The 138,414-nt window shown below is 36.5% G+C and overlaps 35 protein-coding genes across 35 annotated transcripts; 16 read left to right on the forward strand and 19 right to left on the reverse strand.

The window, feature by feature from the left end:
* Positions 1-1,168: 1,168 nt before the first annotated feature.
* PHYBLDRAFT_154576 (hypothetical protein) lies at positions 1,169-4,647 on the reverse strand (the record flags this gene model as incomplete). Its single annotated transcript, XM_018433339.1, has 4 exons — positions 1,169-2,120; positions 3,802-4,186; positions 4,325-4,481; positions 4,546-4,647. The coding sequence occupies 4 exons, from the start codon at positions 4,645-4,647 to the stop codon at positions 1,169-1,171; spliced, it is 1,596 nt and encodes a 531-aa protein (XP_018295631.1).
* A 75-nt stretch (positions 4,648-4,722) lies between these two features.
* PHYBLDRAFT_179918 (hypothetical protein) lies at positions 4,723-6,917 on the reverse strand. The gene is made up of 3 exons (XM_018438232.1): positions 6,579-6,917; positions 6,191-6,435; positions 4,723-6,095 (listed from the first exon to the last, which is right to left on the reverse strand). Exons 1-3 carry the CDS (start codon positions 6,840-6,842, stop codon positions 4,958-4,960), a joined length of 1,647 nt encoding a protein of 548 aa, XP_018295632.1. The 5' UTR covers positions 6,843-6,917; the 3' UTR covers positions 4,723-4,957.
* Positions 6,918-8,283: 1,366 nt separating this feature from the next.
* On the forward strand, positions 8,284-8,904 carry PHYBLDRAFT_179919 (hypothetical protein). Its single transcript, XM_018438233.1, has 2 exons — positions 8,284-8,407; positions 8,469-8,904. The coding sequence occupies exons 1-2, from the start codon at positions 8,306-8,308 to the stop codon at positions 8,730-8,732; spliced, it is 366 nt and encodes a 121-aa protein (XP_018295633.1). The 5' UTR covers positions 8,284-8,305; the 3' UTR covers positions 8,733-8,904.
* A 3,204-nt stretch (positions 8,905-12,108) lies between these two features.
* On the forward strand, positions 12,109-13,395 carry PHYBLDRAFT_141471 (hypothetical protein; the record flags this gene model as incomplete). Its single annotated transcript, XM_018430598.1, has 1 exon — positions 12,109-13,395. The coding sequence occupies one exon, from the start codon at positions 12,109-12,111 to the stop codon at positions 13,393-13,395; it is 1,287 nt and encodes a 428-aa protein (XP_018295634.1).
* Positions 13,396-17,041: 3,646 nt separating this feature from the next.
* PHYBLDRAFT_164499 (hypothetical protein) lies at positions 17,042-18,765 on the reverse strand (the record flags this gene model as incomplete). The annotated part of the gene is made up of 5 exons (XM_018435018.1): positions 17,042-17,241; positions 17,362-17,410; positions 17,569-17,666; positions 17,875-18,028; positions 18,235-18,765. The coding sequence occupies 5 exons, from the start codon at positions 18,763-18,765 to the stop codon at positions 17,042-17,044; spliced, it is 1,032 nt and encodes a 343-aa protein (XP_018295635.1).
* Positions 18,766-19,372: 607 nt separating this feature from the next.
* Positions 19,373-20,590, reverse strand: PHYBLDRAFT_60726 (hypothetical protein; the record flags this gene model as incomplete). The annotated part of the gene is made up of 6 exons (XM_018440686.1): positions 19,373-19,500; positions 19,631-19,642; positions 19,777-19,842; positions 20,038-20,193; positions 20,394-20,485; positions 20,553-20,590. 6 exons carry the CDS (start codon positions 20,588-20,590, stop codon positions 19,373-19,375), a joined length of 492 nt encoding a protein of 163 aa, XP_018295636.1.
* A 3,195-nt stretch (positions 20,591-23,785) lies between these two features.
* PHYBLDRAFT_76440 (hypothetical protein) lies at positions 23,786-25,982 on the forward strand. Its single transcript, XM_018443152.1, has 2 exons — positions 23,786-24,020; positions 24,093-25,982. The coding sequence occupies exons 1-2, from the start codon at positions 23,828-23,830 to the stop codon at positions 25,724-25,726; spliced, it is 1,827 nt and encodes a 608-aa protein (XP_018295637.1). The 5' UTR covers positions 23,786-23,827; the 3' UTR covers positions 25,727-25,982.
* Positions 25,983-26,588: 606 nt separating this feature from the next.
* PHYBLDRAFT_157803 (hypothetical protein) lies at positions 26,589-27,406 on the reverse strand. Its single transcript, XM_018433684.1, has 2 exons — positions 27,007-27,406; positions 26,589-26,940 (listed from the first exon to the last, which is right to left on the reverse strand). Exon 1 carries the CDS (start codon positions 27,297-27,299, stop codon positions 27,093-27,095), a length of 207 nt encoding a protein of 68 aa, XP_018295638.1. The 5' UTR covers positions 27,300-27,406; the 3' UTR covers positions 26,589-26,940; positions 27,007-27,092.
* Positions 27,407-27,634: 228 nt separating this feature from the next.
* On the forward strand, positions 27,635-29,504 carry PHYBLDRAFT_76441 (hypothetical protein; the record flags this gene model as incomplete). Its single annotated transcript, XM_018443153.1, has 9 exons — positions 27,635-27,643; positions 27,731-27,762; positions 27,849-28,008; positions 28,117-28,184; positions 28,280-28,367; positions 28,476-28,963; positions 29,066-29,140; positions 29,228-29,238; positions 29,318-29,504. The coding sequence occupies 9 exons, from the start codon at positions 27,635-27,637 to the stop codon at positions 29,371-29,373; spliced, it is 987 nt and encodes a 328-aa protein (XP_018295639.1). The 3' UTR covers positions 29,374-29,504.
* A 4,395-nt stretch (positions 29,505-33,899) lies between these two features.
* PHYBLDRAFT_185561 (hypothetical protein) lies at positions 33,900-36,871 on the forward strand (the record flags this gene model as incomplete). The annotated part of the gene is made up of 6 exons (XM_018439092.1): positions 33,900-33,912; positions 34,098-34,126; positions 34,509-34,940; positions 35,021-35,038; positions 35,113-36,127; positions 36,237-36,871. 6 exons carry the CDS (start codon positions 33,900-33,902, stop codon positions 36,533-36,535), a joined length of 1,806 nt encoding a protein of 601 aa, XP_018295640.1. The 3' UTR covers positions 36,536-36,871.
* A 4,852-nt stretch (positions 36,872-41,723) lies between these two features.
* PHYBLDRAFT_9616 (MADS-box transcription factor) lies at positions 41,724-41,998 on the reverse strand (the record flags this gene model as incomplete). The annotated part of the gene is made up of 2 exons (XM_018443957.1): positions 41,724-41,870; positions 41,945-41,998. Coding segments are annotated over 2 exons (201 nt in total), but the record flags the coding sequence as incomplete, so codon positions are not given.
* A 2,769-nt stretch (positions 41,999-44,767) lies between these two features.
* Positions 44,768-46,189, reverse strand: PHYBLDRAFT_185563 (helix-loop-helix DNA-binding domain-containing transcription factor; the record flags this gene model as incomplete). Its single annotated transcript, XM_018439093.1, has 4 exons — positions 45,935-46,189; positions 45,179-45,817; positions 44,949-45,039; positions 44,768-44,828 (listed from the first exon to the last, which is right to left on the reverse strand). The coding sequence occupies exons 1-4, from the start codon at positions 46,035-46,037 to the stop codon at positions 44,768-44,770; spliced, it is 894 nt and encodes a 297-aa protein (XP_018295642.1). The 5' UTR covers positions 46,038-46,189.
* A 1,838-nt stretch (positions 46,190-48,027) lies between these two features.
* PHYBLDRAFT_60732 (hypothetical protein) lies at positions 48,028-48,506 on the reverse strand (the record flags this gene model as incomplete). The annotated part of the gene is made up of 2 exons (XM_018440687.1): positions 48,028-48,311; positions 48,407-48,506. The coding sequence occupies 2 exons, from the start codon at positions 48,504-48,506 to the stop codon at positions 48,028-48,030; spliced, it is 384 nt and encodes a 127-aa protein (XP_018295643.1).
* A 2,663-nt stretch (positions 48,507-51,169) lies between these two features.
* On the reverse strand, positions 51,170-52,921 carry PHYBLDRAFT_154579 (hypothetical protein; the record flags this gene model as incomplete). The annotated part of the gene is made up of 6 exons (XM_018433340.1): positions 51,170-51,245; positions 51,417-51,677; positions 51,784-51,943; positions 52,034-52,197; positions 52,377-52,630; positions 52,823-52,921. 6 exons carry the CDS (start codon positions 52,919-52,921, stop codon positions 51,170-51,172), a joined length of 1,014 nt encoding a protein of 337 aa, XP_018295644.1.
* Positions 52,922-53,733: 812 nt separating this feature from the next.
* On the forward strand, positions 53,734-55,154 carry PHYBLDRAFT_108846 (hypothetical protein; the record flags this gene model as incomplete). Its single annotated transcript, XM_018428072.1, has 5 exons — positions 53,734-54,030; positions 54,196-54,515; positions 54,582-54,691; positions 54,755-54,861; positions 54,987-55,154. Coding segments are annotated over 5 exons (1,002 nt in total), but the record flags the coding sequence as incomplete, so codon positions are not given.
* A 7,740-nt stretch (positions 55,155-62,894) lies between these two features.
* PHYBLDRAFT_108316 (hypothetical protein) lies at positions 62,895-66,042 on the forward strand (the record flags this gene model as incomplete). Its single annotated transcript, XM_018428041.1, has 3 exons — positions 62,895-63,108; positions 63,220-65,854; positions 65,940-66,042. Coding segments are annotated over 3 exons (2,952 nt in total), but the record flags the coding sequence as incomplete, so codon positions are not given.
* Positions 66,043-66,371: 329 nt separating this feature from the next.
* PHYBLDRAFT_108062 (hypothetical protein) lies at positions 66,372-67,032 on the reverse strand (the record flags this gene model as incomplete). The annotated part of the gene is made up of 3 exons (XM_018428027.1): positions 66,372-66,482; positions 66,538-66,572; positions 66,654-67,032. The coding sequence occupies 3 exons, from the start codon at positions 67,030-67,032 to the stop codon at positions 66,372-66,374; spliced, it is 525 nt and encodes a 174-aa protein (XP_018295647.1).
* A 4,047-nt stretch (positions 67,033-71,079) lies between these two features.
* Positions 71,080-73,978, reverse strand: PHYBLDRAFT_179927 (hypothetical protein). The gene is made up of 12 exons (XM_018438234.1): positions 73,847-73,978; positions 73,692-73,783; positions 73,528-73,602; positions 73,334-73,478; positions 73,174-73,236; positions 72,951-73,047; positions 72,799-72,878; positions 72,639-72,749; positions 72,471-72,534; positions 71,624-72,415; positions 71,223-71,529; positions 71,080-71,123 (listed from the first exon to the last, which is right to left on the reverse strand). Exons 1-11 carry the CDS (start codon positions 73,895-73,897, stop codon positions 71,345-71,347), a joined length of 1,755 nt encoding a protein of 584 aa, XP_018295648.1. The 5' UTR covers positions 73,898-73,978; the 3' UTR covers positions 71,080-71,123; positions 71,223-71,344.
* Positions 73,979-81,210: 7,232 nt separating this feature from the next.
* Positions 81,211-82,357, forward strand: PHYBLDRAFT_122484 (hypothetical protein). The gene is made up of 2 exons (XM_018428873.1): positions 81,211-81,234; positions 81,672-82,357. Exons 1-2 carry the CDS (start codon positions 81,226-81,228, stop codon positions 82,188-82,190), a joined length of 528 nt encoding a protein of 175 aa, XP_018295649.1. The 5' UTR covers positions 81,211-81,225; the 3' UTR covers positions 82,191-82,357.
* Positions 82,358-82,591: 234 nt separating this feature from the next.
* PHYBLDRAFT_141485 (hypothetical protein) lies at positions 82,592-83,254 on the forward strand (the record flags this gene model as incomplete). Its single annotated transcript, XM_018430599.1, has 2 exons — positions 82,592-82,987; positions 83,036-83,254. 2 exons carry the CDS (start codon positions 82,592-82,594, stop codon positions 83,252-83,254), a joined length of 615 nt encoding a protein of 204 aa, XP_018295650.1.
* An 821-nt stretch (positions 83,255-84,075) lies between these two features.
* PHYBLDRAFT_179930 (hypothetical protein) lies at positions 84,076-87,000 on the forward strand. The gene is made up of 6 exons (XM_018438235.1): positions 84,076-84,690; positions 84,768-84,911; positions 84,992-85,083; positions 85,156-85,740; positions 85,860-85,929; positions 86,104-87,000. The coding sequence occupies exons 1-6, from the start codon at positions 84,104-84,106 to the stop codon at positions 86,918-86,920; spliced, it is 2,295 nt and encodes a 764-aa protein (XP_018295651.1). The 5' UTR covers positions 84,076-84,103; the 3' UTR covers positions 86,921-87,000.
* A 91-nt stretch (positions 87,001-87,091) lies between these two features.
* PHYBLDRAFT_154582 (hypothetical protein) lies at positions 87,092-89,124 on the reverse strand (the record flags this gene model as incomplete). The annotated part of the gene is made up of 11 exons (XM_018433341.1): positions 87,092-87,203; positions 87,274-87,356; positions 87,428-87,442; positions 87,537-87,679; positions 87,743-87,799; positions 87,871-87,966; positions 88,052-88,111; positions 88,177-88,292; positions 88,370-88,579; positions 88,643-88,985; positions 89,097-89,124. 11 exons carry the CDS (start codon positions 89,122-89,124, stop codon positions 87,092-87,094), a joined length of 1,263 nt encoding a protein of 420 aa, XP_018295652.1.
* A 793-nt stretch (positions 89,125-89,917) lies between these two features.
* Positions 89,918-91,134, forward strand: PHYBLDRAFT_131254 (hypothetical protein; the record flags this gene model as incomplete). Its single annotated transcript, XM_018429415.1, has 6 exons — positions 89,918-90,085; positions 90,154-90,247; positions 90,304-90,362; positions 90,455-90,628; positions 90,765-90,853; positions 90,956-91,134. The coding sequence occupies 6 exons, from the start codon at positions 89,918-89,920 to the stop codon at positions 91,011-91,013; spliced, it is 642 nt and encodes a 213-aa protein (XP_018295653.1). The 3' UTR covers positions 91,014-91,134.
* Positions 91,135-91,566: 432 nt separating this feature from the next.
* On the forward strand, positions 91,567-96,900 carry PHYBLDRAFT_164516 (hypothetical protein; the record flags this gene model as incomplete). Its single annotated transcript, XM_018435020.1, has 23 exons — positions 91,567-91,663; positions 91,831-92,006; positions 92,075-92,276; positions 92,345-92,453; positions 92,504-92,600; positions 92,664-92,728; positions 92,763-92,878; positions 92,971-93,014; positions 93,109-93,160; positions 93,267-93,521; positions 93,575-93,719; positions 93,784-93,841; positions 93,916-94,093; positions 94,176-94,278; positions 94,326-94,375; positions 94,447-94,560; positions 94,630-94,902; positions 95,054-95,076; positions 95,172-95,468; positions 95,667-95,720; positions 96,079-96,182; positions 96,621-96,677; positions 96,855-96,900. 23 exons carry the CDS (start codon positions 91,567-91,569, stop codon positions 96,898-96,900), a joined length of 2,715 nt encoding a protein of 904 aa, XP_018295654.1.
* A 1,369-nt stretch (positions 96,901-98,269) lies between these two features.
* PHYBLDRAFT_60744 (hypothetical protein) lies at positions 98,270-100,147 on the reverse strand (the record flags this gene model as incomplete). Its single annotated transcript, XM_018440688.1, has 2 exons — positions 98,270-99,455; positions 99,597-100,147. 2 exons carry the CDS (start codon positions 100,145-100,147, stop codon positions 98,270-98,272), a joined length of 1,737 nt encoding a protein of 578 aa, XP_018295655.1.
* A 7,245-nt stretch (positions 100,148-107,392) lies between these two features.
* On the reverse strand, positions 107,393-110,641 carry PHYBLDRAFT_185572 (hypothetical protein; the record flags this gene model as incomplete). Its single annotated transcript, XM_018439095.1, has 5 exons — positions 107,393-107,750; positions 107,818-108,648; positions 108,712-110,165; positions 110,319-110,451; positions 110,521-110,641. 5 exons carry the CDS (start codon positions 110,639-110,641, stop codon positions 107,632-107,634), a joined length of 2,658 nt encoding a protein of 885 aa, XP_018295656.1. The 3' UTR covers positions 107,393-107,631.
* Positions 110,642-110,817: 176 nt separating this feature from the next.
* Positions 110,818-111,462, forward strand: PHYBLDRAFT_141492 (hypothetical protein; the record flags this gene model as incomplete). Its single annotated transcript, XM_018430600.1, has 4 exons — positions 110,818-110,989; positions 111,070-111,151; positions 111,204-111,316; positions 111,380-111,462. The coding sequence occupies 4 exons, from the start codon at positions 110,818-110,820 to the stop codon at positions 111,460-111,462; spliced, it is 450 nt and encodes a 149-aa protein (XP_018295657.1).
* Positions 111,463-111,586: 124 nt separating this feature from the next.
* On the reverse strand, positions 111,587-112,738 carry PHYBLDRAFT_164519 (hypothetical protein; the record flags this gene model as incomplete). Its single annotated transcript, XM_018435021.1, has 4 exons — positions 111,587-111,769; positions 111,836-111,901; positions 111,961-112,553; positions 112,627-112,738. The coding sequence occupies 4 exons, from the start codon at positions 112,736-112,738 to the stop codon at positions 111,587-111,589; spliced, it is 954 nt and encodes a 317-aa protein (XP_018295658.1).
* Positions 112,739-114,331: 1,593 nt separating this feature from the next.
* Positions 114,332-116,551, forward strand: PHYBLDRAFT_141494 (hypothetical protein; the record flags this gene model as incomplete). Its single annotated transcript, XM_018430601.1, has 13 exons — positions 114,332-114,414; positions 114,513-114,634; positions 114,721-114,801; positions 114,870-114,952; positions 115,009-115,117; positions 115,200-115,254; positions 115,313-115,388; positions 115,464-115,638; positions 115,707-115,793; positions 115,858-115,921; positions 115,988-116,145; positions 116,215-116,354; positions 116,411-116,551. 13 exons carry the CDS (start codon positions 114,332-114,334, stop codon positions 116,549-116,551), a joined length of 1,374 nt encoding a protein of 457 aa, XP_018295659.1.
* Positions 116,552-116,984: 433 nt separating this feature from the next.
* PHYBLDRAFT_98732 (hypothetical protein) lies at positions 116,985-118,103 on the reverse strand (the record flags this gene model as incomplete). Its single annotated transcript, XM_018444070.1, has 2 exons — positions 116,985-117,523; positions 117,629-118,103. Coding segments are annotated over 2 exons (1,014 nt in total), but the record flags the coding sequence as incomplete, so codon positions are not given.
* Positions 118,104-120,531: 2,428 nt separating this feature from the next.
* PHYBLDRAFT_60749 (hypothetical protein) lies at positions 120,532-122,050 on the reverse strand (the record flags this gene model as incomplete). Its single annotated transcript, XM_018440689.1, has 2 exons — positions 120,532-121,476; positions 121,919-122,050. The coding sequence occupies 2 exons, from the start codon at positions 122,048-122,050 to the stop codon at positions 120,532-120,534; spliced, it is 1,077 nt and encodes a 358-aa protein (XP_018295661.1).
* A 1,310-nt stretch (positions 122,051-123,360) lies between these two features.
* On the forward strand, positions 123,361-125,709 carry PHYBLDRAFT_164523 (hypothetical protein; the record flags this gene model as incomplete). The annotated part of the gene is made up of 6 exons (XM_018435022.1): positions 123,361-123,692; positions 123,764-123,868; positions 123,931-124,013; positions 125,206-125,301; positions 125,378-125,405; positions 125,655-125,709. The coding sequence occupies 6 exons, from the start codon at positions 123,361-123,363 to the stop codon at positions 125,707-125,709; spliced, it is 699 nt and encodes a 232-aa protein (XP_018295662.1).
* Positions 125,710-125,932: 223 nt separating this feature from the next.
* On the reverse strand, positions 125,933-127,358 carry PHYBLDRAFT_164524 (hypothetical protein; the record flags this gene model as incomplete). The annotated part of the gene is made up of 5 exons (XM_018435023.1): positions 125,933-126,286; positions 126,351-126,853; positions 126,917-127,003; positions 127,070-127,168; positions 127,286-127,358. The coding sequence occupies 5 exons, from the start codon at positions 127,356-127,358 to the stop codon at positions 125,933-125,935; spliced, it is 1,116 nt and encodes a 371-aa protein (XP_018295663.1).
* A 211-nt stretch (positions 127,359-127,569) lies between these two features.
* PHYBLDRAFT_60752 (hypothetical protein) lies at positions 127,570-128,887 on the forward strand (the record flags this gene model as incomplete). The annotated part of the gene is made up of 5 exons (XM_018440690.1): positions 127,570-127,793; positions 128,119-128,184; positions 128,481-128,523; positions 128,707-128,714; positions 128,743-128,887. 5 exons carry the CDS (start codon positions 127,570-127,572, stop codon positions 128,885-128,887), a joined length of 486 nt encoding a protein of 161 aa, XP_018295664.1.
* Positions 128,888-131,955: 3,068 nt separating this feature from the next.
* PHYBLDRAFT_157808 (hypothetical protein) lies at positions 131,956-132,662 on the reverse strand. Its single transcript, XM_018433685.1, has 2 exons — positions 132,542-132,662; positions 131,956-132,434 (listed from the first exon to the last, which is right to left on the reverse strand). The coding sequence occupies exons 1-2, from the start codon at positions 132,605-132,607 to the stop codon at positions 131,967-131,969; spliced, it is 534 nt and encodes a 177-aa protein (XP_018295665.1). The 5' UTR covers positions 132,608-132,662; the 3' UTR covers positions 131,956-131,966.
* Between the last annotated feature and the right edge of the window lie 5,752 nt (positions 132,663-138,414).

Below are 138,414 nucleotides of genomic sequence, written 5' to 3' on the forward strand. Positions count from 1 at the left end.
TGGTGCTAGTGCTACACTTACAACAATTGCCACTTCACAGCAATATGGAGAGGAAGAGGAAGAAGACGAAGACGAGGAAGAATATAGAAGAAGGAGAAGAAGAAGAGAAGAAGAGGAAGAGGAAGAAGAGGAAGAAGAAGAGGAAACAGCAGCAGCAGCAGAAGCAGCAGAACAAGAGGCGATGCTACAGAACAATGAGGAGATGACAGCCCGCTCGACCGTGACCGAATCACTTATGCCTTCTACAGTATCACCTTCACCAGCTTCATCCCTACTCCCTACACCACCCCCGACCGAAGAGATATCTTCCAAAGGCTTGCTGCACAAATCCTCCGCCTTTTTCCGTCAGAAGATGACAAAGTTCAAAAAGGGGCATGACTCCAACGGTCATCCTCCTATGCCCCGCAACATCTTTTCGTCTTTCTCACTCTCGCATGACAAAAATGGCACGAGGCAATATCCACCAAAGCCACTCCAGTACTCGCCAGTAGACCCACCTTCGGATGATATGTCCCACCGCAAGTCCTTACCCCTGCCTTCTAAATCCAGGACAATGGACACCCGAACAGAGGACAGAAGACGTTCAGAACCTCAACCCACGGTCTCAAAGCAACGCCGCTCTTTCTTCAGTCAGCTTTTACATAGGGGAACGGCCTAAGTAAAAAAAAAGAAAAAAAAAGCAATGATTTATAATTAATTATATTGCTTTCAGAAAGACCGGTTTATCAGACCAATTAATATATACTTTATTATCTCTTCTCTTGACCTTTCACAATCAGTGCGTCTTTAAACCAACTTTATTATATGCATAGCCACACCATTTATTTTCTTTATTTCTTTAAGCATCACATTCATTAGCCTACCCCCACTCAATTACTTTTATTACTTTTATTATTACTATTATTTTTTTGATCTCTTTTCATACTAAATTTCCCTTCTTTCTTTCTTTTTTTATATATAAACAAATACACCATATATCTCACACGCACATTTATAAATACACAACCTTGAACTGGGCTCCTTTACTTAACAAAAAAACACGTGTGAAATGAGGAAAGAAAATTATTATTAAAAAACAAAGAAAAGAATATACATAGACATAGACATGGTCATGGTCATAGACATATATAATTAGATATATATATATATATATAGGGTTCAAACTTGTTCACTTGACACCCCATGTCTCCCACAATTTCTTGCTAAGGGATGCACCCCATTTTCGACGCATAAAGGCATTTGATGTTGCATCCCTTGCCAACATCTTGGCAGCTTTTGTATCGCCTTTCTTGGCTTCAAACGCTTCAAATAGAGCATGAGGGGTTTGGTAGACCTGAGAAAGGGCTGTTGCCTTATCGCCACTCACGCCGCGCATTGTCCTCAACATCCGTCCATAGAGCTCCTTGAGAGTCGATGCTCCGTATTTACTATTAAGACGGTTGTACAATGGATATGAAATGGTATAGTACTCCAGAGATATTTGTTGGCCTGCTGCTGATGATGCTGATGATGCTGCTTCTGCTGCATAATCTGCCCTTAATTTAAGGTAATTCTCACGAGACACGACATGCTCTGGAATGCGATAAAATGTAGTGTTGGCGTACATTTTCTCAACCACACGGGTCATGCAGACCAAGTAATCAATCGTATCGTCAATTGACTGGGTGCGCTTGAGATAAAATCCGTCAATGACCTGTGTAGCCGCCATTGCTGTCTGTATCGCCTGGAGTCCGAACCGGACAGCCTCTTCCTTGTTGTATTCTTCGACCACATACATCACTTTGCGGGCACCGGATTCCTTGAGACGCTTCTTTTGCTCGTGGAAGCGTCCGTCCTTAATACTACTGATCAGATCATCAAGTCTCTTACGCTCTATGATGATATCCAAAAAAAGCCAATCTCCAGGACTGTCTGACCCTCGCTTCTGGGCTATCCAGACGACATCACCCAGATCTAGTGCCCGAGTGATTACCCGTACACCCTTTTGTGCAAGCTTTTCTTGGATATAGTCACGGTTATTGCGCATCTTGACCTCTCGGTTGTCAAGAATCAATACGATATCGTAACTACCTGGAGAGAACTTTGCAGAAGGATCATGTCGGCATTCGTTTAGAAAATTGCTGTCCGCTTGAGATTCTTGTTGTTTTTGTTTTCGCTGCTCGTACTTAGATTGAGACTGAGGCTGAGACTGAGGCTGAGGCTGAGACATATTCGATCGAAATGAAAAAATATCCTCGAAATCATCATCATCGTTATTATTATAATAATAATTATCATTATCATTATCATCGTCAAAGGCACTACTGTAGCCATTTGTACTATTAATTGGTTGTGACTGACTATACTTTCGCTGAGCTACTTGAGACGAAGAAGGTTGTGATGAAGTGAGCTGTGATGAAGTAAGTTGTGATAAAGTGACTTGAGATGAAGGAAACTCGGACTGAGTGAGGTTTCCTTGTGGGAAAAGTTGCGAAGAGCTCTCAGGATCCGAGGGCCAAAATTCGTCTCTTGGTTCTCGGGAGAGAGGCAGAAGTGGAGTAGCCGGTAAGCCTGGGCAGATAACCTTCGCATGCACTTCAGGAATCCGGCCTGTCAACAGGTTTGGATTGTCTGCATCAACTTGGTGGTGTCCAATATGTGCTATTATGGCTTCGGTCTTTTGTTTCGATAGAAATTTGACATGGTAGTTGTGGCTGTCATCGAAATCTATAGATATTGGATATGTAAGAACATCTTATTTTATTTTGTGGGTTATATTTCTATATATACACACACACACACATATATATATATATATATTTATATCTCTTTTTAATTTAGTACTTCTTTACCGTCTTTATCAAAGGCAGCCTGCCCTACATGTCTCACAGATTCTCCTTCTGTATCTAGATAAGTATAATGGAATACAGACATCGAGATTGTCTCAAATGGATCCTAATGTATACATATGCCAATATATATATATATATATACATACATTAGTTTCCAAGTTGGAAATAAAACATGATAGCGTGGGAATAGTTTACCTTTTCTATATCTTCACTGAAACCAAAAGAAGGAGACCGAAGATTGTTTGGTGTATATGAATGTTGTGATGGTGAAGGTGGTAGAGGTGAAGGCGAAGGTGAAGATAATATAACTATGTCTGGCTCTTCAAACGAATAATTGAATGGTGATAAATGTGGTTGTGGAGGTGATGGAGGTGATGGAGAATATAATTCAATAGGTTGGTTTGATGGTAACCTTGGAGACGGTATATCTTCTGTGAGATCCAAACATTCGAAATACGATTCATCCCATCTGTAGTCATCTTGTCGATCCAACGCTGGATCAGGGCTTTTTCTGTATTTTTGAGTTGATGGTTCCTCTATAGGTAGTACTTTTTTTGGTATCACGATAGACATGGCTTTTGTTGATAATACAGAACTTTTTGTTCTAAGGAATGCGGATGATGATGTGGATCTTGATGCTGATGCTGATGCTGATGCTGATAACGATGATGATGATGATTGTGGTGGTAGCTGTGGTGATAATGATAATGATAGCGATAGTGATAGTGGTAATGATGTTGATGATGCAGCTATCGGTGACCCTGACAAGGAACTTGAAGGTACATCTTTGGATTTCTTTGACATATATTCAGCAGGATTACGAACATACAGACTGAGGTCTATTCCTCCTTCCATAAAACTCTCAGACTCTTCTTCTTCTTCTTCCTCGTCTTCTTCGTCTTCTTCTTGCCTTTGCACAGGCTTTCTTTTCCTGGATTGGGATTGGGATTGGGATTGAGTTTGCTGTGACGCTTCAGGAATTCCTGCATTTCTAAGTTGTGTAGCCATGGCAACACCCTGATCAGTCAACATATATCTTGCCGGACTGCCCTGCTTCCACACGTAGCTTTTATTCATCAAGGTCTTTATACTATTCCATGCCGTATAGCTCTTTCCGGGCTCAGCAAGGTCGAATGATGCATTGGCATAATCCTCGCCACAACGAATGATTTGTTCTTTTGTAGCTTGCTGCTGCCCATTATCACGTTGATCCATGAGACTGAGTAAGATTGCATAAGCGCCTGACCGGTACGTTGGAACATATGTTCTCGTTGGTCGTTTTCTAGCTGCAGCTTGACTGGACTCTTCTTGTTGAGTTCCTGATCCCTCTTGAGTACCAGGATTTCTTCTTTTTCCTATATATATATATGTGTGTGTGTGTGTATTTTTTTTAAAGAAATTAATTAATTAAAAAAAATTTAAAAAGAAAAGAAAAGAAAAAAAAACTCAATTCTTGTATATGCTGCGACGCTCAGCTGTACATAACAATATACCTTTTGTTCGTACAGGTATTGGTAGTCCATTCGCTTTGCAATGCTCTATCATTTTTTTCTCTAATTTATCAACCATTCCAACGCCGATCCCAACAAGCTGAAGTGCCTCAGAGGGATGCTGGAATGTTATTGGACATTTGGATAGTGAATCATGTGCCTAGTAACAAGCAATCAATGATCAGAATTACTAAACAATTGCCATGACATTACTATTGATTTACTTTTTTATAAGTGAAATAAGCTTTGCTCTGAAGACCCCGAGCCTTTTCCATCCATTCACCGATCCAGTCTCTAAGCAATGGGTTTCCACATTCAGGTGGCATTGTTACTGCCTTTTGTCCAAAAAAAAAAGGCAGAAAAGAGACTGATTCGTAGTTTCAATGAACAAGGAAATCAATGAAATGAAAATATCACAACTACAGAGTCCTTTTATTATTTTATTTTTTGATATTGATATTGATATTGATAAAAATTATCTTTGATATATATATAAATTATATTATAGATTCATATAAATAATTGTATGTATATGAAGGAATCTATTGATATGCATAAATATATGAAAAGGAGGAAGAGAGGAAAGGGAAAGAAGAAGATCAAATAAAATGAGCATGTGATTTTTTCCGAAGGGCTTTAGTTGTAGGTATCGTTCATTGTCTGAACAAACATGTTGTTAATGTATGTAGTCCACAGCTTATCGCCAGCCTTGTCTGTTTTGACCATTGACTTGACAAGTTCAAGGTAGCTTTCTGCGGTCAAATCTCTGAGGCCATAAGCGTCCTCAGTGGTGTACTCCAGTTGGTAATCCAACGGAGTTGTGCCATTTTCTTGGGCTTCTTCCCAGCGTGTAATGTTGGCAAAGTATTGGTCAAACCCAAGTGGTGTACCATACGGCTTGGTGGTAGGAGTGTCTTCATTTGGGTTAGTGCTTGTTTCATAGCGATAGATACGGACGGTTGGGAAGAATGCTGGGAGGACAGAGGGCGCAATCTGAACTACAACGACAGGTGCTTGTGGATCCTGTGCAGGGGGGGGTTCCGAGCTATTCTTTTTGGATTCAATGGCCTCAATAGATTCGTACATATCTCTGAGCCAGTTAACGTATTTGTCAAGGTTACGGTTTGTGTGAAGCATGTCGTCTGACTCGTCTGACTCGGTTACATTGGTTACAATTAGCTCCTCGGTTAGGTCGGGGCGACCATCGTACAAGAGAAAATGATCCATGTTGAGATGGCCGTAAAAGTGGCCAAGCAATATATCCGAGTAAACTGAGGAAATTCGTAGGTATTCGTCAAGACAGGTGTTACGGTAATCCCGGGTAGAGGGAGGGACATGACCAATGATATATGCTCTAGATCCTTCTTTTCGGGTTTCGGCGAGTTCATTGTCAAGCCACTCCATGTGACGATGAGCGGGAGTACCTTTCTTGCAATGCTTGACAGCCTTGTTACGAGAAGAGAAAAAGAGTGTATTGAGAGAGATGATACGGAGATTGGGAGCGACTTGAATGCTAAAATAACCACCGTCTTTAAATGTGTCACGTTGTTCTTTGGGAATCCAGTGTCGCCAGAGTCTCTCGTAGAATGCCAGAAGGCTCGAGTCAATCTTGGCATCGCCGATCTTGTTAGCAGGATAAACATCGTTGTTACCAAGGGCAGGGACCACAGGAACAGTGGGCCAGAAAGCGTCAATCATAACATCTGTCATGTGTTGGTTCAGTTTGTAAACTTGCTTTCTGGTTCGTGGGATGTCTTTTTTATCCCAGTCATGTCTATGTTTGGAACAGAAAGAAAAGAAGAAGAAAAGAAAGAAAAAAAAAGGTTAATACTTTTATCTATTTGGTGTTTAGTTATTAGTATTATTAACCTCGAGTTGTCACCAGTCCAAACGATAAAGTCAAGTTTATCTCGCCATTCTCTGACAAGCCAGTCGATGGTTCGTTCGGCAAGCTCTATCGGGGCATCACAATGTTCACCAGGAGCGCCTAATCGGCCACCAACCAAAACTTTTTGATTCTTCGGTTTTTTGCGATGGGATTTGGCAGCCGCTAAGCTAGGCATATCGTGACAGGCGGATTTGACTGTAGCACCAGGCTGGTAATCGGCATCAACCTAAAATAAAATAGAGTAAGGAAAATATTAATATCTTAAAAATATTAAGCTCCTCTCCCTTTGGTGTACACAATGATGTATATGTGATAATATATAAACAAAAACAAAAAACAAAAACAAAAAAAACAAAAAAGGATACACACGTGCATATCGGTAATGTGCAAGAAGTATCCATGCTGTCTAGTAATTGGAGCTGGCCCAGGCCCATGCGCAGAAGCAGGTCCAGGTGCAGGGGAAGAGTGAATAATTCGTTGATCTGACGAAACGTCGTTGGTTCCTCTCCATGATGAAACAACTGTGGCCAAGTTAGGGAGATCTTGTACTCGCTTTAAAGAATCTTGGGGTAAAATGCAATAAAATACACCAGCCCAGAACAATAGAACAAGGCCGATTGAAGTGTAAATCATCCAGTCCGATAATCAAATAAATATATAATGAAATGTAGAATAAATTAATAAAATAAAATAAAAGGTTAGAGAAAGTGAAAGTGAAAGAGAAAGAAGAAAGACAATCGACTGGGGCTGGGTGGTATTTATTTAGGAGATATTATGACGCTTGTCATACAGCTATTTTTTTTTATTATACATATATATTTATACAAAGATCCTGTCCTGCAACACATATCTCTAGGGAACATGTATTGCTTCATTTAGAAATCCAAAGAACTATTTCTTTAGAGGTGCTCACGGGATTCTTTATTGAAATAGAAAAGTCTATTGATACAGTTGCTAAGCACCATATTAAGTGATTTAATAGTTCCAAAAATAGACTTTTATTCAAAGTCCGTACATAGCATGCCTGCTAGAGAGGGTAGGTGAAGTTTTTCTGAATATTCATATATGGTAGTTTATGTCAATTACTATCATCACCACCTATAATAATCGTTTTATTTTTACTATCTTGTCTTAACTTCCAGACTTTTATATGTCTTTTGGACTAGAATTTTTTCTTTTTCTTTCTATACAGGAGTAAGTATTATAATTTGTAATCTATAAGGAAGATATAGAGGGAAAAAAATGACTTTTTATATGCTGTAGGTCCAAATAAGATTAAGTGTCTTGAGTTTAGTATTTATTATAGCACCGACACACAGTTACGTAAATGACACCTATATTTGTCATTTTACACCATTCTAAATTTGGTGCTTGGTAATTTTTTGTATCGATTAAACTTTTTTTTCTGTTTCAATAAAGAATTTCACGAGCACTATTTTTTTTTTATACAGATTTCTTATTTGAAATAGACCACTCACAATGTAAAAGAACCATTGTGCTGTCACACTACAGCACCATTGTTAAATGCACTATGATTATGGCAATTATTATTAATAAGATCGAGACTTTGAATTTATGGCCAAGCAAGCTCACAGACAACCTAATAAACCCGCATTATCAACATTTAAAAGACATTGCACCTTGTATTAATACATTTTCTGTTTTTAATTTTTTTTATAGTTAAAACCAGAGGCTTTGGAGTTTATCGTTTCAAAAACCATAAAGATAAAGATAAATATATATATATATATCTCATTCAAAAAAGGAATTTCTATAGATAACAGATTATATTTTAATATTGTGTAAGAAGATTGTTTTCCCCCTCAAAGTTTATAGTGCAAAAGCAAAGAAAAAAGATATCATTCCTTTCCTCTAGGCAAAGGAAAACGAAGAATCCTTGTCTCTCACTCTCACTCGCTCTCATTTTTTTTTCCCCTAAGAAAATTTGTAAAATGTACCTGATTCGTCTCCGATAAAAAGAGCAAGTCATAATTCAACGTCACTTATCAAACGCCACCGAAAAATTTTATGAAAGGCATTTTGGCTGGTGAGAATTACTTTCCTTCTCTTTCGATCCTCGTGAAATAATTATCCAAATGGCTCCCGTCAAGTCTACCCCCGTTGCTGTCAAGAAGTCCAAGTTCGTCATCGACTGCTCTGGTCCCGCCAACGACAAGATCTTCGATGCCGCTGCCTTCGTAAGTAAACATTTGTGATCTACTTTTTTGTTTTGGGAAAATTCTGACCCCTTTTCTATAGGAGAAGTACCTCCACGATCGCATCAAGGTCGATGGCCGTACCAACAACTTGACTGAGGCCGTTACCATCACCCGTGGTGCCGACAACAAGATCACCGTTGTTGCCTCCATTGCTTTCTCCAAGCGTTACCTCAAGTACCTCACCAAGAAGTTCTTGAAGAAGAACCAGATCCGTGACTGGCTCCGTGTCATTGCCACCGATAAGCAGACCTTCGAGCTTAAGTACTTCAACATCGCCAACGAGGAGGAGGCTGATGAGGAGTAAATTGTTTTCTCTTTTGAAAACTTTATACTTAAATAAATATTCTGGAATTGGAGGGGGGGTATTGCTAATCTGTGGGTGAGACGAGAACGAACCCGCTGAGCACCTTCTTTTTTTTTCTCTGCTCACAAATCACAATCTCTGTCGATCGATTCGATTCTTTTTTTATTATTATTTTATTCTGTGTGTGTTCGCTTGTTATTGTTGTTGTTTTCTTGTGTATGTGAATATCTACACATGTGTGTGTGTGTGTGTGTTTGGGTACACAGGTGTGGTTTATTTATTAGAGGCTCGACTGATAAGCTGACGGGCAGACAAGTAAGTATTATGTTTCTAATTTTTTTTAAAAAAAGTATATATATCAAAGGTGGAACGGCTGTCATTTAAGGGGATAAGCCTCAAAAATACAATTTTTTTATAATAAAAAACAATATTGATTATATACAATAAAAAACAGTGATGAGATGCAAGAGTATACAACATTTTAATAAAAGTCGTGTTACAATAATTTTGAAAGTTTAAGAGCATCTTAATCGGTAAAATTGTAAATTTGTATGTAAACTGTGCGTACTTTAATCCACATTTGTTTGTCTAAATGAATGTAAACTAAATCATTATCTTCAAAAAATATTTAATGAATATCTGAATTTAGCATTTCTTTAAAACATTCAAGCAATACAAATTAAAAGTTGATTTTGACATATGTATATGTTTCAGCATTTTCTTTCTTTTTAGTATTTTTTTTTTTTAAAAAAATGAATAGCAAAGTTTCGTATCCTTCTACTGTCGATATCTCTTCTCCCGCATATGCTCCCATGTCTTTCAATACATCCTCTGTTTATGTAGTTTTGAATATCAGGTAAAAGAGTATTCAAGTTCCGTGAGAGGGATAGAGTGATGACTATCAATTTCATATCGTCTTCTTCATCGTCACCAAATAAGAATTCAAATTCTTTCTGTATCCAAGCCCTTGTTAAAGATCGATAGGATTTTGATAGGCATTTACATTTTGTAATATTTTGTTTGAGTTATTAGTATTATTGATGTGAATACATGCTTTCTGCCAAGGACAAAAGTACAAGCCTGAAAATACTTTCGTACTTTTGCCAGCACTATCTCTTGATAAAACAATAATCTTTAACCTGTATTTGGTCATACAGCGAGAGCACTTGTGTTGTACTGTGGATGAACACAAGGTCAAGATGTCTGTGGGTTATTTTCTGTACTCTATTCGTCACGATCTCCCAATAAAAAAATCGTCTTCCAAATTGTACACCAGTTCTCTAGGCATATCATAGGTACAATATATACGCTAATGAATATCACAGCCAAGTAAATAAATTTGTATACAAGCATAGCTTTAAAACTTACAGGATATTTAATAGCATTTTCAAAGACACTTAGCACAAAAGTCTGCTTCTAAAGTCCACGATACTGTTCAGGTAGGAGATTGTAAGGGTAAGACAGACAGACAGACAAAAAGTCGCTGTAACTTTTGATACTGCTATTTTTTAGAGGAAACTAGATGTATATGTACTCGTTTTTTTTAAAGTCGGCAAGTGCAAAAAAAAAACAGTGATATTGGAAACAATAGCCTCGCTGTTGACCCTTTGACCCATGATGAATGACTATAGGGAATACCAGATTTTTTGTTGTGCTATGTAAACGAGGCCGAGAGAGTCTCAGTTTCTGGCAGCATATGTATTGATAAAGATTTGAGCTCCAAAAAAGAGCTTTGCTTTGTGATTCTCTTGACAAGAAAGTCGGTTCTTTCTTCTTCTTCTGGGTTTGATGACATTTTGAAGGTACAGCATGTAAGTAAAGGCGCTCGTAGCTTTTGCCCGAGTTCATTCCTTCGAACTTCATCTAGCTTTAGCCTGTAGCTCTAGAATTATCTTGAGCAGGCGCTACTATAGCTGTACTGCTGCTGACTCCTTTAAGTCGTGTCTTCTTTCCCTTTCGGTTTTGTATCTTTCTATCATCTCTTTGATTACGTTTTCTTTATCCTATATATTATTATTATTATTTTAAAAAGGCTATTGGAATGAAATATTTTAGAGTGAGTGTATATGAATTTTATATACTTTACTTTTTATGTAAAAGAGGCATCTTTAGATGCCTTTGGAAAATGTCCTGACTGTAAACAATTTGGCCATAAGAGCAATGACTACCACTATATAAAAATAAAATAAAAAGAAGTATGAATATGAATGTGATGCCTAATGTATTTTAAAGTGAAGAAACAGACCATTTTCTTTGAGATGGGTTACTGCTTCAAAGGATGGAATAATGAATATAAAGCTTTAAAGGAAAGGTGAAGACTAAATCTCAAAGATGTATTGTGCAAGAGCTAGTCACTGTTTATCAGTTGTGATATATTAAGGTTAGTGAAATAAGCAACAGCTTCCATCACTGTAAAGAGTCGAGTAGTTTGTGAAAGGCGATTCTGGTTGTCTTGGAAACCAAAGTTAAAGTAAAAAAGTGAGAATGATGATGTTTAAACAATTGATGATTGGTTGGAGTGATTCAACAGAGACATTGAAATAAATAAATAAATATATATGTTTGATTGTTTTGTTTATTTGCTGGCTATTGGGAATTGACAACTCTGCAGCATTAAACTGATGGATTGTTCCAGGCACATTAAAAGCTATATGATTTGTCTGAATTTCATTTTTGCTGCGTCCAAAAAAAAAGGGGGGGTAGACAGAACATTTGAAAAGATTTTGATTCGTTTGAAGAAGAAAAGAGAGAGAGAGAAAATTAACGTTGTCAGATATACAGCAAAAGAAATATAGTACTATAAAATATTTAAAAAAAAGAAAAAGTGAACCTTTTTTTCTTTTATGTGTATAAAAAATATGTAAGGTCCGATCATTTTTTTTTTTTTTTTTAAAAAAAATGTGTTCAAGTGACGGTGGAGCCACTAAATATTTATTTATTTATATATGAAATAAAATAAAATGTCGGTGATATTTGTTCTTTGGAAATAGAGCTATCCCATTGGCTATTTAATAAGCGTTATGAGCGACCACAGGTGTAAAAATAATAAAAATAATAATAATAATAATAATTATTATAATCACCTTTCTTTTTTTTTTTTTTTAATTTTTAATTTTTTAATTTTTCACTCTATTTTCCTCTCTTTCTCTATTTTATTTTATTTTATTTTATTTTATTTTTTTATTTTGTGTGTGTGCGTGTGTGTGCTTGTGTGTGTGCGTGTGTATGTGTGTCTATACGTGCGTGTATTTTTTATATTACTTTCTACAATTCTCATTATAAACTTGTCTCTGCGTTTACCATCTCCTCCTGCTGTACTTTGCTCTGTTTTGTTTTGTTTTATCCAATTTACCTTCATTTCAAACCCCCTGGCGTCATGAGATTCCTATTCCTGACTTTATGTCTCCTCTTACATCCAACTGCTATTTTATCACTAGCACCAGCAATACCCGGTGATTCTGTGTTGATACCAGAACCATCTTCGTTTATTCCATCTCGAACGAGCACATTCAATACACCGACCATCACCAATTCTCCCCAAACCTTCGACCCTCCGCCTCAATTCCACGAGGACGAAGAACCACATGAAAGACACGGCCGAGACGAACAGGATAAACGGGAAGAAAGGGACGAGAAAGACAATAAGTCTAGTCAGACCGAAGACGAACGAAAAAAAGAATCAAGCGATAAAAGAGTTAGAAGCAGCGCACTCCACGCTACCACAAACACCCACGGAAAGACCGTCATCGTAACAACAATCATTATCGTGTCTAACCCAGATCCCGACCAAGTTTTCCGTGCTATGGGCGACGGAGACGACAAGACAAAGCAGTCCGGCGACCAGAGCTCTTCGACTATGACCGATCCAAATAGCTCAAACTCTGATGGGCAGAACTCATCTGGAGAAGCACTCGGGAATGGCTATCAGCGTAAAAAGAACGAAGTTCGTCGAATGGTAACGATTGCCTCTCTTGTCGGTGGTCTGGGTGGTGTTTCTGTCATAGCAGCTGCTATCATCCTCACACGCGTTCGCATCCGAAAGCGACGGGATATGGCAGCCAAAAATATCCACGCCGACGATTCTGACGATGATAATGATAGCAGCAATGATAATGAGTTTGATCTGCCTCTAGATATCGAAAACGGTGGTTCGTCTCCACAAGTTCGAGAAATACAGACTTCGGACAACGACCACACCAACCGAAATGTGAGCCAAGATCGTTCTCCGCCTGAGCCCTCTGCACCACCTGCACCGTTGTCACCTTCCCTAGGAAATGTTCAAGGTGTGGTGTACGAACCTTGTCCTCCCCGAAGGACCATGTCGATGCAACTCCAAAGCTCTTCACCTCTTCCCTCAGCACCAACCATCAAAGAGCTCGATGGACTGGCAAACGACTACCACAGAATGCCCCCACTCTTCCAAATCCAGGCCAGTTCATCTCACACCAATCACTCTGATTCATCTCATCCGTCATCTTCTACTGCTTCTTCCGCATGTCCTCACTGCAAACCAGTAGAACTTTTGGTTCCACCAGAAGTTCCCCCACCAGCCTACACCCCAAGTGCACCTCCTCTTTACACAATACCACCCGCCAATGCTGGCCAAGGATCTTCAAGTTCTTGCCCTTCTTCCCCACAAAACTCTGATACCTGTGGATCCTGATCAATTTCAGCCGACAGCAAACAGAACAAATATATATAGGGGGAAGTGGCTGGTTCCTCTTTCCTTTTTGTTGGCTTGACTCATTCTTGATTTTGTATATTTTATCCCCCTCTATACTTTACTTCACTTCCCCTCCTTTATTTATTTATTACTATATTTTTTTTTCTTTCTTTCTTTATACCTGCTGTTACCCATCTCTACAAATGTAGACCACTTTACACTCATCCACCACATTCACATCATAAAGGAACTAGGCTTTCCAGCCTTCATTCTCTTTCCTTCTTTTCTGTTGATTTTATTTTATTTTATTTTATTTTATTTTATTTGTATATTATTAAGCAACAAGTTTGCAACAAAAAATTTCCCCCTCTTCATTGACTCCAGACCTATCTAATAAAAATTACTATATATATATAACCAAAGAAAAAAAAGGATGTCTTTTTGCCTATGACGTGAAAATCACACTATTTGCAAATAATCTATAATACTTTTTTAATAATAGTAATAATAATAATCAATTTATGCAAAATATACAGGCAAATGATGTATACAATAGTCTAAAGGTAAATTTTGATATTACTAGTATTATCCTTTTAATAAATCCAGGATTTGTATGCTGGTACCAATTGTCTATCTATATTTATGAAGAAAAGGTTTACTATATGCATACATCATGTTTAGTTTCTGGGTTAAAAAATATTAAGCCAATTTAATAAGATCTTTAGATATGATGGATGTGGTGATACCATGTATGTGTGTATGCGTGCATATATGCATGTGTACATTTACATGTACATGTATGTGAGCATGTGTGTGCATGTATATATATATATATATTTATTACAGATAGCATATTTAATAATAAATTCACCAATGTTGAGACTCAATATTCTTTTAGTGTGCTCTATTGTTTGTATTCCTTTTATTATTAAAGCAATCCAGCTGAACATCCTCTTGCTTTATATATTAAACAGAATATGAAAACTGTGATATCCACGAGTTTATTTAACCTTTTAATAATCATTTGAAAAGCTGTTTTTTTTTAAGGTTAATCTATTAACATCTAAACCAGAATCTTTTATATATATATTACATAGCTATAAGCAATTTTGGGTTTGGCTTGATTTGTCAGGCCAGATCTTTAATATCTGTTAGTATTAGACATCTTACCTATTATTATTATCATTTTAGAAGAAGAAAGGCCTTTAATAAATATCTAGAACACACAGGCTATTTTAGGGTTCATACAAACGTTTTCCGGGGATTTGGAGGAAATCTTATTTCAGAACATCAAACACATCTGAGTACGATATATTCATATCCACGACAAGGTTTCCATTCCCAGCACTAAGACTATATTACATATAAAGAAGTATATTTCTGATCCGTTATTCAAATTAAAAGAGGTTAGGCATTATGCCTTTAGAATCAATTTTTTATAGAATAATTTTTAGTTCATAAGCATTTCAATAACCCAAACCGAATTACTCGTAATTCGTTACCGGCAGTATACAAGTGTTGATTAACTTAATTCAGACCATTTGGCAATCTTTTACACCAATATCTTTTATAGCCGTGTAGTTGATGCACTAAATTGTACTAGTTGTAAAGTTGAATAATCAGTCAGTCATTGGAATCTTATTTATTCATCATACTACTTTTTTGTAATGTAACTTTAATGAGAATCATCTTGATTGACAAAAACAAACATTACGTTTGTTTTTATCTTCTTCTTATAGTAAACAAACGCCAAACGTAAACAAAGAAACTTGAGAAAACAAAAAGGCGACTTTTCGTGATAAAGTGTTTCAGGATAAAGAAGTTTATATCTCAAGTCCAAGTAATTGAATAAATAAAACTCAAATGGATATGCGGGGAAAGTGTGTGTCCTGATGACATTCAAGTTTGTATCCTTCACACTCCTCTTGTATTCAATTTTTAATGCTCAAAATCAAAAATCGTGTTACGCGACGTATATTTGCACCATGGTGTAAATAGGCGTGTATGCATGTATACATGCATGTATGTATGTATGTATATTATGTATTTTCACTGTTAACTAAACGTATGTTTTATTCAATAGGAAATATATATTTTACCGTTATATTCTCGACAGTCATTTAGTCCGTCATATATATTATACGATTCCCAATCAGAATCTGCCATTGAATAAACAGACCAAGTGAAAGAAGATGACTGTAATTAAGAGAGCATTACGGCAACAACAGCAGCAAAAAAGAATCTTGTCAGTTATGTATTGTGAAAATAGATAATGTATTTTGGCAATAGAATATCAAATTGAGCTTATATATAAAGCTTTCCATATTATTTTCATTTGGTTTACTGTAACGTTAGAATGGCCAGTCAAAGGATCGCTTATTCATGATGTTTTTTTTTGTAATGTTCTCAGTAAGGGTAGGCTTAATTGGCAGAAAAAAAGAAAAAAAAGCATTTGGTCATTGTAATATTTTTATACATGAGAAAATAGATGAATCATTTCGTAGTGAAGCATCTCGGAATAGAGGTTTATTTCTGGCGTCAAAATAGCTTAAATAAATGTCAAACTCAAAATTGCATACAGAAAAAGTGCATAGGCTCTGGTGGTATTCAAATTTGAACACTTTCTAGGACAGATATAGAAGAGGAGTACAAAGAGTGAAGAATGACAGAAATAAACCTCGAATTGACGCTACCTCTATTTACACCGTATTGAAAACACCGGGGTAGTAGTATTATTTTTCTGGAAAAATGAATTTCCAGAAAACATTGTTTATTTGAAAATATCCCTTCTTGCAAGGCATCCTTAGAAAATAATGATTAGTGCTTTACTGACCCTAGCAAAAGAGTGAAGTATGTATATATACATATACCTCTTGTCTTTGTTCGATAAAGTATCAATTAAGTGGCTACACTCCAATAATAATAATCATACAAGGTCGAATATAGGGTTCTTGCTTGTCCTATCCAAAAGTAAGTTTGGATTGTAAGATTCAATAGCAAAAAAAAATAGCTTTCTACTACTATTTCCAAATCACGTACAATCTTGTCTATCTATTGTTTTCTAAGCATCTTGTCTTTTGCATATATATGCTAATTTATGCCTTACACCCACCAACCCAAATCATATTTCCATCATTACCAAAGTAATCTAGAGTATTTTATAATAAGATATTGGCTGTTTCTAATTTTAATAAATCGACACCTGAGGTGGTCATAATACGGCTTAATATATTCTCGTTAATGTTGTAGTATAATAGTCTTGCTTCAATGGCTTTGTCATACTTGAATAGAGCCATAGGTTACACTTGCTCTTGCTCTTGCTCTTGCTCATATTCCTCGTTATCTCCTCAACGTCTTTGCCATCCATCAATACTAATAGTAATAATAACAATAACAATAATAAAGCTTCTTCTCCTCGAGTGTGTGATCCCTGCCTTTATTAGTTGAAAAAGAGAAGCTTTGTATCAAACTTTTCTACGACATTATTTGTGTACCCATGTGTTGTCTGTTACAAATAATTGTATTTACCACTCCCAATTAGAGACATCCATACTATCTACTAGTATCACCCTAAAAGGACTTATGATCATAGAAGAAGAGCAGGACACCTTGTATTTGTGAAGCGGTAAAGAAAGATCTGAATAGTTTATTTTTCGGTGTCCCATTTAAGCGTTGCTGGAAGTGAATTATCTTTATCTCCTTCCTGTCTTGCTCGTAAAAATGAATTTTCATTATCGTTTTTTAAGGATGAAAATAAAACGATCCAATCTTCTGATTCGAGCACGATTGAAGTAGGATAGTAATTCAGCTGTTTGGGCCATGCTTCGATGTAATTATTGGCCAAGTCTATTTGATATTGAGCGATGTACGGCCCTCCTCATCTTCTCAACAGCTCTTCGTTTGCAGTCCATTTTCTTTCAAAGTATTACAGAAATTGGTGTTGATATTGCATTTTGGTTTTGCTACTTGAAGCCTTGAATCTGTTATTTCTTTTCTCTTTTTCCTTTCCTCTTCTCTTTTTTTTTAAATATATATATATATATATATATATATATATATATACTCTCTCAAAAACATCCTGCTCATCTAATTCAACTAGAATGTCCTTGAGTTTGTCCTTCTAGCTCTTGTTTGTATGCAGCAAGCTGATCTGATGTAAATAAAGCATTTGACTTCACTTTTGTTGTCGAGATTATGTTGCCAAGCACGAAGAGCATGTAACTCGCAGTAATGGATTGCAGTCAGATGTAATGCTGCTGCGATTGCATTAACTTCAGGAATGTTATAATCGATGTTGATGGTAATATAGACAGGGGGAGGGGTGAGGGTAATAAAAAAAAAAAAAAAAAAAAAAAAAAACTACTACTGTTCTCACAAAGATGAACAAGCCATTGGTTGATAAGATCAACACTCTGATCTTTACTTATCATATATGCAACAGGGAAGTCCTTTTTTTCCAGTTTCAAGATGCCGAGTTACCAAAGGAATACGTAACTTCCATGTTTTTAGACGAAATGTTGTGGGTAGCATCGAGGCAAAACGACTGGGTAATTATCATGACTCCTACTTGCGAAGGTGATTGGAATCCAAAAGCAAATAGATTTTTCGTTGGTACTGTAAGCAGAAATATTGCCTGTAAATATGCAATATTTCTGTGATGCTAATTTCACATTCATCCAAATTGAAAGAGGTGTTTTTTTCTTCAGAATCAAACATGTACAACAAAGTCTTCATCTATATTTTTGTACAAAACTTTATTAAATACAAGCTCTCAATATATATATATTTACAAACCTTTCCCTTTCAATTGTAAATATTTCCATAATTTGGCCCTCTTACTCCAACACTCCAGTCATCAATCTGTCTGAGAACAGAAGCTCCAGTGTTGTTGCAACTGTTTCCACCCCTCAGCTGATCTTCGATAATTTTGATTTCCTCGGAAGGCAAAGGGAGGGTTCCAATTTCTGACGCCTCGCCAGGAACGTGGTTTGTATGGTCTTTTTTCATGCAAAACGTAACAACATCAGGATTACTAATGTATTGCTTTATCTGCAAAGCAGCAGTGCAACCGCATGTCTTGGAATCCTTTTGCGCGAGACGGTTTTGGCGTTCTGATTTGTAGATGCCTGCCCGATGACACTGCCGAGTCTCACCGAAAATGAGCTCTCTTTCGCGAAGCCGTCTCTTCTTTGTCCACTTAGTTGAGCACAGAAAGTTAATGCGGTCTAAGCATTGCTGCCATTCGCTGGAGTTCACTGATATCGTTGTATTGAGAGGAAGCATTTTGATGCCATCCAAGGATGAGTTGACCAAGGCATTCTGAACGTTATAAATGTTGTAGATGACGGTACTCATAGTAGCGTTTGACATATTGAGCTTTGTTTTTCAAGTAGGGAGAAGGGAGAGAATTAAAAAAACGGGAGAAAATAGTACTTGTTACGAAGCTACTCTACGAAGCCTCCACCTGTAAAAGCCACCAGCACGTATAATTAAAACTCAACGCGACAGAAAATAAGTGGGTACTTTGCTCTAAAGCGGAGATTCATAAAGATCTACAAGGTAAAGGGTGGACGAAAAAAAAAAGGGGGGGGGGGGGGGAGTATAATCAAAATCCCACTCTCAGACCATCCCTAACAACATTTGCTAATTCACTTTATATATATATATATAAAGCATTACCTTTTTTTTCAATATACATAGCTATAGACTATACTCTTTGAATGAACCTTAGGTAGTCCATTAGGCATATAATGCAAACATGTAGAGGTATATATATAATTTCTTATTAAATCAACTTCTTTTATTGTATGTAAGAAATTAGTGAAAACATTGAATAGACCAAACACTTTCTTTCTCTAATAAATGATACAAAAAAAAAGGTTTTTTTTTATGAAATGCAGGGTTACACTACTAAATCTTATACTCGTGCTATTTCAAGTCGGTATATCCGTGATTCTATATATTTTCCTTTATTTATTTATTTTATCTTTACAAAGCCACTATGGGCTTCTTTAACCGTTAAGAAATCGTTGTATTTTACTTTTAGAATGTATAATACCGACCATACCCCACTTGGTCCAAAGTATCGCATTCTTAAAAATATCACTACTTGCCAAAAACGTAAAACGGTAATGCCTATTATTTTGACTACCACTATTACAAGTCTTCTCTTGGCTCAAACATAATATTGCTCTGTGGATACGTGTTCTTTTGATAAAACATGATTATATCTTACCAATCAAAAGAGCTAATGATTCTTACTTATATCAAACAAAAAAAAAATTTACAAAGAAACCTTTATTTGAGATTTCTTCTATATATATATATGTGTAAGCTAAACATTGGTATACGTTGTAGATATTTATAAGTTATACATTTTACCTTTACAAATTACTTGTGAAATAGCAGCCGAAATGTAAATTATCAGGGATGTATTAATGTGTATAGCTTACAAAAAGTACAAATTTTCTTTTGGTCAGTTATGTTTTCTTTTAAATAAAGAACCAAAAAAAAAAATTGCTTAATCTTATCTGATAATGTACCTTTTTTCTTTTCTTTTCTTTTCTTTTCTAAATTTGTACTTTCTGAAAAATGTACTCGGTTAATAATGATAATAATAACCCCATATTAAATATATCATACCTTTCTTTGGTTTGTTGTTACTGTAATCTAGATCAGAATAAATTTTGAGAGCTTTCTTATGGTGATTTGATCTGATTATGTAGGCTGTACTATGTAAGGTTACATCTAGATATGTATAATTGTAAATGTAAAACCGAGAATTGGTTCCTCTATCTCCTATTTATTGCCCAATATAATAAAAAATACTATATTTTATGTAGTATGTGAAGCAAAGTGCTCATCCTATATCCAACGGTTGGGAATAATACAATGTTCCTACTATAATTTATTTCTCACCACTTTGGCTGCTAAAGGCATTGCTCTAATCAGTCTGTGCTATGCTTGAAACGAAATATTTCTTGTAATATATATATGACGTGCTTCTATATTTTCTGAATAAAGGGATGTATCTTGGAATAGATTTGATTCTATATAGCTTTTATATCTATGATCTAGTAAAGAATAAATACTATATATATATATATATATATATATAGAAAAAGGCAATGTATTACATATCAGCAGCCGATTAGTACCATGTTATGCCGTTAATGTCAACAAGTAGGACAAGCATGTAACCGTTCCAGTAGAATTAAACTAATCACCTTTTAGTAGATTTGTTGATGCTGCTGCGGACAGTCGTACAATTAGATCTAATCTCATCTGACAAGCACTTAGGCCTCACTGCACGCTGCATACTCTAAACCCATGAAGCTGCTTAAATATTGACAAGTCTCCTTTTTAGCTGTCTATAGTGTATAATATAAGAATGCTCGTCCAGATAAAAGTAATTATGTAGGATATGTCTTGCAGTGCAAACCAACACATTTGATACTATCTCTCTCTCTCTTGGGTCTACTATTTTCAGAGAGTATTTTCTATATTATCATCTTTTAGCTGTATATGTTAAAATCAACTAAAAATAAATAAAAAATACAAAAATAAAAACGCACATAAAAACACAAAAAAAATTAACCATGAACACTGTTGATGCTATACAGTAATCCGGACCGTCTTTGATCAATCAACTCTTGTTGTGATTTGGCTGTCAAGAGTATCATATATGATATAGCACTATTTGAAAAAAAAATTTGATAATTCCGATGCCAATTTTGAAAAGTATCATAGACATTTTTTCTTTCTTTCTTTCAAAAACGCCATCTGAATCGCCACTAATTTTCCGCCGTATAGTCTATAATTTGGTTTCATATTGCCTGTCATCAAGATCTATATCTTGCCAAGCAAATAAAATGGTGTACCAATTCAATTGAATGGGTTACTTGTAATTTTAATTTAGAGATTCTTTTTGTTGTTGTTGAAATTATTTATATTTCACACGCCATTTTCTATCTTGGTAAAATACACTACATACGTATGTTTGTCTAACATCACGGCTTTTAGATAACGCCGGCCCGAAGAAGGGTAAATCTTGTATAGCCAGAACCCGTTATTGTTAAGATACCTACGAGTTAAAGCAGGATAATAATAGATCATACTTCTTCTTCTTTTTCTTATTGTGTTTTAATTACAATGTTTTACATGCTTATTTTTTAGTATTACGCCGAAGTTTTGTGATATATCGATCATTATAAGAGATGCTGTAGATAGATAGATAACAAGATAGGTATATTTGAGGACCGTGCCAAAAATATGACTCGATAATCCTGTTACTCAATTAATGGCCATTCTTTAGAGAGAAAGAGAAAAACATGATTTCTTTAATATAAGCCTAGAATATAGCTACAATTAATGGTTTATACTTCTAAAACAATCTTTAATATGTATATATGTATATATGTATGCAAATCCAAATCAATCTGTAAAAAATACCAATTTTGGTGTTTTATTCAGGGCAAAATAATACAGTACAGGTCAATATGAGTGATCTGATAAATATCTCTCAAAATAGAAAATTATTCAAAAAGAAAGAGAGACTCCAGTTAGTGTAACAATATTTGAAGTATATTCTGAATATAACATACAATATCTTGCATTATATTGAATGACTGAATGAATGAATGAGTGAGTGAATGAATATATGTGTATAGCTGTATGTGGGTTTATATTATCTATTAAAGTTTTTGAGTACATATTTCCTGGCTATATTTGACAAATCCAAATATGTGATTAAGGCTTATGTGAAAAAGAGTGTACTTATTGCCTTTTATTTTATTTTTCTTTATAAAAAAAAGCCAAGTCAATGTATAGGTTTATAGACGCATATACTAAAAATAATAGATAGTACCAGGCTATTGGCATCGATAATGTCTATATATATATATAATTATTTATATATTGTACTTAAAATGACAATACAACATCTTTATATGGCCTCAATAATAGTCTTTTAAGTAATTTATTTCTGTAACTGTGTCATATACATGTATACTATCCTACCCATAGTTTATATAGGAAGATATATTTATTTCATCTCCATTTTTTTGTATCCTTGAAATACAAAGAGAAAACGATGAACTTGCGAGAGGTGGAGAAGGAGGCCTATTTTGACCTTTGACATGAGCAAATATTGTTCAAATATAGCCAAAAGTTCCTGAAAGAAATAAGAACGGAGAATATTCCAACAGAACAGGTATGTCTATAACTAATGCTTGTGTTTGACAGTCAGTATGAGTCGGATTGTTTTGAAACTTGAGAGTGTAATAGATGTGACTGATCCTCTTACTGGAGATGGAGATAAAGATGTAGATTGATATTGGGACAAATAGGGCAAGAGACAAAAAGTAATACAAAAAATATTATGGTGGCCAAGTCTTCTTGTAGCCAAAGAGAATATTTGGAAATTCTTATGAAATCTCCAATGATTATGATAAATGGATCTCGTGACAGCCATTGCAGATCTTTGTACGGTCTATAGTTTCTCCTTGGTTATTCAATGCATTAAAACATTTTGCAAATAAGCAGTATATGCACTAATACTAAGAACAGTCCCAATGAAGGTCCCATCTACTTGAATAGATAAAGGTCATCGTACGCATAATCATAACGTACAACAAGTTGCTGTCCAAATATCCCAACAAGTCGACAAAAAAGCCAAGTATACCCCACGTTTCACTAGATGTTTATGCCATTTACCGTTTTAAGCCCAATAAATGCTCACCGAACACTCGGTGAACATCTTGACGGAATATTTGACTTATCTCCACATTAACTCCCATTCTCTAATATAAAACTTAGTCATTGCTTGTCATTTGAAATGGCAGTCACCAAAATTGAATGGTGTTCTTGAACATTCCATACGTACAAGAAATTAACTCGCCGTATGCAAAACGTGCAATTCAAACGCTTGTGCTTGCCAACCATTGGAAAATAATGGTGTCAACTCTTACGATCAGTATTTACCTCCGTCATATTTACATATATAGATTTTGCCATTCAGAGGTTGTACTCTACTATTCAATGTGACGGGCGTGAGTCACCCTTGTTATGTACATGAGTCCCAAAAATATCGTTTTGTATGACTGACTCTCTGCATTGAATATGAGATTTCCGCAGTAAATTAGCCGGAGTTGATGGTCTACTGAATTAACCTTATTGTGGGTCACCAAACTCTTGATCTGACGCTTAGTTTACCTATCAGCTGGACTTCTGTAAAAGAGGCCCATTATTGCTATGACATGTTTGATTATTAATCGATATGTCCGAGAATCAGAGTTGACTCAATTAAAAACACATATATTGACTAGATATTTTACTCCTCCTATCTTGAAATTAATCCATTTATTTATTTTTACTCCACACAAATATTATTATTTTTTTGCAATCATCGTTCTCACACAAATACTGAATTAATATGATGACTATCTTACCCAACAAAAAGAACCCACTACAAGTGGTACTTGACGAATCTGTTATATATCTTGAAGAATCATTTGGATCTGTCCTTATCCGTGGCGAAGTGATCGTAAACTTTGAAAAGCCTACACCTATACAAGGCCCAATTGAGATTCTATTTGAAGGAATCCAACGATTCTATCCATGGAGCGGTATGTCATCAAGCAGTTAAAGAAATTCTCAATGGTTCAATGATACTGTTATATTAATATGATCATCCTCAGAGATCATGATCTTACGACCTATGGGAAATACTATAGAGACAGTCTTACAATCCATCGAACTTTCTCTGCTACCACCAAATACAAATGGAATTATGCCTCCAGGCGTTCATCGTTTCCCATTCGAATTTCCTATATCGGCTGCTCTTCCTCCAACTGTTTCAATACCCGAACGAATTGATATATTCTATCAGCTCAGTGCCACCTTGCGACGATCGAATGCCAGCCGAGATCAAAGTGGCGCACAGCAACTACTGGACTGGGCTCGTCTTTCTGTCAATAAGAAGAATCTTGTCACCACAAAACACATACGTCTCATTCGTGCTCTTGAATACAAGCCTCTCGTTCCTCATACTATCCCAAGTGAAGTACAAGAGGATGTCAACAACACCGATCAACTAGCAATAGGTTCCTCAATTGATCCCCAAGAAAGAGAAAACCAAGAAGGGTCTACACCATTAATCGATCCTTGGAATCAATTCAATCTTACACATCGCCATGTTACATCCCTAGATGAACAGATCGATCGATTAGCCTTTTCACTTGCTGGACGTAGCATAGACAACTACCACCGTTCTCCTTTTGAGGCTAATAAAGAGCAGGGGATCCGATTCCGTATAAGTGTCGATCGAACCGTTATTGCACTCGGTACAAGCATAGGACTTGATGTCCATGTTGAACCTACCTTATTCCCCGCAAAGATCAAATCGATTGTTCTAACTATCACCGAGACACGCAAGTACAGAATGAAGGTACCCAGCAATCATTCGCACGGATTTCCGGCAGAGACCAGAAAGGCTACCGAAATTAGACGCATGCTTCTCAAATGGGCATATTGCTACCCATCAAAGGGTCAGGCCACAGAAAACAACCGTTTTGACGGAAAGCAATCTTCAAATGATACTGGTGCCAAAGGATATCTCGGAGACAAGTTTAATCAAAAGGTAGTCAGTATATTTTCTGATCAGCCTTCCAATACTTCATTTTCGCAAAACCCAAGTAGCGACAAGCACAGTTTCTCGAGCAGCGGTTTTTCTGGTCTATCAAACGAAAGAATAGACTATTATGGAAATCCAGATTGTTCTGAAGAAGATTCTTCTAGCCCCACCAAGTACAAGCTGGTCAATCTCAAGGAGATCGATCACCCTGTCAATGTAGGAGAAGCATTCGCTGGTCGTTTTGAGATGGCTGTACCTTCATGTTCGAACGCTGTATTGAACCCGAGCATGGAAGATGAATCGATCCAAATCAATCATTGGTTAAATTTTTCTGTGGTAATGGAGTGCGATGGGCAGCCTGTCGAGCTTAACCTCGAGTCTCAGGTCCGTATGCTGAACTGTCGCTTGGTAGCTGCTGATGATGACCGTCAAATGATCTTGCCACCTCCTCCGAGTTATAACTGTTCTGGATCTTTCGAAAGCAGTAGACATTCTAATTCATTTTGGGAACAAAGACAGCCAATTACTAGAAATGCATTGTGGGGGACATGCAATCAATGTCCATGTAAGATCAAGAGTACTGCAGCTTCAAAGCCTGATATCAAAACCAAGAAATCGAAAAGTGCTCCTCTTTCCAAGACATCTGATCCTGTAATCCAAGGGTGGGGACCACCACCTTGTTATTCTGATAATAATTAGTTCTTTTTCCTTTTTGCTTTTGTTTTTGTATTTATTCTCATATATCCTTTCCTTACAGTCACTCACCTTATGTAACTCCTTTAATACCAATTGTCCATATATCTAGTTTACCTACTAAATTACTCTTATGTATATATATATATATGAAATATGCATTTGCTTTATTTATTTTTATATGCATTTAATTATCTTACCCTTCATCACATATTCCTTTTTTTTATGAATAAAAGTATAATAAGCTTTATCTTGCAAAGGTAACAAGAATATTAATATCTGTTTGTTGCAATGCAATCTTAAGTATTAAAATATCTGAAATTGTGGCGTGTAACAATTGGATATATTGATCTGACATTATTTTTATGAAATAATAGTTATGTTTTTATGCACCTCTGCTTTTTATATTTATATATATGAGACTAATCTAGACCTAAAGTTAAGGTCAGAAAAGATACCCTATATGCTAAAAAATATATATCCGTGACAAAGAGTGTACATGTTTTTATTGCTGAATATTGTACACTTTTTTACTGCTTAAAATAATTACATATTTTGGCTTTTCTTTTCCCTTGAGGTTTCCAATTCCGTCCTTTCCATATATAGAGTGTCAAAAGAAGGGTCAAATCTAGGATTCAATTTCAACGACTGAGCTTTACAAATAGTTGTGTATATACGGTATCTGAGCATCTCCAGCAGTCGACTTTATCTCGACTTTTATTCCGTCTTTAGATTTTTAGCTAAAATTCATACTTCCAGCAGTTCATGTTATTTTATTTTATGAGAAGAAAGATAGTCCTAAATTTTATCTAACTGCTAAATTTGACAGGGATTTAAATATTCTAGCTGAAAACCTTAAAATGTATTTAAAAGTTAAAGAAAAATTCAACTTCTGGGAAAATGATTTTTATTTTAGTTAAAGTGGCAGCGTTTGGCTTTAGACAAAATAAAACTTGGCCGGCTGCTGGAGATGCTCTTATCTAATATATAAAGCTGTCTTTTTCTACTCTTTGAATTTCTGTCCAGCTTTGTTTTTAAAAATGATATGTTGTGGGTTGAGCACCACTTTGCAAAAGCCCGCGCAGTTCTTTGATTGAATAGAGGTGTATATAGTTGGATAGTTTCCAATATTTGCCTTGTTTCGACCGGTTTAGTTTTACAGGTCTTGGAGTTATTAAGATCATAGCAAAACACTTCATTTTAGAAAAAAAAAACTTTAGCTATGTATGGGTTTATAAAAGAAAATTAAAAGTTAGAAATTAAAAGTATCATTCATTTCAACCTACTTGACTCAAATCTCTTTCTTTTTCTGGCTTCTTCAACTAAGCTTAATTGCTGAGATTCTCAGTATTTTTTGTATGTAAGGGGAACGTTACGGACATGCTGGCGAGACACTGGCAGAACATGCTAAAGAGATCAAGTTGAATAATGATATGAATATATTGTATTCTTCAGAACACGCCATTTTGCCCTGAAGGATTAGAAAAGAGACACCAAACCCCAGGCAGTTGCTGTGTTTTTCACTAATTAGCCCGGTTAGATATAAATGTCGTTTCCCATCAGAAAATGTCGGCCCCATAGGATTAGTGTTTTTCTTTGAAACATTTAACAAATATCAAAGTATGACCCTCCACCTAAAAAAAAATAGAGTAATTTCGAGTGACAGCACGCCTAATTATTCAATTTGATCTATTTAGCATGTCCTGACAGCGTCCGGCCAGAATGTCCATAACGTTTCCCTTTTATTAAGTCCCAAAAGAATTAAATGACGTCTCAATATATTTTTCAAAATTTCCCAATTTTTTTTTAAAAAAAAAAAAAAAAACGTTCCAAACTCAACCGAAAATACTATATATAGTTTTAAAGGCACAAAGTCCAATTCAAATCAATAACTTTTTAACTAAAATTCTTACAATGCCCAAAGTAAATACATTACAAGCAGTACCACTAGATCATCAAACAATATAGATTCCTAATGATCTCATTTCTGTATCACTTTTCTTTCTTCAGGTTATCGGTACACACAGCGGACACTTTCACTGGTTAGTTGTTGTATATATATTTTTAAAAAAAAGAGGCACACAAATAAATAAACACGCTGATATTGACATTCTGTTATTATACACAGCGATGAGGCTTTAGCCGTATGGATGCTCAAGCAGACTGCTGAATTTAACGATGCCAGTCTTGTTCGCACTCGTGATCCTGCAAAGTTGGCAGAGTCCGATGTCATCGTTGATGTCGGTGGTGTCTATGATCCTGCACAGAGCAAGTTTGATCACCACCAGGTATTTTTCTTCTTTCTTTCTCTCTTTCTAATTTAGTTTCTTAAAACACGAATGATTACATAAATGCATAAAAGATTATGATTTACTGATCAGTCAACTGCATAATAGCGTGGATTTGTTGAGACCTTTGACGAGAAGCACGCAACCAAGCTTAGCTCTGCTGGCCTTGTTTACAAGTATGTACAGTCGATATGGATTAATCAAAAGATACTTGATTACGAATGCATTGTTTTTGTTTGCTTAATATTTTTTTTCTTTCAATACTATCTAGGCACTTTGGTCGTGAGGTTATCTCCAACATTATCGGCAAGTCCCACAGCAATGAGGACCTTGAGACAATCTACCAAAAGACTTACAATGTAATAATAATAATAGTAAAAATAAATACGAACAATAATAATAATACTGAAAGAAAGGAGAATGAAATTATGTATAAAATTTTTCGCTAACACCGCATTAACATGTAGGATTTTATCGAGTCTTTGGATGCCAACGACAACGGTATCAGTGCATACCCCAGTGACATCACTCCTTTGTTCAAGGAAAGCCCTACCAGCTTGCCTTCCCGTGTCGCCAAGAAGAACCCCGCATGGAACGAGTCTCTCACTGATCCCGAAATCGATGCTCGCTTTGTAGAGGCATCTAACTTGACTGGTGAGGAATTGGCTGGCTATGTCAAGAACTTGATTGCTGCCTGGCTCCCTGCACGTACCTTGGTTGTCGATGCCTTGGAGCACCGTAACGAGGTTCACTTGTCCGGCCGCGTCCTTGCTCTTGAGCGTTCGTGTCCCTGGAAGGAGCACTTGATGGACCTTGAGAAGGAACGTGGTTTGACTGGTGACAAGAGCATCCTCTACGTCCTCTACCCAGAGTCCAGCCCCGAGGGTAACTGGCGTATCCAGTGTGTACCTACCCGCCCCGAAGGTTTTGAAAACCGCAAGAGTCTTCCCGAAAGGTAAATTGGATATTTAACCTCATATATATATAAACTGCTCAACTCACAACATTTTTTAAAAAAAAATAAAAAAAAATAACTATAATAATGACAATAATTTAGCTGGAGAGGTTTCCGGGATAATGAGCTTAGCCAGATCTCCAAGATTGATGGCTGTATCTTTGTTCACGCTGGAGGGTAAGTTTTTTTTTTCTTATTGGATTATTAAAATTTTACGCTGCAATTTTACTAATTATTTACACATTTATGTTTTATTCTTTATAGTTTCATTGGAGGTGCGTACAATATTATTATTAACGATAATAATTTGCTTCAATACAATGGTCGATATTAACCGTGCTTTAATTTTTTTAGGAAACAAATCTCGCCACGGAGCTTACGAGATGGCTAGACTTTCTCTTGAATTGTAAATTTTGCATCTATTTATAAAAAAATAAAAAATAAAAAGCATACAGAAATATAATCAAAATGAAAAGGTCGTGTACCTAAAAAATATATAACTATTTTGTACTAAAAAACTGTATACTTTTGTTGAAATATTAATGTATATGTATGAAGCTCTCTTTGAAAAAAGAAAATGCATTATAGTAAGAATGATTATATATGTTAGTTTTATACTTTATGATACCGTTTTGCATTGCTTTAGAAAAGCATTTTTTTTTTGCTTTACAATTTTTGTAGTATGTTGATAAAACATATAGCTTGTTTCATTCTTGCCAGGTTAGAATTGATTATGTAAACTTGCAACAAACCTTTTATTTTAAAAAAATAAATAAAAAAAAGTGGCGATTCAAAATATGCACATTCTCTTATACGCTTGCATATTGAACGTGAACGTGAACTTGGATAATCAATTGAATATCATGTTCTCATCCTGAAACCCTGTTCCGAAATCCGGGTTTATTGCATAGAGAAGTAAAGCGTCATAAAATATACATTCAGTGTAACCGCACATCTTGACGTATTTGTTCAAGGGCCTGGGTAATGGTATATCAAAAAGGCAAGGGAAAAAAAGAGGAAAGTCGGGAAGATTAGAACATTTCCATACAGGCTGTTCAGAGAAATGTTTTAAGCAGAATACATTAATGCTCATCTGTTTATGAATCACTTGACAATTTAGACATCAGATTAGATTTATAATATCTTTATCAGCAAAACGTGGGTTTCATATATTTGGCTTTGCAAATACTATCAATTTCGACACAATGATGCTGCTGTATCACCAAAGATTACTGAAATGTTCTCTTCCTCTGCAAAAAAGAAATTCCATTCGAGTATTATTAATACTACTTTTAATGTTAAAGTTTTTTTCTTTGTCTCTTTTTGTACAATTGGAATACATATATAGGTATTATATTTAATGAAATGCATTAATGATAAGTTACTCATAAGGCAAGAGTCTTATTTGTCAATCGAGAGTTTTGTACTTTGTTTTGCATATATTGCACTATTCGCAACCAATTTATGGTTCACAAAGAACCGGCCACTCGGTTATCGTTGTTGTTTTTTTTTGTTTCAAAATATACATGGATATTAGATTTACACAATTGCTACATCAACCATGATTTAGATTTTTATTTTAAAAAAATCTAATGAATGTTTTTGGGCATGACTCATTTGTGTATCTGAGTGAGTGAGTACATATACATGTGTGTAATTGTGCGAGAGTAGAATCGTAGCCCCACATCTAGGTTTAGGATATTCGGTTACAGCGAATACATTCAGTTTTATGGGGTATGATATATTTGGTTCTTGTAACTATTATGACATGGATAATCATCGTAGTATCACCGTCGTATTATTAAGCACAGACAAGAATTTATTAATGCAAATATTATAATCTCTGATAATAATTATTACGCCTGAGCAAATATTAGCCATCACAGTATAGATATATATTCTTCTTATTTTGGACTGTTGTCATCGCAACCATGACATGGCAAAATGAATACTCGTTCTAAGTATCAGTGAAAACAAAATAAGGCACTTTTAGGCAGGTCACTTATAATAGCAATATTGTACACGCACCCACACGTATACACACATACACACACATACGTACGCGCACAAACCTTCCTAATATTGATCGTTACGCACTTGAACCCTTATATATACATACATATTAACTTGTAACACTAGATTTCAATTTTTCTCAAATCGTAGTGTCAAAGTATGTCTTTATTTATATATATTCCAAAACTGTTTTGTTGACCCAAGATTTGTGCCAAGATGAAGGGATTTATAATACCATGGTCTATTTATTTTACCCTCTCAAAAAATTATAATAAAATGAAGAAGATGTCACGATGGCATTTTCTAAAAAGAATATCTGCAGCGCAGGATGAGCAATTTTTTTTTCATCGTCAACCTTTGAATGAAAAAGGAAATGGGTTGGTCGGAAGTCAACGGACCGGGTTACTTGATCTGTATTCCGATTTATCCTAGATCTTTAAAACACAATAAACTGGCTTGATTGACTGCCTTTATTACTATTATGAATAAAGTAATTTGTGTGTATCAATATGGGATAATGGCTACAATGGTATGCTTTTTAATCTAATTAAAGTATTCGAGAGTGAAAACCATTAGCTTGAACTCAGTATACTTGCATAAATTGATTTATTAGAGAAAATAAAAAAAAATCAATCTATCAAGCAAGCAATCAATCAAAATGAGAGGTGTTTTCTACAAATGTCAAATACAAAAAAAAATGACCAATGCATATTCCTGCCAAAGAGAAAAATGAAATAAAAGTTGCTTGTTTCTATCTTTGCTTTTCAGGCTTGTATACTGTAATTTTTTTTTAATTTTCAAAACAACAAAGATAAATCTGTCTTGGAATGTTCTAAAGCTCTTCAATTCATAAGAACCTTCTGTAACATTTCTTGCCAAGCAATTCTAAAGGATCCTTTTTGATGTTTCTTTTTTTGGCAAGAGAAGAAAATAGTCCCGGAGTTTATGTTTGTTAAAGACGAGTATTTTCCAGATCCTTCTTTAAGAGTGCATACACACGTGTATCCTGCAAGGTGTACATGCCGAGTTCTCGCTTTAAATCTAATGTACATTTGGCATATTTCAGATCGAATTAAATCGCATCAAGTTGAATTGAATTGAATTGAATTGAATTGAATTGAATATTAATGACAATGTCAATGTCAATGTTAAGTAATATTTTATGTGATTATAGATAGACTTTTTGCTTTTACAATAAGCTTAATCTATTGAATATAAAAAATAAACAAACAAATAAACAAATAGAATTGATTTAAGTTTAACAATAAAAAAAAAACTACAAGGAGTTAAAATTGAAAACTGTCGGCATAGAAACGAAATAAGATGGCGGAGATAGAGTCCTTTCCGCTTCTTGGATTTTTTTTTCTTTTTTTTTTTCTTTTTGTCTTGGTTTGTGCGCATCGTATGCGTAGTTACGGTTCATAGAAAAGACAAGTGCCCCGATTTGTAGGATACGTGTACTACAACCAACGGAAGAATATTAGGCGGGCTGAAATTAATAAATGGTTTCCAAGAGAGTATTAAGTTACTTTATATACATAAAGAAGAAGGCAAAACCAAACTCCCTCCCTTTACCTCTTTCCTTATGTCTTATAATCTGGTTATTGATAAGTAAACTTTAAAACTATATATGTGTGTATTTCTACAATTGTATCCAGAGACTCAAAACACGACTTCAACAACATATCATTTGTCATGCCTTCTTCTTTTTTTTTTACTCTAGCGACAGATCGAGAAATAACAAACATGACTTTCAAGTGATCTTTTTTTGTGTACAACTGGCGGTGACTCAAAATACTCTATTATTTTTAACTTTATCCGCCTAGACTGGCAAAAGGATGATATCATAAAAAGAGTGTAGACAAAGTCGGTTTTGGTTCAGAATATTTTACTACGGAAAAGAACATTACAAATGACTAAGGTATAACCAGAAGACAAGCAATACTTGGCTCTCCCTTTAATTAATAAGACACACACACACATATATATATACAAGTCTCAAATCATATGGAACTTGTTGATAATGTCTTGGTGATACGAACTACACGAATCATAGAAATAGGTTATAATTAGATCACCATTGCTACTTGAAGCTGTGATTTTTAAAAATAATAATGTAAAATGAACTATATATGGTACTTTAAAGAGAGAAAGAGAGAAATGGAGATAATGTAGATTGTGGCCTTTCTCCACACCAAGGCAATATATTAAAAGGTAGAAGATAATAGTCTTAAAATATCCAATTAAATTATATATACAAAAGTGGGGATTCTTTTTTTGAAAAAAAAAGGGAATTTGGAAGGATCACGTTCATTCTAGAACTCAAACCGCAGTATAAGCTTTGATACGGAAGCATATCAATAGGATAAAAGTTACGTTCTCTACTTCAAACATAGAAATGGTCGTACCGATGGCAGGTAATACCAAAGAAAACGGACATTTGTAAGCATGGCAACTTGTCAAAATAAAATAACAATTCTTTTTTTTTTATAAAAAAAAAGGCCTGTTTGTTGAGCATCACCTTATTCTTAACCCGTTACCCATATATATATATTATTTAACTCCGCTCCGTGACCAAATCTGTTGTACTGTCAATAATAAGGCCATTTTTGCCTGGCCTGAGAAGGTTCAATATTAACAAAAGAGAAGAAGGATATGAGAGATAAAACTTAAATTTACTTTATTCTGTATTTGGGCAATCTATTATCATTTGGCTTATAGACTTGGGATGATATTAGGACCAATTGTCTGTAGAAATGAATGAATGAGAGATAGAAGGGTGGTCATAGGTACTTTTAATGAATTATTTCGAGTGAACAAAAAATTGATCAAAAGTGATCTACGGAGACCAGAATATATATACAAATACATATACAGATATATTATATAGAGTATCTAAAAGCCGTCGATTTTTTTTTTCATTATGGCTGAAACAAGTAAAAAAAATTTTATATAATGATTTTTGCATCGCACCACTACAGCTACTAACCACATAATTTTTTTTTAAACTTTTGCCTTACCTTTACGCTGGCATGATCTGGACTTACTTTCATCCTTTTTTTTATATATATAAAGAAAATTAAAAATAATCTTCCTTATAGGACTACTTTGCCGCCAATAGTTCTTTTAACAGTGCCAAGCCCTAAACAGGTAGTAACATTTCACGGGAGAATGAATTGCACAAATGCACAAAAGGAGGACAAGAAGAAGAAGAAGGCGTGGAAGAAAGCAAGGAATAAAAAAAATTATAAAGATCGATCTTTTTTTTTTTTTTGAGTGTAATGATGAGCCTTGTAAAAGCAGACTCTTAACACGAATACCTTACACACACCATAAATGGATAAATCGCCACTTAAATATCGCTTGCCAAAAAAAAAAGAAAAAGAAAAAGAAACTCTTTATGACAGGCATTGTTCTATTTAACAGGCAGACATTCACTCGACTCTTTTTCTTCTTCTTCTTCCTTCTTCTTATTCAATTACAATTTCTCTTCTTTTCCTCTCCTCATATTCAACTTTATATTTTACATTAGCAAATGGATTTAATATACAGCAATCAATTCACAAACCCACATCAACCACCAGCCACGCTGATGTATGATACCAGTCCCACTACATCACATCCTCCCAAACATCAATTCTTTCCAGCCACACTGACCAGCTCATTTAGTCCTGGATCAGTAGACGACAACACAAGCACATACGACTCCCAATCCTTGAGATTCTCTTCTTCTTCCCTTCCAGACTATTATGGCTACCATGAACCATTTCCAGGCTTCTCAAGCCCACCCACCCATTCAGAGCAAGATATCCAAAACGATATCTCAATGCAAGACTGCTCTCAATATGATCCCACCTATGCAACTCCTTTTAACAATCATGTCGGTTCAAGTCCGCAGCCTTTTGATTTTTCCCAAAAGCAGACTTCTAACCATTATGGATACGAACTTTCACCCATCGAGAACGTAAGAAATATTACCAACCAATAAGCTTTTATTTCCGATATACATATATATATATATATATATATATAAAAGTATTTTAGCCCTTTAAGTATTTAAAGGTAATGAATATGTCACTAATATTATCTTTTTCTCTCCATCTTCTTCTTCTTTACTTCACTTTTTTTTTCTATAGACATTATCATCACAAGTTCCAGATTCTTTTATGATATCGCAATCCCCACAGTCTGTGTATTCCCTCGAATCAAATGTTACTCCACCAATGGACATGCATCAGCTACAGCCACAGCTCATCCCAAACATGTATCCTGAACAACTTGCCGGTATAGATCCCAACCAGTACCACCAACACCAGCACAACCTCGCTGCATCAACATCATCCAGATTGGCGGGTCACGGTCGTTCCCGCAGTCACAACATTGTTGGTCACACTCGTGCTCGCAGGTCTTCGTCTGTCCCACCTATTTCCGTCCAAGGTGGCATCCGTCCTCGACGACAAAACCGAAACTCTCTCAAGGCTCACAACCATCCCGCAGCATATGTAATCAACCCATTAAGCATTCCAGCCCAAACCAGGATACCCATCCTTCCACCTGTACAAATTGAGCGTGTAGCACCAAGACAGCACGGATCATCACTGTCACAATCAGCTAACAATAGCCACCGGGCATCGCATAATAAACCAAGTCACCAGAAGAGACTGGACGATCAGCTAGAAAGAGTAAACTTTGATGACATTACAGTCTCGGAGCTCAAGGACTTTCTGAGAGCTCTTAACTTGTCGGCCTCGGGTCGAAAGGCCGATTTGATGGGTCGTCTCAAGGAAGCACACAAAGACATGCTTGAACGCCGTGCCAAGAAAACCACGCCAGTTTCTCCACCATCACCTCAAATAGAATCAGAGAACATCAAGGAATCTATTCACCACACACAACCAATTTCCATCCCAAAAGCCACCCCTCCTGTTATTATGGCTCCTCTCTCACCACGCAAATCAATTCCAAACAATAGGAACAACATTAGTAGTAGTATTGAACAAGTTGCCCAGGAAAAGCTTTTATCAAACCCATCAGACATTCATCCAGTACCCATAATCGTTCCGTCGCAATGTCCCAGTGATTTTAGACCAAACAATGTTTCTCGACCTTCATTTGGTCACCACAGTATGCCAACCTCTTGGCAAGATAATGGTAAGCAAAAATAAAGAAATAAAAAATAACCAATCAATTGCATTTTATTAATTTCTTTTCTCTTCGTTACACAAATCCTGACCTTCTCTCCGTGAAATTGTATTTATAGATACTTCTATGCTTACTGCTCCTCTTTCTACCTCTGATTATCAAGGCTATTTTGAAACCGCACCTCTTCAAAACATAAATCCTACGACATATGCACCTATAGAAACACCCGAATCTTACAACTACACACCAACAACATGTATGCCAGTTGACACTACTATGCAACTTAATCCCAGTATGCCAATCGACACAAACCTAAACTCACAAGTAGGAGGAGTGTCTATATCAGACATGTCCCCATTAGAAAACGGAGTATGGGATGAGAATATGTTTAATTTTTTTACAAACTTCCAGTCATAAAGGAAAAGACAATAACAACAACAACAACAACAACAACAACAATTACAGCCTAACTATCTATTTTCTTTAAATTTTATATATACACACACACACATATGTACATCTACCATAAACATCAATAGACAAATAGAAATAAGTAGGAATCATATATATATATAGCAGCAACAATAGTAATTATAGTAATAATAATAGGATTCTTTTTTTTTAAAAAAAAATACTTCATTTCCCTTTCCTTTCATTTTGCGTGCGTTCACTTGGGACTATGCGTTTTTCAAAGCTTAAATCAATGTATATACTGTATTATAAAATCAATAAATAAAAAATAAAGTGCAAACCATTTGAAAAAAGAAATTTAATTCATAATTCGCGGCGAGTATAAACTTTAATACACGATTAACGTCTATATTCGCGGTTTCAATATTATAACGGTAGGAGATAAAATTGTTATAAAAGAATTCTTTCACTCTTTCGATAGAGTGAAAAACATTTTATTTAATGTAATGCAACGTAGCATATTTTAGTGCAGTGCAATACAGTGCAGTGCAGTGTAGTAAAAGAATTCTTAGTGGATAATAATTATTATTACTACTACTACTTTGGTATCAAAACTGTCATCAAGTTTTACTTTTGTTTTTGGTTTTAACGTTGATGTAAGAATCGTTGTATAGATGTCATTGTTGTTGATTTTGATTTTGATGTTGGTTTCGTCTCGTTTTGTTTTGTTTTCTTCCCACATATTAACAGCAACACATAATGTAAATAAATATAGCAACTGGTTACGTTTTAGAATGCCTTGATGGTCGCAAAGACCATATAGTAAATCAAGAGAAAAAAAAGGAACTCAAGTTTACTTTATGGTTCCAGCTTACATTTTTGTCTTTAGGCAAGTATAGATAAGTCAAATGCCTACAGCTGATTTTACGCGTGTAAGAAAACAAAAAATGGCTCTAAATTAGCCAATAATAAAGCCATTGTTATTATTCAACGAACTTTTATTAAAAATTAAAATTGTGGATCATGCAGTTTAAAACTCATATAGTAAAATAAAATCATGTGATACATCGCCTATGTATATTATGTTTTTTTGTTAAAAAAAAAAGAAGACTTTTTTGATATATAGAATGCTCATTAAAACAAGAAATGAATTATTACAAATGTACACACACACACACTACGGGAAATAAAATGAGTGACACTTCCAATGGCAATGATTCAAAGTCTCAGCTATATTTCAAAATTGCCATCAACATTGCCACTATTTTCCCATAGTGATAAATAACCACTACTTATTAATAAGATTAGCTCGCAATAATAACTAATAAGGGTAATACTAGAGCAAGTTTTTAGGCGTTACATTTTTTTTGGGCTTGGCGTATGCTCAGGTTATGGGGTATGAGGTAGAGAATGTTGACCATTTACTATAGTTTTTAGCATCTTTACTACACTCCGGTTTAAATAGATCACATTGCAAGAAAGAGCTTAGGCCAAGGTTATTATTTGTTTTGTCATTATTTGCTTTGGTATTTGGTAAGCTTGATCTCAGGGACAATCTTCATGTATTATTATTATTATTACTATTATTGCTTTTCTGTCTATTAGTATGTATATAATTGTGTAAATAAATAACGATAAAGTTAATGTTTGTCATTCTGATAACTCCAAGTGATCAGATGGTATTAGGTCTGACGTTATGTATATGTCAAAGCAAAGAAAAATAGAGAAAAATGATTTGCCGCCTATCTTGACCTATTATGCTTCACGGGAAGCAAATACTGATTAGATGTAGCACTCATGATTTTTGAATAGCACAGTAATGACTTTTGACCATCATTGTACTCATTTTTTTTTGGAGAAGGTAAACGTGTTTGTAGATAAAGAACCGGAAAATTGGGAGTATTTTATTTTGCTCTCCCAAAAAGGTTAACCACATAGTTAAATAAAAAATAAATAAAGTAATTTACTTGTAAGTCTATTGTATTATTATTATTATTTCTGGTATCATGATATTATGTGTGTATATATAAAAGAAGTAAATAAAATCCCTATGACGATGATCTCCTACCTGAAAGCGACCAAGCCTTCTATAATATCTGTAGTCACCACCCAATCGTAAGTAATAATATTATTAATTTTTCCTACACTAAACATTAATAAATAAATAGTACCATACCATATTACGACAATCGATTAATGAAACAAGCAAGCAAAGGTTCTTGGAAACTAAATTATCAGTTACATCTACCCTTTTTTTTATATACTATTATCTTTGGATCTAAATAACATTGGAAAGATATCATAACGTCAAAAAAAAATACTATCATACAAACATCAGCAAGAAATATTATTTAAATCAAGAAACATATATATATATATATATTTATCAGATTTGAAAAAGTACCAAAAATAAACCTGCTATTGTTAAAGAAGTCCCCTTTTTTTGTTTTTTGTTTTTGTTTAAATTATACTAGAGCATTTTCTACTAGTACCTATTCAAGACGGCTAGTAAAAAAAAAGCTCAGAATATTTTGTATCCCAAAGAACTATAGTCATTGTATAATTTATGATAGTGAGTACAACAAACAACAGAAATATCAGTAGCAGCAGTAATGATAATAAGGAGTTAACATAGCATATGTCTTCCAATTGTGCTTTGCAAAATTTTGAGAGATTAAAGTCGGTTTTTGTATTAGGATATAATATCCGAATACGGATATTAAATATATGAACACAGAAAAATAAAGAAAATAATATTTATTTGGAGCTTTGATCGCCTACTATAAGTTAAAATACCGACATCTGACGTCTAAGTTATCAACAATATGAAAATATATATTTTGGTGAGTGGTGGAGTGGAGTGGAGTGGATGTTTTCTTTTCTCATGGTTTTTTATATTTGTGTGAAAATATTTATGAGCTCTAGCTATTTTATTATTTTTTGGCTTCAATAATTAAAAAATGAAATACTTGTATATTCCAACAAGGTTTCTTTCTATTCCCATTACTTTCACTTTTTTTCTTCTTCTTTTCTTTTCCCAAATAGAATCAAATTAATCTAGACGTCATTCTTGCTTGCCATTGAGACTGTAAAAAAAATGCATGTATGTACAGAAAAATATATAAAAAAAAAAAACGATATAAAAATCCTCCTACTTCAAAAAAAAATAATAAAGTAAAATAAAGTAAAATAAAAAATAAAATAAAGCCAATATTCTTCTCTTCTCTTCTTATCTTTTTCTTCTTCTTCTTATCTCTTTTCCTTCCTTTCCTCTTTCTTCACCCTTTACTCTTCACTCTTTGTGCAGCTTTGCAGTTGTGAGTGTTTAGATGTGTATAGATGTGTTTGTGTTTGTGTGTGTGTGTGTATGTGTATGTGTGGGTAGGTAAGTTAAGGTAAGGTAGGTTGGATTTAAGATTTTGTCTTTTTTGTTTTCGGGTTGGGATCCTCGTCCGTATCGTGAGGCCTCTTTTCATTATTCCTTAGTTTGAGTGGCGACGGCTTGTAGTCCCGTGTAGCTGTTGGTGGCCAATGAAAAGCTCCTCCGCCGGTTGTGGGGGTCGCTGAGAAGTTGAGTGGACTGGGTAACTCGCTTTGTTGGTAGAACTCTGGGTAGAATGTGGAAGGAGATGGCAAGTTTTGAGCAAATTGAGAAGGTAAAGCTGATGGTGGGGCTGGTTCAGCAAATGCATGTGGCGGTCTACCAGCACCAACTTGTCTCTGCTGTTGATGCTGTTGATGCTGCTGCTGCTGCTGCTGCTGCTGCTGTTGATGTTGTTGTTGTTGTTGGTGTTGTTGTTGGTGTTGGTGTTGATGTTGATGTTGCTGATGGTGTTGATGTTGATGCTGAGAGTGCAATTCTGTAGATTCTTCATTTACTGCACTAGAAGTAGAGGAAATGGAGGAAATAGAAAGCTGATGCTGGTGTCCAGGACGAGGTGGAGTTGAAGAAGCCCGATCAGCATCTGGAATCTGCACTCTGAGTTTAGGTTTCTTTCCGCCACTACTAGCCGACATGGTCGGACTGGGTGCATTACTGGGACTATGAAGTACAGGAGATAAAATGCCATTAGGTTCTGGTGTATGGACAGCATGAGCTGGATAAGGCGATCCTGCGAGCGAAGATGCAATCACGTGCGGTGGTGGTGGGTGAGAAATGTGCGGATGATATTCAGTCGGTTGTTGGATTATTGAAGGATATGGTATCCCACCACCAGAAGCTTGGTGTTGCTGGTGATGGTGTGCCTGTTGTGCCTGATGTGCCTGATGTGCCTGCTGTTGATGATGATGTGCCTGTTGTTGCTGCTGTTGCTGCTGCTGAGCCTGCTGTTGGGCCTGTAATTTCAAGTTAATAACCTCATTATATGTATATACTCATAATAAGCTCTTTTGCATTTCAACAACTATTCCCACTTAATCCATCTCTCTCTCTTGTTATTTCCTTATTCCTCTATTTCTTCTCTTTGTCTCTTATAGGTCCCGTTTTAGAATAAGACAACGCAACTTACGTTTGACATATACATGGGGTGATTCTGGGCCATGCCGTATATATCGTAGCCTGTCTGATGCATCTGCATCTGTTGGTTCGCTGGGTTGATTGGAAGGCTCATTGGATAACCGCGTGGGGGTGTCTGGTGGTACACCATCATGTTATGCGGTGGTTGTGGTTGTGGCTGTGGTTGTGATGGCTGTGGTGGAGTATGACTGATTCCTACGGTTCCCGCTACCGCCGTTTGTGGTGCGGCTGTAGAGAGTGCATGTGTAGCCTGGGTCGGTACAGTTGCATGTATTTTTTTGGATGGTTGTTTTACTTCTTCTTCTCCACTTCCATCGTCGTCGTCATCATCTTGTTTCCGCGCATCATCGGCTGCGTGAATAAACTAAAGAAAAGAAAGAGAAAAAAAAGCAGAGATGAATATCATTTATCAGTATTGAAAATGGTTGGTCTGCCTGGCTGTCTTTCTGTTTCTTTTCCTTTTTTTTAAGAAAAAAAGACAAGCCCTTTTATGTATATCTATATTTTCTATCTTCCAACTTACGTCTTGGTTTGATTTGCTTTCGTGTGGTTCATTGTACTAAACGTATATGATAAGAATGTGGTAAGTAAGCAATTGGTTTGTCTTGGTTTCATGTGGTCATCGAGATATTTTTCTTTATTCTTCTTCTTTCTTTCTTTTTTTACCTCTGTGTATCGCATCAAAATCTTGTCAATTTCGGTGCTTGCATATTGGACCAGCTTTCCATTGGTGTTGAAGATGATCAACGCCACTTCACAATCACACAAAACACTAAGTTCGTACGCCTTCTTCATCAAACCGTGCTTTCGTTTGAGAAAAGTGACCTAATAAGAATAGATAAGAACCAAAGCCTAATGGATATCTACACACATATATATGCAATTATCTATTTGTTTACCTGTCGATTACGATCATCTGTAATGGGTTGAATCTTAATTTTCTTACGTCCCATTATTATACTATATTACATCAATAGTAAGTAATGAGATCTTTTAAACAAATTATATATGCATATACAGATATATATATATATATATGTCTATATTTGTATATATAAATGTTGGCTCTTTACGCACTCAAGAGAAAGGGGGAAAACGTACGTTTGCTTAAAATTGGGGGGAGAGGGGTGGTTTGTGTCAGTTTCCTGGGAGGCTTAGAGCTGGGACAGTGATTCTTCGGGTTATGTTCCGGAAGAAAGGACTTTTTTTTTGGGGGGATGTCTAAAAAAGAACTTTGCAAGAAGGAAAGAAAGAAAGATAAAAAAAAGATAAAAAAAGAATAAGAAAAAGAAAAAAAAAAGTGACTTTGACTATAGACGTAGGAGAGAGAAAGAAAGTGATTGATAATGAGAGTGAGAGAGAAGAGGGGGGGGGAGGAGAGATTGATAGAAAGAATCTAAAAAATAATAAAAAAAAAAAGTCGCCTGAGATATGCTGAGCTTGTTGCCCAAAGGATCGGAAACCAAATGCCTTTTACTAAATGTTCAGTGATATCTGTCTCTAGACACTTTTTTCTCTTATTCACTCTTATTGTCTTTATCTATCTATCTCTTCAAACCCACTCGTGAGTGACTTGGCTGACCTGCCCGAAAAAAGAACTATTAATAGATTCAACACTTTTTTTGGTCACGTCCCTTTTCTATTTCATTATAAATCCCGCTTTCATCTGGGCAACAAAGGGTTACTAGGTTTCTCCTGAGAAAAAGTTTGTGAATGAAGAGACATCCTCCACTTGCCACCCGCTCCCCTCTCTCTCTATATTTTTTTTTGTCTTTCCTTACCCCCCCCCCCTCATGATGCAATTCATGTGCTGTGATTGGCTTATTATCAATGCAACCCAATAAGACCGCTTCAAATTATCAGATCCGCTCGTCTCTTCGGCCCGCTCAGAAAAATAAAATAGTCCTGAGAAATTTTAGACTTGAATTTGGTATGTGTAGAATTCAATTGCTTCTAGTATTTTTCCTTATTTCTTTAAAACAACTTCTTCTTGTCTTTCCTTGGTTTCCTTGTAAAAATGCGGATTCCAATATTAATATAAAGAAAAAGAAAAAGAAAAGAAGAGAGCAATTGTTTGGCGACATATGTGACTTGTAATCACCCGCATGGATGCACAGCAGTTAGTAACCATGGTAACTGCCCGACCAACAGGGAAATGGCCGTGTTACACAGCGTCTGTTGTCACTTGAGGCTTCTCCCAATTCCACCATGTGTTTGTGCCAAGACGGCCTTGCTCAATTAGGGGACCCCAAGGAGACACGACAAACCCCCACTCATGGGACTTGGCGTGTCCTAATCTCTTTCTTCCTCATCCTTTTCTTCTTCTACTTCTTTTTAACTTCTTTTTTTTTTTTACTTGATCACTATTATTATTATTATTATTATTATTAAAATATCCTTTTTCTTTCTTGTTAAAATTTATTTGTTCATAGCAACAAAATAGTTGCCATGGTTTCTAAACTATTTGTTGTTATTAACAATATATTACTTTTTTTTGGTGTGTGTAAAAAAAAAGTATCAAAATACAAACACACTAGACGCGATCCCGCAGCATTATAGATAACTATCTCTCTCTCTCTCTTTTGACAAGGCACACGGGCATTAATAGGTTACACAATGGACCGACACCACGTTCAGTCATTGAAACAAAAAAAAAAACTCAATTGTGTGTGTGTGTATGTTTGAGCACAGAATTGAAGAAATCAAAAATGAATGAAAGGATGTATTATATTTTTTTTTGTTTTTACTCGTTCATATATGTATTTATATATATATATTTGTATATATAAGAGGCTCAAAAGAGAGCATGTACGGCGGTGGGGTAAAAAGGAAGAAGAAGAAAAGGGGTGAGAGGATAATAATAATAAAAAAAAGGGGGGGTAGAGAAGGAAGAAATGGGGTGGGGGAGTGGGGAACATAGACACAAGAAAAAAAAATAGGCCGAATAGGAAGAAGAAAAGATTAAAGGACGCTGACTTACTACGTGGGTACAAAATAAGATATAGAAGAAAAAATAAAAAGAAGGCAAGGTTGTCGGATTTCATAAAAAAAAATGATAAAATGAAATGAAATGAAATTAAAATAAAAAAGAAAAAGGACAACCTTGACCTTCAAAAAAATGAGGAGGAAGAGGAAGAAGGGGGGGGGGGGGGGGATTTTTTTTTTGAGGCAATTATCATTGCGACAGAGAAATGACTATCTACGAAGCGAGGTGACTCGGAATGCATCAAAGGAACTATGACAAAAAGAAGAAGATACTTACTTATGGGGCTTGAAAAAAAAAGGGAAAATGAATATAGAAGAAGAAAGAAGGCGAAAAAAGTAGTTGTAGTGAATGGTAATAGAAAATGAAAAAAAAAGAAGAAGAAGGGGAAGAAAAATGTAGATTGAAAAAAAAAAACAGTAACACCAACAACACCAACAACATAAGAAAGGAATATGGAAGAGAGGGGGCTAGCGGGGGGGTTGAAAAGCAAAGACAAGAAACAATGATTGCTTTTTTACCAAGGAAGTATTAATCAATCAATTCAATTCAATTCAATTGACAAGAAATAACCACAAGGTAAATTCTGATAATCAATCAATCGATCGATCTTTTGATGTGTTGACTGGGCCTTTCTTGATTCGTTGTTGTTGTTGTTGTTGCTTTTGGGTGTCTTTGGCATTGTCACTGTCGTTATCATTGTGGTTTTCGTCTTTCCTTCTTCTTCTTTTGTATTTTTTTACATGCCCATTGGGTACATTCTTTCAAGGGCCTGCTTCTGTAAAAATGAGTCTTGAAACCTAATGATTACACAGCAAAAAGAAGAAGAAAAAAACGTTTGTTTAACCAACCAAAAATTGTTGTGTTTTTTTTTGCCTATCAAAAATATACACATAAAAATAATAATAGTAATGATTTACTTTCTCAGATTTTCGTTGTCTTTTGCAAGTTTGTCAAGTGAAGTAAGTAACCCGGATTGTGTCTTTTTGAGATGCTGGAGATGTTGTACAGCTATTGTATAGAGAGAAAGAGAAAGAGAAAAATAAAAGAAAGAAATGTTAGAGTAAATCAATGAATAAGTAAGTAAACGAATGAATGAATATAGCAATATTTACTTTTTTGTAATTATAAAAGAAAGATGTACACTTACTACGATGCAAGAGAGCGGCCTTGCTCATCTTCTTTGTTAAACAACCAGGCAAATGCTGACGAAGCTGGTCAAAGCCATCTTTGATCTGGGCACGACGCTTCTGTTCAGACTGAATGTGGACCTGACGGCGGACCTCGGCCGCATCCATATCATCTTCAGCTTCCGACGAATTATCATCCTCATCGTTGGACTTGGTTTGTCTCTTTCGTTTCCGATTCTGAGAAGACCCATTCTCATAAGCCTCCTTTGAGTATTGATGGAACTCGGGTAAGAATGATTCTGGCAAGCGGTTAACCTGAGCAATCTTTTCATTGAGAATAGACGAAGACGAAGATGACGATGAAGTGGAAGTGGAAGTGGAAGTGGAGGTAGAAGTAGAAGTAGAAGTAGAGGTGGAGGGCATGAGAGGGGAAGGTGCAACAGTCGTAGTGGTAATAGGTGAACTGGAAAACAATGAAGGTGTTGTCAGGGGAGGTGAAAGACGAGAACAGGCCGATTCGGGACTAGAGGGTTGCTGTTGAGAGAGAGTCTGAGAATACACGTCAAAGGTGACAGGGGGCATTAACGATTGCTGTTGGTAATGGTGAGAGATGATGGGCACAGAGCTCATGATCGTTCCATCGTTTACATAACCATAGCCTATTTAGAATGTAAGTCTATAGGCAATTATATATTTTCTACTTATTTTTTTTCTCCTAGATTGTAAGGGCAGTATATATAAAATAAAATAAAATAAAATAAAATAAGAAATCTTACCAGCAGGGTACAATTGATCATCATAGACCATCTTGGGTCCATGAGTGAAGCTTGAGGACATCATGTAATCATCAAAGCCGAGTTCGGATTCCAAAGTATTCATAGTTATTATTATTATTATTATTATTATTTTTATATATATATATTGAAAAAATAAATAAATAAATTTAAAATATATAGAAAAGGGATATTTGGTTATTTGAAGGGCTAGGTATTGCGAAGAAAGGTTTATTCCTTTGTGGAACAAGGTTGTTTGAAGGGAAAAAGAGCGAAGAGGTTTGTTTAAGAGAATGTGTGGGGGAAGAGTATCCTGAAAGGAAAGGACTGTAGGCGCGATAAAAGGAAGAGGAAGAGAATAAAGAAGAAGAAGAATACCAAAAAGATTAGAAAAAAAATAGGTGATATATACATTGAACCAGTGAATGATGTAGTACAGAACAAATACACCCCTTTTTACACTTATAATACGTTGAATTTTGACTTTATTTTACTTTACTTTATTATTATTTTTCTTCTTTTCTTGATAGTCTTGTTGCCTTTACGGTTGGGACCAGTTTTCTATCCAAACGACCAACCAAATTTACACTATATAGCCTATAGAAAGGACCAAAGGAAAGAGAACCGATAAGGCTGTTTTCTAATGACATACATCTTTAAAAAGACCCAATAAATGTATACTTTTATTCAGAAAATGTAAAGTCAATCAAGGCACAAAACACTCTTTAGATATAATCTAATATTTTGTGTATCTGTTTTTCTCTTCACTCCTTAGAAATCATTTTTTTCTTCTTCTTTCGGGCAGATCCTTTATTGTCTTGGTTTGTGCTTTGATTGGTAGCGTTGAGTGTTGTCTTTTCTTCTTTTTTTTTACACATTGACCTTTGGTGTCCTAACCGTTGTACGAGTGTAACAGACGTCTAGTTAATTGGTTTCTTTTATAAATACACATAAAAAAAGTCTGTGTTGGTTACTTGATTCCCCGTTTACAAATCCAGCCAAATAAAGCAGAAATCAAGAATACAAAAAGTTAATCTATTAAATAGAAACAATAATATGAAAGAAGCATATCTACTGTATACTACAGTCTATGTATAAATATGTGTATATATATTGTATAGCTATAAATTATCTTGCTTAAGGCAAAAAAAGGAGAGGGAGTGAGAGGAGGAGGAGGAGGAGGAAAAGAAGAAGATATGTTATGCTTATAATGATCATATATAATGGTTCTCTGGTCTTATATTTATTTATTTATTTATTTATTATTTAAGAATATTAAAAAAAATCTTTACAAAGTGTAGCTTGACCAAAGCACAACCTGGCCTTATAAGTCTTGAACGAGTTACTTGAAAGCATATAATATATACAAATCTCATAATAAAATAGATCAAAAAGTTAAAGAAGAATAAGATCATAAAACCTCGACATTTGCCAAGTATTTTATATATGTATTTGGTGTTGGATTTGAAGGCTGTGCTGGTAATTCTGTTGTAGTTCAAACTCTTATTTTACCAACAGTTGCGTCTATACAACTTTAACAAACCTCTTTATGTATTAACTCCTTTTTATCGCCCCCTTTTCTCTCTCTCTCTCTTTTGACTTAGAGTGAATGAAAGGAGGCGTGGCTAAATTATAATGCTTAATACAAATTCTTAAGATGATTTAAAGTATTGAATACAATTTCTACTTTTTTTCTTAACCAGCACGTCTCTCCCTTCCCCTTAATCTATATGACTTTACCTCTCCATTAGCCTTTCTATTTCTTCAATCTTCCTTCTTTCTTTCTCTTATTTATTTATCTAAGCATCTTGCCCCTGCATTTGTATTTGACTCTTACATTGCATTACGCATATATTTCTTTTAATTTTTTATATATATTTTTATTCTTGATTTATTATTATAAATATAAATGTGTATATATATAGAAGCAATCATTGCAAAAGAGCTACAGGCACAGATAATGTGCCTCAAGGGTGTTTAATACATCGGTTCAATAAAATGGTAAAAAGAAAGGAACAAGAAGAAAGAAAAGAGGAAGAAGAAGAGGAAGAAGAGGAAGAAGATCATCATCACTGCAAATAATCGTCGGTGTCTCCTTAAATATCTCGCTTTCCTTTGCCACAAGGTTTCTTGATTGTAAAGAGCGGCGAGATGGCGTTTGTGGCATTTCCACTTTCTGTGCCTGGGTTGAAACTCAACTGATAGGTCTTATCCTCTGGTAGCTCATCCCATACTTTGAACTTGTAAACCGTATGTCCTTCAAAAGCAGTGTCTTTAACAACGTACCCCAGGTTCTTGGGCAGAAATCCACCGTTGTTTGACAAGTGAACACTTCCAGTGCTTGCATAACCCTTGGCAAGCTTGATTTCTACTGTCGATCCTTTATAATACGATGCAATATATATTTAAACTGTGTGAGATGACCATTTTTTTTAAGAATTTTTTTTAATACTTAATTTTTTTATGTTTTATTACCTGTCTCCCAGACTGTGAAACGTCCTGGTTCGATAAAGTGGGTTGCAGAACAAAGACTAACGAAAGTCAGGACAAGGCCGGTCAATGTGTTAAAATGCATCCTTTATTTTATTTTAATAAGAAGAATAGTAATATGAAAGAGGGTGTATATATGGAATTTATACGATTTATGAAAGACAGGAAACAAAGACAGAATTAAGACTGGAATCATATTTATACTCTTTGGATTATATACTTGCATGTGTATATCTGTACATGCACACAAAGATATATTTGTATCTATATCCTGCTATTGCCTATTTGTTTAAGTGAGAAGATTGGCGTGCATTAGCTGAACATTTATAAATACATGTGTATGTATAGGCATGTATTTATATCTAAACAAATAGCACACCGCCATTGAGGCTGATGCTTTGTTTGGCCACCAAATTAAAAGCATTACGTTTTATATGTATATCGTCTATAAATAATTTATCTTTCTTTTCCTCTTTCTTTTTAGTCGAATCAAAAGTAGTATGTTAGCAAAGTATAATGAGCTCACGCTACAGACTACTCTTCCTCTTACTCTTCTTCTTACTCCTCCCCACACTGTACAAGTCAATTATCACCCTACAAGATTATTACTTGATTACCTAGAAAGCATAGGCAATCTAGACAATCTGAACAACTTAATTTCTTTCTACGGTTTCTGTAGAAAGTAAATCCAAAATTCAAGGGGCTGGTAAAGGATCATTCGTGTACAGAAATCATCATCAAAACCATCCTTAACAACAACAGCAACGAAAACAAAAACAAAAAGCTTTTTTAGAGTAACAAGATCTACAGGCAAACTATTTCGGGTCAACTCAAGGCTTGTGCAATATTTTCAATAGGAACTCTTAGCCACCAAAGTCCTAGTGAGCTCACAAAAATATATTGGAATAATGACAGCCAAACTCTCTGAATATTGAACATTTCTTTTTGTTACTTTAACTTGTACTTGTAAGATATATATATATCCAATACACCTTTGGCATGGTACACTATTTGTAAGTTCATCTTCAGACACTTGTGATATCCCTCTTTTACATACAAAAATGCACAAAAAAAAGGTTGACTAAATAAACCAAGTATTCCAAGCTACAGTCTTTGTTTGTTTGTTTGTGAGAAAATAACTGAATTTGATAGATACAATCTTCGAGAACCTATAAATCATAATTACCTAAAATTTAGCAAAGATATTAATACATATATTTAAAGCTAAATAAATTACAGCATTATCATCACATCTGAAACATACTTTTATACTATAGAAAATAAAAGAGATAAGCCTCATAAAAATATAAAGAAAAGAAATGAAAAAAAAAATTGGCGCAGAAACATACTTTTTATGCAGCCTGTCGACTTTGAGATTGCATCTTGATACAGTAGAAGACAGAAACACATACACACACAAAGAAAAAGGCTACGATCAAATATCAATAAAAGTTACCAGAATATCCCTCAAAGAAACAAAAGAAAGTAAAATAAAAAAAAGGGCCAAATTGAATATAATTTTATAGGATTTGTTTGGTGTGGCGACATTTGAAGCCTAAAAAATCATTTCACGATTCTAAAGAACTTTAGAGTGTGTATTTATTTATATATATGTGTGATTTGGATATATTTCAAATATTATACTGAATAGACATATAGTGAGCCATGCAAACAAAGATAAAAATATACTATATGTGATCAAATCTTAAATGATTATATGTATCTCTGGTGGCTGTGATTCTTATAGATCGGTAAAATACAAATCATAATTTATGCATGTAGTAGCAACACAAACAAGGGATTTATTATAGAACAGCTAAAGATGTCTATGCTTGATGTACAAGATGCGCCAAGCTTCTTCTTCTTTTTTAACTTACTCAGCCGGGTAATGGTTCCATGTTCTGGAGAGGTCCTTTTCTTTTCTTTCCTTCTCTATTTCTATTTATGTCAGTCCAAATTCAATATATCAAAAAAAAGAAGGTCTTTATGTGAATATTATATTTGCAAGCCTAATATCTTGGATTATAAGTATGTCCAGATCTGGCCTTCCAATACTCTCTCTTTTTCTCTTTTTCTCTCTTTCTCTCTTGCTTAATGCTGCCTACCCTTGGTTTATATTTCTTTCTCACTCCTATTACTCACTCACTCACTCACTCATATACGCAGTAACGCATTTATTCCAATTTAATCTAGTATATAAGAATAGTCTTGATCTGTTTCCGAGAAATAAGTGAAAAATAAATATTGGCATAAAAAGACTTACAATTGTGCTGATACAAAATCACATATTAAGCAGAAACGTACACAGATACGCACCTTATGTATCAGCCAAGTCAGAGAAAGTAAAATAGAAATAAAAATAGTAGTAATAACAATAACACGCATTTAGAGTTTAATAAAATCTGAAAACAGTATATTACACATAGTGTATATTTTAGTGCCAGTATCAATTTGCTTAGCGTTTTGGATACCTAAAATAAAAATAAAATAAAAACATATTGAATTTTATTATAAGTATTATTCAGTACAAGCATTTTTTACAACAACATACTCTGTAGAAAAAGGAGACCTTGAGAATATTATACAAGTTTATTTATTAATGAATTTTCCCCCTTTGTTTGTTTGTAAACGAAAAGGAAAAGGAATAGTTAAAGAAGTATATAGTCTTTACATTTGACGTTTCTGTCTGTCTGTCTTTTTTTTTAAAGAAAAAACATACGCTCAAAAGAAAGCACAAAAAGAGGTTATTTAAAAGTAGACCTCAATAGCCTGATCGACGGAAGTTTCTGACGGACAGTAAGGACATTTAAAGCGTGTTGCATTTCTGTCATAATTGCTGGTGAGCAGAATGTACCAAGTTGTAAAGCCAAGCACCAAAGAATAACCCGTCGCATCACATCACATCACATCACATCACATTACAGTACAGTAAAGCGCAGTACAGCACACACCGCTATTTTCACTATATATATATATATATTCTTTTGTATCTTACCTTCCATAACGGCTACTTCGACTGAGACGCGCCAAACTCTCTTTACAAATTACGTGGCCACAAGGCATCATCATTGGTGGATTTTCATCTGTTGCCTGTTCCTTACTCACCGGACAAGCAAATACAGAGTGGAATCTAAGCTCCTCTTCTAGCGGGATTTCAACAGCTAGTTCGTCTTGCTGACTCCAACCTGTCTTGCGAGCGCTCATGATCTTATATAGTTTGAGAATAATGGGTAAAGCTGTAGTGCCAACCAAAGCACTTTTATAAATTTATGATTTTGAATTTTAGCATCCAAAACATTTGATAATTAAAAGGTTTCTTTTATAACACATTCAAAAAAATATAAATATAAAATAAAGCTTACCTTGCAAATAGAGGACTTTCGGCACTCATGTTTAATAACGAACAGAAATCATGTTGGAATTCTTGGCGAATATCCACCCACAGTGTGGGAGATAAGAGATCAACGTATTTTGATTCACTGATTGACGATTGAATAATACCAGTCATCAAACGTTTAATTTCTAAGATACAGCAAATGAATGAAATATCTCCTAAAGTACACAAGAATTGTGTACAATATATATGTAAATATATTTTATCTATCTATATACCTGGTAAATGCTTATCTCCAAATGGTGCAAAGTGTGCTCGAGTGTATTGAATGGCCTCAAGTGTGCTTCTTTCCTGCTTTAGTTGTAAGATGCGAAGACGATGAAGATTGAATTCAAGACTACTACAATCTTTTGCAAGGGCTTCACGGTTTGCAGAAGCCCATCTAATGTAAAATAACAACAACAACAACAACAACAATAATAATAATAATATAATGTTATTACCAACAAAAAAAATCGATTAACAATGCTGGTTACATTCTTGGCAATTTTCTCCCTCCCTCCCTCCCCCCCTCTCTTATTTTATTTTATATATGAGGGTAATAAGAATATTAATACTTACTCAATAGCACTATCAAGATGGTGAGCTTCCAATTCTTTTAGAATGGCATACATTCGATGAAACTCTTTTTTAAGATGCTCTGTCATAGCATAAAGTGTGTTGTCCTGCTGAATGCCAGCTTCTTTCATGTAGGCGTCGCACAGGTCAAATTGACCTTGACGAATAAAATGCATTGCCAATGCGCGGCCCACCAAATGCTCTTTGCCCGAAAATGCCTCTGGATGATAAATGACAGACAGGTCTTGTTTGAATTTCTACACCACAACATGTACAGACCATTCACACATATATACACATATACACCAAAGTTTTTTTTTTCACCCCAGCAAGAAAAGAAATAAAAAAAGAGCCCACAACGACAAGTACAAATGATCCTGTGAGTAAAGACAATACTAAAAACCAATATATGTATATACAATTCATCAAACATAACAGCTATTATTTACACGTTCAATATCCTTTCCAAACTTGGACAATGCTGACTGGAACTCCTTTTGTTGACGTCCAAATTGTAACTTCTTTGCTTTGGCTTTGAGGAGCTGCATAGTCTGCAAGTTCTGTGCTTCGTCTGATCATATAAGTGCTTGACCTGCGGGGGTACTGATACAAATACCTGTGCCAATCGAGTCTTTTGTATTTTTTAAGAGAGTTTTAAAACCCTCAAGCTTTGCTAACATGTCGTCATGCATTGTCTGCTGGCGATTGCCAAGGTCATCGCATTCTGTCACAAGTCCATCCATGATTCGATTAAAGAAGAAGATATATATAAAAAAAAAAGAAAAGAATAAGTGAAGGGAAAAAGAAAAAGTGAGCGGAAGAAGAATACGACGGGGTTATAATGAATGGAGTTGCTTGAGTGACGTGTTTTAGTCGTCTTTGAAGAAAGGTCCCTCCTCCACCACCACCACCTCCTCACTGCGGCAACTTGTCTTTGCGCTTTCCTTGATTTGTAGCTGTTCATTGCCATTATTATTCTAGTTATCTTTATATACATACATATATATAATTTACAGCACACACACCATCCATACATACATATACACGCAAGGAATCTAACGAACACGACAAGTAATAGAGATTACTAGAATTTCTCTTGCAAGTAAGAAGAAAACTTGTTTTGCAATTGTTGTCGACATCCTGCTGACATTCTTTACGCGGCCTTTTTTTTTTCTTTTTCTTCTTTTTTTATTCTTCTTCTTTTACCTTATTTTTTATATATATACATATATATTTTGGTAACCCATAGTCCTAAGATCATGAAAATCAAGAAGACGCCCTCAAAGAAGCTCGCTCCTCTGGTAAGAAACTCTTACGCCTTCAACACAAAATCAGTCGCTCATCGTTTTCGAATTAGCCGCCTCTATTGCGTTCGACGATTAAACAGCTTGAAGAGGGACCTGAAGATCAGATTCCTAATCAAGCTAATACTGTTCTTCATTGGACCTTTCCACGCGGTGATTTATTTCACTGGGTAGCTGTCTTGGATAGATTCGATAGTATTCTGAGTCGTGTCTGCAAAGAATATGATATTGAAGGCAAGATCCAGTCCCGGGACTTTGACGCACCCACCAAAAAATTGGTGTTAGCCATCACCAACTTGTCTCGAGTATTGTTTGAAAATTGCACAAATCGCAATATCTACAATTCTTACGATGTGAGTCTTGTGTCTTTAACGTACAAATTTTGATAAGCTCTATATTACAACGGATTCACGAGGGATTTTTTTCTTTACTTTATTTTTTACGACAAAAGAAAAGAAAAGAAAAGAAAAAGACCAGAAACTGATAACCTTTTCATTGTTATTATTATGGATTAAAAGGAAATGTGCAATCTTCTCAATACGTTTGACCTTGATGTAACAGAGGCCGTTCTGCGGTTTATCTTACGCCCCGCTCAGCGTGTGAACAACCCGCGGGCTATTAGATCCAACTTCAACCCGCCGCACGAGCATATATCATTTATGGTGCCAGCCTGGGGCTCGTGTAAGAACATCGTGCAGTGCTGCAGGGATGATATGGAGATAACCGACGATATGACGGTTGTGAAGATGAAGTTCTATCGCTTCTCAGACGACCAAAACAAGGCACCTGTTGAGAACAACGGGACAGAGGAAGGTGTTCAGTTGGTGAAGTTGGATGTGTCTGGCGACACAAGAAGCTGTACAGATATCTACAACGACTTTGTCAAAACACACACAATGTCAAGGGATGACAAACTTACCCTGGCCAATGGAATCCGTATCGCAAAATATATCACAAACCCTACCTCTCGACGACAGCTAGTAGTTATTCGTTTGCTGGCATTGGCCATTATGGGTAAAGATATATTGTCTTGGTTTGAATCTGTGACAAAAAAAAGAATGCTAAACAATTTTGTAGGCCATACTGTATCTGAGACAGGAGCACACACACGCGTGTTCCAGTACGATCCGCAACTCATCACAAGCATAGTCGAATTACTTCAGCCTGAAAAGGCCATGCCAGTGGTAAGATATAGATAAATACATACATATAGATAAATAGATAAATAGATATATTATATTATATGACCTATTTGTACAAAGCAGGAAAAAAAAAGGGGTCATAGTGCTGAGTTTATCTGCTGTTATAGGAGGTACAGACATGCGCCCTGTATGCCCTAGAGGCATTGGCCAGATACCGGGGCAAGCTCCCGGAGATGCTGGCTGCCGTCAATGCCTCTGCGAATCATGGTGTTTTAATGCAGATGTTACGGAAAATCAATACTCCCGAAATAGAACATGGTAAGGGCACTTATTAAATATAAAAGTCTTTAAGTCCTAATAATCTAACCCGGAAACAACGGCAGTCTATCCAACAGAGTTCTCAGAGGCACTGTTTGCCTTTGTGTCGCATCTTTTACAAACCCAGACAGGCGGCCCAATGCTCATGTCTGCGGGAATCATCCCGACTCTGCTGCATGTGGTGGAGAATCAAGATCCTTCCATTCAAATCAAGGTAAATATATCAACCTGAAAAGAATTTATCAAAGCCAATAAAAAAAAGGAATTACAATACTAATGATAATAATGATATATACTTTCTTAAAAAAAATTAACACCTTTTACAGAGTGTTACCAAAGTAGTAGGTCTTCTGGATACCATTGTTACTTCCCTCGTCACTTCTTTTACTGTCTTTTGCGCTGCCAATGGGCTTGATGTGCTTTTGGCGCGCACCAAAACCGAGGTGGAATACTGCATCAAGCACGCTGACACCCAGCCCATGCAGGGTGTTGTGTCTACATCTGCAACAGAATCATCCACATCAACGACATCAACAGCAACAACAACCACAGCAACAACCACAACAACCACAACAACCACAACCACAGACGATAATGAAGCCCCTGTAGGCGCACTAGCGCCTTATCATCGTCTGTCAGCTGTCAAGGCTATGTTAAAATTCTTGCTGCGAATGATGGAGTCGTCTGGAACAGCCGATGGACTACGGAATCTTATCGATTCTTCTGTACCGACAACCCTGCTAGAGATCATAGAAAATCCTAAAGTATTCGGCAATAGCGTGTTCGCCCTTGCTATCAATGTTCACACAACCCTCATTCACAACGAACCCACATCGTTGCCTATTCTCCAAGAAGCCAATCTCCCTCAAGCATTCCTCAAAACAATCACAAAGTATGAAAATCCAAACAGCGAGGTGCTAATTGCAGCTGTCAATGCATTCGGAGCTCTCTGTCTTAATGAAAAGGGTCTTGAGATGTTTAATGAGGCAAATCCATTGCCACACTTCTTTGATCTCATTACACGTCCAGATTATGTTCGCAATCCTCTAGAAATTGATCATGCAACATCACTTGGTAGTCACATGGATGAGCTTGTCCGCCATCATCCTTCACTCAAGCCAGAAGTTTTCAAATGTGTCCTCCGACTAATGACCAAAGTTCAAGAAATCGGCAAAAGTCCATTGGGCAAACCAAGTGATAACAGCCATCAACTCCAGCTCATTACAGACACAATGGATACTGGAGACAAAAAATCTGACAATAACGGAGCCGTGGAAAAATCAGGGCAAGCCTCGACTCAAGTGCAAGCACCAAAGCAGGAGGAAGAGCAAAAGAAGGAAGAAAAATCAGAGTGCATGCTTGTACTGTTTATTGATCTCATCTCACGTGTAAGTACAAAAAAAAGGTCAATTTGGTGTTGTTTTTTTCTTGTTAGTTTGAATTTTAGAGGGTTAAATTCAGGGTTACATTAATACTTACATGCGTGCGTGCGTTTGTGTATGTATGTATGTTTAGTTCCTGGAAGGACTTTTCCAGAATCAGACCAATATCCGTGGATTAATCAAAGATAACTGCACCGAGCAACTGCTTGAATACTACTTTTTACCTATGCTTCCTGCCGATTTCTCTATTACAATTGCATCAGATTCTCTGTCATATCTGTTCAGAATGATTAGCGAAATTAACCCTGTGCCTACAGCTCTTCTCATCGCCTCAAAGGTTAGAAAGGCAGCTGAATTTATTATGAAAGAAGAAGAACCAGCAAGGGAGAGTCTGATGCGCCCCTATGTCGAAATAAGAGGTACGATGCATAAATAAGCAAGCTGTAAAAAAAATCAGTTGAATGGCTTTATTAATTCAAATACATTTCTATTTGTTTTGCTTTAGAAAATGAAACTGCCAAAATTAACCGTGGAAATGAGCTTTTACACAATCTCATTGTGTTACACGGCACAGCCTCCCTTCTTTCCAACACATGCTGCTCATCAATCCTTAGTCACGGAAAGAACGGCGCTGCTCTTTTGGCAGAAGTACTCGAGGTTCCTGGAAAAAACAACCTCATTACACTCTTGGGTCAATTATACCGAACCATGGTGTGGGAGACTGTTTTATTCAAGGAATCTTTGCCCAAGGCATGGTACCTCTCCAAACCCATAAAGAAGCCAGCCGGAAGAATCGACAATTCTCTCGGAATACACGGGTTTGATCTAATACTTGATGAAATCATCTCATCAGAAAATTCTTCGGATTCTGCGGACAAGGGAGATACGTTGGATCCTACAGACCCACGAATGTTGAATGTCAAACGCCTCAAGCTTTTATTGAGCGATATTTCGCAGTCCTTCTTGCCAGTTGTGCATGGATTGATCAAGGTCTCCGTCACACGCCGTGCAATGGATGCTAACCAAAAGACCATGGCCTTTAAGTTAGCTGACCTTGTAGCTCAATTGCTTAAAGATAATATCACCTGGGCTAATGCTATGACAGCCGAAACTGGCTCTCTCGCTTGTAAATATGATTACCTCACTTCCGTCTACGCAACCACTTCCCTTCTTCTCTTGGATGAACGCTCTCAGACATTCCTCCAGACTCATCTGGCAATTGCATTCGACCGCCAGGGAGGCACAGAATTACTCTGCAGTGATCTTGAAAATATTTGGCAAACTGCTATAGTGCTTTATGCTATACCTGATGATTCACGCACAGACGCGCAAAAGGACCTCCTGATCCGTATAGAGTGTACTATTGAGACACTCCTCACAGCACTACTTAACCTCAGCTCACCAAAACTACTTCACGATTCCCCATATACTCCCTCTATAACTTCCAAAGAAAAGGACCGTGGTGCACCAGATTATTTTGACCCCCATGAATGGATCACTGCAGTCCAACTCAAGATATCTTCAGTTGCCCGTCTCCTTGACAGCCCCCAACTTCACAAGTTCTCTAAACCAGTTCTTCGCGTTCTCCTCAAACTTGTTACTCAAATGATGAAGGGAGAGGGAGAGGTCAATACCCGGGCTGCTACCCCTAATCCCGTGTCCACAACATCATTTTTTAACTCTCCATTTGGCCTTCTTCGCCCACCTACTACTGCAAATGAACAGGGAATCCAGACACTTGTCGACATGGGCTTTGACAGAGCTGTTGCAGAGCATGCCTTGATTCGATGCAACAATCAGGTCTCCCGTGCCGTCGACTACATGTTTAGCCATCCCACTCAGCCATTCGGACCTAGTGGTGCGGCAAACAGCAACAACAACAACAATAATACCACTCGCCCTATTGTAACCGAACCTTCAACTGCACAAGAACTAAGAACAAGTAGAGAAGAGGAAGAAGAAAATCTGAATCAGGGAGAGTCTCCAGAAGTCAGCGACTCCCATGATTTTTCAGATGGATCTCAACATGACAGCGAAAACGAAGACGAAGACAGTGACAATGAAGACCATGATGAGGACGACGAAGACGACGAAGACGAAGAAGAAGATGACGAAGAAGGTGACGATGACGAACTCGATCAGTTTGAGAATGCCCTGACTTCTCTTGCATTCGACACTCTCCGTTCGCCCGACCAACGATCTTCATCTATGGAAGAAGACACTGTACCCGACAGCGCCGCCGCCGAGCGAAAAGCAAAACAAAAAGAAGAAGCCCTCGAGAATTCGCGCCTGCTCAAAGAGGCTCGTGAGAAATTGACTGATACGATTCCTGAGATTATGCTTGCCTTTGCAGATATGCGCGGTGATCTAGTTTTTGAAATTCGCGATTTACTTGTTGTTTTGTGCAAGAACGACACCAAACAAGATATCCAGATCCGTATCTTGGGGCTTTTGGTCGAAAGCATCGTCAGTGCCAAAGAAGATTTGGCTAAGAAAGAGGCAAAAGCAGCAGCAGCAGGACCAGTAACAAAGAAGGCTTTGTCACCAGTTGTTAGCGCGAATGTCAAAGACACCCCAACAGATACAAAGAGCTCTAAAGAGAAGGAGGGTGAAAACGAGGAAGAAGAGCTTGAGGCAGCTATATTGGGCCGTCGATTAAGACTACTGGCCCTGATACTTAAGGAGCAGCCTATTCAGTCCGTCTTGCCGAAAATCCCTTCGCGCCTGCCTTTCATGCTTTCGATGGTCGATGCGGCTAGTAAGACACCCGTGGACGAACCTCTTCCCAAATGGCTTTCTGCAGTCCTACTTGTACTTGAAATATTTGTATCCCAGGCTGATGAACCCAAGTCTGTTGAACTGAAGAAGTTTAAGGAATCCTCTGAAGATGAGACAATGGAAAGCCCTGCCAAACCCAAGGATGTAATCGCCATATCAGATGAAGAACGCACCTTATTGATGAGTGCCTGTGTTGGTTTGTTGAAGAAGGCAGATATTAAGCGAGATGATATGTACGCAATTTTGCGTGTGATTGTTCGTTTGACAAAGTACAACAAGTCTGCACTTTCATTTGTTGAAATGGGTGGTCTTCCACTTTTGTTCGCAAAGCCACGCACTAGCTTGGATGGATTCCAAGGACAACAAGCTTTTATCATTCTCATCTTGCGTCACATTATTGAGAATAGAGCTGTGTTGGAGAAGACCATGGAAGATATTATCACCGTTTGGTTCACTATCCCTCGCCCTAGAAACATGGATATAAATGGGTTTATTCGCAACAATGGACATGCCGCGTTACGTGAACCTGAAGTATTCTTGGATGTTGCCAAGCGTATCTGCCGATTGGCACGCTACGATGAATCTGACACCAATCGTCAAATAAAGCTAATCACCAAAGAACAACCTGCGGAAGGGACAACCTCTGAAACAAAAGAAGATTCTTCTGAGAAAACGAAGGAGTTAACAGCGTCATCAAGCTCTTCTGCCGCTGCCGCTTTAGCTTCCGAGGCTATGAAGCATGGTATTAAATCAGGCTCGTCCGAGCTAGTTATTTATCACTTGCTAAATGAGCTATTAATTGTTCGATCCCAAGAAACCCCTAAGCCTTCTGCCGACTCGATAAAGGAGGGAGAGCATGCCGAAGCAGCTGCAAACTCCCCAGAGATTCTAAAGTACGCCTACACCGGTTTTATTCTTCAGTGCTTGGTCGAGCTCGTATCATCGTATTCTTCGTGCAAGTATGATATCTACCAGTTCAGTCGTCAGCGCAACACCAAGGATTCTAACAACGTCTCACGTCCCCGCCATTTCCTTCTCAACATGTTGATTAATGACTTTTTGCCATGTGGAATGAATTCTGCTGCAACTGATGAAGCTAACCGTCAGCGTGGTCTGTCAATGTGGACTGCGTCTGTACTGGTAGCAATGTGTTATGATGCACCTCCTAACTCGGAGACAAATGCAGCTACTAAAAACGAATTGGTCCAAGTCCGCAAGTATGTGCTTGAAGGTGTGATTCGATCCATGAAGGACGCCGTAGCATCCAATGACAGTTTCAGCGTCAAGCACAGCAAGTATCTTGGCTTAGCCGATCTGTGCCACCGTATCCTAAATGCACGCCCAAATGCTGGTGGAGCTGCCCATCGTACTAAAGAAGACACTGTCTCTGATATTGCCAAGATCATGTTGGACAAGAACTATGTGTCAGTATTGACAAGCACAATAAGTGATGTAGATGTCAACCATCCACACGCCAAGAATGTTCTGAGTGCTTTGCTTCGTCCTCTAGAACAGCTCACCAAGCTTGCCATCAAGATTGAACGTGCATCGGAACAAACCAAAGAAGACGAGAAGAAAAACCAACAGCCTTTTGTTCCCCCGAGTGTTGATGGAGAAGGTGATGAACCTCTTCCAGATCTTTACCGCAACTCATCTTTGGGTATGATTGCTGGAAGTGTTATGGAAGAAGAAGACGCAGATGATTGGGGCACATCTGAAGAAGGCGAAGACAGGTAAACCCCTAATTTCTCTCTCTTGTTTTATAACGTCTTTGTTTACATGTCTTTTATACCACAACAGTTTCGATGAAGATGAATTTGATGAGGATAGTGGAAGTGATTTGTCAGACATGAGTGAAGGGGAAGAGGAAGATGACGAAGTGGATGAAGCCATGGATTCAATGGACTTCCACCAACATTCATATGACTCTGAAATGGACGAAGACGAGGTATGTACCTTTATAATTTCACTTAATCGATTCTTACTGGTCTTGTAGGTTGAAGATGTTGATGACGATGAAGATAATTCCGGGCATGGATCACATTTATCAGATGAAGATGACGGGGATGACGACGTAGATGAAGATGAAGATGGCCGCGAGATGACATGGCATCTTGAAGATATCGAAGATGATCCAGTCATTGTACGCGCTGAAGTTACGATTGATTCCGGCGACGAGTTAGATGGCCACCATCATCGTTACATCCCTGATCCTCTCGGAGAGGTAAGAATGGTGCAGATACTCTTTATATATAAAAACAGATCAACTAAAGGTAGAGCGTTAGGAGGATGATATGGCTACTTTGGATCAGTCTGACTTTGACGATGACGAAGATTCTGATAATCTTGATGAGCCAGAAGGTGAGCTGAGAGATGACATGCTGTTGGATGCAGCAGACCTCGATCTTCCGTTCAATGCTCATGACCTTCCAGATGGTGTATTGATGGAAGATGATGACATTCTTTCACGTCATCCCCGGTCTATCGTCCCTCTTCGACGACACGAAAGAGGTCTCCCTATGGGTAGACGCAGTCTAATGGACGGAGGTAGATTATATATAGATACATATATTATTTAATGTAATCTAAATATGTTTCTTATATATATTAGTAGGAATAGGTTCCAGACCCTTTGCCACTCCCATGGACGGAGGTGCTAACTTGCAAGACGATGTAATTACACACCCTTTATTGGCTAACAACCCACAGGCCTCTACCAGTGAAGGACGCATTGCATCTCGACCCAACACTGTTGGATTTCCTAGTCGCCAACGTGCCCCTCCTTTGACCGGAAACTGGCAAGCGTTTGAAGATATTCTTGGAAATAGTGCGGTACGAATGTTAGAAAATATTCTCAACCGAGCCCCACAAGGAGCTCATAGTGGACCTGTGCGTGTGGATGTACAGGCTGGGCCTGGGGGTATGACACGCAGCTTTGAGTTTGATAACCTTCCCCCACCAAACCCTATATTTGGAAGTACTAGTCGCCGTAGTCATACTGAAGGTGCCAGTCAAGAAAAGGAGGTACTTTCGGCTCTCCATGACTTCCAGCCAATGTCAATTGCCGAGCGCTGGCACCAAGAAGCACGTATGATGTATGGAAATACGATTTCCGAGAAGGCCCTCAAGCTAGTTGAACCTCTTCTAAATGCTCTGATCCCTATTGCTATCGAAGATGAGAAAAAACTCCGAGCAGAAGAAGAAAAGAGACGACAGAAGCAGCGCGAAAAGGAAGAAGAAGAACGTAAGGTCGCAGAAGCAGAAAAGGCTCGTAAAGAAGAGGAGGAGAAGAAAGCACGCGCAGAAGAGGAGGAGGAGGAGAAGAAGCGTGCTGCTGCTGCTGCTGCCGCTGCCGAAGCCGAGGCTACTGCAACTTCTGCTGCTGCTGCTGCTGCTCAACAGAGCACCGCGACTAGCGGGGACAATAATGGTCAAACCCAAACTACAACACAAACTCCAGAAGTTGCTACTCAGGAGACCGAAGAAGCGGCCTCATCAAACCAAACTGAACGCACAACTATTACTATCAATGGTGAATCTGTAGATATTTCCGGAACAGGAATTGATATTGAATTTTTGGAAGCCCTTCCTGACGATTTGCGTGCTGAAGTCGTAAGCCAGCACATACAGAACCGCCAGCCAACCGCTGCCGCACCAGAGCCTGAATCTATTAGCCCCGAGTTCCTTGACGCTCTTCCCCCAGAGATTCGTGATGAGGTTCTGCGCCAGGAGTTGATAGAACGACAAAGACGAACCCGCCAACAACATCAGGAAACGACAGCTACTGCAGATGCGCCCGAACCGGTTATTAGTGGGGTGAGTGAGGATGTGGAAGCTGAAGCTAGTCCTATCCTAAGCAGTGATCCTTCACAGGACATACTCAATACTCTTGGTCTCCGTACACCTCACCTGGGTGAACTAGCCGATTCGGATCTCGACCGACGCAGCTTGTTCCAACGCCACCTTGCTAGACGTGCTGGTAGGTTTACCGAACTTGGTGATACCAACAGCAGTATTTTTGCGCCATCTCAAAAAAAGCCTGCGGTTCACCGGGATGCAGTTCAACTGGTCGATCGTGCCCAGCTGGCTACATTGGCCCGACTATTGTTCTTGCCCCAGACAATTTCCAAAGCTCTCTTGAACCGGCTTTTGTTAAACTTGTGTGAGAACAGTAAGTCCAGAAGTGATCTTTTGTCTCTGTTGGTATGTGTGCTTCACGATGGAAGCAATGATCTTTCGGCTGTCGATCGCAGCTTTGCCCAGCTCTCGGTCCAGAAAAACACAGCTAAGCCAGCCTCAAAGCCCAAGACCATAGTACCACTTCCAATTGAAAGTGAGACCGTTCCAGATCTTATTACTCAGCGATGTCTTGAAGTGTTAATGCATGTCGTGTCATACAATGACCAATCCTTGACTTACTTTTTGACCGAGAACGACTGTCTGGCCGGCCTAAAGCGTACTAACAGCAAAAAGGGTAAAGGAAAGGAGAAGGCCTCTACAGCTGCCCCTGTATCGAGCAAGTATCCACTTCTGGTTCTTATGAGTTTGCTTGACCGCCCTGTGTTTATTAAGAACACTAATCTTATGGAACAATTGATGCATTTACTCGGAACCATGTGCCGTCCTTTCCCTGTTCTTGTCAAGAAATATGTTGAAAAGGTGGAAAACAAACAACTCCAGAACCAAAAGAACCAGACCGGTGGAAACGATGCTGCCGAAGAGAATGAGAGAGCTATTCCAAAACCCCCGACCATTCCCGACAATTATCTCAAGTTAGTTGTTCACGTATTGACTAATGGAGACTGTTCGGGAAAGACTTTCCAATATACACTTGGTGCAATTTCCCATCTTTCCAAGCTTGATGGAGCCCTCCGCACAATCACCAACGAGTTAATATACGATGCTAAACAGTCCGGAAAGCAGGTCTTGAAGGACCTTGTCGAATTACTAGATATTCTTGAGCATGCAATGCCTGGTACTGAAATACAAGGATCAACTCTGTCTCATTTCTCGGCCACATCTGCGGATCAAGCCAAACTTTTGCGTGTATTGAAGACCATTGATTATATGTACTCACCAAAGTCACCGACCCAATCCACTGATAACAAGAACCAAAAGCAAGCTGACAGTGAAGAGGCGCTCAAAAATGAAAAACGTGTTCTTCAGATCTATGAAGAACTTGACTTTTTACCACTTTGGAAGATGCTAGGACGCTGCTTGTCCGTAATTCATGAAAAGGAAGATCTTATCAGTGTTGCAACAGTCTTATTGCCTTTGATAGAATCTTTCTTGGTTGTTTCGAAACATGCTGCTGAAAAGGGTCAGGTGCAACAGACAAACTCTTTAGGAACAAACACTACAATTGTCAACCCTGACTCAGAGTCTCCCGATGATTTCTTTTTCTCGTTCACTGAAGACCACAAGAAGATTCTTAACATTATGGTGCGCAACAACCCCTCCTTGATGAGTGGCTCATTCTCTCTCTTGGTTCGTAACCCGAAGATGCTTGAATTTGACAATAAGCGCAACTACTTTTCCCAGCGTCTGCATAAACGTACTGCTCCTCGCGAGCATTATCCTGCACTTCAACTCAATGTCCGTCGCCAATACGTATTTGAAGATTCCTATCATCAATTGCAAGGCCGCACCGGTGAAGAAATCAAACATGGCAAGCTTAATGTGCGATTCTATGACGAAGAGGGTGTTGATGCTGGTGGTGTCACTAGAGAATGGTTCTCAGTCCTTGCCCGACAGATGTTTGATCCCAACTACGCATTGTTTATCACCTCTGCTGCAGACAAGTTGACCTATCAACCTAATCGTGCTTCATGGGTCAATCCAGACCACTTGAGCTTCTTCAAGTTTGTTGGTCGATTGATCGGTAAAGCCATATACGACGGTCGCCTCCTGGATGCATACTTTACTCGTTCGTTCTACAAACATATCCTTGGCCGCCAGGTGGATTACCGCGATGTGGAGGCAATTGACCCAAGCTACTACAAGAGTCTGGTCTGGATGTTGGAAAACAACATTACTGATGTTGTCGATTTAACATTTAGTATCGATACAGACGACTTTGGTACTGCCAAAACAATTGATCTCAAACCCAATGGTCGTGATATTCCTGTGACTGAACAGAACAAGCACGAATATGTATATTTGGTTACTGAACAGAAGTTGACTACTGCTATTAAAGACCAGATCAATGCATTCCTTCAGGGTTTCCATGATATAATTCCAGCCTCGCTTATTCAGATTTTCAACGAACAAGAACTTGAGTTGCTAATTTCTGGCTTGCCTGACATTGATATCGATGATTGGAGAAACAATACCGATTACGAGACATACAACGTGTCTTCTATTCAAATCCAGTGGTTCTGGCGTGCAGTTCGCAGCTTTGATCAGGAAGAAAGAGCAAAGTTGCTCCAGTTTGCTACTGGTACTTCCAAGGTACCGCTCAAGGGATTTGCTCATTTGCAAGGATCTAGTGGACTTCAGAAGTTCCAAATTCATAAAGACTTTGGTGGTGAGAATCGTCTTCCATCGGCGCACACATGGTAAGCATTTATTATGATTATTATTAATATGTAATGATTTTTATGGGTTACTTATACACATATATATATGTATATATATATTTAGCTTTAACCAAATAGATTTGCCAATGTATACTTCATACGAAAGTCTGCGAGCCAACCTCTTTAAGGCTATCAATGAATGCTCTACAGGATTTGGATTTGTATAGATGGCATCTTTTTTCTTGCGTTACAGTATTATTCTGCTCTGTGTACATAAACCGATATCACCCATTTTTATTTATACCATCGTCTTTAATAATGTGAAATGTTGAAATGGGGAGAGTTGAGGTGCGTTTTTTAAGACGCTATGTGCTTAATTTATTGGCTACTTATAGTTTTTCAACAACGACAATATGTGGATATAAAGCTTTATTGCTTTAATGTGTAAATGCACACACATATACATAGATAGATTTTTTATTTAAAAATGGTAAAGATAAATTATCTGAATCTTTTGTTTTATTCGGCCTGCGAAATATATCAAGTAAAAAGAAAACTATGCCTTTTCATCGCGCTCTTTGGCAAGCTTTGCAATATGGGCACTAATAGTGAACTGTTCAAGTTCCTTTGAAGATAAATACTTTGCACCCCTGACAGTTTTGATACACTAATAAGACAAAAGAAAATTAGTTGAATTCTTATTAAACTATTCATATGTCTACCTTGGAGGTACTGCACCAGCATTGGAAAGGTTGTGCTATATTAAAAAAAAATAGGTTTTTAACCATGATTCAGCAAATGTAAATATATGTATTTTATGTCCAAACAAAAGTCTTACCCATATCCCATTCAGTAGATGGGTAGAAGAAAAACATTTCGTCGCCTGCTTTGATGTCTTTGAGTGCAGTAACAGCACGCTTTTCGACATCCATGTGAGTGGTTGGGTCGCACGAATGGTTCATGAATACAAGGTCACTGTTGAGTTCAACATGCTCATTTTCGGAGACCTGGACAGAGGAATAACGCTTCTCGCCAAAGGTGAGACCCTCGAGAGGAGCAATCACAGATCCTTTAGGATAGTCACGCTCAGCAACCAACTTGCTGGAGAATGCCTCGGGAGGACCTTGGCGAATGATGCGGAAGTAGCCAGGATGGGTTGCCTGGTCGGGGGTTCTCTGGGAAGGGATGTAGGTGCTTACGGCGGCAGTTGATAGCATGTTGAAGGTATAATAGTTGGGATGTAATAAGCAAGAGAAAGAAAAGGCGAGCGAGAAAGAGAAAGCAGAGTTATTTGTTTATTTATATATAAAAAAAAAGGAATCTGACAATTATTATTAAAATCCAAACTTTTCCTCATGTGTCACTTTATGAGCACTGAGTGAGACTTGAGTAGCTACAATCGATTATATAATACCTGGTTGCATCACAACATGATTCTGTTGGAAAGCCAATAGTTGTTTATTCTGAGTTGTCTCGATTGCACACAAACCCGACTTCATAGAATAAAATATCCAAAGATGTAGCTGTGATTGACTCTAGACATGACATTTGGTGTAACTTTTGAATATTTTATAATTCCAATTCTCTTGGTCATCCTGAAAGCATGGCATTGGTGACCGTTTTGTATTTCAGGTTAGTGTGTGTGTGTCCAGGTACCCCTTTCAATTTTCTTTTTTTCTTTTTGTTTAACCCCAATAACCTGAGCAGATTTTTAGTAAATGTTGGCAATTTCAGACCGAGTATTCCTCTGTGATTCTGTACACCCAGTCCTAAGCAAGGTATACAAATAACACCAAATGTTCAGGCGTTTGTGTTTTGAAGAATACTATTTTTTTTTCTCTTATAAAAAAAAAGGTCGCATCTGGATAAGATTATCTACCAAAATAAAATAAAAGTAATTTGGTATAGTAAAATTTAAATCATAATACAAGGCAAGCTTCTTTAATTACATTGTGTACATATCCAAAACGACTCCAAGTACATTAAAGCTCTTTTGTGCTTTTTTTTATTCAAAGCTAATTGCCAAGCAGTTTTTTATTACGGAATATGAAGCCTATGTTCTCCGCAAAAAGTAATACTCCAGGGTCAACAACAGCCAGGATGAACAAGTAAATTATACACTATACATTCCTATTTTTATCAAGAATACATAACCTCTATACTTTCTATAAAATCAATGGATATATAATACAGTAACATTGCAAGAATGATACAATTAAAATTTGCTTTTTTAGCATTTTTTTTTAAGCGGTAATAATAGTAAAATAATCTAAACCCTCATTCGTCATTCAAATTAAAGACCTTCAATTTCCGAAGGATTTCAGGTCTTTAAAAGAAGTGTATAATAGAAAAGAGCGAGTTTTAAAACATGACAAGGCTATTTATAACCGGCTACGATATACAGTCCTGTATTATATATATATAAACAGTTGAATGAGTACCATATTTATTCTTTAAAAGAAATGTATATTATAGAATATGACTAGTAAAATATGATATATTTCTTAATGTGACTTACAGCTATAAATGATGTGTCAGCACCTCAAAATATTTCTTTCAAAACAATAACAGTAGAAGCGAAACGTAACACATGAAGAAACACATCTTTTATATTATAGCTGACATATAACTGTATAATTAAAGCATGCCATTTCCAATACAATATTTTAATTATTGTTTCATTTTAATTGTGGATATTTATATTTGATGATAATTTATCACTATGCACAATAATTTCCTTGAGTCATGACCATTCTGTTAGCGCCTTTACCTAGATAAGCGGCTGGGGTAAGAGCCTACCATTTATATTGACAGGATCATTCCTTATATGGACTTTGAAAACGAGTTTTTGAGATAATTCAGCTCATAATGAAGAAGACAACATACTACTACAAATATCGTAAAAAGGAAGACCTTAAAAGGAGAGTAAAGTAAAAAAAAAAAAAAAGAAGTGCGGGTTAGCATAAACCATGTTTTTATAAAGAGTGTAACACTGAGCATATTTCATGAAAGTGCTGTTAATAGAGACTATACACTTTATTTCTCTCTTTATATAGTTCCATACTCTTACTATATACTAAGTTTCCAAAAGATAGATTCCTATGTATTTCAAATTATTATGATTAACTATAATGTACAGGTGTTGTATTAGCGTAGAGTATTTGTTAAAAGCTCTTTAGAATTCTGTGTGTGTGTGTGTGTGTGTAATTACTCCAAGCTCAGATAGGGCAATTGTTACTCAAAGTAGTACGATGGCCACCGCGGTATAATTGCGTCAATTCAATAGCCAACGAATTTGATTAGTAAATAAAATAACGTATTTGATGTTATACCAAAGTTCTTTACCCCAGTACACATGAATCATTCTAATCTTCTTTCTTTCGTTTATGTTTTTTTTGCACTTACATTAGCAGTCTATACAAATATTTTCTAGGTTACTTTTGTCTGATTAAAGCACTCATAAGAGTACTTGCCTTTTTTTAATATATATATATATATGACGACTAGAAAATATAAAGACATTATTAATTAGAATCCGGTCTGCTCAGCATATTTCGAGAACTTTCTCTGTGTATTTCTTTTTAGCAGGCACCCTGTTTTAGTATTCTCCGGTGTTTCAACCATGATGGTCACTCATTGAGAATCTGATGGTGCCAATTTGAAGTGATATTATTCAAATGCCTTTTATTAATATTCTTATTGTGAAGTGTACGGATCGAAAACTTAGCTCTGCTAGTATTAATTAGAATGAGAAATCTAGCAATTGTTGTTCCTCCTACTTCCAAAATTTAGGGCCATAGATTATGGCTAGTGACGTTCTTAAGTCTTAGTTTATTCTACACATTTTGACCCACAGTATATCGTAATACGGCAGTACAATCAAAGCTGGATACTAAATGTTTATTTTCTGTCAAAAAAAAAAGAATAATAATGGTTGATTCGAGGTCACCAAACCCCAGACAGTTGTCATGATAAGTTTATAATGCAGGCCTTGACTCCGCCGTGGGGAAAAGCGTTGCTTTGGTATTCAATTAATATCTTGCTGGTGGTACACAATGCGAGTAGCCTATTATTTTATCCCGTCTTTAGGGAAGTATTACATAAACCACAAAATTTATCTTATGTTTATTCTCCAATGTGAAAAACGTAAACCAGAAATACAAAGTAATATTTTAATAGGTTTAAAGAACTGGAGACCAAAAAAAAAGGCAGATCGGGGACCGTGCGTACATTTAGTATCTGTATCTAGATTACTTGACATCCTAGAATAATATCATGTATATTGGTGTGAGAATTCTCATTAAAATTTTCGTGGAATTTACTGGATAATGTGGTTGCAATCCCGAGAAAACGGTTATTTCTTTCTTTACTTGGTTCTGAAGCCAACCTTAAAGTATATATGCTCTGTAAAATATACAAAAGGTAACTTTCGTGGAGATTACCATTTTGAAACCATAGTTTTTCTAGAAGCGTTTATGTTACAGATGACAAAAGCAAATCGATTCATCATATAAATCAATAAAGATAAAGCTTGTCCATTAAAAGTAAAAATCGGTTACTCTAATTGAATAATCCTGGTAAATTCTGATTATCTTCATTTTACCATTTCACAAATCAAAAACGAGTGCCTTACATAACACATCAGACAAGTACCACTAATATCGGGTTTCCTTGAGAGACCCAGACTAAGCACTATGACCATCATACATGTTTTACAGGTATATGGGTTGGAAGAACAATTCATAATATATATATATATATATATATATATATATATATATATATATATATATATTAATAATTAATGTATATATTCAATATACATTAAATAGATTACTGTTGTTTATTTGAAGACCTATATATATATATATATCAATATTTTCCGTATTTATGGTAGTCGAAGAAGTGAATAATTACTACCATAAGCCAAATACTTTCTGTGTTTTTACTTTTAAGAAGAAATGCCGCGACGTTATTAAAGAGCCAATTGCCCTGTTTTATATATATATCTGAAAATGGTCTCGAATACACTCTTTTAAATCGTCGATGGTCTATTTTCAATATAGTAGTCAAAAGACTAATTCAAAAAGCACTTTCAAAAGTAGTTTCAAGAAAAATATATTATTTTTCATGTCTTTTACTTTTATTAATAGTAATGTATCTACTTGTGGATGTAAATATTCGTTATAATTAGTATTATTATTATTATTTCTTAAAAAAAACGCAATTTCATATCCAATAGTTTTCCTTTCAAAAACTACACTGTGATGGATAACATGGGTTTTATTTAAAGTAATTAAACGACCACCTAAGATAATAAGCGAAATAAATGGAGAAGACACGCCGTGAATACTTTTTTCTAGTATATCAGATATATCAAAAATACATTTCAAATTGTGTCTCTTACCAAGTTGAAAATATGTCCAAGTAACCCTCCTGGTATAAAACATTGTTGTTTTCTGCATGATGTGCAAAGTGATATATATATATGCGTGTGTGTGTGTACAAAAAACTAATACATCTTATCTGCTAAAACATTTCAAGGTAAACACGCGCTACATAGCCTCCTTCATCTGTAAGCTCGTCAGCTTCTTCGTTCCATTTGTATGCCCACCACCACTCTTTATGATCTGTCCTGACAACTGCAACCCAAGTTCCTCGCGTAAAGCTTAGCTCTCCAGACTGGGCACTTGTGTAATCATATAAAGTACGAGCTGGGTGTGTAAAGAAAATGACATATTAGAGTTCGCCTTTTCTTTATGTATGTATATAAACTTGTATAGATAAGCAAAAAATATTAATGCTTACCCCAGACTTTGATACCATCGTCTTTTGTTTCTGTAATAGAGCTGTTTCTAGATATTTCTGTTTGAATTTCATTGGTTGAAGATCGCCGTAAGAGTGTTTTATTTGTATTGTATGGTTCAGAAATTGCATTTTGTGATAGTGTACGTTCTCGTTGTCTTGTCGCTCCTCTCATTTCACTCGTCGATCTTTGTCTTTCTCGGCGTTGTCTAGGCTCTTCTTCTTTCTGTGCTGGGTTTGGAACCCCAAGCTGATCAAGGAGCTCTTTAATCGAAATATCGCACACCTCATCCAAATCACGTGTATTTTGAGGGTTGGTCTTCCTCGACGGCTTCTCAGATATTGTTCCCTGATCCAAAAGTGGATTGACGTTGAACATATTATTTCCGATAGAAAATACAACCTGAGCGCGAGGGTCGATGGGTTCATCCATTATCAAAGCCGGCTCTTCCTTTGGGGCTGGACCAGGTTTTCTATAACTTAAGTCATCTTGGACGAGTTCGGGGGTGGTAGAATATGTTGACGCTCGACGTTCAAGTACTTTTTTCATCATCTCATCGTCAGGACCAATGGTTGCTGCCTTTCTTCTTACTCGGGGCTTTGTGAGAGCCCTGGTAAGATTTGCAACTGGCTCACACAATGAAATCATACTCATGGATTTACGATTACTTTCAACTTTTTTTAACATATCATTTTGAGTTAACGGCGCAATGTCATGATCCGAGAAATTGGCAATTATGTATTTTGGCAGTGTCTTTGCAGGGTCGTCGAGATAATTAACATATTCCGGAGGCTCTATTACATTGAATATGTGTTAAAATGGCTACACCCTGCTTATTACCCAACTTACCAGGTATCATTGGTCCAGTGCCTTTCTCTTCGATGAAAGTTACGATATCCATCCGAGAATCGCACTGATCAAGAGATTTCCAAAATAATTCATAGGACTATTTTCACCTCAACTAGGTCAATTGGCCAAATCAACACATCTATTTGTACACAAAGTAGATGTTCTTACCTCTTGATCTTTTCCTGAGGCTGTTTGGAGTATATTCACATAAACACTCATGCTGTGGTGAATAAAGTCCACTCTTTTCTCTTCCATATCTTGATATCTCTTATTGAAAATCTATATATCAGATTCCACATGTCAGATACAAATAGCAGTATACACTTACATCACACGCGATTTTCCATTCTGTATTCCAAACTGACGTTGCTTCCGCTGATTTCAGGCACGCATTTTGATACTCATTGTCTATAATCACATACCATAAATAACTGCTCTAAAAACAAGCGATTTCTTGTGTGTATGTACATATGTGCGTACCTAATGTCTTGATATCATGGGTACATCTTTCTATCTTTTGTCTTAATCTATCTTGCTCTCTTTGTCCAGCCGATGCAAACTGCTTTTCTAGGGTGATCTGCTTGGCACATTCAGCTTCATATTTCTCTTTTGCCTTTAACAAATAAGTTTCCTTTTTTAGTAACCCAATAACAACCACTGAATTTCATATGAATGTTGTTCTTTTTTTTTTACTCTTCCTTACTCTAGTTACGTGCGTTGCGTGCAATTGCTTGTTTCTATGGGCCTTGTCAACATTTGTCTGTAGCTATTATAGCATTTCTGGTTAGGTACAGCTTATATTATACGACAAAAAAAGGTAGACATATTTTACTCTACAAAGCTCCCATCAAAAAAATACTTACCAATCGACGCTTGTCTTTCTGTTCCAAAATAAAGTTATCCAGCAATACCTCAACATTGATACGTATTTTTTGTGCAATTTCGATACTGGTTTGAGCAGCCATTTCAAGTTCTTTGTGTGCTGATAATAGCAGCACACGAAGAGTACTGAAATAAAGGAATAAATTATCGAATATCATTTTATCATGCCACTCACCCTATTTCATCACGGCCAAGGTCGGTTTTTACATGCTTTAATAACTTCTTCCCGTATTCCTCATGAAGCGATGCTCTTTATTAGCACAAGTCGAGTCGGTTGATACCAAGCATATGTAATATCAATATCTTATTCTGGCAGGTAAAGCTGTCAAATCATATTACCTTATACTGTAAAAGGCCTTTAGTTCTTCAAAGGTCTTTTTGGTGTAGTTCATTTTTGAAGTCAAGACTTCATATCCGGCATCGTCTTTTCCCTAGAATAAGATTAACTTTGTCTGTCCGTATTGATTCCATCTTTGTAATGGCGAGTTCCTTACCCAAAAGTTATTTGAAAAGGAGTCGAGCGGCGGTAAGGCTGTTTCAGTCATGGCAGGTGGCAATAAAAATAAAGTACACAGTAAAACAAAATGAAATAAAATAAAGTATAAAGAGGTAGAGAAAGAAGCAAAGATAATAAAATAATAATAAATATCCAAAAGTATCTTTCTACGTATGTTTTTGTGTTTGTGTGTGAGAGGTACTTTGCTTGTAGCATGATAATCCTTCTAAAAAGAGGATAAGAATGAACATTACCTAAAAAGGATTACGTGACTATCTTTTTCGGGATCGCGTCCAAGCCAATCCTTCACTCCTTTCTCTTTCTGTGCCTTTTTTCATTTTCATTCTTACCTCTAAATAAAGTCAGTAACATGTCAAAACCTCCTCGCAAAAAGCAACACATTCAGGAAGAAGAGGGGATTACTGGAGAAGAGACACAAACTTTTAATACCGAAACCATACAAGCCGATCTACCCAATGGCGATCGTTCACCATTTCCTGCAATTCCTTCGGGAGAACCCGACAAATCACCATCCATTGAAGCTACGCCATTTCCCACACCTATATCTCAAAGAACCCCTGTTTCAGAGACACCAGAGGCACCTATATTAGATGAATCTGAAGAAAGAAAGCCTCGACTTGTCATCACAAAGATGGTTCTTAATCACTTTAAATCATATGCAGGCCGTCAAGTCATTGGCCCTTTTCACAAGGTAGGTAATTAATTCACAATTCTTTCCTTCTTTTTTTATATATATTAAAAAAAAAAGAGAAGAATACATATTATTGTTGATTTTATAGACTTTCTAACATACTTTTTTTATTGTAGTCTTTTAGCGCCAGTAAGATATTATTTTATAGAGAGTGTGTTTCCACATCCTTGAACAAATATTGATTTTTATGATCAAAATTAGTCGTCGGACCCAACGGCTCCGGAAAGTCCAATGTCATTGATGCTCTGCTCTTTGTGTTTGGTTACAGAGCAAACAAGATGAGACAGGGTAAATTATCCGACCTTATTCATAGTTCATCAAAGTATCCCAATTGCGAATCTTGCTCTGTTGAAATCCATTTTCAAGAAATCATTGATGGTGTAAGCAGTGTCGAAATACCAGAATCAGGATAAACCTTATTTACACAAATGCTTTAACGATTTTAAAAGGATGGTCCTGGTGATATGATACCCGTACCAAACTCTCGTCTTGTTGTCTCGCGCCAAGCCATGCGGAATAGCAGCAGTAAATATTTTATTAACAAACGTACAAGCAGTTTTTCAGAAGTCACCACACTACTTCGTGCAAGAGGCATTGATTTAGATCACAAACGTTTCCTTATCTTGCAGGTAAATTTTACTTTTTTTTTCTTTTTTTTTAAAAAAAAGAACAAGTATAAAATAAGATATAATATAAAGACACAAATGATGGTGGCTTTATCACTGACTTTGCTAGTATAGGGCGAGGTGGAATCTATCGCACTGATGAAACCAAAAGCAAAGGATGAACACGATGATGGCTTATTAGAGTACCTAGAAGATATTATTGGTACCTCTCAATATAAGGATGCAATTGAGGCTATTGCAGATAAACTTGAGCTTGTGAATGAGGGGCGGGTTGAGAAATTAAACAGAGTTAAATTTGTCGCAAAGGAAAAGGATAGCTTAGAGGTAAGATAAAAACACATTTCAGCCGACATATACAAAAAAAAACATATCAATTGATATGATCTCGAATAGGAATCAAAAGCAGAAGCAGAGCAGTTTTTGGAAAACGAAAATGAACTAGCAAGGAAGAAAAATGATTTATACCAAATATATTTGTATGAATCCAAGCTGAATATGGAAGTAGCCGAAAAGGCTGTGGTATGTTCAACGTATGTATGAGAGGATACATTGTACTTAAAGTAAAGATAGGAAGATCTTAAGATAAAGGTCCAAGAAGAAAGCGAGAAGCACGTAGAAATCGAAAAGGAGGTTAAAGAGATTGATTCTGCTTATCAAGAAAACATGAAGGAATACGAGGTAAGCTCGAAGAAAATGTTTCAAAGCAAAAGAAGGAGACAGGTTCGTGACCTGATAAAAATACAAATAGGCATTAGGAAAAGAATTAGAAAATGCAGTGCGACATCATGCAAAGTTTGAAAAGGAAGAAGTACAATTACGTGAACAACGAGACCATCTGGTGACCAAGCAAGAGAAATTAAAGACAACGATCCAAGCGGTATGTGCTTAAATATAAAATAGATGATAGGATATTGATAATATTTACTAGGACCGAGATGCGCGTGTAGCGGCAAAAGAAGCCATAAAGAAACATACAGCCGAACTATTGAAGCGGAACAAGGAACTCAAAGAACTAGTCAAACAGAAGAAGATCGAGGAGAAAACTCTTGATGACATTAATGAAGAACTCAGTAGCCGTACGAAAGAATATTCGACTGAGATTGAAGAAAGAAAGAAAACACTTGCTCCTTGGACAGAAAGAATCGACGAGAAAAGAAAGTCGATTAATATCAAGAAATCTGAAGCAGAGATTCTGGCAGAAAAGATATCGTCAGGCGAAAAGGCGGTTCTAAACGCAGAGAAGCAGCTCAAACATGTTAAAGACATGTACAAAGCAAAGGTTTGTATAGTATTAATAATAGAAATAAAAATAAAAAATATTTGGACCTACTTCTAAAGCCATAGTGTATATAGTGTGCTGAGAGCGAGTGTCTTCCTGATATTATCACGGAAACAAAGAAAGAAATCGCGTCATTAGAGACACGCATCAAGGCAAGTGAATTGATATAATGGAATTTTTAATATTTAGTTAATTAACTCACAGCTACTAGGTTTTGGGAACTAATGAGACCGAATGTCGAGAAAAACTCAGTTTAGCACGCCAAAAAGCAGACGAAGCTAAGGGCTCGATGCAGCAGTCTCGTAATCGTGGAAATGTCATCAACAGTCTTTTGAGAATGCGAGATTCTGGAAGAATCAAGGGAATACATGTAAGAAGCATGCTTGGCTTCCATTTTTTTTGGATAGTAAAGATATCTAATACACCTGAGGATGCTTATAGGGACGTTTGGGTAACTTGGGTGTAATTGATGACAAATATGATATTGCTATTTCAACTGCCTGCCCTGCATTGGATAATATTGTTGTTGACACTGTTGAAGCTGGCCAGGCCTGCATCAGCTACCTACGTGAAAACAATGTTGGAAGAGCTAATTTCACAATTCTTCAAAAATTACGAGACCAAGACTTGCGCCCGATTCGAACTCCTGAAGACGTGCCACGTCTGTTTGATTTGATCCAACCCAAAGAAGAGAAATTTGCGCCTGCCTTTTATAGTATAATGGCTGACACACTTGTAGTCAAGGATCTCACCCAGGCAAACCGTATTGCCTATGGTCATAAACGCTGGCGTGTGGTAACACTGGATGGTAAATTGATCGAAAAGTCAGGTGTGATGACAGGTGGTGGAAACCGGCCTCAGAGAGGAGCAATGGGCTCGCGTTTCAAGGGGGATGAAGTCAGTGCCGAAACCGTGGCATTGCTGGAAAAAGAGAGAAACCAATTGGAAGTAGATCTGAGACAGATTATGGATGAAAGACATGGTTATGAAATGGAATTGCGAAGCAAGAAAGACACTCTGCCTAGAAAAGAAATGTCTTTGGAGAAGTTGGAGATGGACAAGAGAAGCTTGGATAAGCAAATCAAGGATGAGGAAGCCCATCTAGTCAACTTAAAGTAAGTGAGGGTATCGTTAAGAAATTCTCTAGTATGGTGATAGCTTATATTGTTATTATAGTACCCAAACAAAGCCTCGACCAGCGGATGTGAAACGTCTTAAAGATATCGAAGAAGAAGTACAAACACTCGAGCAAGATATTACCACTCTAAAAGACAAGACTGCAGATATTGAAGAAAAGATTAGATCCCTTCACGAAGATATCATGGAGGCTGGTGGTATGGAGCTACGCCTGCAAAATATTGTAGTAAACGATATGACAAACGGGATCAAAGCATTGGATGAAAAGATCACAAAGAGCACATATGCAAAATCCAAGGCTGAAAAGGATGTGACACGACTAGAGTTTACAATTCAAAAGACCGAAGCTGATGCAGAGAAGATTGACAGTGACCTCCAAGACCTCGAAAAAGAGCTCACGCGAATGACGAAAGAAGCAGCAGAGGCATCCCAACAAGTAGAATCATCACGCAAGGTAAAGTAGGAAAGCTTATGTCTGGCTACATAATGAATTAAACAAACTAAGTATTACTCAAGGTGATGGAAGATAAAAAGGAGAAGTATATTGAGATCAAGAATGGTCTCGATGCTAAAATGGCAGAGATTAACAAACTTCGTGAATCAAAGGTATAAAAGCACATCTGGTAATTTATAATTTCCATAGTATTGACATGTATTTTTTTCTAGGTCAACACACAAAACAAACTTGATGAATACCAGCGTAGTTTAATAGAAAATAAGCGTAAAGCCGAGCATTGGAAAGAGCAAAGGTCAAAATTGACTCTCCACAAGATTAACGAAGAGTCGCTTGAGGAGCTTGAGCTTCCCACTGTGGACGAGGAGGAGGTCAAGGAATTGAGACGAGCCAAGCAAGTAATCAAGGGTGATATTGCAGAAATTGAAGGTAAGATAAAACGAATAGAAAAGATTGTCTTAGCATTAATGTTTATTCTTCTTCAATAAGCTCTTGTACAGGATGCCAAACCCAATTTGTCTGTACTGGAAGAATATAAACGTCGTGATACAGAATACAAAGAAAGACTCCAGGATTTAAATAGTGTGACAGAACAAAGGGACATGTTAAAGATAGAACTGGAGACACTGCGTAAGAAGCGACTCGATGAGTTTATGCATGGCTTCAATATCATTTCTCAAAAACTCAAAGAGATGTATCAAGTAAGACCAAATCTTTTGAAGCTGTACTTTAAAATTAATATCTTTTGATCAAATTTTTAGATGATTACTCTTGGTGGCAATGCAGAGCTTGAATTAGTCGATAGTTTGGATCCTTTCTCAGAGGGAATTGTGTTTAGCGTGATGCCTCCTAAGAAGAGTTGGAAGAACATCTCCAACTTATCTGGCGGTGAGAAGGTAAATTAATGATTTCTCAATGTTTGGCACAGTCTAATTTAAAATTATCTATAGACATTGAGTTCTTTGGCGCTTGTGTTTGCACTTCACCACTTTAAACCAACACCTCTTTATGTGATGGACGAAATTGATGCAGCTCTAGATTTTAGAAACGTGTCTATTGTGGCCAATTATATTGCAGAAAGGACCAAAAACGCACAATTTGTTATTATCAGTCTGCGAAATAACATGTTTGAACTAGCCGACCGTCTGGTGGGAATTTACAAAACTCAGGATTGTACTAAGAGTATTGCAATTAATCCAGCAATGGTCATGTTGGATCTCCCACAACCGGAAGAACTTTCTGAAAAATCCAATGAAAACCCCATTGAAAAGTCCACTGAACAGTCTACCGAACAGTCTGCCGAAATGTCTACTGAAAAGTTTACCGAAAAATCTAGCTCTAGTGAAAGAAGTTGATCTTGTTAATAGTTCCATATATATATATATTTTATTTTTATTTTTATTTTTTTTTAAAAAAAAAACCTATCCAAAATTGAAAGTTTTTTTTATCGTCTCTTATTTTATTTAATGCATATGTATTCTTGCAAAAAACAAATATCACTTAAAGAAATGCGCACCAAAAAAAAAGGCATTTTGAATTCATTTTCATATAAAGATATTAACTTTCTGGATCTTATGCATTATATTTTTTATAGACGTAGTCATAAGGACTATGTTGTTATGAATGTGGCTGTCTTAAGCCTATAGCTTAGGTCACTAAGAAGGATAGGCGCATTCTTCAATTTATGAGATTATATACATTATTTAAATAATTCATTTTACAAATACAACTACAGACTCATTGCTGTATACAACAGGCAGTTAGAGAAAAGTAGTACCAGTGTAAGTAAACCTATTCATAAACGCAATTATTCGATGTATATAGACAAATATAAAGCAAGCTTTTTTTTTTAAAAAAAAAAAGAAACTAATGGCTAAAAGTGCTTCTAAAGGTGTTTATTACCTGAAAGCAGATATATGTATGCTGTTTGAGCAAAATAATGAGTACAGCATAATAAAAGCCTTGGCAAGTCTTTCTACAAGAATAAAATTAGAAATAACCCCTCTTCCTACTTAAAAGCAGTGATCATCGTTTTTATTTTCCATTAAAGCTATACAACATTACTTTAAATGTCACTTATGAGAATGTGCCGATTGTTTTAAGATGGTTCATAGAACTACTTCATCAGCCACTTTTAGAAACTTAAATTATAACTACAAAAAAATTGATATCTAGAAGGAGATCCCTAGGGAAATTTCAAAGGAAATTCTGGCGGATAGTTTGAAAAATGTATCTTCATTCTTGAACTCAAATAGCAAAGAAATATGAAAATTGATATTGAAACATACAACTGTATATATACATAAAGGGGGAAAAGTAATGCTTAAATAGAATTCAGCCTTAAAACAACCCTTAAAGCTTTGAAGATCTTGTAAAAAATATCCTGCTTAAATAGTTCTTTTTTTTTATTGTTGTGTAAAAAATAAGAATTCAGAGTATGAATTGGACATTGCAATTAAAAATTGAATCGCTCAAGGAAACTCTTACGAATCCCTGACAAACATAAACACTTGCTCATAGACCTGGTGGGTTAAATAGTCTAGTTTTACGTTATAAACTTGATATTAAGAAGTATAGAATCGGACTTAATAGAGACTTACTTTTATTATGCAAATAAAAGTAGTCTTGAGAAAGTCGAAGGAAAAATTTAGTTGATTAGATGATAAAAAAAAACTACTGATGGCTTTACTGGAAATTATGCGTTCATGAACAAAAAAAAAAGACAAAAACAGCCCTCTACGTTCAATATAAATCCCTCTAAAGGCGGAAGAGCTAATTGAAGATATCTAAGTTAATAATAGCATCAAGAATTAAATTCTTTCACAAATTCTAGTAGATCCTGTAAGATATTCACCAATTAGGTTTGATGATTGTATAAATATTAATATACATACTAATAAACGTACTTAATTTGTGCTTTATGAATCTGTGCAGCGACAAATAAGTAAATACATTGGGTATATTTAGCTCCCGAAGAGTCCAAGATGTTTTTTCTATCAGAAAAGTGCGCATTTTTTTAGCAGAAGTATGCGCAAATAAAAACAGAAAATAGTGAATGCGATCCTCGCAATTGCGGACTTTTATTTGCCCGGCCTCCAAATTTTGCGCTGTATGAATGGCACAGGTGGTGAACATCCTATCCTCCTCTCTTTCCTTCAAGGCACGTACGATGGCTAGAGTAAGTTGATCCATCCATCCATTCAGGCAGACCGAATTAGACGCGAGGGTGCACATTGTTATGGGCAACGAAAGTGGAAGGACATCAGCAGCACAAATTGGAGAGGACGTAGTCGATGGAGCAACTAAAAAAAAAGGATAATCAAACGGCCCTAGATGAACATCTGTTTTGAAAATGGATGTTATCCATCCATCAATGATATACTCTAATCCATCCATCCGTCAATAAATCCAACATACAACATCGACAAAAAACCAACTAATTAAGAAGAAATATCGATGTATTCGCCACCACTACCACCACCAATAGCAACACACGACATATCCTAGTCGACATAAACTGCGCTCTCAATGTGTACCCTAAGAAACCCGATTAGAGACAAAAAGAGCGAAACAAAGACACCAAGACGATTGAACTAATATACTTTATAACTTTAGTTCCACGAGTATCAGGTGGTTGGTCGTAAGCTCCCCTCCGCTAAGGAGGTTGCTCCCAAGCTCTTCCGCATGCGCATCTTTGCCCCCAACACTGTCGTTGCCAAGTCCCGTTTCTGGTACTTCTTGAAGAAGCTCCGCAAGGTCAAGAAGGCCGCTGGTGAGATTGTCTCCGTCAACGAGATCTCCGAGAAGCGTCCCGAGCAGATCAAGAACTTTGGTATCTGGCTCCGTTACGACTCTCGCTCCGGCACCCACAACATGTACAAGGAGTACCGCGAGATGTCCCGTTGCGAGGCCGTCGAGACCTGCTACCAGGATATGGCTGCTCGTCACCGCGCTCGTTTCAGATCTGTCCAGATCATCCGTGTTGCTGAGGTTAAGAACGCTGATGTCCGTCGCCAGTACATCAAGCAGCTCTTGACCCCAAAGCTTGCCTTCCCTCTTCCCCACCGCGTCCAGCGTGCCGAGAAGGGCAACCGTTCCCTCTACTTGGCCAAGCGTCCTTCTACTTTCTACTAAATTATTTGTGTCATGGATTAGTTGCATTTCATTTTAATGGGGTGTAAATTTTATAAACCAAAAAAAATACTCATTCATGATTAAATAAAAGAAAAAAGGAAAGAAGACTGGACTCTACTGTGTGTATATCCCTACGTTGTTGAACATACTTTATTTCGTTTTTGTTTTAGTTTTACTTTGTACCTTAGAGTTTGGAGTTAGATTGTATTTTAAATGTAAGGAGATGCTCGCACGCCACTTTCAGTTTATATTGCGTTTTTCTATAGTCAATGCGAAAACTCCCCAATGAGAAATCTCTTTGATGAGTCTATCGATTCTTTTTGTTTTTTTCTTGCTTTTATTTTCGATATAAAAACCCAATGGATTGCCCTTTAGTTAGACCACCAATACAATCTCTCGCAATGATATTAGCTCCTCACAGTGATGCGTTTCGAAGTAGTACTTTGGGTCAAAACTTGCTTCACGACATTATAAACGTTACAGGTTGGACAACAAGCAAGACTTATGGTGGGATTGAACTCGAACCGTTCCTGAACAGTCTGCGACCTGTGGACGTTGCTTTGATCGAGAAAGGCCTGCCTCATCTAAGATCACTCTCCCAGGACTACCTGAACTGCCCTATCCAACAAGCCTTCAATTGGAACACATTGGCTAGTATTTTGGGAAAAGAATGGCAAGGGGAGTGGTTTGTTGTCGTATTTCGGAGTATACGCAAGATATCAGCCGATCACCAGCGCTTGTTTGAGGCTGATGTCCGCTCACAAAAGGAAGCCATCGAAACAGGCGGATTTCTCAAGGTAATAAATTGGATTCTTCATTTATTCGAAGGTTATTAACAGGTACAGATGCGTTATCAGTATTGGTATGCAGACCTTAACGAACATCAAGAGTGTATGGCTATGTGTATTTGGGTTGACGTTGAATACGCTGCAAAGGCCTCACGGAAGCCTCTTCATAGAGAGGCGGCAAAGCTGGCTGGGCAGATGTATGATTCATATGTGTTAGAGAGACATAGGTTGATTAAGCGGGCTGGAGAAACCATATTTCATATCGAGCCCATGTAAATAATTTTATAACAATATTGTCACAAAAACCAATTAATAAATACAATACACACATATATATATATATTATCAGGAACAACTTGCAAAGAAGAATATTATTGTCTTGAAAGATTCTTCATATGATACCAATTAAAATATAGAATTGATGCCAAGTACTTATACTTTGGCCAGTGATGGTCTGCTCATTTTCTTTTCCTTTTACTCTAGAGTTTGAAGGCTGACCACCCCAAAACTGTTTATTCAATATTTTGTAAAACATTAAACAGCATATATCGTTTATATAAAGTTTTGTAGGGATTCATCCAATAAAAATTTGCAAAAGCTAAATCAGAAAAACAAAAGACCTTGCACATTTTGTTATAGCCAATTTTTTGAGAGAGATCAAAAATCTTATCAGGGAATATTCTTTTGTTATTCCTTATCTTTTTATCTACCTGTAAGCCGTACTTAATCATACAAATTCTACCTCAGCTCCAATGTATTTGGTATTAGTTCACGAAAGTCTCATTGTTCCTCGTTTGTATTGCCAAGATGCTTTCTACTGTGAAGAATTGATATTCTTATTTTATTTTATTTTTGGTTACCATAGAAATAATCAAAATTTTAATTGGATGTCATGGTGAGGGCTTATTGGTGGATGCACAAATATCTTGTGTCAACGCAGTAAATGTTGAATCTCACATAATTTTCAAAAAACCAATTCGGAGTTTTTTTTTATTATTCATTTATCATTATATCATTCAAATTTATCGTTTAAAAAATGTAATAAAGAAAAACCCTCTTTTTTTTCTACTTCTTCTTATTGTCCTCCATTTACACTTACATTATCAGCCCCGCATCTTTAACTCGATGCCTTTTTTTGCTGCCTGGTCTATTCAGACCGTGCGCCAAAGAGCATTTCTTATTGGAGTTGGCGCAAGCACAGTTACCGGCGTGTTATTGAAATGTCATTATGCAAAAGACAATACTCCATTGATCATCAGAGAACCTTCATTACCATTTCGCATCCTTTGTAATTTCATTCCCATTGTGGCTCTCGAGCCAGCCGATCCTTCTACACCTCAATCGCCTCCAAAAGGGGGCCCAGGTGCATGGCTAGACTCGACTCGAAAAATATTTCAAGTGGATAGAATGCAAGAAGACGTTCGACGTGAAAACGACTTTATTAGCAAGATGTTTTCGCTTAAATCTACGCTCCCAACAATGCCCAAGATTAATATCCCGGAGCCTCATATCCCATCTGTAGAAGAAATCAATCAGAGAATGAATGAACTATATCCAACATTTGCCTCTCAATTCGATACCCTCCGAGAAAGCTATGAACATTTTTGGGATTTTCTGACCATGGAAGATTTTCGAAAGCTAATAGACGATATCCAGCGGGAAGATCAGGATGGGCTTATATATCCTGAAGTGGGGGAAGATGCAATAGTTCGGTAATTAAGAGCACTGGACCATGTGTGTATGTGTGTAAGATAAATAATACTAAGTAGCTATGCTTTACATGAAATAGAGAAGGGTCTGGTCTTTCAAAAGAAGAAAAGAAATTCATTAAAGTGCGCAAAGAGAGGCAAAGACAATCATTTGCAAAATTTATGAGAGTGGATCCCCACGAAGTCGAATTGGAAGACATGCCAATCGTTGGGATAGCATCAAGGTAACTACCTCGAATACATCAAATACCACTTTTTATCCTAAAATCAAAATAAAAAAAGTTGACTCTAAAGAATTGTTTAGTGGAGGTGGGTATCGTGCAATGGCAGGATGTGCGGGATATCTAAAAGGAATGCGTGATACCGGAGTTCTGGATTGTGTAATGTACATGGCTGGTAAGTAGGTAAAGAGTATATGAATACATACTGAAAAGTGATTATGTACTTTTTTTTTTTTAAAAAAAAAAGGTGTGTCTGGTTCATGCTGGACAATGGCATTGTATTATAGTCCTCTTTCTGGTGGATCGTTGGAAAAGTTATCAGGCCATCTCCAGACTCACATGCATACTCACCTCGCAAATGTCTCTAGTTTCCTTACTGTCCTAAGTGCATCCAAGAATAATGCTAAACTATTGATGCAAGGAGTTCTTGAGCGCTATTACCAGCAAAACAATACGCTGAACGTGGTAGACGTGTTTGGAATGCTAATTGGCGCAACTCTTTTGACAAAAAAGAAGATAGATAATACGATGGCCTCTGAATCTTCAGAGTGTCAAGACCATTCTATCGATACAGAAGGGTCTTCCAAAAAAAAAGAAGATATCCTTCGAGGCATTGTTACCGAAGAAGACGGGACTCAAAGAAAACCTATTCTGCTGTCCAAGAATGCAATGAAACTCTCTTGCCAGGACGACGTTTTTGGTGATGGCTCTCAACCGATGCCTATATACTGTGCTGTGCGACATGATAATGCCCATACTGCAGAAGAAGAAAAGGACATTTATCAATGGTATGAATTCACTCCATTTGAGATGGGATGCGAAGAAATTGACGGTAAGTCTGTGGATCTTAAATAAAAAAAAAGATATGGGACAGTAAACGGATTGAATTGAAATTAATTTATTGATTTATTTTGCGTTAATATATATTTGAACACTAAATAAATAAACCAGCTTGGATTCCTATGTGGGGATTTGGAAGAAAATTTGACCAGGGTAAAAACTTGGAAAGACTTCCAGAACAGTCCCTGGATATTATGATGGGGTAAGTGGGCACGAAACAAACAGAATAATGTTAAAATGATCTTTTCTTTTAACAAAAGAAAAAAAAAGAACAAGCGCAAGCGCAAGCACGAGCACAAGCACAAGTACAAGCAACATCAAGTAATCATATACATACGCACATTTGATGTTTTAGAGTTTTCGGTTCTGCGTTTGCTGCAAGTCTAGTTCAGTTCTACCAAGAAGTTCGTAGTTTCCTTCCTAAAAGGGCTATTGACGCTTCGGACGAAATTGTTCTTCGCTACCAAGAATCAATGTCCAACTACCATCCGATATCTCCTGCAAGTTTTCCCAACCCATTCTATAATCTACCCGAATATGGTCCTATTGAAGAAGGTTGCACATTTAGTCGTCCAAAGTCGTTGATAGAATCCAAAGAGTTGTGTTTGATGGACGCTGGAATGGATAACAATATCCCATTTTACCCTCTTCTACGCCAAGGTCGTGATGTGGATGTGATTCTTGCTGTAGATCTGAGTGCGGATATCCAGACAGCCCATCACTTTGATCGAGCTGAAGGATATGCCAAGCGACGTGGAGTCAAAGGCTGGCCTGTGGATGCTGGCTGGCCAAAACAGCACCACAGCAGCAAGACCAATGACTATCCACTCGGAACTTGCACTGTGTTTGCTTCTCATGCCTTGGAGACCGAAACAGAGGAAGCCACAGGAGAAACGTATCAAACAAAAGCCCAGAGAGTGACTGTGGTGTATTTTCCATTTATCTTGAACAAGGCGTTTGATCCTGAATTTGATCCACAAACAGCAGAGTTCTGTAGTACATGGAACTTTGTTTATACATCTGATCAGGTAAACAAGCTTGAAGGCCTTGCAGAGAAGAACTGGACAGAAAATATAGATCAGGTTCGAGAAGTTCTGAGAAAAGTATGGGACCGTAAACGTAGACAAAGATTAGAAAAGCTACCTGACATAGAAAATCCTTTTACATTATAGACTTGGTGTTATTATCTCGCTTTTTTTTTTATTTATTTATTATTATTTGCAAATCAATTGAACATCTTGAGAAACACTACAATTTTACTATTATTCATTTGGGGGTGTATGGGATACTATGTGTTTGGTTGGTTGGTTTTTTTTCTTTTTTTCTTTCTTTATGGTCATAATCTAGTTTTTAACATCTTCCCATCCACGTCCCTTGACCTTGGCCAACTCGGCCTCAGTAAGAACTGCACCACTTGAGAAATATCCTGATGCGACCTTGGCATCAATCTCGACACTAAATAACATTAAAATTGGATGAGTGCTTGTTAAAAACAAAAAAAAATTAAGTGAATAAGAAAACTTACCGAGAATCGGCAGGGATCATTTCGTCAGGAATTGGGACACGTTCAAGGATAGGAATACCAGCTTCGACAATGGCATCGTGTTTCTATAGTCAATGAACGAATGTTAGTAACCCGGAACATCTATTATCCTAGTACACAGGGGGTGGCTGCTTACCATATTTGACATAGACTAAAAAAGAACAAGAAATGATGAGTAAATACATATCCAGAGACGAAACAAAGGAGGCTTATGTTATTTTTAGGAATAAAGAATAAAAGCTTACCATCATGCGGTCAATCTTCTGGATACCCAACCAGTGCAAAACATCGGGCATCAGGGCTTGGAAGCGCATATCTTTAACACCGGCAATACACTCGGTTCTCAAGAAGTAGTTATCAGCGGTGTCACCACCAGCCTGACGTTTTCCTAAGATAATGATATATAGTCAGCATCATAGATATAGTAATACTGGTATGCTATATAACTTACGTGCGTTGTACACAAGGTACTTTGTAACCTCTCCCAAAGCACGTCCTTCCTTGCGGACTAAACAATAATGAGACGCCATTAATACACATAATATACATGCATTACATATGTATATATAGAGTACTTACAGTATACAATCACACCGACACCTCCTTCCTGTGCTTGCTTGGCGCATTCTTCAATACCATAGATCAGGTAAGGGCGGCAGGTACAGATATCACTGCCTAAATTATTCAAGAAAAATAAAATAAAATAAAAAAAACTAGTTCATAAATGTACTCTTTTCTCTTTGTTTGCCAATTTACTTACCGAATACATCGGAACCATTACATTCATCATGGACACGAAGAGTCAATTTCTTTGTAGGGTCTATAAAAAGAAATTAGTTTATATGCCATACTATGCTAGACCTTATATAATCAAACAAGACTTACCCGATACATAGGCTGGGTTACCGAAAATGTAGACACTGATACCACCGATAGGAGGGAGGTATACCTTGAGGTCGGGACGAGTGATCAACTCAGGGTACATTCCTCCGGTGTCCTCACTACAAAAGCATGTTTATTCAGAGCCACTCGCAATAATACTTTCAATAGAAATCGCAATATAAATAATAAAACTTACAAGAGAGCACGACGCAAGAGACCCTCTTCGATACCAAAGCGGGCAGCAACACCAGGCAAGTACCACACAGGCTCAACGGCAGCCTTGGATACAGCAAGCTCACCCTTTTGGTTGACGACAATGGTACCATCGACCTTGAGAGTACCCTTACTGACACTCATTTCCATCTCGGCCATGGTCATATGAGCACGAGTGATAGCAATAGTAGGTCTATAGATGTGTTAGCAAAATAAATAAATAAATAGATAAATAAATAAATTATGTATATCTTACCTGACATCCAAACCTCCTTCGTATTCCTTCTTGAAAACTTGAGGAGCGGTGTGGCCCCAGGGGTCAAGAGAGACAATCTTGGTGGGGTCAAACCAAGTGGGGTAAGGACCAACTGAGAAGGTGGGCTCAGTCATGTCAAAGTTGGGACGGTAGTTGCAGGGCAAGTCTCCGATAGCTACAGCCAAGGCACGGTAGATACAGTACGAACCACCATAGGCACCAATTGCATTTCTCTTCTTGATACTTCCAGCGTGACGAGAGGCAACGATAGGTCCACGCTTCTTAGAGTCGGCGGCACCCCAGTTGAGTGCAACTGGCTCAATACCATGCTGACCAGGATAGGCTATTTGTAAATAGAAAAAAATCAAAGTTCGGGAGGTATATTAGAACACAAGGCATAAAAATAGCAGATATACATTTGTATATATATATATATATATATAATAAAGCTTACTGGTAAGAATCACACGCTGAGGGTACATGGCAGTTGTGCCAGTGGGACCACCGGCAACACCGACAGGAGCAGCAGTTGATACAGCCTTGGCGTTCTTGTCATCAAAGACAGTGATAGACGTTGAAGGAGAAATATCAAGGGCCAATTCGGATAATTTGACCTGAGCAAGTTTCTCGACCTATTTTGATTTAATAAGATATTTTAGACCAAAAACACACACACACACACACACATATATATATATCTTGAAGAGAAATATGTAAAGACAACGGGCTTACCTGGTCAGTGAGAGCCTTCTGGTCTTTGCGCATGGTTTCAATGGTAGATACCAATTGCTGGAGGACGGTGTCTTGCTGAGGTTGAGTCATTAAAGACAGAGAATAAAAAGAGAAAGTGGAAGAAAGGAAAATACTTGATGGATTGACTTGAAGGCTTGAAATGGATTCTCTTTTATAACTATGAAAAAAAAATTAACATGAAGGGGGGGCTATCTTCATACCTAACACGAGACACACAAATACGTATCATTCATCTCTTGTTCACTTTACCTATCGTGGGGATTTTATGCATCATATATATAAAATATATAAAATATATATATAAGAGAAAAAATAAATAAAAAAAGTAAATATACACACTTGCCATGTATCTGTGATAAAGCAATCATTCTGTGTCACGCGACACGCGCGCTTATCATGCACCCCCCAAATCCCCCTTGTTCACTTGTTCATAAAGTTGCCTTGAGTTTTTCACAATCTATCATTCATCCTCAAACACCTCTTTCTCTTCTAAGACTCTCTAAATCTCAAATATCCTCAAATATGACCCAAACTCTGTTCATCAGCAAGCACCCTATTGTGGCTACCAAGGTATCTCAGTTGAGAGATGTCTCTCAGTCTCCCAAGCAAGTCCGCCAATTGGTCAATGAGCTCTCAAACCTTTTGGGATATGAAGCCTCGGCCAATCTTGCTACTGTTAGCAAGAAGAGTGTGAGTATATTATGATTGCTTTATTGTCTTGTAAATCAAGGCTAATACATCTATCTTGTGTTATATAGCTCATGAGCCCTTATGAAGCTTATGAAAGCACTGATTTGAAAGAGCGAATCGCCTTGGTCCCTGTTTTGAGATCAGGTCTTGGTCTTGTTGATGGTAAATAAAGACATGTTTTCGCAAGCTTGCTTATTAAAACTACAAAACTCTTAAAGGTTTCCTTGAACTCTTCCCTGAGGCTCCTGTGTTCCATTTGGGTCTTTTCCGTGAAAAGGTAATAATATAAATAATAAAAGTTGTTTACAGCGTGTGAAATTTGGAGATTTCTGGTGCATATTTATGAGGTATTAACTTTTGTTCCTAAAGGTGTCACTTCAACCTGTTGAGTACTATAACAAGCTGCCTCATAACCCCAATGTGGACATCTGTTTTGTTCTGGACCCTATCATTGCCACCGGAAACACTGCAGTTGCCACCATCAACATTCTCAAGGAATGTGGAATTCCAGGCTCACATATCAGATTTGTGAGCATTCTGGCTGTAAGTATATTTTGGGTAGATTGTGCTTCGTAAAAATAGGAAAAAAAATAAGTATCTATATCTTTACGATTGTGCGCATGTTTGTGGACGTATATCTAATATTCTGGTGGTATATACGTTTAATTTTTTCTTTTAGTCTCAGCAAGGTGTCACACAGTTACAGAAGGTTCACCCAGATGTCACTCTTCACCTTGGGGCTGTAGATGAAACACTCGATGCACATGGGTAAATAACAAAATTCTGTTTATATTTAATAAACGAACAATGAACGCGGGAAAATCTTACTTAATGTCTGTATTCGTATTTGTATTATGATTATTTATATAGCTATATTCGCCCTGGTGTTGGAGATGCCGGTGACCGATTGTTCAGCACAGCACTTTAAGCAGTTCCTTATTTCTTCCAAACACATTTTCCTCTTTATCCTATTATTTTTTTTGTGTACACACTCCTTTAGAGACTCTGTGCTTTAGCTTACAGTCAAATTGATTAATAAAAAAAATCATAAAACAAAACAAGAAAAATTTGGTCAAACTTAAAGGAGTATATACAAGCCAATGTAATCTGTTCAGCCCCTTTTGATACCAATATTTCAAAAATAAAGAAAGTCTTTAAAAACCCAAAATCAAATTATACTTTGTCTCAAAAAACACAAATATACACATAAAATGTACTTAATCCTAGTCACATTTTTTATTGGTATTCCACTAGTTGTATCAGGTAACCTATAATCATAATAGTATTGATAATGATAACGGTCTGTCATTACTGCCTTATCGCTGATAAATCAGTGAATGGATTCTCATAGAGGCTTTCACGACTCAGTGTTGGGAGACATTGAATGGGTAAACTCTCTTTAAAAAATAAGATAAAATAAAATATACATACATACATACATACAAGCATGATATCTTACCTTTTGTGGTAGAAAGCATAACATGCTCCAAGATGGCTCTTGTCTACAGGTCAATCAAATGGCGGGTGGATGGGCAACCCGAGAAATAGACGATTGGGTCTATTATAGGCAGCAGCATGGTATAATTACAATAAACATTGTACAATGATACCCAATAAACTCATTATACAATCTATTCAAGTAAACATCACATATACATCTGGCCAGATTTCAATGGAAACGGGCAAGTGTATTATTTCAATATGTCAATAATAGAAAAAAAAATCATTTACACGCATCATATTAGTGGGAGGATGCTGTGCTCCATCTCGTTTTAAGCCTACAGGCTATGTATTTGAAGATGACGGTAGCACGGTTCAAACCACTGGAGATCTAATGGTCCGAGTTGCCGACGCACCTCTTGTCCAGACAGTTTTAGTAGATGGATGGTACCTCCAGGCCTTTACAGATGATAGGGCAGTTGTAAGAACATATTTTTTTCAACAAAAAGAAAAAACACACAATTGATCAATTCTGTTTTTGATCAACAGAATCTGACACTTTTGCCTACCGTTAATTTCGCTGATAAACAATCTATTGTTTATGGCGCTGCATTTGATCGAGCCATGATCATCACATATCAATTTTTAAATGCAACCCATCAGTGGATCGGAAACCAGACAAGCGGTCTAATACGAAACACTGATACTGTTCCAGATATTACTCTGCCCAAATACACCAGATCTATCGCAAGTAGATCTATAGACAATATTACGTACAATAAAAGGCTTACAAAATGGATACCGTGTGTTTGATAATAGGTTATAGCATTCTATGGATCACGGGCTACTCCAATGTGTTTTGCATACATATACGCCGGCCTTTACGTGGATCGTCCTCAGGCAACCTTGACCAAGATATGCTCATCAGGTATACTATGCTCTATTGAAAACCAAATCTTATTCTATGTTTGTAATTAGCAACATCAATTCTTCAGTATCTGGCACTGGCCAACTTTATTGCAGTACCGTTGATATTCTTTGTAATGGCATCTCTTTCAAACTTTCGATTTCCACCGTAAGTTTGATAATGAGTGCCCAAATTCGTACTTAGTCCATATATATATATATCACTTTTTAGTCCTATCCGCTTTCTTTGCCGTCAGCCTTCACACCCAGTATTATTGTGTGTATTTGTTATGCTTGGTAAATATTTCTCAATTAAATGTTCTGTAAACAGGTGTAGATCTAGAAAACAAAAATATCTAATGAGTAGATTTGTCAATAAACAGGATCATTTGTTTTCAGTCAAGCTTGGAATATGCTCACTTCTCAAGAGACTCTGTTTGATGCATGGTTACCTCGTGCTGCAAAACTCGTAGGCATGTCTACGCACTATTGCTCATCTACTACCTGCACTACATCCTAACTTTATTGTATTTTATTAGAGCTCTTTTTGTCTTTTTTTCTGTATGCCGTTTATTTTTATCCTGTAAGTATCTATCTTTTATTTTATATATATGTATATACAGCCTTAATCTGATCTAATGTATATATATATATATATATTGTTTTGTGAGTAATAGCTCTTTTTGTGCTATCATGCCAGTTATCGATCTCACATAGCTACTGTTCTTGGTAAGTATTATGCCTATTCAACTCAAGCGCAGACACATACTCATATTAAGATCCAACACAGGTGTCTATTCCACTCTCATTCTATTTACTTTGCGTGTGGTCACAGATCTACCGTCTTTCGTTATCACATATGCAAGAGAGATTCCGTTTCTAGTGATGAATGCTTTGGCCATCATACCAACTCTTCTAGCTAATGGAATTGTATTGGCCTATTTTTTAATGAGAGCAGTGAAATATCATCCCTGCGATAGATGTCGTATTGAGTTTCTACAAGTAGATGGCATCGAAGAAGATTATGTCAAGCTCCTTTTTACACAAAGGGAATTCCGGATTGTGGCAAGTTATGAATTCATTGATCATAGTTATTTAAAAATTCTCACTATCCAATATAGAGAAAAATCCCAAAAAAAATAGAACATCATATAAGATACCTTTTTACAGAAGGTCGACAAAATGGAATACCTATTAACAAAGCACGCCAAGTTTTTTTGAAGAGATATCCTCTTACAACTTACTTACGCTTATTGTACCGACTATTTGGTATGAATGCTTATGTGCGGTAAGTTAAGGAATATTGCATCAATATTTCAAAAACAAAAGCGTGGTTTAATATCTTTCTCTAGTATTCCCTATCCTGTAAAGATCTCATTGACTCTCTTGATCTATTGCTTGGGGCAGTTGGTAATTGATAGTATATGCTCCGTTTTTAAAAGAATGAAAACTTAGCTACTAGCAAACTTTACTATTTTCTTCAGATACCTGTCTTAACTACTGAGATGCTGGGGGTTGGAGGTGTTGTTCCTACATTTATATGTCAGTGGACGCCATATTTTGCTCAATTCCAATACACGCCAAATCCGACAAGATTTGCAGTAAAGACATGGATGCTTATGCAAATTGCTGCTTATATTTCAACATTTGGAGCAGGAATATGTAAGTTTGTTTTTATTTAAATGATACCAAGGACCTAAATTTTACAGATATAGTGTACTTATTTTTGTATAAACTCTTGTAGTTGCTATGGTGTATTCCCTTGGGATCCTTCGCCGTGTGACAAAAGACATAATAAACATTAGACGAGGAGACTACAACATCTTCAAGGGCAAGAAGAATAATACGTAAGAAGGTTTCATGTCTAGGCTTTTGCTAACAAAGTATTCTGTAGGCTTGATCTGGATGACTCTATTCGCTTTTTGGGAGTGTGCCTTGGTTTTGGTATGGTACATATTTGATGGTATACCTTTTATTAAAAGAAGAACTGATTTTATTTAATTTGTATTTTACAGGATTCACTGGCACATTATATTTCATGATAGAAATAGCATTATTTGGCACCGGAATAGCTATGCTTGTTCAACTCGACAAACTTAGAGACTATGTATTCCGATTATCTGGCTATGGTACGCAATCTTTAATGTTTGATTAAACTTGGTGTACTGCTTGTCAAACACATTTTTTTTTAAATGTAGGCGTATTTTTTGCAAGTTTCTTTGTTGCTTGGATATTCCAGTTGGTCCAAAAGAGAATTACCCGTATTGTTTTTATTAAGAAAGGAACTCGATTTAGCTTACAGAACCGCTCACCTCTATTGCATTATTGGTACTTTATGATGCTTACATCCATGACAAGAGCCTTGACATCTTACATCTTGCGGACATTAAAGCTGATAGTTCGATATCCACTTTTCAGCTTACGAGTTGATCGTAACGCAGAAACATGGAGTGTGAGACGAGGTGATGGAGGTAAGTCACCTATCTAATGATATTTTTCTTTCTGTTTTCTGGAATCTCCTATCGCCAGGACTAGTAGGGGAAAAGGGGAAGGGGATAAGGCTGTCAAACACATGCTTGGGATAAAACTAACTAAATAACCTATACTCATTTATTTCAACAGGATTTGTTGGCTATATGGGAATGGTAATTCGAGTATATCCTATCTTAAAAGCTTAAAACGAGAAAAAAAAGAAAATAATAGCCTAATACACCATATAATTTGTGTACAAAATATTAAGTTATTGGCTGAGAACGAGTACAACAACCCAATTATGCTTGTATTCATTGAGTGTATATTGCATCATCTTCCTCCGCCGTTGTCGAATACCACAAATCCAGATACTCCGTGCCGAAAACACTCAGCCTTGTCTGATAGCGAGCGGAACGAGATAGGGCCAGTTTGCGAAACTTCTCCTGCTGTTGCTACTGCTATTGCAAGTCCAGTCAGACAAGTAACTACAAAATCAGTATATTGGCGACAAGTGCGCGCAAGAAATCGCTGGTTTTTAGCCTATACACTTATCAATAACCCCATGGTATGAATATATCTATTGAATATCTTTCTTTTTGCCACATTTTTATCTAAACATAATCTTTTATTGTACTTATCTTGATTAGCTTCGGAAGTCCCGGTGTCTACAAAATAAGCGAAATGAAGCCTGTCTTGAATCCCTCCACCAAGTCCCCCCATCCAATTTGTCTTACAAGAATTAGAAGAAAGTAATTCTATATAGCTACAAAAGTCTCTTTACGAAGCTATCTTTGGACAAAACTTGTCGGTCACAATGGTATTGGGTAGTACAAGTTGCGGGACTTTGGCTATACTAGCTATTTTTTGAATACAGACCATTGATTGATACCATTTTTTTCTTTTATATCAATTAATTCTCTTTTATCTACCTCCTTTGAGATTACCTTGGGCTTATCTCTGAAGTAGATTCAAAAGGTTGTCTATTATTCTTTACTTAGAGTCATCTACTGCTCACTCCGCAGCTATTCTTTACGCATACATACTATATATCTCATAACCATGGCTGTTTCGAACACGTTTATTATCGCTGATAGCTCTAACAGAACTATGTATACTTGTATTATCAATACCTTATCTTGACAGTGTCTATCTATATTATCATTTGACTTTATCAGACTATAAAATCTTCTATTCCTTCTACAAAGAATATCTTGAGTAATATATGGCTTGGAAGAATTGAAGAGGCCCATACTAGGGATTTTAATCTACATAAACTAAAGTAATATTATCTTGATAAGAAGACTTTACTGAAAAAGTGCCAATGATGTAAAAAGTAACCCCCAAGTTACTCAGGCTTTGTATTACTTAATAAAAAAAAACTTGAACCCTGAGAAAGAGGTCACTTTTCCGAAAATCAGTCACCAAAAAAAAAGAGGTGTGGAGTAACAATCTACAGATACTAACAATCCGGGTAACCATTAATGAACATTCGAGAAAGCACAAACTCTAGTCTTATCCAATGGTATCGCTTTACAAATAAACTCCCCAAAATATGAAAATAAATAATCTTTCAAATGTGTTACTTATGAGGGGTCAATATGTGTGGCGTTTGACTGCCAAGATACCTATTTCACCTTGTACAGAAGTTGTATTACCTACATATTTTGTCGAGTCCACATTAAAGATAACAGTGACATTATTATTACTATTTTACAAGAAAACGGGTATTTGTGACTCTCATTAGTGTGGCTAGTATAGTGTATTATACCTCTTTGTAAGAATTCATATAGATGAACAAGATATGTATGATCTTTTGAGAAAAGCGACCAAAATTCTTGGATTTTTGTTTTCACAAAGTACTCCAAAGCGAGTACTAAATACAATTTGGACCGTAGGATATAATATATTCTAAATTTATTTCGTTATTATTCTTTCGAATCTTATTTTAAAGCTGTAACTCCCGTCATGGCAAAATTGGGTTTATCTTGAAAGTATAGATTGCTAAAAAGACAGATACCAGTTCTTGTACAGTAAAAGTGAATTCATTAATCCACAATATCCAGGACACAAAACCAATAGTAGAGAGATCTCCTAAGACTACGAAACTACAATACCAACCTCTTCTAAATCAACTTTAGACTAACAGAAGAATTTGTTCTAAGCCGTTTGGGAAACATTACCACTGATAAATGTCTCTAACTATGTTTATTACTTTGTAACTATGCCAGTTGAAGTTTCTTGAAGTGATATGTACAATATGGTTAAATAAAAAGGGGATTTTAGTAGGACATTTTTGCAACATTTTCCAAGATTTAAGGGTTGTTTTGAGGCTGAATTTTGATTAAGCACTATTTCTTCTCCTCTTTATATATACATATTTTGACAAGGTAAAGCATCTTTCTCTTAAGCATACATTAGTTTTTTTTTCAAAACTCTGTTTTACAACTCAATGACTCGTACCATTGAAAAAAAAACATAGATCCAAAAGTCCGTCTTCTAGACGAGGATTACCAAAGTTTGAGAGTGGCCATATTATTTAACTATAAAATCAATAATACCAAAGCCTATATTGCAAAGGACATGAGTATTATTATAGCATCAGTTTTCAGCACTATCAATCGTTTGAAAACTACTGAAGCAATAAAAGCAAATCCTAGTTCTAGGAGGCCAAATAAATTAAGCTTTACAGATACTAAGAGTCTCTGTTTGGGTGTGAAATGTAATACTTTCGAAAGTTATGCATATCATAAAAAAATTGGTTGATACTGGTGTCATCATCTGTAAATCAAGACGTGTATCTTTACTGCTTGTTCAAAAACCTCATCCCCTGGTACGCAAAATTAAATTAAAAGCATGATACCATGTTCACATTCCAAGAAGATGGGGCCAGCTACCACACTGAAACCTACACGACGTGGTGAAAAAATCATTGGGAAACCAAATGCTTTGACCACCTGTCATTGCAAACTCCGGATCTGAACCCAGTCGAGCATGTTTGAAATGCTCTAACAACCAAGATTTAAGAGAGAAAATGGTCCATAAACAATGTTCAAGATCTCAGGGTCAGTATTCTTCAAGAGTTGAATATAATTGGTGGATACGCTTTCCATAATAATGTTGTAAGTATGCTTAATAGATTCTAGGAAGTAAGCAAAGCTCGTGGTGACCACACCATATATTAGACTTTATACTATGCTTTATTTCTCTTTTGTAATATATACGATACAGCAATGGGTTAACATATAAAGCTATCAAGAAATTTTAAATTCAGTAAGTAAAAGTAAAGTAAAAGCATTCTGGGTAAAATAATGATTGTGAAAGAAACAGCTATTTGAAGAGGCTTAAAAAAGTGTTGTAACAAGTATCCTATTCATTTTCTTCCTCGGAACCTTTGGACGAATCAGGAAAATCCATACATATCACTTTTCCTTCCAGTAAAACTACTTCTGACTCTTGACCTTCATTAATAACAAAAGGTGGGCATATAATAAGTTGAACAGTAGTTGCGCCTTCGACTGAGCCATGTTGAGCAGCCATACATGGTTTTATCTTGGTTTGTCCTTCCACGATGGTCATATGCTTAATTGGCACATCTTGGCTGTTCATAGCAAGACTAAGTTGAGCAGCCAAATCAATTATGTTACAAATCTGTCTTGATGTTTTTTGATCTATTCCGATGAAAATCATGGAGAGTTTCTGTATCAACCAGCTTGCGATATCTTTCCTCTTGTACTCGAGCCCATCTGTCACATCGGGTTTTGCTGCGAGTGAACACAATTGCTGTCGGAGTATTCTAGACCAGTTTTTATTGTTTTTGAAGGGTTCCCATTCAGAAAGCATGCTATAAGAGTAGTTTATATCTAACCCAAGATATATAGGCATGTTGTAAATATATCTGACGATATGTATTGTAATAAACCTTTCCACAAGCAAACTGACAATACTATAGTCCATTCCCATGAGCCCATTGTCTCTTTCACACAGAAATTGGTCTAAAACATTGTTTCTATCATCGAAGTAATCATAGAGGGTGCTCAAAACCTGCTCTTCGTTTGGAGTCAAAAATTTCTTAAGGCTCATGCATAAATTCGATATCTTGGCTTGTATTGTGTTTAACTTCGTTTGTATTGTCGAGTAGTCGTCGTCAGTAGCACGAATCTGTTTGAGGTGCTCGTGTAAATTAGAAAGCAAGGTTCGAGATTCCTCTTTTTTCTTAGAGAGTTCATCTTTTAACTCATCCAAATTCTCCTGAAACTTGCAAATCTTGTCTTTGTAGGTCTGCTCCATTTTAGTTATATATATATTCTTCGTATCTTGCTCTTGTTTTAGGCGACCAATATATCGATGAAGTCCAGAATTTTTTTCTAAAAATTCGGTATTGTTTAATTTTATCTTCTGGTTTTCATCTTCTACTGCAGATAAGTTCGTCGTTAGATTTTGTATTTTTTCCTGATAAAATTGTTCTCTGTTAGTTTCCATATCAGCCCTCTTGCTGTACATCTTCCTGGTTTTTTCGCATTCTTTATCGAATTCAAGTCTCATTTTATGAAGTCTATTGATAAAATAATAATTTATAAAAGTATAGACTCTTTGTTAGATGCTATATATATATCTGTGTATGTATGCGTATATGTATATTCAAGTTTCTTATTACTAGATTTTATCAAGAGTTAATATTGTGCTATTTACTAACCTTGTATGCTCTTCATTAAGGCTCTTATAATTTTTATCAATTAAATCAAGATGTCCTTCAAAGCATTCTTCAAGTTTGCGTAGAAAGATGCTGTTCATTTCGTCTTTTGTAAATACATCTCTCATGATTGAAGTATCATTAGACATAGGTCTAGTACACTTGTAGCTCGTGTTATGTGGTTTATAAGAATCCTGCGATGATCTTGGTTGGTTTCCCGAAGACTGTTTGAAAGGAAGGGCATTCCACATTTTTCCTAGAGAGTTGAAAAAATGTGACGTTTCCGCTGTACTCTCTGTGTATGAGTGGCCTGAGTCTTGTCCTTTGCCTATTGTTGATTGTATAGTTGCTTTTGTTCTGGACTCAGATATATCCTCTCGACTGGTTTCATAAATCACACGGTCTTCCATTGACTCCTCATTTTCAGATTCACAAGAAAGTACTTGATAATATCCAAGATCTCTGGTAGGTGTACAGCTGTTCGATGATTCGCTTGGAATGCTATATCCCTTTCTAACTTTCCTCTGTTTGCCAGTATCTTTCTCAAATGACATTGTATATTTAAACGTCTGGCCCCTTAAAAGGAAGATAGGTTTATACCAAAGCTATTTATTTTCGGGGCCTTTTGACTGCTCTTTTGTGAGAGCTGTTTTCATTAGGTACATACTTGTAAATGTTTACTCTGTGTGCATAAAGACCAAGAAGAGAAGAGAAAACTTATCTACAGAGATTTAACATACTTTTATACATCTACTCACAAAAATATAACAAAAAAGTGATATATTGGTTACTTGAAACGTCTAGTTAAATAGTAATCTATACTATGATATAACTTGAATGATACTGTTTAAATTGGTTTGATAGTAGTATATATATATTTAAGATTGAAAATCAAGTTTTCCAGTAAGAATAATTATGCAAAATACCTAAAGTTATATTTATCTAAGATGTTTAATCTGTTCGGGTATTGAATATATATTGCAAAGCTCAATGGCCGATAAAAATTGCTCATAGTTGGATCATAATCCTTGTTTAATTCTACATTTGCAGTTAAATTTCGATATATTGATAGTAATAAAAAAAATACAGCTACCGTATTGTACTATATCAAGGATTCGGTTTATTCTTGAAACACGATTCTTTTTTAAAGGATATTTTGCTTATTATTTTGATAAGGCTCTGGGCTAGATGATTACAAAACCTGTTATCGCACAATAAGAGTAATTTTTGGGGCACACCTTCTACTGACGGACATGTAAAAACATCATTGAGTGGTGTCAATATCGAAATTGTCATTTTTACATACATCGATATCTCTATGAATATCGATCAGTTGTTGGTCGAAAAAGTACTGAGCACCATCGTTTGTTTTGGTAAAAAACTTTACTTAGTTAAGCAAAATACAAACTTTCGATTTTGTTTTAGGTGTATACCCTGAGGAAACTTTTGAATCAAGCATGCTTCAATGGTGTAAGTAACTAAACTCTTATTAGTAAATTGTTTTCTAGAGTGAAAAATGGGACATCTTGCTCAATATTAAAGCAATAAAAGTAAAATAACATTTAAATAATGGATCGTAATGTGCTCCACTAGGTTACATATACATGTAAAGTAGCATAGCTTCATTAATTCAGACTTATAGTTAAATTTGAGAATTTAACTTGCCATTTTGATCAAAATGCTCTTTTTAATGATACTTTTTTATTTTACCAGTAAATTCAATAATATTTAATGTGCGGCTGTCTTATTAAATACATGTTTCCAAAACTGTAGTGGTTTTAATACTGAAACCTCAATGTGCATCCATATCATATAAATCAACATAACCAACTTTTAAACTATCTGGACGCCGTTGTAACCTCCAATTGACCCACACAATACGATCTTAAAACTCATAAAAAATACCCGTTTATTCTGACGGTCGCACGCACAAACCCTTTTAATATTTAAAGCATTCTTGAACGATTATAATCTAATAATCTGTGAATGCTATCGTTGCATTATCAGATCCCTTCAATGCGTGTGTGTGTTCTTTTGAAATCTTGTGCTTTGACAAGCAGCAAATAATTTATATACGGTAATATAAACCAACGTACCTTCCTGCAAAATATAATAAACTCCGACGTGAAAACAGTTTGTAAAGATCGAGGCTCAAAGAAAATAACGATCAAGCCTGTAAAGCAGATATCTTGACATAATGATTTACTTCTAGGAGATTTTACTAGATCCTATAAAGCAATTCAAACTTTTTTCCTTAAAAAAATCATTCCTTTTGTTGTTTTGTTTTACCTTATATTGTTCACTATTAAGAACTATACACAATTTCTGGTATCATATATAACAATTTAGGTATTATTCTTGTAATAGTTAAAACTCTATTATATTTCTAAAAAAATAATTAAGAATTGACTGTATATATATATGCCAAGTATTTTCAAGTGTTTAATGTTTTTTAGACGCGTGTGCAGTCTGTTTCTTATCCTAAAAACTACTACTTTCTATCATGAGTGGCTGTTAAAAGGATGCGCGAATCAACATCGGACGTCAGGCTGAATGAGAAAAATAGAAAATTGATCTTTAATGCGCAATGTTCTGAAAACCTCATTTCTGCAAGAACATTGTGAGAGCTATATATAAGCTAATGAGCTATTCGCATGAGCAGAATTGTAGTTTTTGATGGTAAATAAGGTTTCGCATCTTTGTCGCTCGTCTTTTTCTGTTTTTTTGCGTCCTTTTTTGTTTACTTTTTGCTTTTTTTTATAGTTTTTAGCTATAGTAGTCACATGCATATGAGAATAGTCACGCACTTTTTCCCCTTGGTTTTTTTTTTGCAGGTGTATATGTCAGCGACAAAAGGATACAAGAGATGTGAAGAGTAGATGGAAGACTACATTTACTTTAGTCCTCTTCACTGCAAAGTAATTCATGAAACTCAACTCCGTTTAAGTAGTTGAAGTGACGATTGACGTTCTTTAAAAAAAAAGTGTGGGTGCGCTAGGTACCACCACACTCGCCTGCAATATTTTTGGGATGAGGTTGAGTTTGACCAAAAAGTACAACATGGCTGTACTGAAGTTCTGATGATATTTTATAAAGTTAGAAAGCTTAAAGAAAGATGATATATTTGTAACAGTTTTTTTTAAAAAATAAAATAAAGATATAGCAGTTTCTACCAGAGAAAGTCTCTGGCACTCTGTGCATCGAGGATACAAAAATATGGGGATTGTATAATACAAATATACATACTTTATCCAATAAATTAGGTGAAAAAAAATAGTCTGTTTGTCTAAGCTTATAAACCCCTTTCAAACTTCTTTAGCTGTGTTGATAGCTAGAAGTTCTCTTATATAAATCTAAGCACTATATTCTGTGCCATTTGCTCCATAGCTTTACCTAATTCTCTTCTGTTTATTTCAATTGGGTATACATTTCCTGTATATATATAATATTAAAGTCTGAGGATTTTTATAATAGACACACACACATAACACAATCAATTAATCACAAAACAAAATCGGTCTCTACCTACTTAAAATCTTTAATTTTTATAGCACCCCGTCTAAATATTTTGAAAACAGCTTTGCAGCGGCGTAATGAACATCCTGCTCTCAATTTTTCTTTTACACCTCTTTGTGCCAGCTTACTGCTAGATTTTCAATCAATAAAAACAAAAGCACCAACATCAACATCAAATATGGTCTTAAATGAACCCTACAAAAAATACCCTCTTTAATTGATATGGAAAATCACCATATAAGAAAGGAGCTTTCTCATTTGGAATTCAAATTATTATAGGCAAATAGTCTATAAAAAAAACTTAATTTTTAGATGAAGAGAAGAGAAGTTGAGATAGAGGATGGTTAGTTTTTAGATACTTAAGTCTGATTTGCCTACAAAGAGTACAAATTTACTTCAATCTCAAATAAAATCACTGTAGCTATTACCAAATTTTTATTGGAAATCTTTTTATGAAATCAAGTTTGTAAGCCATGGTTGTAAAAATAAAAATTCGGATGAAAGCAATAAATGGCAATACCAATGTGAGTTTATTTGCTAAGATTGTTACTGTTGTTGTTACTATTGTCTGGAGAATATGCGGATATATTCATCTAATATTATGCATAAAATACGAAACAAAATATTTTTTTTAGGGATATACTGTGTATACAAATAAGAAGTAATACACTGCAGGCGTGCTGTATTCAATCAACTTCAAGAAAGAAGAATATAGTATTCTTTAAAGCATTGCTCTTTTGGAAGGCACATGTTACGCATTTCCCGGGAAAATATTAGGGTTTGTCTATTTTAAGCAAAAATAATTTGATCTTTTTCAACAAGATTATAATTTCTAACCAATCAGTATACAAAAGACAAGTATGCAAGCTGCATAATACGATATGATTTGTATTCTATTTAATGAAATACCTATGTGATATTCACACAGGCTTGATATTTAAAGATAAATATATTAAGAGCGGGGAGATTCAAGCCCTTAAAAGCAAATTTTGCTGTACTGCCTAAGAGTCCAATTAGATTAAGTTTAATCACTCAAGGACTGTGCGCTTGTATAGAATTGAGGAGTGAGGTTTTTTGAGCGAAATGAATTCTAAACTCACCAAAAACATATATAATACTCAAGATGACAATAGATTGAACGTAAGGTCTGTTATGACATGCGAGGCATTTTATTGTTGTTGTTTTTCTTTTTTTTTAAGAAAAAGAATTAGTTACATTTATCAATATATCAGGTTTCTCGTGAAGCGTTTCACCAGCACATCTATTAGAGTAAGTTATTTGCTTGCGTATAATGTATTTTAAAGATCACTTGATAGTCATATAAATCTCAAATAAAAGAATATTACTGTAGCTTATAGACATTTATGATATGTAGGACATTCAGGATAGGCAGAAGTTAAACTAGAAATATTAACAACAGCACAATAATCAAGAATAGCTTGGATTTGCAGTCAGCATCTTTCCAACCACAGACACCATACAAGTGAGAACACACAGATACTTTATATGTCAAATCATTTTGTCAGACAGTGATAGTACTGTATACTTACATATTAATAAATCCTAAAACTCTTGAACTCAAGAAATACATACTCTTGCTCGAGCTGTGTGATTATAAGGGAATTTTCACAAAGTTAAATAAAATAAAATAAAGCACGTCTTTTTAGTAAAACATTTAAAAGGCCAGAAAATTCAAACTTCAGTCCTATTATGGAACCAACCTCTCTTTTATGCAAACGCTTCTTTAAAAAAAAAGAAAATAAAGCCCTCATTTTAAGAAGAACAAGAAAATAAAATAACTCATTTCAATGAAAAGTCTCAACAACCTTATTTGTAATAGTTAAGGTATGTAGCCACAATCATTCAAAAGTTGATTTTTGATAATAGAGTAAGTCTTTTTTATAAATCTTGAAATAAAGAGTTTACATTGCATTAAACCTGTTCGTATTTCTTTTTTATGAATTACTTAAAAATAAGGATCAAAACTATTCTACCCTAATACGAAAAGATACTAAACCCAAGTTTGACCACTATCATTCTCTGACGCTAAGATGTTTATCTTTGATTTAATAGGGCTGTACTGGTCAAACGACTAAATATAACCTTTTTTTTTTAATAGTTGTATAACCCTACGATAAGTCGGCTTTAACAAATAATGATTTGAATAATAGTATTCTAGGAACGTAATTAAATATTCATAAAATTAGCATCCAGAGACGCCCCCTCTAAACACAGACCAACTTTAAGACGGCTACACAATTGAGCAAGAATATGCAGAAAGAAAAGTGCGTTGTATCTTACTGATGTACCAAAGAAGGCTACCACAACTTACTGCTCTGTGCAAATGCGACGGGATTTAAGAAAGCTAAGCAATTTTCTGTAGAAAATATAGCTTATACATATAACGTGAAACAGTTTGTTTAGGAAAAAGAAGAGGTATCTAGATTTCAGCTCTAGAGTAAAGAAAGAACTAATAGAACATTAAGAAGAAAGCAGCGAAAAAAAAAGACTCCATCAAAAGAACTTTAAGATTAGGTTTGTATATTAACTGTACTTGAATATACAGCTCTAATCAATGCACTTCCTTTGTCTTTATATTTTATTAGGAAATAACTTCAAGATACAAAACACAGGGCATTTATTTTGATCAATATTCCAATCAGTACTACTTCATCATAGAAGGTATATAAAATTTAACATACGGCGTCTCAACAGCTATCAAACTCGACCAAGAAGTTCTTTTACATGTACTTTAAAAGAAAATTAGTAAGGTGTTTTGTAATATTTGGAGCCTTTTGCAATTTTTTTTTCTTTTTAAAGAAAAGGTATGTATATTTAATTGACAATATAATGGAAATTCTGGAACATGTATAAAATTAATCTTCCAAGAAATACAAAACAAACTTATTCAAACAAGTCCATGAACACTGTTTATCAAACTGTTTTATATTTTACTGTTTTAAAATATCTTTTTTGCCTTTTACATTCTAGACTTTGTCCTAACCTTTATATATATATATATATACATTATTCCCCCCAATACATGTCATATTATTGAGTGATAGCTTGAAATCTTCAGTGAACCTCTAGCAAATTTAACTCACATTTCTTTTTTCTTCTTTTGCTATTCTCTTTTCATCTGTTTCATGCTACTTTCCATTTTAATAAATAAGAAATCTCTACAAAAAAAACACTTTTAAAGCTTATCATAATAGAGAAAATAAACATTATATAATAAGTAGCTAAAAAGAATAAGATAACGAAAGAAGTTTCCAAGAGACCTCTAATGTAAGAAAAACGAATAAAGATAAAATCCCTCTGTCAGTTCATGGAATCACAGCCAAATCGTTCTGTCTACTAGGATCACGAGCTCATTTCTATTTTAGGATATTTATTTTACTTTTAATCACATAATACTAGTCACATTTAACCCGTCATTGTAGTGTAACAAGTGGCACAATACAAATCTGAGTATAATGTGGAGAGCTTTGCTCATCTTTAGCGACTGTATAAAAAATAAATTTTAAATACATCTTCTGTAACAGCTTTTAAAAGAAATATATATTTATATATAATAATAATAATAATAGTAATAAAAATACCGAATATTATTAAAGATCAATAAAAATGCAAAAAAAGGTATTCATTGGAAAATATGGACTTGTTGTACTTGGGGTTATGACATCGAATATCACTGTTAATATTGAGGGATATTGAGAATATATTGAGCACTATTACATTGTAATGGGTTACTTGAGAATACCAATAATGATACCCCTCGTGTCTTTCCTTGTCTGGGTGATGCCTGCCCAACAGAAGACCATATGTGTGTACACCCATGGAAGAAAGTATTAGTCGTGTGACAATGATGTCTATAATCAAATTATCCACATTGTGATATTTTTACTACTTGTGCTCCAAAGTGCCATTATTCCGATAGATCTTGAAAAAAAATAATATACCACACATTTATTCATGTGTTTGAGCTTCATCCCCGCCTCACACAAAATATGTGCGTGCGTGCGGCTATTATTTTTATCAAAGTTCTGCTTATAGTTCCAGAAAACCCAAGTTTTTTTTGTATAACAAGAATAATAATGCTCTGACCAACGAATGATCCCACGTTCTCAACTTTTATCTTGGGGTAAGAGATATGTCATGTATCTATCTTATTGGAGAAACGGCAGTGTTTGATTTACTAAGTGTGAAAACGGACTACGTTTCTTTTCTTTTTGTAAATCTTGACATGTATCTGTTTACACCCAAACATGCCAACCTAAAATAATAAACATTATATGTATTCCAAATATAATGGACATGCCAAAAAGAAAGAAAGATAATAGGTAGTAAATGGTATTAAAAGAAAAACACATTTTCGAATCGTTTGGTGACACTAAAAGTATGATAGTCTTGGATGAAGAAGCAGTGAGGGAGAATCATAAAGAAAATAATGAGAATGGTATGTACGAAAGATGCATGCAAATGCAAATGCATTCTTGTTGGAGTTGATTAGTGTAAGATATTAGGCCTTTGAAGTTGGCAGATGGACGACCTTGAAATCGTCTGGTTTGATAAACACGCCTCGTTGTGCATCGGTTTGGAAATAGCGTTTTCCATCAACAGCTCCATCACTATTACCAACTATTAAAAAAAAATCAACGACTCACAATTAGTACAAAATTGCTTCAGATCATTGCTGTGAACTTACCTCTACTTTCTAATTCGACACCGACCCATGTGCCTTTTCCAAACTCAACATTTCCAATATACTTGATAGTACCAAGTGTAGGAAGTGGACGCCGAAGAAGCTCAATCTTTGTACCAATAACAATTGTTGCACTCTCATCCTCATCACTATTATCACTCGTAGTACTTCCTCCAAGCCCCCAACGTGAGCGACGTGGAGATTGTGCACGTTTTTGAGCAGAAATCTGCTTTCGAGGAGTAAGTTTTGTACGCAGAGGAGTCGCAGGAAGTTCAAATTTAAGTTTTCGTGGCCGAGGTGTCTCACCCTTCACAGCCACTACTGAAGCGACGCTATCAATTGGTAGCAGAACATCGGTGAGAGAAGAAGAGGATCCTTGAGAGACAGGTGGATGGAAACGACGCCGAGGAGCTGGCTTTTCATCTGTCCCTACACTCACAACAGAAGATGCAGAAGATGTAGAAACTGCAGAAGCTGATGTGATCCCCAGTTGAATAGGCACAGCATCACTAGAATGTGAGCGTGCACGTGGAACAGGCCGTATCGCAGAGGCAGAAGCGTCCTCTGCTGGTGCGGGGGTTTTTGTAGGAACACTGTACCTATGTGTCATCAATCCACTAAAAGACAAACGACGACCGGATGATCGGCTGTCAATTGTACCGCCACTGCCGCCATTGCCGCCGCCACTTGCTGTGGCACAAACCGTCTTGAGCTTCTCGTCAGACTCCGCAGTACGTGACCTGAACGCTGCTTTGGCCTTGGGGTGAAAACCAAAGATGGCCGAAAAGTCGGATTCCACCGGCTTCGTCAATGTACGCACCGGAATACCGATGTCTGTATAGCATAATATGATTAGTCACATTTGCTATATCAAGCCAAATAATCATATTGTTATACCATCAGATAGTTGACGAAGAACATCTTTATCAAGAGAATTGAATCCATCGATAGCCTTGATAGCAGCAGAGCGACGACGTATGTAGCTAGCACAGCTTTGGCGAGCATCCAAAAGCACACTGTCAACTGCCACATTCTTGACCATCTCTTGGCGGCCTACTAGGTCGCGAACAATTCCCTGATAAAGAACTGTCGCATTGTTATCCTCGATACCTTCTTCCAATACATGCTTAAGTACAAATCCCAGAAAGTCTACTGAAAATCCTGCGCCAATACCATCGACACACGACAGAAGAATGGGGTATTCGACACAATAAAAGTCAAAATTAGATGAGACCATTTGAACAGTATGGTCAAGAAACACATGGAGAATATCCAGTGTAGGGGCAGACCAGGTGGTGGAGAGGTCCGAGCTACGGATGTGGGACAAGCAGAGATGAAGAGAGTGTAGTACATGAATCGCATTGTGTCGAGTGATATTTGCAAATGTTTGCTGCACAATGTCATCTATGAGTGTCGCATTCTGCGTGGTTGGCTTTGGACCATCGGGTGTAGTTGGAAGGGTAGACTGGATGAGTATTGCAAAAGGCTTTTGAGACCAGAGGGAGAGACTATGGACAGGATCTGAATAAAATGTAATCAATTTACGACGCATTTCAGACACTACTAAGCCTGCGTGCTGACTTGAAAACGACAACATTGATGGTAGTAGTACTGCACAGTCAGAGCAAGAACATTTGAAATCATGACAAATGTTCCCGAGTTCACATAGTACAGCCACGCAAATAGTGTCGCTGTGACCAAGATAATCTGCCGCTCTGTACACCTTTTGAAGAATACGTAAAGAATGTTTTTTGATCGTTAATCTTTGTTGGACTGCATTGGATGACTGAGTATTTGCAGGCATAGGTGGTATAAGAAGTGTGTCTGTGTAAAGGTAATGGAGGATGAGGTCAAGTATTGCAGCCGAGAAGAGATCGGCTGGGAGGTGAATTGTTGCATTAGCAGCTTCTTTGAACTCGGTGCAGAACATTGTACGGAAGTAGGGTGATTGGGCTGCCAGCATAAAACGATGAGCTGGAAATGTTATCGTTACTGGTGGAGAGGTTTGGACTGGTTGGTGATCTGTGGTCTTTGAAAAACTGGTAAGGATGCTTGGTACGCCTCCCGACTTGGACATAATTCTTAGACCAGCCGGAGATGGCTGAGAAGGTGTTTGGTTAGATTGAGGTTCTTTCTTGATCTCGACAGGGGCTTTGAAGATGTTTATCATGACATCGCTGTGGACTTGGTCAGCTCTCATACGAGTCAGGTCATTTATCCATTGTTCATCGTCTGTTTTACCAGTTTCGCACTCTGGTAACAGCCGCATCGAGAGAGTTTCCTCGAGGTCTGTGATCTGTTTGCGGATCTCATCGGAGCTACGGCTGTCGTGGATCGAGAGCGAGTCGAGGCTGCTGCCGTTGATGCTACTGCTATTATTGTTGTTATTATTATTGCTATTGTTGTTATTGTTATTGCTATTGCTGTCGTTGCTGCTGCTGTTACTCGTATTGCTGGAATTACTGGGCTGTGTATTTAGGGGTTGAACAAATTCGGCAGTATACCAAAAGCGCAATAGATACATCATCAACTCCTGTGGAACTATTGTAGCCAGACTAGTCAAAGAAGTTGATTCTGCTTGTAGCTCAGGCATATAACGTATACGAAATTCATTTGGAACTCGAGTGACTAATAGAGCTGTGGTCGACAATGAATAGAGTGAATAAAGATTGAAAATGCCTCTTCAAGAATGCTACAGGATTTTACCTCTGTGAGCCCATATCTTCTGAGTTGGATAGACAAGAGACACGTCTGCAAGATATTCCTGGGACTGATTAAGAACTGTGTGAAGCGACTGCTTGAGTGTCTTTAGAGGTGTGTGGAACATGAGAAGATGGAGAAGAAAAGGAACAGGAAAGGCCTGGTGCTTTATAGTAAAGGATTCGTCCGCCTTAGTAGTAGCACAAAGTGGCGTATAAAGCGAGTGGGGGAGGAAGAAAAGAAGGACGGGAAAAAAGATGTTTTAAGACACGCCCACTTAATTCGGTAATGTGATATGCTCAGATGAGGCAAGAAATCTCTCTTCCATCACCCGACAGAAAGTCAAATTCTGACGTCGCAGGCTCACAAACTGATTCCTCATTTACTAAATTACAGTCCAATCACAGTACACTTCTTCAGCAGTCCCTGCAGTCACAGCCCACCACAACAACCTTGGTTGTAGTCCCTGAACTAGGTAGTCTTTCATTTGTGCAATGTCGTTGCGATCCCTAAAGTCAACTCGCGATATCATCGCCAATCTTACCACTGGTGTAGGTGCCCAGAAGTTGGCCTTCAACGTCTCAAAGGTCTCCCTTACCATCCCAATCAAGGGCAAGCATGAAGGCATGGGAGCCAAGTGAGTGCCTTTTTGACTATTCCAGTACCTTTTACTAAACATAATTACCCAGGCACTTTTTGCATGAGAGTCTTCCTCGTCTCCAATACAACAACCCTTCAGTTGTATTCGAAGTTGCTAAGAACGTAGACCCCAAGACTAAGCCTGAACTCACCATTCACTTTAGTAAGTAGTAAATAAACATGCAAGTTTAAATATGGATATATTAATTTTTCTTTTATGCTTTAGATGAACAAAGCCCAAAGATTTTGGCTATTCCCAGTCTTCATTCCGATGTGATTTGTGATATGCTCTTGCGTGCCACTCCATAATAAAACCAGCCCATAGGTGTACATATGTATATTTTTTCCTGTTATTATTATTATGATTATTATTATGATTATTACTGTTATTGTTGTGTGTGTGTGTGTCTTCTCTTGAAAGATCGACGAAAGATTAGGTGACCAAGATAGCCGAGATTACTTCTGCTATACCGATTACGAATACAAGAATACAACAATCTTGAACCAGACAGGACCATAGAGTACGATAATGTAGACCAGTGATGATGATAGTAGAGAAGGGATGAGGCAATTGTGCAGCCAAGCTTCCCAACATGGAACCTGAGTGAGCTTGACCCTATAAACAAATGAGGTTAAATTATACAATTATTTCCGAGTATCCAACTTGCAAAAAAAAACTTACTTCTTGAAAGAACATCTGAGCTGCTTGCATCATTAATTCCAGAGTGACAAAATACCAGAATAAAGGCTGTTTTAAACAGCATAGTTAATATTATCTGGTCAAGTCTCCTTTGTATCCTCACTTACAAATTGTACACCTGTAAATCCATTGCTGATCGACTCAGTTGGGTTCATCCACAATAGACTTGCAAACCGGTCTTTTCCAACTGTGTTCCACTCAGTATAGACTGCATAGATTCCCAGCCATAACATACTCGAAACATGGATCAAATTCCAATAAAGCCTTGAGGGATCACTAGTTACTTCCGTAGTCTGTTGCTGCTGCCCTTGCATGCCAGCCAACATCGCAGGATTGAATGGTAACTGCCCACCAAACATTTCATTCAACGCGTTCAGATTATCCATTTGTGGTTGTCTTTGTTGAGAAAATGAAGACGGAGGGAGCCCAAGCATAGCATCAAATTCTTCGAGACTACGTATTTGAGGGTCGTTGGTTGAGAGTGGTGGCGGTGCACCCAAAGATTCACAAGGATCCTCATCACTTGCTCGTCGTTGTTGTTGTACACGCTTAGCAGGATCGGCCGGCAGCACGGGTTGAGCACTGCCAAATAAAGCTGGTGAAGGAGACCGAGACCGAGGAAGCTCTTTTGAATATGATTCAGAAGGTGCCAGTGACGAAGCAGAGGTTGATGGTGAAGGTGTAGGAGATGACCGGTTGGCTGATGAGTAGGACAGAGGAGGGAGTGTTGATTTATTACGTGATGACGATGTGTATTCTCTTTGTTTACTTACGGAATGCAGTTCCGGTAATACGATTAAGTCGATCGCCTGCAGAGGCAAGAATTCTTTGCTGTCTCTTTTGACGGCGGCGTTCAAGTTTCTCTTGTTCAGTTAGTTCAGTCATGAAATAAAGTGAAAGAGCCAAATACAGTTTGTTGAAGGGTGTTCTTTGATGTAAAGTCACGTGCAAATGACAAACATTTGATTCATTCGAGCTCAATTAAATCTTGTTTTTTAGACAAGAAGTGGCGACAATGGTATTGAGTTTATAAGAACATACCGTTTATGGTGTTCATAGACTTATTGTATATATCGAGATTTTGGTAGCTCTTATAATTTATAAGGATATTTTTATTCTTTTATTGTCTGTTAAGAATGGAAATTTGTTGATTATTTCTTAATGGACAAGGTTCCACCAAGCTAAACCGCAGGTTTCCTGGTTGATGCGTAACTTGAAACCAGGCAGCTTAACATTGACAATCCAACAATTGGTTTCATAACGGGGTTCCCTGCAGAATAAATAAAGTTGTTCTTTAAGAGAACATTCTGGACTTATTTTTATAGGTCTTTTTTTTTCTTTGTGTGAGTGTAGATAGCGTTCTAGTAAGTACAACAGGCCCTAGTATCAATGAAAATAAGACATTATATTTCTAGACTTTAGTTCATAAAATAATAGTATTTATATTATTTATGCGCCCAAGTGGGTTAATGAAATTAAAAGCATAAACTTGATTAAATTCAAACCTCGAGGACATGTCAGACTTATTTTCGATCAAGTATCACATTTGTACATTTTAAGGCCTTTTGCTGCTAATTTAATAAACTGGTAATGGGTAGTAATTCAGGTTACTTGAGCTTATTATCACATTAGTTAGTTGATACAAATCTTAATAGATAGAGAAATAATTCGTATTGGAAATATATGGAAGAAATGTACTCAGATGATTTTTAGAGAAATGTTTCAAGTGAATAACCAGTATTGACCACCTAGCTTTCTATTTGGAAAAAAAAGCAAACTGCCTTTCTAAAATTAAATAATATGTTTCACATTTCCAAAGAAGAAAAAAATGAGTAAAAATTATTAAATTTTTCACAATTTGTGTAGAAAATACTTGAGATTTCCACTTTTACTTTAGCCAATAGTTATTGGTTATTTCTAATTGTTAAACTGATGATATAATTATAAGGAGGAAATTGAAGAAAATAGGCTCTGAACACAGGTCTTTAAAGACATAAATACTTTCTTGGTATGATTTTTTTTTAATTATTTTAATTTAATTAAATAATACATATCACATATCTTATTACACATGCTGCAATCAATTAATAACGCAGTATAAAGCCATCTTATTACCAAATGTTAACAGGAACTTGATTTATCTTGGATAAGGCAGAAATACTCTATACTACAGGTAGCAAAACACATCCACAAGACTGTGATTGTTAAATACCCATTTAGCCAATATCATTTCATAAAAATAAAAGCAATTCTTTTATGTTACTTTTATATAGCATGGTTATAAGTAAAAGGATTCTTTTGGTTTATTAATATCACCTATAAATATAATTCTCAAGCAACTTGTAGAGATTTAATTTAAATATATAAAACACACTATGTGAGGACAATAATTGTTTGACCAAGCAAGAAAATCAGAAATTTCAATGTGACGTTCCCTGCTTTATCTCACTAGCTTTTCTCTGTATTGAAAAAGTGATCATGACGGGCTTCATGGCATCCCATGTTGATGATGAGATGCTATTTTGCGAAACACATTATGCTCGTTATGGAAATGAGAGAACGTATGAACATTATTGTTATTGCTATTGTTATTATTATTGTTAATCAACTCGGCATGTAATAATATTGAAGTAATAAAGAGCTGACATAAAAATCATAGCAACATCTATGGTTTGGCACCATTCGAATCACGCTTCTTAACCTATCTTAATCGTCCTGATGAGTTCCCTTCCCATCGTTATGAGAGTCTTCCTTCTGAACCTTCACCACCTAAACATCAAGGTAACACAATACAGGTCTTGAATAAGTACCAATATAGTGTTGATTTGTATTAGGCTTGGGTCGGAAGGTACGGCATTTTATGACAGCTTCGGCCGCAGAATTAACAGCGTTCGTGTCGATGGATGGATACTGGAATTATGTTTGCATCCCCGTTGGATTGGAAGCAGGTACGCCTATAATTATATCAAACGAGTATAATTCTTATATATATATATATATATGTATTACTTTATAGGAAAATCCGAGGTGATTGCAATGGATGTTTTTGAAGAACATTCAGACAAATCACGATTTGTTGTTGCGCTTGCAGTAGCAGAGGTAATAAAGAAGGCGAAAAATAATGCTATTTTGTGATTTTGATGTGAATCGGATAGAAATATGACACAGAAAACCAGGAAACACAAGTATCATATAGTCTGAGATTTTATGGCCACCAACATGCGCCAAAGTCTTTCTTAGAACAAACACTTTTTGGACTTGGAGGTAAGTTTGGCATCCTTTTATATATATATTTTCTTTTAAAAAAAACAGGTCCCTTAATTTATTACCAAAAAAAATTGAATAGAATCAAGTCAAATAATTCCATTAACATACCCACCCATGCAATTATCGCACGTCCAGTAAGATTATCAAACAGAAACCTTGTATCAGAATATGTCTATTAAATACGATTTCTAGAATTAATTATGAAGGAAGGCAACAGACAGCCTTCTTAATGGCTTCAACTGATGGAATTATGCATTTATATGTACAGGTAAATCATTTGGTTTAAAATTTATATTGTTTTTACCTCACCAAATAACTGCTATGTTGAATGTGGTAATTACAGGATTCAAGCCGTTTGTTTGTTCCAATATCTGCAGGGACTTATTTCCCTTTACTGGGAAGAATATCGGATCATCGCATCAAGATCCTATTCCTGCACATCTTAACCTACCAAGGAAAAATTGCAATTTGCGCAGGCGGACAAAATGGAGAGTTATTTTTAAGTTTCTATGATAATGGTACGTAATTAACATAACAATACAAGTTAGATCGTACTCGTCTCAAAAGGAAATACCGATTATTTTAGAGGGAGTAGAGTGCAAATCGCATGCAATTCGGCTGTTTAGTCCGATTACGTCTGTTCTTTTATTTCACCCTCGCGTCTCTAAGCACCGTGAGTTTATTATACATGGCAGTTGATGCAACATAAGAATTGCTGATAAAAAATTTAATTATAGTCAAGGAAGATGAACCTCTCCATTTGGTGGTTACGTGCGCTATTGAGCAAGCTATGGTGTACAAGTAATTTATAAAAATGTCAAACCAAGATATACTAGATTTCATTTTTTTTTAATCTGAGTTTCTTAGGTCGGTTCAAATTAATGGGTTGTCGAGAAGTAGGGTTCTTCCACAATCAAGTCTTTATGACAGTGTTCTGTGCTCCCATGTGATGGATGTTGACTGGGACGGAGAACAAGAAATTTTGATAGGCACTTATGGACGACAAGTATTGATTTATAAGCAATGTAAGCCACATCGCCCCCCTCCCCTTTGTATTATATGCAGCGCTAATTAACTTGTCCTAATCTATATAGTGGAAGGAACCGAAGACTATACTGTACTTTGGAGGAGACAGTTTGCATATCCAATATATCGTATGAGTCATCTCGATTTGAACATCGATGGTCTAGATGAGCTTATTGTCATTACAATGTATGGTGTTCATATCTTCCAGGTGAGCCATAATTTAATTCAGCTACACCAAATATTTACGCTTACACACTGTCATAGCCAAACATGAAAAAAGCCAGGAAAAGACTGCTTGACGTACTGATGTATGTAGAAAGTAGCAAACGACAAAAATATGAATTATTACTTGACTGGCAAAGACAAAAAGAACTTGAAAAGGCAATCGTGTTTGAGCCTCAGTAATTTATATTAATAATAATAATAATAATAATAAAAATAATAATAAAAAAGACGATTAGCAGCAAGTGAAATATGTTCTGCTCTTTACAATCTCTATGTTTTCCATCACAAGTGTAGCCTGAGTCCGTGTCCGGTCATCATCACTATCGTCATCACTATCTCCCTCGCCGTCGCTTCCAAAAGGACGTAAGCGGGACTTCTTAGACGCCCGTCTTCGACCAAGATCTAGTGACATCCTATTTCTAACCCTCTCTTTCCAAGGTTCTTCTTCAGTAGCCTCGCGGTGAAGGTTGATATCGAAAGAAGTTGATCTCTTTGGCCGGATACGTTTTGTCTTGACTGGTTCAGACAAAACTGAGGTTGAAGGGCTTCCAACTGCTGTTGTAGCACTTTGCTGCGACTGTCGTTTATCAAGAATGGTTTCATCATATTCGATGAGAATTTCGTCCATAGGAATCACAATTCTCTCAAGAGCAACAAGGTCGAGGGGTGATCCAGAAGGATCCTTGAGAGCTCGGACAATATTGTAACCTTGACCTTTTAGAACCGCCATCTGGTTAGCAAACATGCGTTCGTCAAAGTCTGAATCGAGCATAAACATAGCCTTGAGTTCCTTGATGGTCTCACACCACCATACAGGATCTGTCAAGAGAGGTAGAAATTGGCGACGAGTAGCAGAAGAGAAAGGTCTGGAGACGAGATAGTCTGGCAGGGCCAGCCAGCCATAAGGGTAGGATCGCCATTGGTCAGGATGCTTAAAGGGGAACGCGAGTCCATTATCAATAGCAGCGACATGCAAGTGAGGGGGGTTGGGGCAATATTTGATCATCCAGTTGTCTAGTCCACGATCTGTGTTGCGAATCAAATAGTCCAGAATCACCAATTGCTCAAACTCACGCTTAAACTGTTCTTGCAACCGAGGAGTCCATTTGAACCGCGTGGATTCCTGCTGTTTTTTGCCTGCTTCCAAATCCTCTTCTACTTCGTGATGCTGATCTTCTACCCCCAACTCTTCCTCTTCCTCCTCTTGGCCTTGCTGTCCCAAACACCCAGCCCAAACTGAGCTGCTTCTTCCATAACTTGGAGAAGGGTCTGGGTTGAGAGGGTGGTCTTTGAGAAAAAGAGTTGCGTCTTTATAGCCATGCAAAAAACATTGGAAGCTACCGATTTTAGGAGGCCTAGTGCTCGATCGTCGATCGAGATAGTCGTAGTGAAATGCAGGTGAGGCAAGGTGAACAACATCTGTACTTGGTACAATAAAAGTGCCTAGTCTGCGGTCCATGAGGGATGATGCTGCTTCGGATAAGTAGCCGAGATTGGGAATAAGGCAGCTTCTACCAAAAAAGCACGGAAAGAGATGCCTGTGTATCCACTTGGTCCACTTTGGATTCAGCTGTCCATAGGGCTCTTCGTTCTTTGGCTTAAATACACCCACAATTTTCCCCTGTTTATTGCGGCTGAAGTATGATCCACTTGAGCCTTGGCTGATACGTGTCGGCTGGATTCCACCATCAATGGCTATTCTGACAGATTCCACTAGACTTGAAAATTCCTCTTGACTAACAGGGATTGGATCATTTGGCTAATAGGAAATAAGAGGTTGCACAGGTTCCGCACTATGCACTTACTCTTAGGGGTTCCATAATAGCCATCATTGGCATCGTCATTTCTTTAGGTTCCCATTTTACGAAAACTGAGCAGACCACTGGGTTTTCTGGTTGTGATTTAGAATATGGTCGTCTGTGGACAATTGTCCATCCTCGACTGGGTAACTCTTTGAGAAGAGGGTCTGCTTGATGGGGTATGTTATCATGCTGGATATCGGCTATAATCACATTGGGGAGAGAGTCCAATGATACGGTATGTTTCATAGATTTTCTAAACGCGACATTAGGAAGCTTTGTCTTTAGAAAGCGACGGGTGGCATTAGGAATTGTTGCCGCTGCATTTTTTGCTGTTAGGCGAGGGGAAAGTGGAGGAGAGCTGGGAGAAACTGTAAGTGGGCTGAGTAGTGGAAAAAGAGGAAGTACAGTGAGGGGATTGTCGGGAGTAATGACGATGATAGAGTTTGGATGATGTGAAAGGGTTTCTTTAAGAGTATCATAATCTTCATCGTCTAGATCGTCTTGCTGTTGAAGTCGACTATAGGCACCCTGTCCAGAAGAGGTGGAAGGGTATTTGGGCGGTTTGAACATCCAAGTAGCAATGGAAGAAAGAAGAAGAACGAGGCCTGACATGGCCCCATAGTACAGCAAAAAAAGGGGGGGCAACGGAACGTCGACGCAGGCACAGTACAAGAGCTATTCTGACGTCAGTTAAAAAGTCACGTATCATAGATACACACACTATCTACATATAATTCATGCAATTTTTCAAGAAATAATTATGTTGCTGTTGAAGAAGAATCTGGTACATATTTTTTTTTTCGAGAAATTGTATGCTGAAAATAAAATTATTATTTTTTTTTCAAATGTTTTTAGCTGAATAATTTTGTACATTATTAATGACCATCTCTTTTACATTCACTTCAAAATGACAAACCTTGTTCATCAAGTAAACGGAAAGCACGATTGATAGAAAGACACAGATTCAAGCTTGGATATAAATATAGTCGAAGCTTAAGCTTGCGTACCTTCCTTTTTTATTTTTATTCAATTCTACTAATAAAGCATGAGTTTTTTTTTCTGGTTACATACATCATTTTGTTTACATCTTAAACTTGTAAATACAAAAAGGGAAACAAGGGATATAATGTATTGTTGTTTGTAAGTTAGTGTGAGAATATCAAATTGGGAATAAAAATGAGGCAAGTAAAATCATTCTTGAAACTGGCTTACATTAGATAGCAAGCCTTTGACGATATTTAGATGTAAGGACAAATATATAGGGAATGTGATAATACTGAAGCTCTTTAAAACAAAGTCTTTATCAGTGACCTTACAGCGTATGTTGAGCTTGGTAGGGAAAACCTTAATAGAAAGGTTCCGTGTCTTTTATTAACAAAACATGATTCAGAAAGTAAGTTTGCATTGGTTATATAACCATGAATTTACAGAGCTGATTAGTAGTGACGATCTTCCCACCGCAGAATACAGCACTTTTTATAAAAATAGTATAAAATCATAATGTAGTGACAGAACCTTGGGTAAACCTATATTCGCTGCCTGTACCAGTGAAGAGTAAAATTATGCGGCTGTATCTGAGCGCTGCAGAGTGTCAGGGGATGAGAATCATTAATGAAGAAGTATTTAATCCATTACATTGTCCTTGGAGATCGTTATCTACAGACGCCTGTTCATTAGTGAGCGTTTTAAGTGTGTGCATGTATAGTTACATTGTAAACGTTAATATGGGCCTTGGAGGTTTTTTTTTTACCATTAGTACAAAGATGCGAGTCGGTACGACCACAAAGTGTCCTCCAGGTTTCTGTTTTTTCTTTCTTTTTTTTCTTCTAACGATAGATTATGTCAATCAAACTAAACCTTGGCTTTAAACAGAGGTATCTGAGGGTATGGAATAATACCAACTCAAATCTTTGTAATTTCCCAAGCTAAATATATGTCTTTTAAGAGCTATTATCCTTATTAATATTTAGTAACCTTCTTTTTCATTTAAAATTGCTTATTTTAACCACCCAATAGTTGACTTCTTTATGAATGACAGACTCTCTACACACTCCACCGCCAATTCTAAGGATAGACAGCCTTCCATAAAGTTATGTTTATTTTAAAGTATAATTCGAATGTTTTCTTTTTAATGATGTAAATAGACTGAAAGAGATTTGTTTTGGTTGTACTGATTCGCATGCTTTCGTTCAACGTTCATAATAGGTAAGGATAATTTTAAAGCGCGCAAGAATATTAATACGGCACACATGCAAAAAAAAAGACTCTCATGCGTAAATTTAATCGAAGAATCCATTATGTGTATGTGCGTGTATGTATTGATGTCGAATGAAAACAAAGTACATGATGATCATAAGGCTAGCTTGTCTCTCTTTCGTTTGGAAATTGATTTTGATATTCTGGTGGCGGTGGCAATAACGTCATTACAGGATGCCCGTGGTGTTTTGGATCATCTTGAATTTCAAAGTAGTGATTTTCAGGCAAATTCATCGCCTGCAATAGTTCTTGTATTCTTCTTCTGCGGGCTTCACCAACTTGTTGTCGTAATGTGGCCATTTCACGTGCCCTTCTGCGATCAGAGGTGTTGACGATCAAGACTCCGATCACATAAAGTACTAAAGGAGCCCACATAGCGTAGGCTGCTTCTGGAAGAGGCAAAAATACTGTCAAGCACCCTACAAATACAAACACCACCATCCAGAGTGCAATAAAAAGGCCACGGAACTGATTCAGTAAGAAGCGCCCAATCTTTTCTTTCCAGCCTGAATAAGAGCTTTGATTGGCGTGATCTTCTGAATATCTTCTGGAATAGTTGTTAGAGGTCCTGTTTGCTTGATAATCATTTCCATGTTGAAGCCGATAGAGCTCTTCTAGTCGGTGTAGGCGTTCTATGTCATTACGGTGTTGGTCAGCGTCGGCTGGATTATCATACTGCTGGTATGTTGGTGGTCTAGATAATCTGCTTGCTGTTCTGAAGAGAGACCCTAAGGAGGTGCTCGACTGGCGGCTATGTGAAGATGATGGGCGGGAAGTGGTCCTTCCAAATAATGAGAACCTTGAATCGTTTCTTTCCAAATTACAGTTTCGGTATAGATTTTGGGCTCCAATCATAGCCTCTTCATCTTCGTCATCCAAGAACTGGTTTGGAAGAGGCTGTGTGGAGTGAACTCGATATGTTCTTTGAATTGCTGTTGGTGGTGGTGAAGGATTGTTGGCATTAGAGTTACTTTGAAAATGATTGACAATATTAGATAGGGAGACGCCGTGGGTATGGTGAGAGTTCTCTCTAGTAGGCATCGTATGCTGCAGAATTATATGATAAGAAGAGTAAAAAAAAAAGGGTGGTCAAAATAGAATAATCCATTTGACTAGACAGGTTTTATTCTATTTTTGCTATTACAACTCCTCTGAAACACCTGTGGTTAATGACAGTTAAAGGCGTGAGTATAGAGTTAAACCATGCAACCCCCTCATTGGTTATATTCTGTTTTCTTTTTCTCATGTGGATTAAATCACTAAAAGAAATTATTCTTCTCAGGTACATCGGTGGAATGTTATTGTTTTGCGATTCATAATTAACTTGTAGTAGGTTCTTGCACCACAATATCGTTTAAATTGTTATAGTGATCCTCTTGAAACTTTAGCTTTTTTTTTAAAAAAAAAAAAGCTATAGATCATTGGAGCCTTTAAAAATTGTAGAGAGCATGATCGGAAACATTCGATTCTCAGATTTGCTATGTTCCACTTGATTTCTTGCCGCTCTTATAAATAACAGCTTGGTGAGTGGCCATAAACCTCTTCTACTGTCGATCTTTGCAAGCTCGTAATTTCTCGGACACATTATGGCCAATTCATTACCCAGACGTGTCACAGACATGGCTGCTTAACCACAAGTGCGTCATGTAAGATTGTACACGTACGACTATAAACATAAAAATTATGGTATATGACTACGCCCTGCACTAACTGGTGAGGCCAATGCTTCAGTCTGAATTTAACAATAAAACAGGCTAGTGGCTTATGATGAATTGGATCAAAACCAATACTCATGCTTATCAAAAGTTCTTTTCGCTTTTGATAGCTTTAGCATGAATATTCTTGTAAGCTTTTCGTAGATCTGTAGATCTGCCCCCTTTCAATTAAACAAAGTACACAATAAGCATATACAATCTTGTGCACCTTCTTTTTGTTAATACCCGGTCTATTTTATGCTGGTCTTTTATTTGTTCTAGACTATGTACACATTGTCTTGTATAAATATCGTATTGTCCACTAGAACCTTTATCGTATGTATGTGCTACTACCACGTTTTCTTCCATTGATTGTGCAACGTATAAAAAGCCAGATAAATGAATAGTGGCGTTTTTCCAAGCAGTCGCCCATAAGAGCAAAGAAAAGTGGTCTCTTTTTATTTCCTAAAATGGAACTAAAATAAATCAAGGTTTGATGGGATGCAGAATGAGTGACCGAGTACCTGTCAATTGCTACCAGCAGCGCTAAAATGAGAATCTGCCCGAAATTTGCCGACTTTTACATAAAAATGTGTCGGAAATGATATTTTTGTGAACATCTAAACTTTTATACTTCATCAAGATTTTTCGCTTATGGTACCATGTTACAAAAAAGAAAATGCTTTGAAAGCTCCCGATAAAGCTATATGATATATAAAAAAAGCATACCACAAGAAAGACACCAATTATATAGCTGTCTTTCGATAAAGAAAAAACGCTCTTTACAGAAAAATCATGAGCCATATTACTTTCCAGAAAACGATGAGGTGAGCACTGTAAAAACAAAGGCCCCATTAATTACCATTTTCAAGGACTGAGAATAAAGAAACTCTAGTAAATAGACTGAGAATGAAGTTTTGTAGAAGAATTCAGACAAAAAGAGACCCTTTTTATGTAACAAAGAAGAAAGAGTTAAATAAACGTCTCCGAAACAGTCCGAATCGATCAAATAATCAATTATTTCAATAACACTCTTATTATAAAATAAAAGTTTCTTAGCTTTTCTTCAAAGAAGTAGGTTTAAAAAAAGAATATTCTATCAGTATTACAGTGCAATCATTCCGATAATTGATAAATGGGATTAAATTGACTTGATCCTTTGTGGTTATGTGTATGGTCATATTTGTTGCTCAATTATTAAGTGGGTAGCATATTAAAGTCTATCAATGAAAAATAAATGATAAAAAAGGAAAATTTAAGCAATACAAAAGTAAATATTCCCTGTTCAGGTACACCTCGGCAAAACTCTCTTGACTTTCATCCCGAGCTAGGCTACTGCTTTGGTCAAGCTGTGACACGAGTAGTATGGTTAATACGCTTCAACCAGAAGAAAATAAAAGGATATCTAACAAGGTTTTGTGGACTAAAAGACCCATTTCTTGCCTTTCACTTTAAGGTTTATAGCATTGGATTTAAAGTTGTACGGAGGAGAATTTCTATTAGTAAGTTTACAGCTGATCTTATTGATATAAAGTCCTTGGTATGTGGAAATAAGCCGAATAAAAAAAAGTAACTAAGATAAGGGAAAGGCGCTCAATATAACTTTTGATACTTAAATAGAATATAAATTGGATATGTAGGCCTACACTAAAAAATCGATGTTTCAATGAAATGGATTTTGCAAAAGAAAAATTCATAAAGTTCCCGAGTATTTGTGTCTATGTATACATCATTTATTATATAACGTGAGTTGTACAGTACATTATTTAGGCATTGATCTAATACTATATTTCTCATAAGAATACAGACAAGGTTTAAGTAAAAAGAATGCATTCATGACATTTCAAAACTATATTAATGTTATAGGCATTTATTGGGACACGTTAAAATGTAAAACATCAGATTTGATAGAGATCAGTAAATTAAACGATCTAATAATATTATACGATTTAATATGTTCCAAAGTCAAAACGCTCGATCTAATATTTATGAAGTAATGTCTTGGCATTAAAAATAATATCGAACGTAAACGGCCGGTTGCTTATATATAATACACGAGCTAGTAAAATGAATAGATCTGGGCGTATTTTATCTAAAGGTCCCCTAAACATATAAAATTTAAACCTAAAATGTACAAAGGTTTTTCACAGGCGGCATATATGTATTTCTGGAAAGTCAAGAAAGGTTCTACTTTAATAGAAAGAAATACTTTAGCTAATTTATACTTATATTATCGCTCACTAAATTTATGCATTGTTGCCTAAATCTATCATACTTTAAAGTGTCAGTTCTTATATTAATATACGTTTGATATTAATGAGAAATATATAGAGAGATCTAAATCAGCATTATATAAATATTTACTTGATAAAAAACCACAAATATTTCATAAGTATCTTAGAAAATAAAAATAGGTGTAACAAGCTATGTTTGGATCAAATAGAAAATGTCGTAATATTCACATATAAGAGTAGAATCTTGCGTTAACTATATTGGCAACTAATTTATCACGTTTAAATAACAAATATATAGATGAATACTGTCTACAATAAGCACATATTTTCCTATATCTGTCCCAAAAGGTGTATAAAGCCTAAATCTAGTTCGCCCATAAAACATATAAACTAGTCTCAATCTCAAGTAAAAAACACGGTAATAGAATAAAATCCGTCATTAAACCGCTGGTCGAGAAACCATAAAACCACATGTTTCTCTCGTAGTGCTAAGAAAGTATTTGGTACTTGAAAGAAAATTGCAAAACATACCTATATATTTAGACACAAGCAGAAGCAGTAGTGTAAGGCCTATAAGAAAGGAGATTTGAAAAAACAAACATAACTAAATTACTTTGCAAATTTAGCTTGTTATTTTCTTATGCTGCAACTATATAAAAAATTAAGACGCCAAAATAAATGAAATCAAAATACCATTAAACAATCTTCCCTATTATACTACAGACTCGATTATATGTAATTTACGTAAATGTAGCTGTGAAGCTTCTAATATTATGTTTCACCGTATTTTTTAGTTTATTCAATAAACTGAAGCACGCAAAATATAAAACTGCTTTATTTTTCTTTAGCTGTTAATGTGGTTGAACAGGATAGCCTCATAGAAGCAATAATACTGTATCAGAGCTACTGTTGGTTTTGCATTAATTCTAAGCGAGACTATGGGTGTATGCATATTGTGCACGGACAGAATAATAGTAGTTAAATTTACAAACTAGTATGACTGCTGATAATTATCATTAGTTTTTGAAGCAATCAGTGATAACTTAATGTAAGTAAAATGCTCAATGAGATGACACAAATAAGCAAGAAAAAAAACTTTGGGTGACAATTATTAATTTCACCAGGAATTGCGGTAACTATTTTAGTTTTATATAATGAAGCACCATGAGTCCCTATACTCACAGGATAGCACTTATTATAACAATAGTAATGACATAGGCACATTTATTTTTCCAGGCTGTTTAATTTTGAAACTCTTAATATAAGTATATATATACTTGGTGTTTATTTAATAGAGTCTCAAGATCCTTTTTTCTTATATGTTTCTTAATGCAAAAGAAGGTCTGAGCTAGTAAACTTTTTTCTTCTTTTTACCGAATGAAATTCATCAAAGTTCACGATATATTTGTGGGTACTTTTAAGTTATGTGGGAATATATATATTATAATAAATAAATAAAAGGAAGACACGTTTTACATAGTGGGATATCTTAAATAATAGTCAAAGTTGAAAATACGGGATACAAATAATAAACAAATTTTCGAAAAGAAATGTATCTCTTTAATTGATTTACACTTAAATCCATGTACCCAAAACAGACATCAATGCAGCACCGGCGTACATGGATCCGAATGAAATGACTTTGTTCATGGTAGTCGATCTGCGGAATTCAATATTCTGGTTGATTTCAAGGCTCATGAGAGAGATAAAGGCGCTATAAAGAAGAATACCAGCAGAAAGAGAGTCGAGGATAGCTTGAGCGAGGATAAAAGAGCTAGAATTTGCGGGGAAAGCACTATGGACACCAACGCCGATGGCCATACCAAATGGGGTTATGATGAGGAAGAAGGCTCCCATAATAGTTGGTTTTATCCATCCCTTAAATTCAAGTTCATTGATACGAGTTCCAAGTGCAACACCCTCAAAGAACTAGAAGGCGTGAATTAGTAAATGGGCTTTTATGCTTCTTCCAATACACATTATTCTTTCTTACCTGATGGAATACTAGTGCGATCAGGAGAGTAATAAATCCATGGTTTCCGGTTGTGCCAACAGTAATACCAATGATAATAGAGTGTACCAAGATACCCAGCTCAAGGATAAATGTACCCATATTTCGCATCATCTTTTCATCGTTTTCAAGGAACCCAGCACTGTGAATATGTCCGTCAGTAGAGAAACCGTCGTGGTGGTGTTCATGTGGGCTTGCATCTTCTTTCTTAATAGCGGATACAGTCTTGGTATCGGTACGCTCGTCAATGCCGGCTTGCTCTTCTTCAGTTTGTGCGGCAAGAGCACGTCTCTTGGCCATAGCCTCCATATTAGAGATGGCACAAAGTTCGATAAGTTGAAGGCCAAAAGAAGCAACCATACAAAACACGCCTGCATAACCTGGATATGTTTTCCATCCAGCACTGAGACATGGACTACTGAAGTGACCAAATGCTTCAGGCAACATGTGGATAAAAGCGGTACCCGAGATTACTCCTGTACCAACTTATACATAGTATATGATAAGTATTTTTGGTTCATTTAGCACTCGTATACATTTATACTCACAGAACTTTCCAATATTGAGAAAATGTTCGCGGAATCCACCAGCTTTGTATGGAAGGACACGGAAGAGAACAATTGGAGTGAATACGCCTAACAGAACCAGATATATTAGAAATATAATTAAATAAATTGTATACTACCAAAAAATTGACTTACCAAGTCCACTTGTGACTAAAATGAGGAATATACTTCCAATGCGTAGTGGAAGATTGTAAGTTTCGGTAGGTAAGGAATTACATACAACTGCCGTTAATTCTATAGTATGAGATTTGAGGTAGTTTTGATTAGTTCATTTTTTTGTTTTAAATTAATTGGCATATAAACAAAGGCTGTTATGATACTGATATTAACAGAATATTAAAAATTACATACGTTGTGCTTGGGCAAGATTTATTAATGCAAGAAATAAGAGTGCCAAAAGGCAGCTTGATTTGGTTGACTGCATTGTGGTATTGAGATAGTTAAAGAGATGAATGAAGAAAACCAAGTGCAATACACTCAGTATTTATAGTAAATGTGTCTACTATGAATGCATATACCCAATAACCAGAGGGTTAATACTGAACTCACTTTTTTTGAGCTTTTTGTGCCTAAGCCAATCAGCAAAAGCAAATTATGTGTGTCTGTCACAATTCGACTACTTTGTAATCTTTAAGATGCCTGACCTCGAGAAATTGCCTTCTATTGTTTCCATGAATCACAACTATCTCCATCTTTTTTTTTATTTGATCGGATCAAGATATAAAGTAGCAATATACTGTGTTTGGGATTATACTCTGTATGAAACTGCTGTTGTCACCTCAGATTTATTACTAAAAGCTTTGTACTTAAGAGCAGGACATAAACACGATATGTTTTTAAGAAGATTTCTGATTATATTGTCAACGTTGTTATCCTAAGATAAAAATCAGCAAAATCAGATATCTCTTTAACACTGTCTTTTATTTTATATACTCTAGTTTTATATGGTCAGGCTCATAAGTTTTTTTCCTCGAGCTATTTCTTTATAAATTTCTGTGGTTATGTTATTATTTCTGCCTAGTACATACTAATTCCTTAACTAGAGTTAAACTATCGAGCTTAATGAAATTACTCTACAGGCTTTTATTGAAAAGTAAAAGTAAAATTTTACAGCTCTATGTTAATGCCTTCATCAAAATAATCTAAGTTATTGTAAGCTGTTACAAACAATTTATGTACAACAGTAAAAATTACGCCCAATTCATACTTGACAGTATGATGTTTGCGGACACAATGTTTTATGAGGAGAGGTTAGAAGTGGGATACGGAAATTACGGTTGTTCTATCCGGTGCATAGTACCATATCCAAATGCATAACATGCGCCAGTTACCATTTGTGAGTATTTTGGCCTGGGACACAAATCCAAATGGGGAAACATTATCAGAGTGGGCAACTTGGAAAAACCCCGGTAAATCTAAAATAATTGACTAAACATCAAGGCTGAACGAATATATCCACTTAACCAGAGAATAATGGGCGCCAATGTTGTAACATAAATCACAAGGTTTTATTATATTTCTTAGCTATATATTAAAATCTTATAAGAACAAATCTGATAGCCTTCACTAGTGAAACATTAAAATTTAATGTATGTGTGTATTAAAGATTATAAAATAAATCTGATAATTTGATCTAGTGAAACATAAGATTGTATTAAAAAAGAAAGATTAAAATCACGGTGAATCTGATAATCGTTAGTGGAACATGATTCCACTATAAATCAAAAGATATATTAACATATATATTAACATATAGATATATATATATTAAGCTCATAAAGTAAATATGATATTCATTTCTAATAAAGCCTTTGTTTTCATGAAACTGATGTGATCAGCTCAGATTTCGTAGTAGAAACTCTAGACGAAATTAAAAAGATATCAACACGATATGTTTTTGAAAGATCTTATTCTTGCCAGTCATATGACATTTTTGAGCTTTATATCTTATGAGGAGAGGAGAAGGCTAGAAATGTTGGTTCGGATCAGTGATAATTTTGCAATACTTTTAGCAAAAGCAACTGTTTAAGCAAAGTTGTGCTTAAGATGAGTGATTAAAAGCAAATAGATTAATTAAGAATTCCCTGCTGTCAAGCTTTTTGTGCCTCTTATAGCACATTTCTTTCTCTACTTCTTCAATACAATTAAGAACAGTAAATATATAACTTTTATGTTATAAAATTTTACCGGAAAGTAAGGAATATTATGGAGCAAAATCCGGTCTTAAATTCAATTGGTTATCCTAATAAAAAGGCATGACAAAGAAGAATATATCAAGGTAGAGATGTTGAAAGAAAGAACAGAAAATACAGTCATTCTACCCGGTGGACAATACCATATATAAAAACTAGGCACTAAATTGACCAGACTTATTAGGACCCAGCTTGGAAAATATGCCCAGAGAGCTAGTCAAAAAACTAATCATGGTTTGGGAGAGTTGGTTGCTTGACCCCAGAACGTGTAACTAGCTGACCTTATCCGGAGAAAAATGGGCACCACACTGTGCTATATTAAAGTAATTCTACGTAAAGAATATCATAGTTTTGTGGCTATTGCTAGAAAATAAACATAAAATAGCACTTCAAGGTTAGCATAGATACACAAGAACAAGTACTTTTATAAAAGCAAATTATGCCTTAGTAGGTTTGTCAGCTGGCCAATGCTTTACTCTGTTTTCTTTTACATATTTTTCTATTTTAAAAGAAGTGCTTTATAGCGAATTCAGAAAAAATATTCTTTGAGATTCTTTTATACCATAGTTGCATACTCATAAATGTATTCTTACCTTTAATAAATATTTCCATATATGTTGAGAAGCTGCTCCTGCATGGTGTACGGTTTGGGGTGGTATAAAAGTGCATTTTCAGTATATGTGTGACCGATTTAATTAATGATTGGTGCCACTATGAAGATACGATTTTATTTTATGTAGTAAAAAGTGCGGAACTACCTTAGATTAAAGATATGATATCTATCCGGTTTTACGGATGTTACCTTGTATAAAACAGAATATTATTATTTTAGTATCTTACAGTAATAAATAATTAATTAATTTTACAGTGGAAAATATTTTATCATTCTCACAACTGTAATATATATATATATATATATATCTGTGATTTGTTTTATATTCCTAAGTATTGTTACCAGATAATCCAATATAGACAATATAGCGTACATGGGTATAGACTACATCGTTTTTACCTGGATACTTTTATAACAAAACTTTGATGTAAGCTTTATGCATCCCATATAGAGTTAATAGAGAAGTTATAATAAAGAGCATTAGTTGTGGTAGGTGGGTATGTAAAAAAGGAAAGTCTAAAGGTACCTATTATCCGGTTTAGGAGTGTGGCGCGATGATTGATAGCCAATCACAACGCTGTAGAACTTGTTGCTTGCACCGAATATACATTTTGACGCACATGTATCTCTTTGAGAAACTAGACAAACCTTTAGAAGTTTTTTTATGAAACAAAGTATAGATGCTAAAATAGCTACTTAGAATCAACAAAAATGCCATTAATTTATATTAACAGTTTATTCATAGAAAAAAAAACAAAGAGTACCCAAATTATTTTGCTCAAAACCAGTGATATGTATAAATATTATGAATATGCAAGTTTTTATTATCCTTATTAGCATTGTTTTTCAAAAACAAACAGACGGATATATGTAATGGTCTTTTTGGGATTGGGTAACAACTTATGTATTTGATTAAACAGACAACTACAGGCAACTAAATATACTGTTTATGATGTTATACAATTTATAGAAACAATTATAGCTTGATATTTTCTAAGATGAAACTCTTAAGTTTGCCCATGTAATGCAGCCCAGAACATTATTACGCTACACCCACAAGTATCTCCCGAGAATATTGCTATAGTAGGGGTTTTGCCTAGTAATAAATTGTTATACATATTCTTTCTTTGCAGTAAAACTCTTTTAGAAATAGTTATAGTTTCTAAAAGACATTGATATAAGTGATAAAGGAACATTGAATTGTTTTTAAAAAGATGCTCACATTCTAGAGATGAAACCATCTTCTTTAAATAATAATACTAATTCAATAATATTGTTTGAGACAATCTTATGAATATTTGCATATTCAGCATTATCATTAGCTATACCTTTAATACATCCCCACCGAAAAATTTAACACAAAGAAAAAGAAAGAATTCTATTAAAATATAGCGGTTGTAAGGAAGAGTATTTGCAGACTCCTATAAAAATACGTACATTTTAAAAATATGCTCTAGTAGATTTTCTTAGCTAAAATACACCTTCTCTGGTGTTATGAAAAATATAATATTCATTAAAACCTTTCTGTATGCAAGATACTAGCATAATTGCTAGGTCATTGCCTAATTAGATTTAAGCATTCATTTATACTAGACTCCAGAATATACTATTTTCCTTCAATACATTTATATAACTTCTGCATAATAGATATACAAACAGAGAAATATATAAAAAAAAGACATAAATTTTGATGCTATATCATGTTTATCATATACGATTATAGCTTAAAACTTTTAGTATTATTCTCAATAGTAGAGCTAATGCAAGAAAAAAAAAAGAAAAAAAAAACCAAGTGGAAAATACCTATCAACATATAACTAGATATTTAAATAATGTATTCAACGCAGCTTGTGGATACAATGAGCTTTTTATTGGAAGAGATAGTTAAATTAAGGCTTTACAAGCAGTGGATACTTATACATGCGCTCACAACAGAATTATGCATCTGAATATTGCTCTATCTAAGAGATATATTCTATTTATATGCTACAAATTATAGAGTATGTATATATTCCGTGTATAACCCAAAACAAAAATACAAAATACATGGTTTTTAACAGTTAAAGTATGTGGTTATATGTAATTTAATTGACGTGGTCCCGACAAAAAATAGTATTAGGGATAACAATACCTATTTCAAAAACACGATGTGAATTATAGAAGGAACATGCGGTTTATTATATGTATATGTATGTATGTTTTTTTTTTTTTTTGCAAAAAAAATAGGTCAAAGAGCATTACGTCTAATAGCAATAATCTGTATTTCCCAACCACCAAACCAAGGCATGTTCCATAGTCGATGTGCCAAGGTGGAGCCATAATTGGATGTGTAAGAACCGCCTGAAAAGTATTCTGTGTCCAAGGGTGTTTGATCGGATGATCTTACAACTGGTTGGAGCATCAGAAGAGCCAGTACAATAGCGAGACAAATGCACATTGTGAGAATCAATAACACCTTCTTGACAGATCCAGGCGTTACATCAACAGAAGATAGAGATAACATCTGTATTCTCTCGATGACTCTCTCTTGAGGACTTGGAGTTCTCTCTTGCGCAATTCCCAGATAACCAGATCTGGGATCATGTAATTCACCTGTACGCATACTGTGCTCTCCAGAGTGGACAGTTTCTCTGGTGGTACTTGTCGTTGCCGGGGAGCTTGTCCGAAATGTGAACGGCATGTGTGCACAGAATCCCTTCTCAAACCCATTAATAAATCTGAGTAATTACATGCACATATACCCACACACACACACACATATCCATTTACTTAAAGAGAGAATGCTTTTAAAAGCAAACTTACATTAACTCCAGCTGAAACACCACCAAATGCTGCGGCAACTACACTTCCGCCTACATAGTGTGCCATAGTAAGATCCTTTACTTCACCTGGATCCACAAGATCTTCACTCGAATCTCTAGTAGGGCTGTCATGCAAACCATCCATATCATTGTCTGCGCTGTTTTGACCACCACATCCCAAGTCCTCAATTCCGCTCTCGTGGGATTTGTTGTTACATTTTACTTTAATGTCTGACCCAAGCGTTATTTCCCGTCCGTTAACTAGTATTGTGCCATCCCATTTGTCACTCTCCTCACCGAGCACTGCAGCAACCGTCAATTGGGGGCCTTTCTTTTGCAGATACTCCTCCTTAACAGGCTCGAGGGTTAATACAAAGTTGTAATCTAGCTCTGCCAATTCTTGTACAGTTGGAAGTAATCCTGCTATTTGCATTTTAACAACCAGGGAGTGCTTTTTTGGTATCTTTTTGCCTTCATTCGCAATCAAATGAGATGGCTCAGGGGCAAGCTCAGATACATGGATTGTTAGTCGATCAGATATATACAAAGGATCATGTTTTGCAGACACACGATTTAAGTGACAAATGATCTCATAACCTTTGGGAAACTTTTGAAGATCCAACACTATGTATGCAAATACTAGTTTAGTATCTGTATGTTTGCGATGGTATAGTGTTGAGTCGGATAAGCTTATTGAACTTGATGAGGTACTTTCGTGGACTTTCTTTTGACCACCAGGAGATATTAATCCAAGTCCAACAACTGAACTATGCCTTTCCATATTCGATTGACTTGGCCTACGATTATCATAAGGGCCAAAGAATGATGACACAGAAAGAGAAGGGGTTGCTGTTGTTGTTGTTGTTGTTGTTGCCTTGCCTGTCTTCTCAGATAAAAGCAACCGTTTTCCGATGCATAGATTACACGATACATTCAGACGACGTGCAGACTCATCAAAAGCAGACTCAATTTTAGTCCATTGCATTTTACTTTGTTCAAGTATAGGATCTAAAGTTTCCACAAGTATATTATTCTCAAATTCAAGCATACTGGATGGCTGAACAAGAAAAGGAGGCGGGCCTTTTTTCTTGAGATATGTCTCGACTGTCTGTATCTGCTTACAGAGTCCAGAGGCCAAGAAATTGCTTATGTAAGAAGGTATAGGAGGGCCAAGGTCCATTGATACCACATAAGTGACGCGAACTGAAGGTATGGGATGGTTTGTTGCGGTCGTATAAGGGTCTATCGGCTCAAGAATCCAGCCAGCTACGAAAATGCGGCCTCTTGGATATTTAGCTTTCTTGAATACTGGGAACTTGACAAGAGAGGTCTCAACATGCAAGATGCGTTTAGAAGAAGGATTTGTAATAGAATTGAGGCTCTCACTGGCTGTACAGGTGCTTAGATACAATTCACGCGATCTATAAATGATGTTTTCGTTAATGCGTTATTATCTTTCTTATGTATATATGTGTATATATATATAACCATCAAGCTTACTTGAAAGGGAATACTGATTTCACAACTTGATAAACGACGTTGCATCCTTGTTTGACACGTTGTACTATCTCGGTCGATTCCACAGACTCGTCAAACAATCGGCGCACGTTTCCTGAATCTGTCACCACAGAGGTAACCTCTTCTAGCGAAAAGTCTTCAATGACCTTGGAAGCCTTGTAAATCATAAATGGGTCATAAACCTTGAGCTCGGCTTTTAACCGTGAGATTTCATCCGGCGAACCATCTTCTAATTCTCCCACAACAGCATGTAATCCTTTTGAATTCTGTCCCACTTTTTCACCCGACTTTTTCATAATTTTCAATCCATTCTTGTCTCCAATAACGGTCCATCCAAACTCTTGGTCACCTATTTGTTTTAACAGCTGCATTGCTGCATTAGACTGAACTACCGGAGCTTCTCCAAGGGTTGCAAGAGCACTTTCTGGCGTCTCTTCTTTTCCTTCTTCTGGTTCCCGGCGAGTTACTTGAGCAGTTTCCTCTTTAACGAGTGGCAGTTTGTCTGAATATGTTGGTTGATCGTCTACATCATCAACATCTTCCAATTGATCAAGTACAACGTCTTGCTCTTGTACCTCAAGAAGTGATCCATTAACTGTCAATCCTGGCTCATCTTGAGGTTTGATAATAATCAAGATTTTGCCACGCTGCGGAATTATGAACTCCTCTTCGTGCTCAACTTCCAGCCAGACACCAGACGGATCACTCCAGCGCTTTATCGCTTTTGTGCTCGAAGGCGGAGGGTCAATGACAATTCGGTACTGACCATTAGCCCACTTACGATGGTCTAATCTAATAACTGCTAGAGTATTTTCGGACACGGTGTCTGATGGAAGAGACGAGCGAGAATACTCGGCTCTCCATGTGGTCTTCTCATGGTCATAATGAACCATTAGTCGCTTGCCACACATCAGATTTTCAAGGTTGGGAGGTGCACCAAACTCCTCAAGAAAGAAACGAGCCTTTTGGTTGAGAATAGGGCTTTGGAGTGATGTTTGGACCAGCCATGGTGGTACCCAGCCTTGCTGTGTAGATTGTTGAACATATTTGACACTGACGGTCGAAGATGAAAGACGCTCAAGTCTCCATCCAACAAGATCAACCGATGCTCTTGTGACCCCTCGTTTTTCTTTTGGAAGTGGGTGGTGGTTGTATGAATCGTTGGGATAAGAAGTTGCACACAGATCAATACGCCCCGGAGAGACGTACTGTGCGTAAAGTGAGATATAATCTAAGGCACTGTTGTATGTATGTATGTATGTATAGATAGATATATAGACAAATAGGCATCTTAATTTTTAAAAAAAAATCGATTGATTAATTATCGAATCTTACCTTTGTGCCCAGTTTCCTTTAACCTTTGTATGCCACAAAGAACATGTAGGTGAGACTCCGTAGAGAAAGACACAATCTTCTAATGTGTTGTTCCCTGTAGTATCATACTGTATAAGACAACAATATTACATCAAGTCTACAAATGTCTTACATATTTTCTGCGCTCCTACACACTCAATAACAGCTTTTATGTCCCATATACTGCAGTTTTGCCAAGTCGACTGACTGAGAAATACACCAGTCGAGTTTTCCGGAAGCTCTAAGTGTTTGATGGTAATGCTTTCGTTGATATCTGCTGGCTCTTTGATTGTCTTCCATCTAGTATCTTCTAAAAGTGTATCAAGCAGTGCATTTGCTTTTAAAATAGCAGGTGGATCTGTAGTGGGCACGTGTGGAGTACATGGAAATACATCCGGTAAAACTATCCTTGGCTTGGGATCACTGCGCATCAAAGAGAAGAAGAAAAAGGAAAAGGAAAACATACATAAAAGCGAAATAGATGTATTTAGGCACACATACTAACAAATACATAGACGTTCATAGACATCCTACTTACAGTGATTCTGCAAAAACAGTTTCTTCATGTTCATGTTCATGTTCATACTCAGGATCTAGCTCAGGCTCTAGCTCAGGCTCTGGCTCTGGCTCTGACTCCGGTTCAGGTTCAGAAGACACTTGTATTTCTACCGGAACTGGCCTGACTTCCTCCATGCCATCCACAAATACGTCTTGCTCTGACTCGTCTTCAGATTCAGATTCAGTTTCACTACTGGCACTATTACTATCTGATACACATGATTGGGAGTTACATGTGCGTATTGGCCAGACATTTCCGTTTAACAAAAACTGCTCAGAGCCAGTTTCTTCAATCTCGGCAAGTTCAAGAGTGACTCTAATGCCATGATCATCTTCATCCTGTAAATCAATAGGGGTCTCATCTGTTTGGTCCATTAAATAATCTGAGAGTTGCGGTGGGTGTGTTATGCTTATCCAGTAGCGATTCTTGTGTGGATGCTTCAAGTAACGTACACACACATGTGCGTATCTGTCAGATAGATCACGACAGGTGGGTTTATTGGAATCTATCCACTCAACCTTGACAGTTAAATTCAATCCATGGCCTTTAAACCACCTCTCTCTTTCAATTGCAATTTCTAGGCATGCTGTGTTTCCATGATTTTCTAGCGTGTCTCTTTCCCAAGAAGATTCTGTAGTGTTTGCTTGCCAAGACGATGGATGCGGTGCTACGTTAGAGGCGAGTTGGCAAGTATGTCTGTCTGGTGAATAAGCGAGGGGATGAGTCCCAAATGCTTTTGTACGAGAAAACATGAGTGAAGATGACATGAATTTGTTATTGTGCGGTAAGGAAGCCAAAGGTAAAGACGTGGATCTCTCAGCCAGATGAGAATTCCATTGAGAGTGTTTGTGGGAACGTATGGTGATACTACCGACTGAGGCTGAGAGATCTTCGTCAGGCTGTGTTTGATAAGTCAATTTCCAGATGTGGCTGCTTGGGTCGTAGTGATTGCTCTCCAGGATAACACTATTCATGTATTGGATATGTGGAGGAGGCCCATGTTTGTCAAGTGTAATCAGAGGAGAGGTAATTAGGGATAAAAGATATTTCTCGAGAGAGTAAGTGGAAGCTGCTTTGTTGTTCAGTTCATAGTAGAGTGTTACCCGGCTGCCTACAAAAGGGTGAGATGGCTCCAGTTGTACCATGTATCCCATCATTAAACAGGAGCTCGTAGATCCTTTGGGTAGTCCAAATAAAGAAGGATCCGGAGTAGGGGCTGCTATAAACTTTATAGTGTTTTTCTTCTTTATCGACTTTTCGATCCACACTTGGTCAGTGAGCTTTCCGCTAGAATACTGTATCAATATTTCTGTTCCAATACAACGGCTCTCTCACTTGCCTCTGGTCTTTGTACTTTGTGTGAGCAATAACTGTGTGCGGCTCGGGTCTTCTGAGAACACTATGACTCTCTACCTGCTGATCCCCTATCACACAGTCTCAAACCATTGATCTCATCTGAATAGTTCGTGTGCCAAGCACTTACAGAGTGAACGAAGGCCTGGTGTATCAAATACGCTTCTCCAGTCATCCAAAGACCAGCTCCTGTCTTTCTTTGGACACTCAAGTACAACTTTGTAGGTGTCCGTTCCAATGTCAGACTCGGAAGGAATCTTTTTGTACAATTGGATCGTGGAGGCTCTTGGTAGATCTTCATGCTTAATCTTTATCCAACTTTCGCTTTTTGAATTTATTACAGCATGATAGCGCTTTAGTGCTGTGTCAAGAGTTTTTGCGTAATTGCTCTCCAGTAATTGTTGAACATTACTACACAAATCGAACATTTCCCATCACAGGTCAAACAAAACTTCCATGTCTTTTATTCTACTTTTATTATATTTATTATAGTTATTATTATTATTATTATGACAATCTTTGCCTACGTTGTAAACATTCCCGGAATGTATTGTTATAGGTTGATGTCCAAAAAGATTAAGCAAGACGTAATGACAAATGGACTGCTCTCTTTGTTTGTGCTTCAATAAACTATCCAAAGAAAGTAATCTTGTGGAAGCACTTGAAAAAGGAAAAGGAAAAAAAAATCGGCGCTTAACGGATGTTTGTCAAATGATTATATTTCAAGCATATTTATTAATATTTCGCAAACTCTATTATATGTAATTTACGCAAATGTAGCTGTAAAGCTTCTAATATTATGTTTCACCATATTTTTGAGTTTATTTAATAAACTGAAACATGTAAAACTATAAAAGTGTTTTCATTTTCTTTAGCCTTTAACATGGTTTAACAAGAGGGCTGCATGAAAACAATAGTACTGTATCAGAGCTACTGTTGGTCTTGCATTAATACTGTGTGAGACTGTGGGCGTGTGAATATTGTGCCTAGTCAAAATAATAGTAGTTAAATATACAAACTAGTATAACTGTTGATACTTGTCATTGGTTTTTGAAGCAATCAGTGACCACCTAATACAAGTAAAATGCTCA

The sequence above is a fragment of the Phycomyces blakesleeanus genome (genome assembly GCF_001638985.1).
Source record: "Phycomyces blakesleeanus NRRL 1555(-) unplaced genomic scaffold PHYBLscaffold_4, whole genome shotgun sequence".
NCBI classification, from domain to species: Eukaryota; Fungi; Mucoromycota; class Mucoromycetes; order Mucorales; family Phycomycetaceae; genus Phycomyces; species Phycomyces blakesleeanus.

Coding starts and splice junctions, on each gene's coding strand:
- PHYBLDRAFT_157808 (XM_018433685.1), bottom strand. CDS start 132,607: ATGGCACACTATGTAGGCGGAAGTGTAGTTGCCGCAGCATTTGGTGGT. Junction 132,435..132,541: donor GTGTTTCAGCTGGAGTTAAT/GTAAGTTTGCTT, acceptor GGGTTTGAGAAG/GGATTCTGTGCACACATGCC.
- PHYBLDRAFT_76440 (XM_018443152.1), top strand. CDS start 23,828: ATGATGACTATCTTACCCAACAAAAAGAACCCACTACAAGTGGTACTT. Junction 24,021..24,092: donor ACGATTCTATCCATGGAGCG/GTATGTCATCAA, acceptor GATCATCCTCAG/AGATCATGATCTTACGACCT.
- PHYBLDRAFT_179927 (XM_018438234.1), bottom strand. CDS start 73,897: ATGACTGAAACAGCCTTACCGCCGCTCGACTCCTTTTCAAATAACTTT. Junction 73,784..73,846: donor CCTTTTCAAATAACTTTTGG/GTAAGGAACTCG, acceptor ATCTTATTCTAG/GGAAAAGACGATGCCGGATA. Junction 72,750..72,798: donor AATGGAAAATCGCGTGTGAT/GTAAGTGTATAC, acceptor TCTGATATATAG/ATTTTCAATAAGAGATATCA.
- PHYBLDRAFT_179918 (XM_018438232.1), bottom strand. CDS start 6,842: ATGATTTACACTTCAATCGGCCTTGTTCTATTGTTCTGGGCTGGTGTA. Junction 6,436..6,578: donor TGCACATTACCGATATGCAC/GTGTGTATCCTT, acceptor ATTTTATTTTAG/GTTGATGCCGATTACCAGCC. Junction 6,096..6,190: donor TGGACTGGTGACAACTCGAG/GTTAATAATACT, acceptor TTCCAAACATAG/ACATGACTGGGATAAAAAAG.
- PHYBLDRAFT_157803 (XM_018433684.1), bottom strand. CDS start 27,299: ATGGGGCCGACATTTTCTGATGGGAAACGACATTTATATCTAACCGGG.
- PHYBLDRAFT_179930 (XM_018438235.1), top strand. CDS start 84,104: ATGCCTTTTTTTGCTGCCTGGTCTATTCAGACCGTGCGCCAAAGAGCA. Junction 85,084..85,155: donor TTGTGTAATGTACATGGCTG/GTAAGTAGGTAA, acceptor TAAAAAAAAAAG/GTGTGTCTGGTTCATGCTGG. Junction 85,930..86,103: donor TTGGAAAGACTTCCAGAACA/GTCCCTGGATAT, acceptor TTGATGTTTTAG/AGTTTTCGGTTCTGCGTTTG.
- PHYBLDRAFT_179919 (XM_018438233.1), top strand. CDS start 8,306: ATGGCTCCCGTCAAGTCTACCCCCGTTGCTGTCAAGAAGTCCAAGTTC. Junction 8,408..8,468: donor TCTTCGATGCCGCTGCCTTC/GTAAGTAAACAT, acceptor CCTTTTCTATAG/GAGAAGTACCTCCACGATCG.